This window comes from Diadema setosum, chromosome 10, assembly GCF_964275005.1.
Source record: "Diadema setosum chromosome 10, eeDiaSeto1, whole genome shotgun sequence".
Taxonomy (NCBI): domain Eukaryota; kingdom Metazoa; phylum Echinodermata; class Echinoidea; order Diadematoida; family Diadematidae; genus Diadema; species Diadema setosum.
The window spans coordinates 26,360,431-26,504,609 of NC_092694.1; the positions used below are offsets into that span (position 1 = coordinate 26,360,431).

Consider the following 144,179-nt stretch of genomic DNA (forward strand, 5'->3'; position numbering starts at 1 on the left):
GTGTGTGTGTGTGTGTGTGTGTGTGTGTGTGTAATGTTGTGTGTGTGAGAATGTGTATAATATGTCTGTGCGTGTGCTTTGTTTGGTGTAATTATCCCTGCTATCGTAAGTATTGTTATCATTAGTATACCATTTGACCCCTCCCCAAACAAACAAACATACAACTCTGAGACAACAAACAATGCAGGAAAGTCTTCTATTTATTTATTTATTTATTCCGTCATATTTAAACAGGGTAGTCCCCTCAGTTTCACAACTGCTTTCCAGGGGAGCCCTGTGTACATAAACATGATAAAAACATTGGATAACAATAGACTTCATAAAAAAAAACATATACAAGTATAACACATATACACAAAACAATACAAGCTTTAAAAGATACTTTAGACCATGGAGACTGACTTAAAATGTATTCTGAATTCGGCATAAACAAAATGTATTATATAAAAAAAAAAACCTGTGTAATAAAAGTTACTGTAATGACACACCAAAAATATAAAACTGAGTTTGAAATACCATAATAGGGGTTAATGGAACGAAAGAAAAAAAAATCATTAAAAAAACCCCAATACAAACAGTTAAAAAAAATGGCAATCAATTCTTAATATTTGATGCAGTTTGATCACCAGATTTGAGCGTACTAATCGAACAAAATGGAGTACATTGTCTGCTGCGCGTTGGTGGGCAAACCGTGCTCAATATTGACCAAGTGAGGTGCCCAATCCAATGACGAATGGAGCCGTGCCAATCTACCTACGCGCATAGATCTCCTAGACGTTTTGTCGTCTCTTTCACATAAGACAGACCGTCTATCAGACGCGGTGTATAAGCAATGAACGGAGTACAAGCCGATCTGAGTATTACGGTTTTCGTGCAAACCTAAGTTAATAGATTTCTTCTTCTCTAATTTCCAGACGAAAGAAGACAGTTTCACAATAAAGTCATCGATGTTCAAGTGGGCGTATGTGGCCTAATAGTCAGGTTGATGTGCTTATGAGTTGTTTAACCAAGTCAAGATAAAACATGACCCGCACTCTCTTCTCCATAGTCTCCCAATATCTTTGTCTGTGAGTGAGTACATAATTATGTTCGTGTGCATGTGTGTGTTCGTGTGTACATGCGTGTGATGTGATCCCATTCACTTTACAATGGATGTGACGAGACTTTACATGTGAAAAAAGGACATTTCAGTGATGAATTTACATAGAGAACAAAATTCTGCCGGTGTGTGGTGCAAATGTCATTTACCAGGACGTACTTGAATAGAACAACAACTAGAGCAGCAGCAACAATAGCACTGCTATATGAGAGGTCATTCCGCGCGATAACGACCCATCGCACAAACATTATACCAGCATGGCTATCTGTCTTCGTAGAATTTTGCTCTTGTGATGATGATTTCCATTTGTAAGGACCACTGCTCATTTCGTATGTGAGGTGAAATTGTCGGTTTATGCATACTAATTGCAATCACTGTGGTGTCCACTCAATGCGTCATTCAAGATTAGTTATTTTGACATTATCCAATCACAGGCGTGGCTTATTGCTCATTTATAATCCTCGAATTTGACGGCTTTTCAAATTACAAGTACACTGCCAGTCAGTCTCTGGTGCACAAATATCCCGAAGGGTCTGCGGAGAACTTTAATTAAAGAGCCCGACGTTGCCAAATCAACTTTGAGAGATGATGGGCACGTCTTAGCACTTAATTCTCTTTCTCTCTCTGTGACCTTAAAGGAACGATATCGATTTTGCTGAGATGGGTATTCATGTCAAAGTTGTTTCTTTTTTTTTTCCTGTGAAATAATATACATCTTTTATTAAAGAGCACACAATCCAAAAAGAAATCAAACATGTATTTCATGAAAATTGGTTTTATAATGCCTGAGACATCCAGAAGCAAAGAGGTCCTTATAGAAGGTGGGACCCAGCTTCCTCTTTTTTGACCACTTTGTTTTGCTTTGTTTTTGGATATCTCAGCCATTACAAGTCAGATTTTCATCAAATAAACTTGTAATTCCTTTTGGGCTTGTCTGCTATTTAAGAAAACATATAAGCGGTTTCTATCATCTCTTAAAAGTCTAAATCCTGAATCCCCATCTCAGCCAAAAACTACACCACCCCTTTAAAAAGGAAAAAAAAAGAATAACAGTTTTATATATATATATATATATATATATATATATATATATATATATATATATATATAATGAGCACAGCAATACCTATCGCAAATTATTTGCAGAAATGGATGGTAGTCAATTGCTCTTTGTACCCCAAATGGGAGGCATAGACTCTGTGGATAGGGAGGGAGACGGTATTTACCTGCATCGGATTATATTGTGACCCGTTACCATTCCCTAATTAACCCTCTGTGTGTCCTGAGTGCCAATTGGTCCAGATAAGCCAGAGGCACTGCAAACAATGTCCAATATCTCTGACAGCAAAAGGGTTACTCCACAAATCTTAAAGCGAGACACACGTGATATTTTCAAGGTGATATTTTCCGTACCATGTGAATTTTTGTAACCTTTAAAAAGAAAATGATATCAGAGATCCTTTTTTTTATGGTTCTATATGCATCCTCGCATATTATCCAAGTCTATAAGAGTTAGTATCTTAACATGCGTATACAGTTTTGATTTCTCCCTTTTTTTAATGGTGATGTATCTGAATGTTTAATCTCATCTAGGTTTCACTGGTTATGGCATTGGTATAAACATTTACTCCTAACTGTGCTTTACTGCTGTTTTTGTTATAATGCCACTCCCTGCTGGAAAGAAAATACTGTCCTACAGTACGTGACACAACGTGAAACACGGGGTGAACACAATGAGAACACAGTGTAAAATTTTTTCACATTGTTAAATTCGAGCGTTTCGACATTGTTTCCACATTGTGAACACAGTGTGAAATCTCTTCACATTGTTAAATTCGAGCGTTTCAACACTGTTACCATATTGTGAACACAGTGTGAAATCTCTTAACATTGTGAGCACATTGCGGATTATCAATTCACAATTTGGAACAGAACGCTACCATAGGAACACTGTGAAAACCACACCACAGTGTAACATCTTCACACTGCAAAATTCGAGCGTTATTACATAGCCGACTATGTGCACACACTGCGAACACACTGTGGGACACTGTGTGCTTTCCAGCAAGGCTGTTTACAGTGTTTGTTTTTATTTTTAGTTTTTAAGTTTAACGGTAGGGGATACCTTTTACAGACCTCCCAAAATGCAGCAAAACATTGAATATGAACCTCAGGGGACTTATTTAGGCCACTGCTGAGAAATTTGGAAGTCAACAGTTATCTACAATTTGAATAATGCACAAAACTCAACTACTCAGTAGTTCTGTGTGTCAGCCACACTTAAGCCTTTTTGGTGCAGTCTTCTGTATTTTTTTTTTTATCTATAAACACAAATCTAAAAGTATAAGAGCTGATGTAATAACATATAGAGTGTGTGGCAAGAATGTATATAGAAATGTTTCTAAGTTTTGATGAACTTTCTTCACAAAATAAACATGATGGACACACGTGCAGTGCATGGGTCTGCAAAGGTAGCCTAGTAATGTACTGGAATTTACGGTGAGCCCCGAAAAAAAAAAATCAATTCAAAATCTAACGGTCAATAAAAATGTACTAAATGTTACCTTCCACTTTCAATACTTTATGGGAGTTTCTAAAATGATACTCTCTTCAACATACCACTGTATTTATACAACTCTTCATTTGAGGCATGCAAATGGGATTCCCTACCTTTAAGTTAGACTATTCAATCACTGAAAAACCTGGGATCTACTGACCAATAGCACAATAATTAGGAAAGTATAGTGCTCCGCAAATTTATCTATCGATAGGTTAGTGTTGAAAGGACACATTTAGGACATAAAGTTATGTTATCACATTCATCCCATAATCCTCATGAATAATAATTCTCAGATTCCAATAGCATAATGGATAGGCCTATAATTTACTTGAATGTAGTTTTTCACGCTTTTTAGGCAGTAATGAAGTAGGCCAATAAAAAAAGAAAATTAATGACAGTTTGTATGCATTTAATGTAGTTGTGTCTTCGGATTGGCGTTATGTAATTATGTGTATTCTACTCTCTTGTTTCCGTTTATATTTTTTTAACCATACTCATGTTCTACAGGCTTTTCATGTTTAATGTTACCTGATTATCTACAATGTGTGAATAACAGGTAGACACGATAATTATATGCAATAGGAGTGGAAACTGAACAATTACCAACAACGTAAAAAAGAGCAGTCCAAGCAAGGATATTATCAAGCAATGACAATAGCAAAGGAGTCTGCAGTAGCACGAAATATTCACTATGGATATTTTGCAGTCCTGTTCGAATCGATAAAATTATGGTTGCCTTAAAGACTGCTCTGCTCGGCAAAAGGGAGCATAGATTGTCAGCCAGACGGCCCGCCGCGGCGATGCGCATTGCATATCCGTTTCCGACACAAGGTCACGTGTGCGTCGATGAATCGATAGCGATCACCTGATCTTGGTTAAACTGAGTCAGTACCTCCGCAGATTTATGCCGTGTCTCAGAGTAAATGTGCGTTTGCACTTTGCAGACGGATTTTAGGGATATTTCGTGTCGTCTGCTAGGTCTTGAAAGCATATCTTTCTTTCTTTTTTTTTTCCATAGCAAGAGTCCTCATTGATTGACCGACCTTTTTCAATTTCAACAAGATGCAAGCAAGTATCGAACCTATAGTTCAAATAGGCCCTACACTACGTGCTGTTCCTTCACACGCACACAAAGACACACACACATCATGCATATGTACGCATATATACATTTGTATTTACAATATGTATGTTTATGTATTCATGTAATATTTTTAAATATACAGTGTACATGCATATCATATTTATGTATGTTTTATGTATGCACGGGCATAATACGTGCATATATACAAGTGTAGCTGTATTTAGACTTTATGTCTATATTATGTTCTTCCTTATACCCTTCACTACTTCAGCTACTTCTGTGCCCTTATTTTTCATTAATTTTTCCCAATCATCGTCAATCTGATATTGCCTTGGTTATTCCATAAATCGTCATATTTCTATTGTTGTCGACCATAAAACATTTATCAAAGTTCCCAGGGTCAAAGTCCCTTCCCTATTCCTCTTTATTACCCTGTTTAATACGTCATCAGTACAGGAAGGCAATATCGCCAGTCGTATGATAAAGGGACCATTACAGAATTACGAAATTGTCCGCTCGGGACCCCGCCCGCCCCCGAGCGCGTATTGTATTATCACCGCTGCCCTTTCAGTCACTGCCCACTGGCCCCAAGTTAGAGGAGGCCTCTTAAATTGTCGCCGCTGCGTGATGTAGGTCAATCTACAAAGAACCTTACCACGTTCATCCGACAACTGCTCTTGTCCATCGATGCTGGCGATAATTAGGTAGGGCCATGCAGTATTAAGGGCGAAGGTATCGGTGGCGTTGGTGTTGGATGGGGTGTTGGATGGGGGGGAGGAGGTGGGACTTCTAACATTACTTCCCCTTGGGGAATTTCTGACATCATTATTACCGTGATGTAATGGGGAATGTTTACGTAAAATGTTCTAAATTCATATCTTTGTCGTTCTCACAAACAAACATTCAACAGCAAATTTATCACAATCATGGAATACACACCTAAAATACAAACACACATTTTAATATCTTTTTGTCTGCGTGTTATTCTTTTGTTTGGATATCAAACGGGATGAATATTACTTAGGACGTCATACTATTCGCTGTTATTAACATTCATACTCATTTCGCGGTTGTTCAAAAATACATGTACAGAGATATAATTGGCGTTTTAATCGTATGAAAAACAATATTCTTAAATCCTTGGTAGATAGCCTGATAGCATGTGTATCAAGATATGGATGCATGGCTATAATTAAAACATTGTTTCCATGACGAACACTGTAAAAATTATGTTCAAGGGTTCTCCAGCATTACAATAGGTGAAGGCCAGAGTTGTCCTCAAGTACTATTTTATGTGGGCTTTTACCATTCGATTCCATCAACAGCTGTCCAATGAATCGGGAGAATACAAGTTTATCGTCAAAGTCAATCCTTCGGGAACCTCAGACTTTCACGATTTCTTGCGGTGAGTAAACTAGTCTGTATTGCACTGTGGATACCTCGGGAATAGAAAATAATGGTCACATTAATGCCCCAAATCAGGTTTTAGTGTTTGTTTCTTTTTCTTTGTTTTCCACCTTACCTGAGTCAAAAGCTCAGTTAATAAATATTTTGATTATTCATCGTCGGGCGTACATCATCCATTGAGCATCGTGCATAAACATTTTCAGCTTCTTCTTGAAAATGCCATGATGGATATTTCACCAAACTTGGCAGGTATCAGCTACATGTAGTATCCCTGAGGTAGGGTGATATGGTCGTTATTTCTTCAAATGCACATCATGGCTATGTCCTCTGGTTTGCTTTATTCTTCCTGGTAGCAGTCTGCATGCATGGAAGGTAAACTTGAGATACTCGGGTGAGCCCTCGACCCCTGGGCTCTTGATTTTAAGTCCTCACAAACAAGAACAAAATGTGACCCAGCATCACAAAACCTCCACAAAGTCGCCAGACATGCATTTTTTTCTTTTTCTTTTTTTGTTAAGGGCGGATTCTGATAGAGAAGATTCTGAGCTTTAAAATAATTATTACATATAATTCAATACATTCATTGCACAACTAACACGGTTTGGTGGAGATTAAGCGCTTGAATAGATCCTGTAGTTCAGGGCCTCTTTTCTCAGTTTACACTTTTCCAGAGTGTGTGCTTTCTTTCTAGTATTTAGATAGGTTAGAGGAGTCCATTTGTATTGAGTTATACACCATTTTAAAGCTTAGAGTCTGCTCTTTTAAGAAACTGCACGTAACTAAAAATCCATGTCTGGTGACTTTTTGTTGGTTTTTGGATGCAAGGTCACATTATCAATATTATCACTATTATCGTTTCTTCATTATGATTTCCTTTTCTTATTATGTGTCGTTATTTTGGGGGCTCTTAGCCCTTTTCCCAAGCCTCTTTCTATTTTTGTGCTAGAAACACACACACACACACACACACACACACACACCACACACACACACACACACACACACACACACACACTCTCTCTCTCTCTCTCTTTCCTCCTCCTCCTTTGCTCCCGCATCAAAATGGGGACTACAAATGTAATGGACGGAGATACCGGCTTGCCTTAAACGGCAACGGTGATCTAGATGCGTGCTTTCCCGCTGGTCCTGCGAGAAAATCAGATTAGTCCTACCCGGTGGGCTCCGACGGGCAGATTTGGAGAAGATCGCACGTTAGGACGACTCCTGAGCTAATTCAATTTGGATAGTTGGACAGGATAGAGGCATCTACATTAGCACATGGTGTTGGTGAGGTGTCTTGCCACAAAAAGAGCGACCGATATCCTGCGTAATGTTGTATTCTATCTTCGAACACCAGGCTTTGACCGTTGTGTTAACCGACTTGTGTTAGATGCCACTTTAGCCGTGATACATGAACTCGCTGTCTCTCGTTTTCTGCTTCATAATTCTCTTTTCTTCCACAGCTTTACGGCAATGATGATACACATTGTAAGGCATTTTACAAAAACACCTTTAGTGCGGATGCGTGTCCTTCGAGTCGAAATGGTGCTGGCATATCATTTCATTGCACAAAAGTAAGAAACAATCATTTGCAATAATATTAGCACCATGTTGCATGCATGATAACATGTCCTTTAAGGTTTCCACATATTGGTATCATCAACCTATGTACTTGTATTAATAATAATGCCATATCATCTTTCTTCTGACGATAGTAGTTAGTCTCACTACACACTGAAGGCATGATTTTATTAACGCTGTTTCAATTTTGATTTTGGTGTTTTTTCCCCTCAGTTTTCATCTGAAACTGCAAGGTCTAAACTGCTACCCGTGTTTCTGATCTTCGGTTAAAAAAAAATGAGATGGGCGACGGTTATCAAAGGCTTCACAAAGACGTCTAGTAATGTTTCCTTAATTAACATCTTGTCAAATTGTTAAGAGTCAGGAACCACGACTACAATAACAATATCTAAAAAAAAAACAACAACCTATAACTGCAGACAGTTAGTGATAATAATGATTATCGTGAATAAGGTTAGAGGTTACTGTTCTAATATAATGCTGTTTTTAGATCGTAAACAAAACTGACTGATATCACATCTGCTTGTATGTGTATGTGTTAATATGTGTTTGTTTCTGTGTGTTTGTATGTATTGGTGCTCGTGTATAACTGCATGCATACGTATAATTGAAATTATACATGTATAACAATAGTAATAATGATAATAAACATAATTCATATTTGTAAGGCGTGTAATAGTCATCATTAATTCTCTATGCGCTTGAGACCAAAATAATATACCATCACCAGTGCCTTATCAGGTACGTTTTCAGCGTCTTCTTGAAAGATCCAAGAGAAGATAGGCTCCTTTAATACTCAAAAGGGGTTATGAATTCTACAGAGTCGGAACTGATGATGTGAAGGACCGGTAAGCATGTTTGAGTGATTAAAGGCTCGACTGACAAAAGATGTTGTGTGATGATCGACGAATACGAGTTTGAATATGCTGGTGAATAAACTCTGTGATATAAGAAGGGGAGGGGTTTTTTTTCCGAACTTTAAAACGTATTATAGTCAATATCTTGAATATAACACTTTTTTCAACTGATGATTAATAAAATTCACACAGAATTGATTTGATAGAGTCCCAAGAGCGTGCACTCTTTATCAATCTATCTACAGTGTTCTGAATTCTTTGAACCCGGATTACATCTTTCTTTGGAAGTCCTTACGATAAAACATTACAATAAACGAGATATTATCAACGAGTGCACAAGCGTTTCAATAGCCTTTATGTTGAGGTGATACCGAATTGTTCCTATGTTTTCGAATGGCTATGATTGCTGACCGACAAGTTTTAGTGATGTGATCGGCCATGAACAGATGTTTATCCATGATGACATCAAGGTTGCGTGCTGACCGCACGGATACCAACGCCATTCACGGTGACGAAAGGAGGGAACAGAGGAGATGAAGCTAACTTAGATGTAAAGTATATAACTTCAGTCTTTGACACATTAACGAACTGATTATTCTTGAACGACCAAGATGTGATGTCTTCGATGCAGCTGTTATATGCGCCTGATCGCCATCTCCCTGTTACTGGGTTTGAATGCCAAATATATTTGGAAATCATCTGTATAAGAATATAATTGAAAATAGTCCATACGCATTGGTGATAATTACAGAGAGGGACACTTTACAAGATGAAAAGAAGAGGACACATAACGCTGCCTTGCATGGACCCTATACGGTCATCTGCCACTGAATGGAAATGCTGACTTTAGATCTTCACAGTATGGGAACGTCCATGCAGATATGGACAGAACCAGTTTATAACAGAGCCTCCTAAATCCATGCTGCCTTGTGGGCTGGTCGAGTAAGATGGCATGATCGATGGTATCAAATGCTGAGCTGCTGAAGTCCAGCAATGCCAAAATAGCTTCCCATCACCGATCTAAACAGAGTGCGATGTGTGGTTTTGTACAAGCGTCAGTGCAGTCTCCACACTATACTGTCTTCTGTATGCCGATTGGGTGAGAATGTAACTGTTTTTTTTCTGTAGGTGTGTAGATTGTGGTTTGTACATGCGTCAGTGCAATCTCCACGCCACGCTGTCTTCTACATGCCGATTGGGTGGGAATATACAAACTATTTTCCTAACTTGAATAAAAGAATACAAGTACACGAAGTAGGTAAAAGGTTGCAAAAGAAACGAAAGCCCGTATGACGTATTCCATAATTGTCCCTGGTTTTTACCTTGTTTTATACACACGGGAGGTATTCTCTATAAATATGCTTTTCTCATTTTATAACGCAGGCTCTAATTTCAATCAAAGTGTGCGAGTATAGGGCTCCTCTATCCTGCTTTTTCATGCTGTAGCTCGGCGTAGAAGAAAGAAATTGCTTTATACTATATGGGAAGGATGACTAATAAAAAATTTCAATTAAAATATCCAAGTGTAAGGGAGAGGGCCGAAAGGGCATTTTAGTGAAGGATATTAATGTCGACTTATCCATTGTCCCCGTTCACTTCCGAACCATTGTATACCTACATTGCCTGAGAAGAGCTGCCACGGCCTTTTAATTTCAACGGTCCCTATGAGGCAAGAGTCAGTCTATGATTTCCTTGGGGTATCAAACAACTTCTTCGACAAAATGGGCGTTGATAAGCTTTGCCCTTCCATCTCTTTTTTTTTTTTTTTTTTAAATTAGCTCTACCACAGCGCTACTTGTCTAAAATACATTAAGATATTGAGCAATATCCAACATCAAACTGTGTTGACGTTGAGAAAGTGAATCCTATTGGATAACGTGCACATTCATAGACATACCAATATCATCATGGAAGTACTCTCTCTCTCTCTCTCTCTCCCTCTCTTTCTATGTTTGTCTGTCTCTTTCATATCTCTGCTCTTAAAGGATGGAGTTCTGTTCCGCTAAAATTGAACTTCATTGGATGCACTTACTATGGTCATTGAGGCAATAAAAAGAATGCAATATTGCAATGATAAGACATAATAGATTTTAAAGGGTCGTATGAAAAAAAAAAAAAGAATGTTATTTTTCCAGTTTCGGCCATAATGCTTTGTCGGGGTCAGATTTTATCGGTGTCGCGCTCGAGACTTCCGTAGACAATAATTTGAATAAAGGGTACTATTGACCCAACCAGCGCTATGAGTGTGAGGCTTGACGTATTAATCAGTATAGTATAATGTTTTGCACCAATGGTTAATACCATACCCATAACCCACACCATACCCTGTAAAATTTTGTCAGACAGCTTGAGCTAGTATAATGCTGATATCAATACAAATCATGTTTCATATTTCGTTCCATCCGATATCATATTGAATGAAAGTAACCACTTTTGTTTAAAATTAGCTAACAACTCAGAGATAGATACTGCATTATTTTTTTGTTGTTGAAAGAATAATAATACATCATCAGTGATCATTTTACCAAAGACATTACAGTTATTTAAAAAAAAATAACGGAAAGAGTCGTACTGAAGTTTGTAGTTTAATGGTGTAGACAGGTTGTTTTTGAGATGGGACAAGAGAGAATAATATAATCTAACACACACACGCACACACACACACACACACACACACAAATACCCGCGTATTCATGAAATAATACGGGCTTATCCCATGTCTATTCTTGATGAATCTAATTCTTTAACATGACATTTAAAGGGTCCTAGAGAGAAAAACCTTAATTAGAATAAGCGGATACACTTGCGAGTAGGATATCTGTGGCAACGCCCTCCTAAATCGATTTAATGTTTAAATGGAATCCCGTAAGGCTGTAATAAATGTATATTACGTTGAGACCGGTAATACGGTACCATGTTATGCCTCTGCGCACGTAACATTATAGAGCTTTATATTTTTAGGAAGTTACTTTCTCGGAATTGCATGTTAGACTGTTCAACGTTGTAAGCTCCAGCCAATTCCGGTTTGTTGCTCGGTAGCCAATGCTGAGGTACTGTAACTCGATTACCGACGCGCTTAAAATCGATGATTAGGCATGATACGCTGCTTGAACACGATTTCTTAAAACATGGGAATGAATTTGTTAATGTCCTTTGGAGGGTAAAAGCCAGGCACGGACAGAAGGGAGACATAGACATACAAAAAAAAAAAAAAACCGAAGAGAAGGTAACATTAAATATGCAAATCACGAGTAAGGGATGAAGGGGAAAGAGAGGGAGAGAGAGAGAGAGAGAGAGAGAGAGCAGGTCAGATTGATGATAAATAGAAACAAATTGTGATTATATCGGATTTCTTTTCTTTTCTACTAATATAATCTTGATTTTAAGATGAATTGTAGTTCTTCTCACCAGATGTTTCTTACTAGAAGAATGTGAAAGTATAGGTCTCAGACGTTTTTGTTGTCAATGAGGACAATCTTTTATTGGGAGGGGGTTGCTTGTGGAAGCGTGCAAAACAAATTCAAGTAAAGAAATGACGAATAATCTATGAAAATTGTATGTACATTTATGTGTAAACATTTCTATCACGGTAACAGAAAATGCATTATTTACTTAGGGGGTACTCCCCAAAGACAATGGTGTTATTTCTGTCACCTCGGAATCCATAATCTAAACCAGCGGTTCTCAGTGCAAAGAATTAGTCTTTAATAACTTTGTCTCCTTTTATTCTCTTGATCTGGCAGGACTATTGGGAGATTTTTAGCATCCAATCTCCCCCTCCCTCTCTCATTTTATTCCCTTTCATTTCATTTATTGCATTTCATTAAAATTCATTTCTAACAAAGAATAATTACAGAATGGCATTCGCAAATACACAATCATAGTAATACGAAGTTAAATAGATTCATTTCATATAAAAAAAAAAGAAATCATAAAAAGTAATGAAATAGAACCTCTTTCTCCCTCTCTCTTCATTAATCCTCTATTCCATGAGCATCATGTTGGACTCCTTTGTTATGTTTCATTGCACTAATGTTATTCATTATCGGTTGCCAATCAGTCAAGCTTTGTACTTATTCATGGTTAATCGTTGTATGTGGGAATTATGCCGCATGTCATTATTAGAGATGTATACGAATATAACAAAAATTGTTAAAGTAATAATATTTAGATACATTATGTGATGCCATATTTGTTCTTAAAGTATCAATGAAATTGCTGAAAACTGATGTAACTATGTAGCGTTCCATACAGACAATTAATCACATTAAAATCAAATCTTAACTCCCATTCCTGACAAGGCTGAAACCAATTTGAGGTCTGTGCTGAAGGGTAGCAGTAAGATTCGAAAGATCAGTGATTTAAAAGTAACATTTTATATTCTAAAAATCACCCATATTTTTGTATACAAATAGTGGGAAAGCATTTCAGGAGTTATTTGCAAAAATGATATTGTAATGATTATCTAACTAAGATATGAAAGATACTAGAATGATATCATGGTATAGGTGAAGTATCGTAGATGCTGGTGTAATTCCCTGAAATATTAACGGCCATATTTTCATGATATTGATAAACTTTAGGCCAAAGAATGACGAAAAGATCAAAGAAATAAAGAAAAAAGATATAAAAGAAAAGATATGTTGTCTCGGAACGCTGCCAAAAAGTGAGCAGTATTCAATTATTGAATTGGTGAAATAAAAGGTGCAAACACCAGGGAGATATATCGTTTTCTTTCTTTTTTTTTTTTAATCAACCCTGTCTTCTTATCATAGTATAGTTAATGACCCGTTGAGAATTGCTGACTATATAAAAATTAAAATAACAGCTTTCAGAATTTCATGAGTTTTCTCTCCCATCATCTACCATGCCAACTTTTATCTGTCTGTCTGTCTGTCTCTCTTTCTCTCGTTTTCCTCCCTTTTAAAGGGACGGTATGGTCGCAATGGGGATTCAGATTCTAAATATGTCAGATATTAAACTAGCATACAACCGCACGAGAAATCGGTTTTGATATGGCCGAGATGTCCAAAAACAAAACAAAACAAAACAAAGAGGTCATCATAATATGTGGCTCCCATCATTTTTTAAGATCTCTTTGCTTTTGGACATCTCAGCCATATTAAAACCGATCTTCAAATAAACGTTGATCTTCTCCTACAATGATTATTATTCTTTTTATTTCATATGCATAACTTCTAACACCTCACAAAAGTTGAAACCTGAATCTCCATCACAACCAAAGCCATACCATCCCTTTAATCTTGACATTTTCGTTGATCTACAATTGAATCATGGAATGTGCTTAATGGGAACATCTCAATGTATATGATGTTTGTCTGCACGTGTTATTGTGTCGGCTATTGCATTTAAAAACTCTATGGTAATATCCATTATACAAATGTATAACAAAGTTATGGGGACAGTCAGCATTCCTGTATCTTATTTGGTCTCGCACGTCTTTGTGGTCGAAAAGATACTTTTTGATGAATAGTGAAATATTCTGAACTGAAGTGAGCAGAGGTAGCCTATACGAAATATTTACCATGAAGTGTAAATTCAGCGCATGGATTACCCTGATGGCAAGGATACAGTGTACCACTTTGTTCAAAGTGTGTTCACATAGCCGACAATGTGAAAACGCTCGGATTTAACCACAGTGTGAAGATGATTTCACACCATGGTGTGTGTTTTTTTTTTTTTCACAAAGAGTTCTCGTAGTAATGTCCTCTTTGATCCTGTGAATTGCTGATTCACAATGTATTCACAGCGTTCAGAACGCTCAAATTTAACTGTGTGAAGAGATTAAAAACACTGTGTTCACAATGTGTTCACACTGTGTTTCATATACTAGTAGTGTTTCACACTGTGGGACACTGCATTCTTTCTAACAGGGTAAACATTCTTGGCCCACGACAGATATCATACTGGGTACAGAACAACGGTTACAAATTGGATAGAATATTCTTCATATTTATGTCCTCATCGAGAAATAACATTGCTGTTAATATTTTGTCAAGACGAGTACTTAAACACGCCATGATCATCGCCTTTGCTTGCTGGTAATGGTGTTTACACAGGCAAAATTACCCATACTGACTTTCTCCACGTGTGGCTCTTACTTACTTTGAATATCCTGTAGGGGCTTTCGAAGATGCTGCACACTTCTCCGTCTTGTTCGGGCGGCTTCTTACGGAGCAGGGCCGCCTCCCCGTCTGACAGCACCTCCCCGTCAAAATCGTCGCACCCTTTGCCCGTCTGGCACTTCTTTGACTTGTGGCGCCATTTCCAGAGTCCGGCTGCGCGAACAGGCGACATAGTTGTAGGCTTGTTGAGTTTCTCTTCGACGTTCTCATCCATTTGGGCGGGAAAACAAGTCTTACCTTTCTTTTGTCAGCAAAATGTCACTCTGATGATTGGGAAGAATCTAACAGCATGTTTTGTTTTTTTTATTCACTTGTTTTGCTTCTGTTTAATAGCTTTTTTTTGTTTCTTATGCAAGCGAAATGGTATTGACAGACATGCTTTTTGTCATCTGAAATTCCTTGAAATGTTGTTTAAAAGCATTATTCCTTGGATGTTTGATTCCTTTGAATTCCTTGCTTAGGCTATAGGGAATATCACCCAAAGGGGGAAAAAAGTACGACACTCTTTGACGGAAAGTCAGAACTTATTGAGTACTATCATACATTTTCCTTACATTCCAGGGGAGGTACTGAGTGAAGAACCGGAGGTATGGAGGGAACTCCTTTCAGTCGCAAATCCAAACTATTGCTCGAAATTTCACTTCCCTTTTCCAAGCCTTTAATTGTCCAAAACAAAAAGTGAAGTCGATATTTCCCAGTATATCCGATCGGAAAATTTGAACACCGAGGAGAGATTACAGTTGTACCTGCTTTCCGCACATTCTTACGCCGCCTTCCATCCCTGGTACATGGCTTCGCATCGTGTAACGACTGAAGTAGGGGATGACTGGTCTCTTTGGATCATTCCAGAAATTAGACATATAAGATCTGACAAATTAATCCGGGAGGTTTAGTCACGGCTCGGCTAGTAATTAATCATCTTCTGAAATCCATTTTCCCGACCTGTATGCAGCTCATTCATAAAAGATTCTGGGTAAACCTCTAGAGAAAGTTGTTACGAACACTGTCCCATGACGTCATGTGACCATCACGTTTTGTGAATGCGAAGGGTGGATTGGGTCATGATACTACCGTTGCAGAAGTGTGCTGTGCGGAGATCCGACGATGATTGAATTCTTGTTGGTCTGGGGGATTCGTGGCGTGCACTGACGTCACAGGCACTCTGCTTATCACGTGCTAACTACGCCCAATCAAATGCACTGATTGCATTTTACATGAGTATCGTTCGCGTGTAAGAATCTGTGGCGTACCCTTTTTACATTGCAGCAGTATTATAGTTGTATCCCGTAAGATAAATCTACGGCTGGATGAATTTGATAGATTGCTGACTTTGATGACACTCCATTTATTCGAGGTTGACTGAGAGTTACGTGAAGAGAGCATACACACGCGCTCACACACGCACGCACGAACTCACACAGACGCACACAACCCACACACACACACACGCATGTCTACTACAATGATACAGGGAACTGTGTCGTGCTAACCCTTTCGTTGATTACAAATTTTCTGGAAGATATCAAATAAAGGTACAAAGAAATAGTTCAGTCCATTTCGATTTGCTGTTATAATTTCCGAAAACGGTTTCACATCCGAACCTTGACACTTCATACGTTCGTATGATTCCCCGCCTTTGTAGGTCCTACCAAGCAGCTAATTAATGATATACCATTTTAATTTTTTTCTGATTAGTTTGTTTCAAGAGCTGTTTGTTATGTACATTGTACATAATGTATTAGAATGTCTTTTGGAAAATCAACGGGAACCGTTCAAAAGTGATGACTCATGTATTTCGTGCAATTTTGAAGAAAGGCGGGGTAGTCAATGTATGCATAGTCTTATTTCTAGGGTTGTTTGAATACAGGGAAGTGGCCATGTGTAGTGCCTTCTGTGATTATGTGTTCTTACAATGTATATAGGCCTATGTGGGTATGCCTGGGTTTCTGTTAATGCGTGTGTGTGGGGGGGGGGAGGAAGGGAGTCTGCGCTGGTATTCAGATATTATGTATTCATGTATGTGCATTTGAGCGTTGTCATTGGATGGGCATTGCGCATACACTAATATAATCCCATAAACTCAAAGGTATAACTAACGGGGATTTGTTGCGTTTTAATAGTAACAATAGCTTTATGATTATTACGCTTTCAAAGATCCGAGTAGGGAATGGACAAAGAAGAACACAGAATATAATCTCACCTAAAAACACAAGGCATGCTCGACTTCCTCTAAAGGATCCAAGATTTGACCCCAGTCGAGCTTGCCTTGCGTTTATGATTTGTCTTTGGCTCACGTATTGTATAAAATCATTATTTTCTTTCTTATTTTTCAACATCGTGTTGATATAGATAACTTAAAAGCTAATTTCATCTCGAACAGGTCATCAATATTGTCGAGAAAAGTTGAGTAGACCCTCTCTTTTATCCAAATTCAATCGGTTAGGCCTACTTAAATATGCGAAATACAATAATTGTTTATGTGAGACAAACAAACTTGTAAAGATTTATCTTCTTCATTTTTTTTAAAGAAGAAATTATTGTCTATTAATACAACATTTCTAGAGGTTGAAATTCAGATAGGCAATACTGATTGTCAAAATTTCGATTGAAAGAAAGATATTATTCAGAGGGGTGAAGGTTCAGATCCAAGTTTCTTCACTTTGTCTCCCACTACAAATTAAATCTGTGAAGATCGCAACTGCTGATCTAAAAATTAGCAATGTAGATGACAGGTTCGAATCCCACTGGTTCCTTTTTTTTTCGACATGTTTGTTAATTTACAGATCAGCAGTTGCGATCTTAACAAATTTAATTTGTAGAGGGAGACAAAGTGAAGAAACTTGGATCTGAAAATTTCGATTGTTTAACAATAATAAGCATCATATTGAGCCAGCTTTCTAATTTTCTAGCCAATAACATCTGAAGAGCTGCTCTTCAGATATCTAATCTGATCTGCAGGTAACGGGTTACAGTTATTATTTCTTGCTACAGCCAAGATATCATAACCGAAAGTGTACAGAATGGATCCCGGTTTCATAGAGGTAAGGCAGCGGGGTTCCCTACTATGTTAGGAGCACGCCCCCTACGACGGTAACGCAATACGCGATTCCCCAATCAAAGTTGACAAGCTTTCTGAATTTTTAGTGCTGTTAAATGCTGCTTGGGCTGGATGAGAGGGCTACAGCAATTTGTGACACCAGATGTGCCAGAATAGCGATATTATACACAGTTAAGCTTGGAGATGCAGAGAGAATTTCACAAACTCTGACTTCTATCTGTTATATAAAAAGTCCACCCTTTGTATAATAGAGACAATGAAATATAAATTACCAATATTCGTCTGACTGGTGTATAAGTCTAGTAAGAAGTCGCATCAAAACCAAACTCGAGTGCTGTTAAGAAGAACAATCTATCGTTATATATATATATACTGATCCATGCGTAGATCGATGGAAAATGACAAATTACAATGCGTGCAGTAGCTTGATTCTGACGAGACATCATTTTCATTCTCTCAATGATGCATGAAATAGTCCGACATAATCTCATTATTATTCCTATGGTCACTATAATGCATAACGTCGGAAAGAAGGTTAAACTTCGTTATTCCGAAGGTTTGTTACAGCCTGTATTTTGATTTTTTTTTCAGAGGTTAGTCATGTTCGTTATTCCGAAAATTTGATAACGTTCATCATTCCGAAGGTTTTTAATACTAAAAAAAAATATATAAAGAAGGTTCGTTAATTTGGTATCTTATAAATCTCGAAAAATGAAAGAAATAAAAGAAGTCCAAATTAACGTCTTACATTTATACCACGACCCTGGTGGTCAGATTTTAATGATAATGAATTAATGATTTTCATTTTGTAACCTTTTTGTTGTCGTTGTTGTTGTTGTTTTAATTTAAAAAGTTGCTGCCGGCAGGAGCTACAAGGGATAAAAATATATTTTAGACAGTACCACTGCGTTTAGTACTCCATTGAAGAAAGGTAAACAACCCTTTATTTTTCTTCGAAATAACAGTAGCTGATGATAATAACATAACAGTAGATGATAATAAAACACACGGTATACAAAACTTCATTAGTTGTATGTCAAATCCAAGACCGCTTCAAGTATACTTTGTCTTAAAACTTCATGACAAAAACCAGTGTCACAAGTTTAGGATCATAACCAGGCAGACAACCACTGGAAGACGTTACGGGCAAGTCTAAATTTATGTCCCCTTAGATGCTCAAAATTCATCTTGATTTAATTCAAGAATGATTGATATCACATTGTAGTCCAAGAGTTATATCATTTATAGCCAGCAAAGGCAATATTAGATTATGCAAATTTATGCAAGAAACATTTACATAGTGTCGTGTTGGGATCGGCCCGGTTATCGTTATTCTGTAGAAAGAGGTACTTTACAAGAAATTCACTTGAACAAACTGTGAGTAGACAGTCATCCCATATACAGTTTGATTTGTGGTTATATTATTAAACCGGTTGTTTTCACTGGACAGCAACACAGTCTTAGGGGCGAGTGAGAGAAGTATATAGCTTGAGCTTGGTTAACACACCAAAGTGCTCCGGTCGGAGAGCATGAACAAAATGAGATCCTTGGAATTGGGTGCCATCTACTTTTATGCACCAAGACTGAATCACAGTACAGTATAAGTAAAAATTACGACATAAGAGTTCAGGGTTAAAGTCATAACGGACATGAATGGGGTTTAGCCATATACATGTAGGCAAGTCCCGGCTAATCAGCTAATGGCATGAATTGACATTCTTTGCGGTGTATCTCTTTGGAGTAAATCTGGGGATTTCTCCGGTAATATAGGCTATCCGCTAATGGTGCCAGTCAGCTGTCTAGACCTAATTCTTTTACTGAATGAAATTTAACATATAACATCCCCCTTAATTGAGAAAAAAAATCCGGTTCCCCCCTACTTTTTTTTTTCTCTCTCTGTCTCTCAGGTTAAATGTGTGAAACAATGACTGATTTTTTTTTTCTTCCTCCTTTAAAGGCACAAACTGCAATGTCCTCTGCAATAATACATGCTCAATAACAACTTTCATTACAATCATTTAAACAATACAAACATGTGTATAAACATGTGCTCAAACAGTTTGAAAATTTAAAGATAAATGAATCAACAATGAGATTAAGTAATCATCGTTCAAATGAAATATGACTCAATCTAGTTCGCTGAAAGGTATACATTGTAAATAATGATATCAACGAGCCTCACATTAATGAAAATATTTTACATATTCATCAACTCCACTATTCAGATTGTTATATCTGTTATCATAACTATTAGCAAGCGAAGTTCACAATTAGTATTTCCCTCTTCTGTCACTCACACTTTCAATGAATGTATTAGTAAGTTAGAACTGCGAGCTGCAGTTTGAAATCCATATTGCTTTTACATGATATACCATAATTGGTTGAAATACAGATCATACATGGAGACATAGGAAGCAACAATAACTAAAAATCTGTCTGAAATATTTGTAATCAGTCACTTTTTCCGATGCTGTCATTTGACAAATCGATTCGCAACAATTCAGTACTCTTGTATTGGCAAGAATGCTACCTTCTTACTTCATTAAATTATAAGACATAATACCGACACTGTGCAGACTTATGCACTTTCCGTGCAGTGACTTAATAATCATTCATATACTCCCACTGTGCAGACTTATGCACTTTCTGTGGAGTGACTTATTTTACTACAAGGATTAAATGCGATTAAATATGATTAAATATATTCAAATACTGATAAATAAGCAAAAATTTTAAATGGGAGTCCTCTTTCTTAGGACTTTAGCATAAAAAAACCCACGAATCTTGTAGAATGGAAAAAAAAACGTATATCAGTAATATACTGTCTATCATTGTTGTCAGATTGAGACAGATTGTTAGCAAACTGCTCAATTCAAAGAAGGCAATCATAATCTGATTTATGTTTTGACATACAAATACGTACTTGTATATGAATGTGTAGGCTGGCAATCATTTGATCTCCAACAATGATCAACTTCTGTATTATTGAACTCATCAAATAAAAAAAACAAAAAACAAAAACAAAAACAGGTGCGCCCAAGAACTTATAACATGCATATGCAATAACAATAACGATAGATAAAAAAAAAGATAACACCTTGCGTAGGGGAAAAATAGAGAATAAAATCAGTCGACTTTGTTTTCGATCAACCTAATTGAAAAGACCTCTCTGTGATCTAGTACAATTTGCAACTTGCAAGACAAAATCAGCTGATTATGCAAAAAAAAAAAGCATTTTCACTGGCTAAAGTGTCCCACACATAAGCATTCGAGTACATTTCCAACGTTGACCAATCATACATTGTACTTTTAGAAGTTCTAATTTATTCATTTGAACTCCTGATTATCAAAACTATAGGAACTGAAATGTAATTAATCCTTCATGTTATAATCAAAGTTTGCTTTATACGCATTTGACAAGTGTCTTACGTATTGGATATTACGTGGATAATGAATGGGAAGATCTGTTTTTGACAAGGACATGGTTGATGATCATCTTTACCGCTACTGTGAAGGATAGGTCTTTTATAAGAGTGAGACTGCATTTGCCTCTGCTATTCAACTGGCCTCGGGGAGGATGGAGGAGGACCATTATTGGATCACTCCATCTATAAAAAAAAAAAAAGGAAAAAGTAAATTCTTTTTTTATAATTTCCCTTATTTTTCATAACAGGTGGTGTAACATTCCTCTCCGTAACATCTTGAAATGTGACATGTTGATACAAATGTAATTCAGCAATCATTATAAACTTTACCTGTTTGTGAAATGAATTTGTCTAACAGACTGGGATTTTCTAGGAACCATTTGAGCACAATATACTCTTCAGCTTGTGCTATAAACTGATAAGGGAAAATCATCACAACTGTGCTTGTGGCTCTCCAAAATGACAACATCGAATGTACTCGTAAAAATCCACTTGAAGTGAAAACAGGCAACTTTGTCATTACTAGAATTGATTGCACATGAAAAATCCTGCTATATATTATTGTTTTGATGTTTGATTTTTCAACTGGACACTCCAGAATATGCCATGACTTGTCAACGTCATGGAAAGGATTTCTCAAAGTCATGTAACTTGAAGTTCAGTTTTGCCATGAACCACAAGTGACAACAAGCAACTTTGTCATGCAGTTGCGAGCATACGCACATCTATGTTCTGACTCTCTTTGGTCTACCATGGCTTTTAAAATCTTCCTTAGTTTTTGGAAAATTGAAAAAAAAAGGATTTTGCAGAAGCCTCATTGTACGTGGAAAAACATACAGATGGAAAATGAAACTTCACTTTCTTGTGATGTCACGCTTTTGAAAACTTACAATACAATACAATACAATACAATCCGATCATTTATAATATACCGCTCCTACACAGTAAATGACTGTGAAACCTTACACAGAAACCTTAGACAACTTGCACGGTAAGCCTTCAAGAGCTTTGACAAAAAGTACCAATTTCAAACCACAGCTTGTGTTTGCAAATAAGATCAAACGTGTCAGTGTTCATGACATGCAGTATGTGGATTTTAAAGCAGAGACTGTCGTGACTACATACCCTAGTCGAGGTAGGTTAAGCATCTAGGACACAACCTAAACTTAGCATATTTTTTGTTTTCAATTCATAATTGATTGACCACAGAATATTACAAAAGGGCTGGAATTAGAATGTCAATATAGAGTATCTGTAGGTATATGAGATAATGTAAAACTATTAAAGACTTTTAGAGTAATACAACTGTACTCTGGTGTTACTTTTATTTGTTTGTTTTCATTCTGACTTTCCGTTAGGTACCTGAACCAGGGAAGTACGCATGTACAAATCCATTTAATTTGTTGCATTTTGCAGTTTAGTTTGTGGAACAAAACTTAATGTAAGGCTATGGGAAAATTCAAAATGAATTTCATGAGTGCACTTGCTCACGAAACACAACTGTCCCATAAAAAAGTTTTGTTGTATCCCATACGCAAGGTGTATTTTCTCTGATTAAATCGACTTTATAAAAATCTGATTTTTTTCTATTGAAGTAAAACTTTGCTAAAATATATTTCCCTTATTGAGTATTGTAGCAAGAAAAAAAAAACCCCAATAATATATTCCTTTTAAAAGATTTTCAATACAAAGTTCATTTTGAAATATCTACTTTTTTGTGGTCCCATAGGTAAGTTCGCACATTTTTCTTCACATAATACAACCCACGGTCAAAATATTCTTCTCAGGGATACCTTTCATACTGATGATAACCTGTACAATCTAAAGATCGTTCATTACTTTTCAGAAGTTAGAAATTTTTGAATGCTGATGCGTAACGTGCGCCACTGCTTGGGCTTGCCCTTTCAGACACCGTCTATTAGCGTACGCTATCAACACAACAATACAATGTGACCGTGTATCACAAAACAAAACAAAAAAAGTCGCATCCCTTGATTCTATATGACTAAAAAAGACGGAATGGGTCAACTGGTTCAATCTTGAGTTTATGATTATTTTCTGAAAGAACTATTCTTCCACATTATTTTTTTCGTCTAGGATCATAACATGAATTAGAAAGTGTGTTTTTAGCAATTTTTCAACAACTCTTTTTTTTTGGGGGGGGGGGGGAGAGTAGAATGATCAGGTGTGTCTTAGGGCCCCTTTTCATTTCGTTAAATCATTTGCACACTCTTCACTATCAAGTCTAATAACTTTTGAAAGGATATTTCTACTGCTTTGAAAGTTGTTATTTATTATGAATAAAATGAGTTAATAGAACATGCTCAAATTCCAGCTTAATCTGATAATCCCTTCATTGTTGCTACGGTGGTTTACATCCTGTGTTATGTCCCTTTCATCGCTCATCTAGCTTAGTAAAGAATAAGCGCTTGAAAAGACCCTGCACTTCAGAGTCTTTTTTCTCAGTTCACACTTTTCCAGAGTGTGTACTTTCTTTTCAGTTCTAAGGTAAGTTAATGGAGTCCATTTGAATTGCGTTATACATCATTTTAAAGCTTTTAAAGGCTGCCTTTTACTAGAAATTCTTGTTTGGCGACTTTTTGTCGGTTTTGTGATGCAGGATCACATAATGACACTACTAAACAAACTACACCGGTATCTCCTTTAACCATTAGGCCTACTGATCAAGTACTTATTGCCTTTAGTCAAATAAGAATATCTGACACTTAAAAAGTGAATAAGTTGCGTTTCTTTCTCCCTCTCCTTCTCTGTCCATCTTCTAACCAGCTTGCATTGGGGGTAATTTCTGACTATGGTTGCCTTTTCTGCAATGACGATTGAAAGCCAGATCCTATCACATAACAGCAGCCATCACGTACACATTGGGAATTATTATAGTTGTTTATTGACTAAAGAGAAATCGATCTCATTCTGACTCGGATTCAGATTCCTCTGGGGTCTTCAGAATACTGGGGTCCGGAGTCAAAGTCTCTCCAGTCATCATCTCACAAATACTCTTCGGCAGCACCCCATGGTATGGAATTTTGTTCTGGAGGACAGCCCTCGATGCTATTTCTTTTAAGGATAGCATATTGGTCGTAGGACTAAGCAAGTCACTCAGCACCTTGAAGTCTTCATCATTGGGATTTCCATCAACGATTCCACATTCCATCAAATAGGCAAACATTTCCCCAGGAGTTCCGCCGAACAAATCATTCTCCATGTTCACAGGGCAGCCATGACGGACCATGATCTTCGCCAAGTCAACAAGGAAAGACTGGTCGCGCTTAGGTTCTGTGAAAAGTGTATGCACAAATATATGAAATATCGAATCGTATTTTTGGTCTTTGTATGTAAGGTCATCGTACCACAGCAGCTTGCACATCACACGCTTTACACGATTCAATGATGTTCCACGAAACATGTTATCAAGAAATGCTGAAAACAGTTTGTCCATGATTTCGAATGTAACTGAGCCTGATTTGTACTTGCCTTGGTCTAACGAAGAGCATGCAGCTCGAACTACAGTCAAAACCTTCTCTGCTGTCTTGATAAGGGACTCAATGAGGTCAAGCTCAGAAAAAAAATATGCAAAGTCAAAGAGCAATACTCCAAATATTTGAATCAGCTCTGGACCATGCTCAACTAGGGATGAATTGCTGACATGTTGAATGACATCTCGATATTCGTTAACAATCTCGCACCCCTGAGATACAACCTTGGTGTCCAGTTTATCCTTTGTCCCAAAGAAAGGAGATATCCCGTCCATCACAGTCCCCAGCACTGCTTTAGAGTGTGATTCACAGGACAACAAATACTTGAATATATTGTAACCTCTTGAGGCATCATCTTGTTGCATACACTGACATGCAAACCTTGCCAAGTGCTGGAAGAAATATTCCCCCTTAGCCCCTTCAGGTATGATTCTATGTCCGATAAGTAACCACTGAACTTTCATGGCACGCTTGTCATCTTTGATAGCTTTAAAATCAGCAAGTGAATATTTTTTAGTGCATTGAAAAATGACTTCAAGCTCGTGATCATCTCCACTCTCAGGAACATGGCAGCGCTGGGAAATGACCTTGCATAATGTTTCATAAGCTTCGCAGTGCCCCCCAGCCATGTATTGCGAGAAACCAAGCATTTCCAAATATTTGATCTTATCTGTCTCTGATATTTCACTGTGACTGCACTGCGGAGACATCAGGAAATCCCCCATGGAAACAAAGCCAAACAGCGCTGCTACATAAAGAGGAGTCAGTCCTGCTCTGTTATCTCTGTAGATAACACCATGCTGCAGAAGTGTCTGCACAATTTTAATTTTGTTGTCTCTGGCAATATCCAATGAAAATGGGATATAGCCAGTTGGATTCTTGCAGCTTGCATGTAAAAGTGTGTCACCACTCTTTGGAGAGGAGAAATGTGGGTTGGCACCCCTCTCCAAAAGAAACCTGACAATGTCTTCCTGTCCATTTTCACAAGCTATCATCAGAGCAGTCCTTCCATCATCAGCCGTGGCATCTATGCCACCCTCATCGGTGTGACTGGCCAAATACTTCTGGATGCCCTCAGCACACTCAAGGCCCATTAGTGTATCGTCTGCCATTGCCTGTGCCAAAGAAGGCATCCTGATTTCCTCTTCTGTAACACTCGATGAACTTGCAAGGGATTTCATGACAAGTGGCATAAGTAATTACTGCTTTACAGTTAGCCGTGTCCGTCAAAGCTGTAAGATACAATTCAAACACAAAGAATTCGCCAATTACATTCTGCTCTTAAGAAATTTTTTGATATAAATATTTACACAGATAATGACTGCAGACTTCATTTCTAACAAATGTGAATAACTCTAGTGAGTAGTGAACATTTCATGCATATCCTGTGCCATTTTACATGCAATGATGACAAATATCATGTTACATTCTGCAAGTAAGTGATGAGTGCCCAAGACATTAACAAAGATAATGACTGCAAAAAAAAAATATTTCTACGAAATAATATTGTTATTTTAGTAAACAGTGAATATTAATCATATATATAGAATTAAATAAAACTTATTCGCTGACGGCTTAAGTTGACGTTATCTTGAGAAACTCACATACATTCAAATGTTTATTTATGACATAATATAAAAAACCTGCACAACGTATAACGTTACGACATTTGTCTGAGTTCGCATTTTTGTTCTTTAGTGATGTCATTCATGATGTTTTTATTTACACATTACATGCAGTACGATTTAAGTGACCCATGTATTACACGCAATTATTTTATTTCAATGCATATAAACTCCTTGGAGGAATGAGCTTAAAAAAAAAAAAAAAATGGCGAAAATGTACGCGTACAATTTTCTCTTTTTGGAAAAAGGCACACATTCAAAGTATGTTTTTACTCAGATATTTCAAAGAAACAGTTTGGAAAAAAACTATCCCAACGTTCAACGGCGTAAATCCGTACTGAGGAGTGGGGGGATGGTCACCATCACCACGCTTACAAAGCCCATAACCGGACCGGCGCAGCCTTGGGGAAGGGGGGGGGGGGGGGGGGGGAGAAGCTTCTCTCCCCCCCCCCCCCACACGCACACTTTACAGGGATCGGATGTCCCACTCTTTTGCATGAAATATAAAGTGGGAGGAAAGTGGCAGCAAAAATATGAAGACTTTTTGTTCTTGTTGTTGCTTTTTTTTTTTTGCTTGTCAGATGACTTCCGGCGGAAAATCAGACCTTAAAAGTATGAAGACATTTTTTGTTTTTGAAATATCTGTGTGAGAGAGCGGAGCGACCGGGTTAACGGGGGGGGGGAGGGTGTGTATGGGGGGGGGGGTGTCCCTCTCCCACACGAGGAAGATTTTGCATTTTCAGACCTGAAATTCAGCGATCTGGTGCACACTTCTGGTGAAATTTTTGTTTGTTTTTTCTTTAAAAAAAAACCAATAGAAAATGAAATATTCACAATATATTATTGAATGACAAAATCGTGGTATTTCAGCTCTTGCTCCGCCTGTGCGACATCACTGCGAAGGCCTACTAAATAGTGGGGCCTATCACCGGCGTAGACAAGATTTGATCTTGGGAGAGCGGTTATAAGATCGTGAGGGAGCGAAGCAAGCGAGGGGGGGGGGGAGGGTATGGTAGGGGGGTTTCTCCCTCCCACGGTGAAATCTTTTTACATTGAAAATTTTGACATTTTACAGTCCAAAAACTGCCGTTTGTAGCTATATTCTTCGCTTTGGAAATTAAGGGGGGGGGGGCACACCGTGCGCAACCTACTGCTGTCAATCACTGCATGGCAGCAGCATCAGGAGAATGGCATAGCGATTAAATGCGAGCGAGCGGAGCGAGCGAGCTTGAAAATTTTGACATAAAGCTTTTACATGCCAAAAACTGCCGTTTGTAGCTATACTTCTTCGCTTTGGAAATCAAGGGGGCCGCACCGGGCGCAACTGTTGTCCATCACTGGCAGCAACATCAGGAGAATGGTATAGCGATTAAATGCGAGCGAGCGAAGCGAGCGAGCTTGAAAATGTTGACATTTTACAGTCCAAAAACTGCCGTTTGTGGCTGTATTTTTTTTGCTTTGGAAATTAAGGGGGGCGCACCGTGTGCAACTGCTGGCAATTACTGGCAGCAACATCAGGAGAATGGCATATAACAATTAAATGCGAGCGAGTGAAGCGAGCGAGCTTGAAAATTTTGACATTTTACAGTCCCAAAACTGCCGCTTTTGGCTGTATTTTTTCGCTTTGGAAATTAAGGGGGGTGCACCGGGTGCAACTACTGGCAGTTACTGGCAGCAACATCAGGGGAATGGCATAACGATTGAATACGAGCGGGCGAAGCGAGTGAGCTTGAAAATTTTGACTTTTTACAGTCCCAAAACTGTCGTTTGTAGCTATATTTTTCGCTTTGGAAATTAAAGGGGGGGGGGCGCACCGGGCACAACTGCTGGCAATTACTGGCAGCATGCAACATCAGGAGAATGGCATAAAGATTAAATGAAAGCGAGCGAGTTTGAAAATTTTGACATTTTACAGTCCCCAAACTGTCGTTTGTGGCTGTATTTTTTTCGCTTTGGAAATCAAGGGGGGGGGGGGGGACAACACCGGGCGCAATTGCCGGCAATTACTGGCAGTAACATCAGGAGAATGGCATAACGATTAAATGCGAGCGAGCGAAGCGAGTGAGCTTGAAAATTTTGATATTTTACAGTCCCAAAAACTGTCCTTTGTGGCTGTATTTTTTCGCTTTGGAAATTAAGGGGGCGCATCGGGCGAAAACTACTGGCAATTACTAGCAGCAACATCAGGAGAATGGCATAATGATTAAATGCGAGCGAGCGAAGCGAGCGAGCTTGAAAATTTTGACATTTTACAGTCCCCCAAACTGTCGTTTGTGGCTGGTATTTTTTCGCTTTAGAAATTAAGGAGGCGCACCGGGCGAAAACTACTGGCAATTACTAGCAGCAACATCAGGAGAATGGCATATAACAATTAAATGCGAGCGAGCGAAGGGAGCGAGCTTGAAAATTTTGACATTTTACAGTCCCCAAACTGCCGTTTGTAGCTATATTTTTCGCTTTGGAAATTAAGGGGGGCGAATCGGGCGAAAGCTGCTGGCAATTACTAGCTGCGACATCAGGAGAATGGCATATAACAATTAAATGCGAGCGAGCGAAGGGAGCGAGCTTGAAAATTTTGACATTTTACAGTCCAAAAACTGCCGTTTGTAGTTTGTAGCTATATTTTTCGCTTTGGAAATTAAGGGGCCGGGGCGCACCGGGCGCAACTGCTGCCATTCACAGGCAGCAGCATCAGGAGAATGGCATAGCGATTAAATGCGAGCGAGCGGAGCGAGCGAGCTTTAAAATTTTGACATTTTACACTCCAAACACTGCCGTTTGTAGCTATATTTTTCGCTTTTGTTTGTCCCACTTTTACGGGGGAACCATCCCCCCCCCCCCCCCCCATCGACGCCTCTGCATAGTTATGAGGGTGATTTTGTTAAGTGAAAGATCTGCTGCACACTCTTTGATAAATTAGGGAAATATACGTCAATCTCAAAAGTGTACATGCAAAGTCTATCGAAAGGGATCCTGTATAGCGGAGCTTTTGCATGTTTATGATTGCAATACAACGATCTGGTGCATAGTTCTGGCGATATTTGGACAATTTTCCATTTAGAAAGTTCGAGATTTGTCCTCATCTCGGGAATTGCTTGGGGGATAAACCATGATTTGTCTGCCTAAACACTCAGGCCGTAGGGGCGGGGCAAATGCCCCTTTGCTCCCCCCCCCCCCCCCCAGATAGATTCGACGCCCCTGATCTTCCCTGGGTAGGCCTATGTTCACCAGTCACTGTCGTTTCTCAGGAATGATTCAGGAAATGGAGGGGGTTCAATTATGGCGATATAGTTTTTGTTATTGTTTGTTTGTTTGTTTGTTTGTTTTCCTACATATCTTGCAGATGGTCCCCAGTTACTCGCGTCATAGCATGTTTACATTATAGGCCTATACTATTTGACGTTGTCAACGTCTGAGCCATACCTTACAGTGTATGTCGATGTTACTTTCTTCGCGAGCGAGCGAAGCGAGCGAGCGCTTGAGAAAATTATGTATACATTTTCCTACAAGATAGACTACTGTTCAGCTCTGTTACCTGTCTGAAGGCCGGCGTACAAACGTCATGCAATATGCCAAAATTGATACAATCACATTTCTGCTTCCTCCATTTTTTTTTCTCCAAAATTCAGGGGGGATGATTGTACAGGCCATCCCCCCCTCCTCCATTTCAGGGGGGGATATATCCCCCCCCCATCCCCCCGGGATTTACGCCCATGGCTCAAACACCTCCCTTTTGCCCAAGGGAGGTGTTTGAACACCCAAAACACCCCACTCGCTACGCCCTTGTACTATAGTGGTAGTTCCGGTATCGACACTGCACGGGCACGGCCTGGCCTGGCTAACTTACCCTCATTCGTATTCGTTCTCGCTTTATACACAGCTGCTCTCCTGGGTGTTTTTTTTTTTTTTTTCCTGAGATAATCTATGTCCAGCTCCAAGCTGGATGTTTGGTACCGCAGATGACTTCAGCATTCGCTTCTTTTTTTTTTAAATTCCAAACTGGTGGGAATGCTTCCCACTTTCGACGAAATCGTCTTCCTTGAAAGTCATCAAATGGGCACGCAAATCACACTGGTCTCCGATCGATGGCACACTCCACTTTGCTCTATCAATTGAACTTTTGCAGTCCACATTCGGCGAACGTTTTCGTCATTTGGGAATTGATGCAAACTAACACCATTTTTTGTGGTGTTGCTGCATCCTGCAACAACACATCGCTGTGGCATTTTCGCTAAATATCCGAAAACAACTCAAGAAACGGAAAGTGTCAACAGTCGAAACATACGTAAACATACGAGATGACCGACTGGGATCAAGCGTCGGTCTTCTGGTTGTGAGGTCACAGGTCACATGATCGAGAGAATCCGATATCGCATATTTTTAGGGGCGGGGCGTAGCATCGGGTAAAGTGTCAGAGTCACAGAGCGAAGAGTTCTGTGGTCAGAACATGGAAAATGAAAAATTCATCTAAAAAAATATGGATACAATTTTTAACCGAACTTTCCCATTTTTGATATCTATATGACCCATATTTTCATTGGAAAGGCCATTGCTATCTGTTCATTTACAATATTATTCATTATAATGTATCGTAGTGTACCGGTTCATTGTTTTTTGCATTATCTTATATTGTTGGATGGAAATAAAGCGATATTGGCGTGGTGCGTTTTCACCGTAGCGTTTCGCCGGAAAATGATAAACAATTGAAAAATACGGTAAAATTCACGAGAAATTGCTTCTCTTGTTGTTGTTATTTTTTTTTTAGATAAAAGGATATACACTGTATCATACGCTTTGGATATTCCCTTTGCCGTCTAGAATAAAGACTAAGCGCTGTGGACATCATAACCTTTGGATATTCCCTTCGCTGCCTCGAATAAAGACTAAGCGCACCGCGTTTACAACAGAACACCTGTGAACATACCGCAGAACTGTATTTTACAGCTCTGTGGAACATACAGAGGACAGTGCTCTTCTTTGTATAGCGGTTAGTTTCGATTCAGAAGTATAGGGATATAACAACGAAACCAAATTGGTTGAAAATTCATTTATTATGACTAAGCTACTCATTTGGAAATGCTATCATAGCTTGATAAGCATATCTATGCCCGACAAACAAAATGACACCAAAAAGGTTTTGCCACCTCAAATGGTACCAATATCTGGCCTGGCCCATGGACTATTTGATCCCATGTCTCATGCTGCCACTCAGTAATATTTGAAGTATGTGCTAAACTGGAGCTGCCTCACAGATAAGAAGACAATTGATTCATGTGCCATTGTATCATGACTCGTCACTCTCAAAGGAAGATATGTCTTTATGATGGTAATTGCTTTTCGCCGTCCCTTCTTAGAAAACAAGCGGCACATTAATAGTACAGGCAGTCAGGGCTTTGGAAAGGGCTCTCGAAAGGCTATGGAAAGGGCTGGCTATCGAAAGGGCTATCGAAAGCCGTTTAAACAGGGTAAAGTTGATAAACGCAGCCGACGAAAGCAAGCGGCACATTAATAGTACAGGGAGTGGACAGGGCTTTCGAAAGGGCTATGGAAAGGGCTTTCGAAAGAGCTATGGAAAGGGCTATCGAAAGGGCTATCGAAAGGGCTTTCGAAAGTCATTTAAACAGGGGAAAGTTGATAAACGCAGCCATGGAGACAGGACAGTTATTAAGAGACGTTACATTAATATTTCACCTTGACGAAAATAAACACGGCGCCCTCATCGTCATTTGCCACCACACACTACATCCAACGGCGTAAATCCGTACTGAGGAGTGGGGGGGGGGGGGGGGATGGTCACCATCACCACGATTACAAGCCCATAACCGGACCGGGGGGGGGGGGGAAGAAGCTTGGTGCCCCCCCCCCCCCACACACACACACACTTTACAGGGACCGGATGTCCCACTCTTTTGCATGAAATATAAAGTGGGAGGAAAGTGGCAGCAAAAATATGAAGACTTTTTGTTCTTGTTGCTTTTTTTTTTTTTTTTTTGCTTGTCAGATGACTTTCGGCGGAAAATCAGACCTTAAAAGTATGAAGACATTTTTTTTTTTTGTTTTTTAAATATCTGTGAGAGGGAGCGGAGCGACCGAACGGGGGGAGGGTGTGTAGGGGGGGGGTATCCCTCTCCCACACGAGGAAGATTTTGCATTTTCAGACCTGAAATTCAGCAATCTGGTGCACACTTTTGGTGAAAATTTTATTTTCTTTTCTTAAAAGAAAAATAAGAAAATGAAATATTCACAATATATTATTGAAAGACTTAAATCGTGGTATTTCAGCTCTTGTTCCGCCTGTGCGACATCACTGTGAAGGCCTACTAAATAATGGGGCCTATCACTGGCGTAGACAGGATTGACCTATAGGAGGAGCGGTTATGTGAGGAGCGAAGCAAACGGGGGGGGGGGGGTATAAATCTTTTTGTATTGAAAATTTTGACATTTTACAGTCCAAAAACTGCCGTTTGTAGCTATATTTTCGCTTTGGAAATTAAGGGGGGCACATCGGTGCAACTGCTGTCAATCACTGGCAGCAACATCAGGAGAATGACTGCTATTTGATAGCGATTAAATGCGAGCGAGCTTGAAAATTTTGACATTCTACAGTCTAAAAACTGCTATACTTGTCGCTATACTTTTTCGCTTTGGAAATTAAGGGGGGCCGCGCCGGGCGCAACTGCTGTCAATCACTGGCAGCAACATCAGGAGAATGGCATAGCGGTCAAATGCGAGCGAGCGGAGCGAGCGAGCATGAAAGTTTTGACATTAATACAGTCCAAAGACTGCCGTTTGTGGCTGTATTTTTTCGCTTTGGAAATTAAGGGGGACACACCGGGCAAAACTGCCGGCAATTACTGGCAGCAACATCAGGAGAATAGCATAACGAATAAATGCGAGCGAGCGAAGCGAGTGAGCTTGAAAATTTTGATATTTTACAGTCCCCCAAACTGTCCTTTGTTGCTGTATTTTTTCGCTTGGGAAATAAAGGGGGCGCACCGGGCGAAAACTGCTGGCAATTACTGGCAGCAACATCAGGAGAATGGCATAATGATTAAATGCGAGCGAGCGAAGCGAGCGAGCTTCAAAATTTTGACATTTTACAGTTCAAAAACTACCGTTCGTAGTTATATTTTTCGCTTTGGAAATTAAGGGGGACCGCACCGGGCGCAACTGCTGTCAATCACTGGCAGCAACATCAGGAGAATGGCATAACGATTAAATGCGAGCGAGCGGAGCGAGCAAGCTTGAAAATTCTGACATTTTAGAGTCTAAAAACTGCCGTTTGTAGCTATACTTTTTCGCTTTGAAAATTAAGGGGAGCCGCACCGGGCGCAACTGCTGGCAATCAATGGCAGCAACATCAGGAGAATGGCAAGGCGGTTAAATGCGAGCGAGCGGAGCGAGCGAGCTTGAAAATTTTGACATTTCACAGTCCAAAGACTGCCGTTTGTGGCTGTATTATTTCACTTAGGAAATAAAGGGTGCGCACCGGGCGAAATCTGCTGGCAATTACTGGCAGCAACATCAGGAGAATGGCATAATGATTAAATGCGAGCGAGCGAAGCGAGCGAGCTTCAAAATTTTCACATTTTACAGTCCCAAAACTACCGTTCGTAGCTATATTTTTCGCTTTGGAAATTAAGGGGGGGGGGCGCACCGGGCGGAACTGCTGTCAATCACTGGCAGCAACATCAGGAGAATGGCATAGCAATTAAATGCGAGCGAGCGGAGCGAGCGAGCTTGAAAATTCTGACATTTTAGAGTTTAAAAACTGCCGTTTGTAGCTATACCTTTTCGCTTTGAAAATTAAGGGGAGCCGCACCGGACGCAACTGCTGGCAATCACTGGCAGCAACATCAGGAGAATGGCATAATGATTAAATGCGAGCGAGCGAAGCGAGCGAGCTTCAAAATTTTCACATTTTACGGTCCCAAAACTACCGTTCGTAGCTATATTTTTCGCTTTGGAAATTAAGGGGGGGGGGCGCACCGGGCGCAACTGCTGTCAATTACTGGCAGCAACATCAGGAGAATGGCATAATGATTGAATGCGAGCGAGCTTCAAAATTTTCACATTTTACAGTCCCAAAACTGCCGTTCGTAGCTATATTTTTCGCTTTGGAAATTGAGGGGGGGGGGGGGCGCACCGGCGAAAACTGCTGTCAGTCACTGGCAGCAACATCAGGAGTATGCCATTATGGTTGAATGCGAGCGAACGGAGCGAGCGAGCTTTAAAATTTTGATGTTTTACACTCCAAAAACTGCCGTTTGTAGCTATATTTTTCGCTTTTGTTTGTCCCACTTTTATGGGAGAACCATCCCCCCCCCCCCGATCGACGCCTCTGCATATGAGGGTGCTTTTGTTATGTGAAAGATCTGCTGCACACTCTTTGATGAATTAGGGATATATACGTCAATGTCAGAAGTGTACAAAGTTTATCGAAGGGGATCCTGTATAGCGGAGCTTTTGCATGCTTATGATTGCAATACAACGATCTGGTGCATAGTTCTGGGGATATTTGGACAATTTTCCATTAAGAAAGTTCGAGATTTGTCCTCATCAAATGATTTGTCTGCCTAAACACTTCTAAAGGGGCGGGGCAGATGCCCCTTTGCCCCCCCCCCCCCCCGACATAGATTTGACGCCCCTGATCTTCCCTGGGAATGCCCATAGATGTATCCTGACTGAGTAATCAGTCACTGTCGTTTCTCAGGAATGATTCAGGAAATGGAGGGGTTCAATTATGACGATATAGTTTTTGTTATTGTTTGTTTGTTTGTTTGTTTGTTTGTTTTCGTACATATTTTGCAGATGGTCCCCAGTTACTCGCGTCATAGCATGTTTACATGTAGGCCTACACTATTGACGTTGTCAACGTCTGAGCCATACCTTACAGTGACTGTATGTCGATGTTACTGTCTTCGCGAGCGAGCGAAGCGAGCGAGCGCTTGAGAAAATTATGCATACATTTTCCTACAAGATAGAATACTGTTCAGCTATGTTACCTGTCGTACAAACGTCATGCAATATTTTTATTATGTCAAAATTGTTACAATCACATTTCTGCTTCCTCCATTTTTTTCCTCAAAATTCAGGGGGGGGGGTGATTGTACAGGCCATCCCCCCCCCCCTCCTCCATTTCAGGGGGGGGATATATCCCCCCCCATCCCCCCCCCCCCGGGATTTACGCCCATGCTAACGTTAGTACTTCAACAAAACCTTCAAAACCCATTCGAAAATCAGACCCAGTTTGCCTCATTAGACTATATGGTACGTTGACCTACTATGGGTCATACGGCGATTCATGAAGACACTACGGGAAGTGTGAACTAAAAACCAACGATTTTTTTTTTCTCCAGTGGTAAATTTTGGCCCCTTGTCCATTTTGGAAAGGAACTTTGCATGTCTTGATATTCCCGAGTTTGATAATCGAATATAGGTATTGTCTCTTTTCGTTTCAAAATTGGCTTACTGCAATGTGCTTTAAAAATTGAATGAATGTTGCAGTGCACACATTAAAATTCATAATGCATACTAGTCTCAAACTAAGGAAGGCACTTTTGCTGGTGAAATTAAATAAAATGAAGTGTCTCCATTCAAAATTTTCAGAGTTATGGTTTCCTGTCGAAGACACACACACACACACACAAACAGATTTTATTGTTCGTTCGTTCGTTTGTTTGTTTGTTTGTTTCTTGTTTTTGCTTTGAATAATGTTAAAAACACTTTCAGCCTCAGGACTGTTTTAAGTCAGTCAGTATTCAAAACTATTTTTTTTTCACTTTGCTGCATTTGTATACAACAACACAACGTAAAGATGAAAAAAGGATAACATTTACATCGAAAAAAACACATATTGGACAAACTGCAAAACAAAGGTTGGCTTAATTCAATTAAAGTCGTATTGATGGAGAATAAAGTTAGATATATTATAAGAAGGAACACACAAAATTGCGATATATCATGGCCTATGTTAGATCATGTGAGTGGACAGAGCCGAAGAAAACAAATCGAGACCATCTAAACTATTTGAATAAAAAAGAAAATGAAATCATTGATTACAATGGATACAAATGAAGGGGTCGGTGCAATATAGTGCTAACCCACACAATAGTCACTTTGAGATAATCGCTGTTGAATGTTTGGAAAGTCCATACATTGTACATTGATAAAACATGAATGCATGCATTTTTAACCATCTTATTGGTTGAATTCAAATATGATATTTTCACGGAGGTTAGAGTGAAGGATAAGGATTATGAAAATGCATGTAACTCAATTTTGACAAAAGTGTGGGTTATCACTATATTGCACCGACCCCTTCAAATGTGCAATTACCTTAGTTTGAAAATGATGGGATCAATGCTTGACGAAATCAATTTAAAAACATTTCACATTTGAGATTGATTGAAAACCTGTCCAAGACTTTAGACGCTTCTTACAATAGGCTCTTTCTCTTGGAATTTGAATTTGGCTTTGGTAGGGAAAATTTCGATTTGTTATTTCTCAATTAGTAGCGTGATAATTTGTTGTACTTTGGACTATTAAAATGAATAGGTGTCCATGCTCAATAAAGGATTAATACCTAATAGTTCCTCAAGTTAATTGAAGAAATATATCCATATAGACAATGATTGGCGTGTAATGCAAACAGGAATGACCTTTTCCAGCTTTCATGCAGTATTTCTTAACGTCTTTCTGCAAGCATCTGCATAATCTGAAAGCATAGTTATGTCAGGATTCATTCATTGTTTGTAGAGCTCCCGTCCATTAAACATTCATCAATATTTATCTTACAGTTCAATTTGAAAAAGGAAGGGTGATCAGTAAGCCCTTGTCAAAGTAATGGGATGTTAGCCCCTTGAGCTATCGCGTCACGACATTTGTTGACCCATAATGTTCTACACAAATGTAACCTTATCTCTCATCAACTGCAACGACCTACAAAATTTAGCCAGAAATTGAACTTTCTATGATATACCCAGCCTCACACCCAGCTGCTGGTACTAGCGTCTGTGTGGTAATTCGTGGCTGGCGTAGGCACATAAAGTAAGGAGTTTGACTAAAAATAAAATTTCGATGCAGAAGCTCATCAAGTTTGGTGTATCATTGGAAAGCTATTCAAAAAGTAAATGAGTGGGTTTTGTATCAGTTTTACATTCAAATTGTCCGAACTATGCAGGTTTCATTTGTGTGTGTGTGGGTGTGTAGCGAAATTCATTATGTATATGTGACCGTGCACCACAAAACAAACAAAAAGTCGCACCCTTTGATTTTAAGTGAGGACTCAAAAAAGGTGAAATGGTTCAACCAAGTCAATCTTCAGTTTTTCATATTTTCTGAAAGAGATATCCTTCTTCTACATTACTCTTCAGTTTGGTATCTTAACTAAATGGGAAAGTGTCTTTCTAGCAGTTTTTCTACAACCCTTTTTTGGGGAAGAGTAAAATGATCAGGTGTGACTTAGAGGCCGCTTTTCATGTCTTGTAATCCTTCGCACACTCTTCACTTTCAAGTCTAATAACTTTTGAAAGGATGATGCTACTGCTTTGATAGTTAGCATTAATCATGGCCAGAATGTGCTAATAGAAGATGCTTAATTTCAGCGTAATCTGATAATCCCTTCATTGTTGTTGCTCCAGTGGTTTACATCCTGTGTTTTGTCCCTTTCATGGCACAGCTAGCACGGCTTGGTAAAGATTAAGCGTTTGAATAGACCATGTACTTCAGAGCCTCTTTTCTCAGTTCACACTTTTCCAGAGTGTGTGCTTTCTTTCCAGAATTTAGGTAGGTTAGGGGAGTCCATTTTGAATTGAGTTATACATCATTTTAAAGCTTAGAGTCTGCTCGTTCAGAATCTACCCTTAACTAAAAATCCATGTCTGGCGACTTTTTGTTTGTTTTGTGGTGCAGGGTCACATATTTCAGTGGTAAAACCATAATAAATAGCTATTTCACCAATGCATTTACACTGTGATGGACTTTTGATGCAGCCACATATATAGCTTGTCTGAAGAGAAACATATTAGCGTTTAAATCAGCTCTATACTTCTATGTTACGGTATACCATTATTATTATTATAATTATGATAATAATTATAACACTTAGAATAATAATAATAATCGTGTTTTATTTCCAGGGTAACATTTTCGGTGTTGCTACTGCTCTACCAGAGGGCCCCAACGTTGCTAGGTACTGAACATAAGATTTTGAAAATCAAAGATTTGTACTTTTTTTCAACTTGGCCAGTTTATGTTTGATCACAATATAAATGCGCTTCTCAGTATTTTCAATTCAATGTTCCCACGGAACCAGTCTATTCATAATTATCCAACTAGACAATCTAATGTGTTTCATTTACCCCTCCTGAGAACTTTATTGGCTATAAGAATACATTTATATACACCGGTCCTAGATTTTCGAACTCGCTAAGCTGTGAAATACAAAATTTCCCATCTTTATATTCTTTTAAGCGCAGGTTGAATATTTTTCTATAAAATCCTCACTAATATGTTTTTTTTTTTTTTCATTAGCTACAGGTTTCGTCAACCTCAGGGTTCATCATCCATCCACCAATCATTCATTCACTGAATGCATTATAACGTAATGAAGTAGCTATCACAATCCTTGCACAGCTGCATGCAGCACCAAATCATGAAGCACATTTTTTACCATCCCCTGTTCCATTTTCCTTGTTCAGTGTGTGGGCATTCTCTAATTCTCTCTTTTCTTTCTTTCCTTCCATTCTTTTCATCTATTCTGGCAAGTTGGGTCATGTTGTTGTGTGTCTCCTGTTTTTTTCCCGTCCTGTCGTATATCATATTTGAGACAAGTGTTTGGAAATAAGTACAGGTGTAATTCATAAGTTTTATGAGTGGTTCACAATATACAAGCTTTGCTTTTTAGTGGACCTCTCAATTTTTTTTTTTCAACTGAAGCGTGACTTTGTATGATTTTTTTGCCATTATGCCCTCTTATGTTTATCGGTACATTTATTTGTAACGGCAAAGGCTTCTGCTTATGATGTAATTCCTGATTTTTTCTTGCGTTACATGTATGTTTTGTTGGAAAAAGGAAGAATGAAAATACATGAATTGAATTGCATCTGGGTGGAGAGGGGCATGGTGGGCATTTTGTTTAAGGACTTCAACACTGGGCGGGAGTCGATTTCTAAAATGTCTCATTGCAAAGAGAAAAATTGGTAGTTTATTCCTCCAAAACACAATTGTAAAGTTTGTGTCTAGAACTTATAGATTGTGTTTCATTTAATTTATGCGTTTACTTTAGTCTGGCAATTATTTACTTATGAAACTACTCTGATGTCTATGAAAGTAGATCGGCCTACAAACTTAAAGGGACTGCACAGTACTGGTTGAAGTGAGGATTCAGGTTTATAACATACCTTATAAGTGAGATAATGAGAAACCTCTAATGAAATATGAAAGAGCATGTAATTTTAAGTAGGATTAAACGTGCATTTGACGAAAATTGGTTTTCAAATGGCTGAGATATCCAAAAAAGTGATAAAAGTGATAATAATAAAAGGCGACAGGCCACGCCTTTTATTAGGATATCTTTGTTTCACATTGTTTTTGGATATCTCAGCCATTTCAAAATCAATTTTCATCAAATACAGTTTTGAATCCCCTTAGAATTGCATTCGCTTTGACATCTCATGGTGGTTTCTGAATATCTCGAAAATCGTTAAAAGCTAAATCCTCATCTCAGCCAGAACTGTACAGTCTCTTTAAATTGTGATTATACATGTATTTATTAAGAGTGAAGATAAATCGAAGGGTGTTTAGGAATTCAAGCCTTCCGCCAACTATTCCTAATAATCTTAAAAAAAAATAAGAACAAGGTAAAAAAAAACAGATCCGAAGCTTCGTCAACAATGCCCCTCTTCCCAAATACATATCCGATCGACATTAAATTTCATGAGCGTCATTTCAAAACTCCTTACTCTAAACACAAACCCATATTTTTCTAATGAAAAGAATATCCAAAACTGTCCACAATGACGGTATACAAACCAACTCGGTTCTAATATAAATGTTAAGATCATAACATATCCCAGGATGTTCGACAACATCAAAATCTTCAAAGGATCATTGTTTGTTTGTTTGTTTTGTTTTCATCGGAAAATCGAAGCTTAGCGTAGGTACCACATGCACAGCAACGCAGTGCAACATGCTCAGAAATCTTCAGACTTGCATAAAATACTACTTCCCATATCTTTTTTCAGCTTTCTTGATACAGATTTTGAACGTTTTGAAACAGGGATATCGACGTAAAAATGATGCAAACGTCTCATCGAAACGATATTTTGACTTTCATGGAGAAATGAAGACGGGTTGTAGCGTGAGAGGTTTCATTCGAAAGCACGATGTGTGAAGTATACAATGCATTTCGTAAAGCGTATGACGTCAAAGTTCAAAGATCTAGCAGAACATATCCTAAAATGGCGATTTCATCGCAGCTTTTACGAACTGATTTTGTCAAAACCATGTAGATATTAAATTTTGAAGGCGTCATCTTCTTGGCTGCGCAAGAACAAATACAGAAAAAATAAAAGATTAAGATAAGCGTAAATCTTCATTAAATTATCCCTTACCTGGTTTTCACACGTTAGCAGATACAACTGCGCGAAATTGAATCTGTGAAATTATCTAGTACATGTACAAGCACACGGCAGTATACCACCGATCCCAATACCAGTGGAGTAAACCTGGAACTCTTTTCATGCTTATCATCAACTCGATATTTCCCTTTAGAGGGAGGTTCTACGATCACTTACCACAGGATTAGGTTGCATGTTAAATCTACTTTTCAGTTGTACAGTCCAACACAAGTCAAACATAGAAGTAATGTGGTCTCTCAACATTGTCCACTGTCAGTGATTTTTGTTGGATATCACAGCCACAATCTTGTAAATGCACTGTAATGATCAGAATCAGACATATATCCAGTCGCATAATACATCATGCGGCCCTCAGTGCTGTATGAGTAGCGGTTCAGTAAAAGGAAGCGCGCTGTAAACTTTCCAATGTTTGTATGTATATTGCGTTATTATCAGCTTCCGTGTACGTATGCAAACCCATGGGATTCTGGGAGCTGTGGGGTCACGTAGGTCACTGAAGGAATGACGAAACATGATGTTCTCACTATCTCATGTAACTATAAAAGCTCAAACGGCGTATTCGATTTGCCTCCCTCCCACATGAGGGAAATTTGCTCTTTTGCTCAGAATTGAAATTAACCGCTTTGCAATTGAGGGGGTCGGTGCAATATAGTGCTAACCCACACTTTTGCTAAAATTGAGTTACATGCATTTTCATAATCCTTATCCTTCACTCTAACCTCAGTGAAAATATCATAAAATATTTGAATTCAACCAATAACATGGTAAAAATGCATGCATTCATGTTTTATTAATGTACAATGTATGGACTTTCCAAACCTTCAACAGCGATTATCTAAAAATGACTACTGTGTGGGTTAGCACTATATTGCACCGAACCCCTTAATTTTTCATTAAAAATGTGAGAGAAACTAACAAAATTATGTTAAAAAAAATGTTAATGGTTAATTCGTTCAGTATTTCTGTCCTATTTCTGCCCTAGATCTGCGACTATTTGTGACCGTGCACCTCAAAACGAACATAAAGTCGCACACACTGATTTTGCGTGAGGACTGAAAATAAGTGAAATGGGTCAACCTAGCCGAACTTGACTTTTTCATATTTTCTGAAAGAGCGGGTCTTCTTTTACATTATACTAAAATTTGGTATCATAAAACGGGCAGGAAAGTGTGTTTTTTAGCAGTTTATCTCGAACATTTTTGGTAGAATAGTGTGATTAGTTGTGTCTTTAGAATCCCTTTTTCATTTCTGAAAAACCTTGTCCACACTCTTCACTTTCAACTCTAATAACTTTTGAAAGGATAGCGCTACTGCTTTGAACGTTGGCATTAATTATGGACAGAATGTGTTAATGAGGCATGCTTAATTTCAGTTTAATCTGATAATCCCTTCATTGTTGTTACTCTGGTGGTTTACTTCCTGTTTTTTGTCCCATTCATCGCACAGCCAGCACGGTTTGAATAGACACTGTACTTCAGAGCCTCTTTTCTCAGTTCACACTTTTCCCCGAGTTTGTGCTTTCTTTCCAATATTTAGATAGGTTAGGAGAGTCCGTTTGATATGAGTTATACATCATTTTAAAGCTTAAAGTCTGTTCTTTCAGAATAGGTCTTAACTACAAAATTCATGTCTGGCGACTTTTTGTTTGTTTTGAGGTGCAGGGTCACATTTACAAATCATACTAGGTGTAAAAAAAGAAAAGAAAATCAAAGAAAATTACGATTAGTAAGCAATGAAATGGAGGGTGATGATTCAGAAAATTCCAGAGAGACAAGTGGAGGCAAGTCCCTCCCTCCCCCCCCCCCGATTTCGTCGTCTGTGATACAAAGCCAAACGAGCAGTACAAACGAGAGAAAGAGAGAGAGAGAGAGAGATAGAGAAAGTATGAGAACGCCCTAGCATAATATCATTTTATAATCTATAGATAACTCAACGAATTTTGAGGGACTACTAACCCGATAATAAATGACATGTCTTCAATTCTAGGTCACTTCAATTCAGTTCAGTTCATTTTCAATTTTTTACATCGCAACATAATCAATAACATCATAACTATGCACAGTGTGCGTGACAGTCAGAATTCAACATAAAGTGGTAAAGAATGTATTTCTTCATTATATTCCATGCTTAGGCAGAAATGTTGCTTTGGAATGATTTTATGACATCCTAAAGACAGCTGTAGGTATATTTACCCCCCTTAAAATGGGGGGGGGGGGGAGAGAATGAAAGGGAGGCAGAATTCACTCCTCACAGCTGCGAGGTTTACACCATGTCCCCAGTTGTCACGGCAGCCCCGTTTGCGCCATAGTGCGCCCTAGGTAGATGGAACATTCTCCTTTTCCTCTACCCCCCCCCCCCTTCCGTATTCTAGTCCTGTTCATTCCAATCATCGCTTTGTTTAACATACTTATTGGTATCAGACGCTGACGCCGCGGCGTCTGTCAGGCTTTATATGCGATAGGGAGAGTTCATAATACTACACTTTATAAAACGCACAGATATCCGCTATACTGTTCTAAGTGCTAACTGTTGCTTTTTTTATTGAAAACGGGATTACTGTAACCGAATAAGTGGATTACGTAGACTTGTTCCTTTCTCTCTCTCTCTCTCTCTGTCCTTCTTTGCCTCTCTTTTGACTAGCTTTTGCAGGGATTCATTTCTGAATATAGTTATCTTCCTGCAATGGTAGTTGAAATCAGATTCATAGTATCATATTATACTCGTTTATGTCAAATTACACTGGTGAGGCTCTTTTATTAGCACAGTATAAACACTAGCCTCTGCTGAGCAGAGCTGTATTTGATAAAACCGAATAAAAAACAACAAAAACCTATACAATGGACAAAACGCCATTTAGTCGGCCACTCTTGTGGTGCAGAACATGACAGTGAGAGGGGCGAGTATCATCAACTCCGGCTTTGAGCTATTTCGAAGAGTTTAGACTTATGTATACCGCCATCAAAAATTCATGGAATTCAGATTCGTTTTTTGGTGTGTTTTTTTTTCGCGAAAGAAGAAGAGAATAACACAGAAAGATAGACTTCTGTTCAATCATTTCAGCATTCTGGCATCACCTGTGATAAAGTCCTCATGTCATCAAACTAATGTGCGTTATCATCGTGATTGTAAACTAAAATCGACAATAGTCGTTTCCAGCATAGTGACGCCCTTGAAGTTACGATGCGATGGACTTGCGAGTTGCGATGCGACTTGTTTATTATAAAAACCATTACGGATTTATGACAATCACAGACCTTAACAATTACAAACATTTTATTCTAGTTTCTTTCTCCCCCACTAATTTCATCAAAGGCAAACATTTTGTTTAGAATTTAAATAAGGCATTTTTAGTATACAGAGCGTACACTGTATATAAACGCTACGACAGTCAGATTTCCTACGGTAAAAACAAATTACAATGATTGAGTATTTGTCTGAAGCTTGAAAAGGTAGAAAACTATCACATAATTTACAAAGTGGGGTTATTCAAAGCATCTTAGGATATTACAAAACAAGAAAGACTGTTCAAAGAGGAAAAATAACAATGGACACATTAGAATGATGTTTCTAGGTGATTATCCTCCGATTCTCGCATGTTCATTACCTTTCATGATTATAAGCAGACGTCGTTTTTACTGTGAGGAGTAGCCAGATTGTTTCTGCACAGGAAGAAATCAGTCTGATTCTGAGGTAGATTCAGATTTCTCAGGAGTTTTCAGAACGCGACAGTCTGGAACAACAGTCTATCCATCAATCATCTCACAAATACTCTCTGGAAGAAAACCGTGGTATGGGATTTTGTTCTGAACAATAACTCTGGCTGCCAGTTCTTCTAAGGTCGTGATACTGGTCGTAGGACTTAACAAGTCAGTAAGCTCGTTGATGTATTCTTCATCGTCGGAATTGAACCAATTATCTTCCTTCATCATGGCCAACACGTTCACAGGAGTTAGACCGTGTTGATCTTTCACCTTGTTCACAGGACAACCATGACGTATCAGGATCCTTGCCAACTTAACAAGGAGAGACTTGCCGTCACGCTCATAGTTTAGTGAATATAACACTACATGAAGCATCGTATCGTTTTTGTCGCCCACGTATGTGACATCATCGTACCTGAACAACTTGCACAGTGCGCGCTTTACACGATTCAGTGATGGCATATGAAGGCCACCATAAAACATTTCCTCGCAGTACGCTTCTGCTTGTTTCCACAAAATGTGATAAGTAAGTGAACCAGCCTTAAATTTGTCAAGGTCTGAAGGAGAAAATGCGGCCCGAACTTTAGTTATAACTTTCTCTGCTGTCTTTATAACGGACTCAAGTAGTTCAAGCTCAGAAACATTGTATGCAATATCAAAAAGAAATTGTCCAAAACTTCGAAGCAGCTGTGGACCGTGCTCAATTAGGGAAGAATTGCTGACCTGTTGGATGACATCTCGATATTCGTTGACAATCTCGCACCCCTGGGTAACAACCTTGGTGTCCTGTGTATAATCCTCAAAGAAAGGTGATATGCCTTCCATTACAGTTCCCAGCACCGCTTTCGAGTGTGATTCAGAGGACATCAGATACTTGAATATATTGTAACCTCTTGTGGCTTCGTCATGTTTCATACATTCACATGCAAACTTAGCCAAGGGTCTGAACAGATATACCCCCTTAGCCCCTGCAGGTATGATTCTATCTCCAATAAGAAACCACTGAATTTTCATGGCACGCTTGTCATCTTTGATAGCGTTTATATCAGCAAGTGAATATTTTTCTGTGCATTGAAAAATGGCTTCAAGCTCAGGATCAGCTCCAATCTCAGAAATATGACAGCGCTGGGAACCTTGCATAATGTATCATATCCATTGTCGTAAATTGTATTCATGCAGTTCGAGAAGCCCAGCATTTCCAAAGAGGTGATCTTATCTGCTTCTGGTATTCCACTTCCACTGCACTGTTGAGATATCAGAAATTCCACCACGGAAGCAAAGCGAGACAGAGCTGCTACATGGACAGGAGACAGTCCTGCTCCGTTTACCCTGAAGGTAGCACCATGCTGCAGAAGTGTCTGCACGATTTTCAATCTGGTCTCCTCGGCAATGTACTCTCGGTCATGTCGGTTCAAGCAGATCACATGTAATGGTGTGTCACCACTCTTGGGAGAGGAGACATTCGGGTTTGCACCACTCTCCAAAAGAAACCTGACAATATCTTCCTGTCCCCTATCACACGCTATCATCAGAGCAGTCTTTCCATCAGAAGTAGTGGCATCTATGCCATCATCATCGGTGTGACTGGCCACATAGTTCTGGATGCTCTCAAGGCCAGCTACTTCACCCTCCTGCATTGCCCTTGCCAAAGAGGGCGTCCTCTCCTCTCTTGTATTATCCGTCGATCCCGCAGCGGATTCCATGACTAGAGATGCATCCGCTGCTGCAGAGTTAACCGTGTCTCTCACAGCTGTAAGATACAATTAACAAAGAAAGAATTTGACAAATATTTACATTTTGCGTGGAAGGTGATGAGTGCCTTTAAATGACTGCGAAGATTTTACGTATTCAATTCAATTCAATTTATTAATTTCCATTCTCCCTTTTTTCAACAAAACATGACACAGAATAAATCATGAGTTACATCATAAACAGATACATTCGACCTTGCAAAGGATAAATGATACAGATAAACATAAGATTGCATACTCGTGGCAAAAATACAAAGTTATGCTTCAGTTGAGAGGAAAAGGGAATTGAGAGGTCTACTAAAAATAAGCTTGTATATTGTGAACCACTCGAAAACAAGGAAAAGTAGAAATTACGTGGTGCGTAATATATGTCCCCGCCGGAAGTAGCATTTTGTAGCAAAATGTACAATATAGGTCAAAAATCAAGGTCAAAGGTCAAAGAAGTCAAAGGTCAAAATTCTGTGTAGAAGTTTTGAAGCGTTCACCTAGTGCCATCACATAAAGCAAACGGAATCGAAATCGGGTTAGAAATGGCGAAGGAGTAGCATTTTGTAGCAAAATGTACAAAAAATGTAGGTCAAAAATTAAGGTCAAAGGTCAAAATTCTGTGTAGAAGTTTTGAAGCCTTCACCTAGTGCCATCACATAAAGCAAACAGAATCAAAATCGGGTAAGAAATGGCGAAGGAGTAGCATTTTGTAGCAAAATGTACAAAACAGGTAAAAAATCAAGGTCAAAGGTCAAAGAAGTCAAAGGTCAAAATTCTGTGTAGAAGTTCTGAAGCCCTCACCTAGTGCCATCACATAAAGCAAACAGAATCGAAATCGGGTTAGAAATGGCGAAGGAGTGGCATTTCGTAGCCAATGTACAATATGGGTCAAAAATCAAGGTCAAAGGTCAAAGAAGTCAAAGGTCAAAATTCTGTGTAGAAGTTTTGAAGCCCTCACCTAGTGCCATCACATAAAGCAAACGGAATCGAAATCGGGTAAGAAGTGGCGAAGGAGTAGCATTTTGTAGCAAAATGTACAATACAGGTCAAAAATCAAGGTCAAAGGTCAAAGAAGTCAAAGGTCAAAATTCTGTGTAGAAGTTTTGAAGCCCTCACCTAGTGCCATCACATAAAGCAAACGGAATCGAAATCGGGTTAGAAATGGCGAAGGAGTACAGTTGTAGCATTTTGTAGCAAAATGTACAATATAGGTCAAAGGTCAAGGTCAAAGGTCGCGACTGAAATTCTGTGTAGAAGTTTCAAAGCTCCCATGTAGTGCTATCATATAAAGCAAACATAATCAAAATTGGCTCATAAATGACAGAGAAGTAGCAAATTGAAGATTTTGATCACACACGGACGCACACACGGACGGACACACGGACACACACACGTACGGAGCCCGTTTCATAGTCCCCTGCTCGAACTCGTTCGGCGGGGACAAAAAAAAAAAAAATCTTCCCAGACATTAGTTCCCCGAAAATATTCCCAGACACTAGGCCTATAGTTGGATGTTGCTCATCAGCGTCCCGTGTACAGTATTCAGCACATTCGTCTCGCATACCATCTTAATAGACATTACAGAGGTGAGTAATACTCCACATGCTATCAAAAGAAAAACAAATCAATCGCATTGAATTTGCTCCTGATAAGGATGACATCATGTTCGGAACACGCACGCAGACACACACACACACACACACACAGTATATATATATATATATATATATATATATATATATATACATATATATATATACATTTAATTTGATCCTCTGTTTTAACATTTTTTCTATCGTGACATTCCTTAATGTATGTAAGAATACGTACAAATATAATTATTTTATCTTTAATTAACACCATTAGTTTTGGTTTACACGGGGATTCAGGTTGTACCTCTCTGTAAGATATTTAGAAACGACTTGTAGTAATATAATCATTAAAAATATGCAATTTTAAGAGGAATATGAAGTTTAATCGATGAAAATCGGTTCTGAATTGACTTATCAAATGAAAAAAGCAAAACAAAAAGGTCTTTATAATTAAAGGTGGAATTTATGTTTTGTTGGATTCTCAGCCATATAAAACTTTTTTTAATAAATAAATATAAACTTCTAAATTCTCTTAGATCCGTATTCTGTGTGACACTTTACATCGGTCGTTCAATGTAATTAGCTCTCTCTCTTTCAAAAAAACAAAACAAAACAAAACAAATAAAACCCGAATTCCCAACTCAACTTAAATACTACACACTCCCCTTTTAAACTCTGGAAACAACTACTTCATCCAATGTATAACATGCAGAGCACACAAGTCATTCTTTTCTTAACACTGACATTTTGTTATCTGTCATAACTGACTGGGTTGCATAATGATGTTTCAATGCATGCAAACCACATTATTAAAACTCTGGTTCATTGTCAGTACGAAAATAACTATACTGTATGAACAAATATCACTATAATATAGAACAATGACGGTGTGTTATGAGTGTAAAGCAAATGAAACCAATATTAAGGATTCTTACTTTCTTGAAGTCTTTGACAACAATTTTCATTCTTTCTATTATAGAAAGAATGAAAATTGTTGTCAAAGACTTCAAGAAAGTAAGAATCCTTAATATTGGTTTCATTTGCTATACACTCATAACACACCGTCATTGTTCTATAATATAGTGATATTAATTTTGTTCATACAGTATAGTTATTTTCGTACTGACAATGAACCAGAGTTTTAATAATGCGGTTTGCATGCATTGAAACATCATTATGCAACCCAGTCAAGACACTAATAAGAATCTACGATACTATTAAGCGACTGATCACTTTTTGGGAGTTGAGACTTTATTTTTTTCATGTCATGCCTCTAATTTGACACAATGCCTCTTATTGTGCATTGAAATGTGTACACTTTGAGGTGCAAAATTTGCAGTTTAATCAAGGAGGTATGAGCTCATACCTCCTTGGTTTAATCATGTCAGTACCTAGGGTGCACCATTGTGAATTGATCAAGTTCTGCATGAACTTTTTTATATTAAACCTCAATGATGGTCACATTTAGTGCACCGGTATCTTAATTGTTAAATCATTTCAGAAGACATTAATTTATATTCATATTTCCTAAACATCTCCAGCTATTGTCGATGAGTCGTTTTCATCCTCTAATGCCTATCTGTTATCTGTGAGTTTCGTATGAATGTTCTTATCATTTAGGCTTATTGCTGGACCTACGATGCCAGTCCCTGTTTTGGGCCTCGTGTCGTGAGGTCTGTTGACTATTCCAGTCTGTTTTATTACACATCTCCCAGTCACATCGGTATTCTCTCGCGCGGACATCATACTGAACCCAACACAGGAGCCAGGCCCACCACGGGGCCTGAAAACAATATTTCCACTTCCAGATCCTGTCTTTCAATAAAGAGGTAATACTTACCACTGTGCTTTAATACGATGTCGACATCAACGAACACAACGTTGTATTTAGCTGAGGCCTATTATTATTATTATTTTTTTTTACAGATTTGTCGACGTGAGATAGACAACTCCGTCATAAAGGTATTAATGGTGGCTGCCCATCACTGTACTTGTGTTCAAAATCACAAAACATGCGCCTTCTGTTGCTGGTTCCAAAAGGGTTGGACGTATACCTCGTCGCATACGAAATCATAAATCAAGATCTTCGGTACTGTATAGCGTGTGTGTTGGCACTACTGGTGGCACTCCCTGGTACGACCAAGAAGGTACATGTAGGTACCTATACTCTCTAGCCTCTGCAATAAAACGAGGCACGCTACAAACCTCAACCCATGTAATGATTGCTGTCCTTACGCAAACCCGTAGCATTGTGGTAGGGATAATATAGCTCTGGAGTCACATCACATCACTAAATGTTGTATAGCTGTAGAGATCAAGGGGGCACATGGCACTGATCGCGGGAAAAAGCGAAAATAATGTTATGTTCAAATTTATGGATAGCCAAAAAGGGTCAGAATTAAAGTTACATCAATTGGACATTCCTATTGTAGGACAATACGATATAATGAATTATGATATTGATACGACACATAGTTTGTTGGCTTAATGGTGTACAATATTTATTATCTAGATGGCAAGGTAAAGAAATATGATTTAGACCTATACAGTTTTGACATCGAAAGAATCATGACAGCATAGCGAATCGTCTATGACTTTAATGGTGTTCATTGAGAATACATGAATGTTTTAATATTTATGTGAAATAACTTTCCCATATTAATTCAGACGACCTGTCGGTTTACGCGACGTCGACTTGCGATATAGAATCTCATGGGTTTTTTTCTGATTGTCAGCAGAAAAAAAAAAAAATGCCCACCCCGGCAACCAGAGCAGTGGGAACTGCACGAAATAATCGTGGAACTCTTGGTCCTTAATACGGGAGAATGATGTCATCGACTCTCTCTTTCTCTCTCTCTCTCTCTCTCTCTGAATTGTTTCTACTCAGTCTAAATGTTTTCAGGTAGCAAACGCATTTCCTATACATATTGACAAGAGATGGAAAATTACATATGAGAGAGTCTCACCATTATTATTAGGCACATAGTTATACTCAGTAGAATACCCGCATGCAGCTATGGCGCTGAATGTATTCTGCTTGCATCAGCTACAATATGCCAGTCATAATGTAAACATCATGTTGGTGTGTGGCAAGCCAAACATAATAAGAACCCTTATTTTGACTGGGAGAGAGAGGGAGAGAGATAGAGAAAGATGAAGGTCAAAGGGGCAAAACATTGTTCTTGTAATTCAGACCTGAATCTAACTCAGTTTGTAATGTTAAGAGAAAAGATCTCGCAATTATAATAATTATCACTACAATGTTCCTCTCTACGCTGGCTACACATCGATATCAATTTTGATCTTTGGTTAATGTCGAAATCACATAGATGTCCGTAGGTTACATAATGGTGATTACATTAGTTTATTTAAGTTGCTTCAATTCCCAACAAAGAAAAAACATTTTTACGATGCAGTCGAGTCAAGCTCATTCAGATCTAGCACAACTCATATCAATATCAAATTAGGGTAATGTTCTCCTTTTCTACGTTTTTTTTTTATTTTTTTTTATTTTTTATAAATATATATATATATATAATTTGACCACTTGATCATTGCAGTCCTACCATAGAGGAGTCAATGCTGCATAATGTTTGTCAGGGCCGGTAGAACCGAGCAGTGGATGTTAGGCCCCCACTTTTTTTTTCTTTTTTTTTTTTGGGGGGGGGGGATGATACATATATGAATACAAAAGATCGTACCACACGGACCAGGGAGTCTAATTCACTTTAATTCCCTTGAGATTTGTGCAGTTCAATGTAGTTGACTGTGAGTGCAGTTGTGTGTAATATAAGAATTAAGGATGAATGTTTACAATTAACCAGTGGTGTGCGAATCCATAATTGCCGAATGGATATGGAAATTGCACGAGAAATGTGAATAATGTGAATTTATGTTCATCATTACCTATATCAAACGAATGATAGTGCTTTGTCTTCTTTTGGAGGTTCATGGCAAAAAAAAAAAATGAACGGGATTATAATGGTTCTATGTTGTAAGAAAAAGAAATATATAAGTTACTTCGGTAACAAATTTACCGTGTCATTTTACTGATGACAGCAATGGTAATTACAAAAATGAAAGTAGTAATAAGGGTACTACTATTAAGTCCTTTACGAATGCACGCTGATTGTACAGGCGATACTTTTGTGTGCAGAAGGCGATTCTTCCCTACTCGGGGATTCTAGATGGAAGGAATGTGATATAGAGCTAGGCCTACAAGCACATCTTGATCTTATCGTTCTTAAGGGAGGAGTCCTCCTTGAAAAAAAAAAAAAAAAAAAAACGAATACCGATCTGCTAGAAAAGGCACATGGTTAAATGAAAATGACAGGTATCAAGCCAACTCAATTCAATTTTGGTATTGAGTATACAGGATCCTATCTTTTTAAGGACATAATTTACCATTAATTTTGCAGATGAAACAAAATGTGAGTTCGGGCTAGAAACAACCACTGTAAAAATTTGAATCCGTACAATCGATGTTAAGTGTTGTTGAATACACAAAATGTGAACAATAGTTATAATAAAAATGTTTCCGGATTAAACCGTCTACAGTTATGGTTTATTGAGAAGAACACTGATATCTCCTAATATTTTAGGCTTTACTGCAAATGTTTATATGGTAGGGTGTTTTGTGATACAACAAACCTACACAAATGCATCAAATGTGATATCTTGAAAATTTTTGAAATCACGACTCCAAAAGGTAAACTGGACCTTTAAAATCAATGTGGAATGTCTATAATAGGTCCTACATAATAATGTAGGCCCAAGCGCTGCAAGAATAGAAGTTACGTCGTTCGCATAAGAACACAGTATTGTTTGAATATAGAGGTCTAATAACTCAAAAGATCATACCAGCAAATGTAACTTCTTCTGCAGTTTGTCAGGTATTTTCGCAATGCAGAAAGTAGGCCGATGTGTGCTGCTGCAATTTTCACCGGGCTATACACGAGTATCAATATGTCTTTAATCATCAATTTAGTCAGCATCACCTGAAAAAATCTCCCCCCCCCCCTCTCTCTCTCTCTCCCTCTCTCTTAATAGCCGGCTTAACAGGCATGTAACTTTTGCGTTGATAAATAAGGTCATCCCAGTTTTGCAATATTATTCTCTTATCGGCTGTTTACAGGTCCTAGACTAGACCAACCATGATTCTTCTGCAGTTTGTCAGGTATTTTCGCAATGCAGAAAGTAGGCCAATGTGTGCTGCTGCAATTTTCACCCGGCTATACACGAGTATCAATATGTCTTTAATCATCAATTCAGTCAGTATTACCTGAAAAAAAATCTCTCTCTCTCTCTCTCTCTCTCTCTTAATAGCCGGCTTAACAGGCATGAAACTTTTGCGTTGATAAATAAGGTCATCCCAGTTTTGCAATATTATTCTCTTATCGGCTGTTATAGGTCCTAAACTAGACCAACCATGATTCATGATGTTTTAACTTATAATGCATTATGTATTGACTAAAATGTATATAGGCAAATTTATTTTCCCGGTCCATAAGTCAGATATACAGGAATATCCGGCGGTAAAGAGGACTCGTAAACCTAAACGCGTATCACTTGCATGAATAATCATCATGATTGTATAAATCAGTAATTAGATTAATTAAAAAAAAATCATTTTGAACCGATGCGCTTTCTGCGATGGTTACAACCCCTGTTGGACGGTGATTCACAGCATTCATGAGGCCACACCTGTTTGAAAAGGACTAAAAGGAGCGGGCATGGTAATTATTTTAGCCATGTAGTTGTATTGTTTGCAGGGCGGATCCAGAAAATCCGCGAAGAGGGGGAGGGGGGAGGGGGACTAACTTTGTCTTTACAAATGAAAGTGAGCGTACCCCTCCACTTTTTTTTTCTTTTTATTTCTTTTAATTTATTTTGCTTTTACAAAAACAAAAACAAAAGTGGTGCGCCCCGCCTGGATCTGCCACTGGTTTGGTAGAATGTGTGTTGAGTTATCAACATCAACTTTATTATATTCAATGATGAATCAGCACATCAAAAGGTTCATATCTCATCTTTATCACATTTTACCTTTTATTTATGGCCTTTCCCTTTATCACTATAAAGATGTAACTATTAATTGACTATTTGGCCTATTATTGGCCTAATGTATAGTCCAACAAGTTTTGTAGATAAATATTTCAATCTGTTTCACCATACACTGTGGATAATTCAAAGACAGTGTACAATTTTCAATGAGCGAAATGTAGACCCTACCTCATAATGCTTCACCTTCACTTTCATAATACATGTACATGTATTTCTACTTTATTATGAGACTGCCCCTTTGTAAGCTTAGGAGCCTATCTCACGTTAAAACTTACAAACAAACAAAAAACAAAACAAAAACATCTCTCTCGATAATGTAATCATGCTGCCATGACGATGATCTGAATCCATGCAGTCGATCTGAGTCTGGATAAAATCGATTAACTGTACTTTTGATTCCTAATAAGGTTTCCTGTATTATAGGTTTTCCCGGCCATTTCGCACTTTTTCAGTCGCATTCCTAATTGCTGAATTCAATTTAGCACAATTTAGCATAAATGGCATGTTCGGTATTTCAATTTTATAATCTTTTCATTCAAATTCATTTTGGAGCATTCACATTATTACATCAGTCGAATCAGCACTTTTTTTCAGTTCAGATTCGTAAGACAAGCACCATTTCGCAAATCGTTCATTCAGTTTAGCACGATATAGTCACGTCATCACGTACACACTGCGCTCGTTCATACGAATTCATTCTTGGGCATCCAATTTCGCATTTACTGCATTCAATTTAGCAGACACGTTTATGCTTTTATTCCTTTTGCTCCATTTCCATTCATCATAGGTATGGTTTGCAAGCATCTTAACATTTCATATTTTCGTATTCATTCTTTATTCTTTCATTCTCTTTGCAACAGTACTTTCAAAACATGTGTATGTGTTTATAATGTTCGATGGCTTTATTTCATTCACAGATACATTAATGTTTAGTTTGTTTTGACACTTATTGGGAGAAGGAGGATTCATTCTACATCGTGATTAATTATTTCTTTCATCTGCATGTTTCATTATTTTCATTTGGTGGGTGCTATATTGCGTTAATCACCATTTGGAATAAAGTTCTTGGATCAGCTCTAGCCATCAATTTGTCAAGGTTATTACCCTGAAAATAATGCTTCTATGATTCTTTCCCTGTCTTCTCGAGAGATACGCCAGTATCTAACTCGTGCTGCCATGACTGGACACTATAAGAAAGTGAAGTGAATCTATGGTAGGCCTACTGGTGCATGCATAGTTCTCTTAAAGAAGAGTGGCGTTACAAAACAACAAACTTGAGTTATTTAGGGTCAAAGATACCTTTACTATACTTAACAGTGTGTGGAATATGAAACAAAAATTCCGAGTATCTAAATACGTATGAATCACGCCGTAAGTTTTCGCCTTTTTAAAATAGAAATAACATTACGCCAGTTTGTATGAACATGTTTGGAATTTGACTGCCCATACGCGAAATTGAATGACTAAAATACCATTTTTCGCCAGTGCTGGCGAATTTGAATGACTGAAGAGCACGTGCCAATTTGAATGCCCGTTTTACGAATTCGAAAGGCACATATGGTTGACATGTGCGAATTTCATTGATCGAAATGCTAAATTGAACGAACAAGTTGCAATTTTGAATGACAGAATGTGCAGTGACGAGGATTTTCACTAAATTGAACGAACCTTTTATCAAACGGACTGACATGAGTGCGAAATTGGCCGGGAAAACCTATATCATCCATTTTTTTTTTTCGAATTTACCTAGGCCTGCTCGTCTTCTACTGTATGTTTGGCACGGAATCGACATACACTTCATTTGGCATATTTAGTGCACCATGTGAGACTGAGAGCCTAGGTAAACAATTATGCCTTCTATATCAATGTGTAATTGTTCTTGACGTTGTGGCATCAACATTTCCCCTTTACTATCCAAATGCCTTTAAAGGGAAGATAAACCCCAAGAGCAATGTGGATTGAGTGAAAGCAGCAACATTAGTAGAACACATCAGTGAAAGTTTGAAGAAAATCGGACAATCGATGCAAAAGTTATGAATTTTTAAAGTTTTGGTGTTGGAACCGCTGGATGAGGAGACTACTAGAGGTTATGACGTATGAGTGGACAACAATACCAAGAAAATATAAAGAAAATTCTACAAAAATCCATTTTTCATGAAAATTACAAATTCCATCAACTTGATATTGACATATGTTAAGGGTAGCAATTATTCCCCCTGCTTTCTGAAAGAGATTGGTCCATTGCTCTTTCATGATTCTAGAAAAGTGATTTTTTTGTTGAATTTCCTTTATATTTTCTTTGTATTGTTGTCCACTCATACGTCATATCCTCTAGTAGTCTCCTCATCCAGCGGTTCCAACACCAAAATTTGAAAATTCATAACTTTTGCATCGATTGTCCGATTTTCCTCAAACTTTCAATGATGTGTTCTACTAATGTTGCTGCTTTCACTCAATCCACATTGCTCTTGGGGTTTATCTTCCCTTTAACTGCAGTCTGTCCTTGAGATCTTTTTCATAAATTTATCACTGCAAAAGGTTGTAATGTCAATCTTTGAGTCACAGAATAAAAAAGGGGAGGGTGTCCTCGCCCTTTCCTACATGTCGTTGACGAATACAACCCACGGCACGGCTAACCGAACTTGAACTCATAAACATTGCATTCCCAGTTTACTTGTCTGTGACCCCATGATAGTCGCACTCTGTGTATCGCTCGCCATGGAGCCTTGCTACACGTACTGAAGTTGACGGGCGATCCTGCGTTGCAGCCTACGTACAATAGTGCCGCTCCTTTCACTCTGCTCGTACACAGTATTAACTATACACAACCCAGTCGCTGTACATGGTACGTCGGCGACGTACCATGTACAGCGACGGGTTGTGTATAGTTAACACAGTATGTGTATAATGCTGTGTTCAATTTGTAGAAAATAGCGCGCCATTCAGTGAGGCTGTGATTTGCTGCAAATGCTACAAATAGTGCATTGACGGCAAAAATCTTGTAACTTACCCTTACGACGGAGTGGTGTCGGAATGTCTCACGTCGAGAAAATCTTAGCAAAATGCAGTGTACGATGATGTAAACAACGTGGTAAGTTTTCGCCGGACCTCTCGTGAGGGCTCTAGATCTATGCCAGGAATGGACATTGACTTTACCGCGACCGTCTGCTAGCTGTATTATGTATTTGTGGGCAATCATTTGCACAGCCAATCAATGTGGGCAATCATTTGCACAGCCAAATGCACAGCTATAAACTTAGGCCCTTATGCTTTACATTAGATTTGGTCTGTATCGCAGTATGTGATGATGATTATGCCTTATTCTATCTACACCACGTGTACGGTAATCCTATAGGTTCAAAGGGAATAAATTATTGGCGATGTGTTATGTTATCAAATTTCGGTGGTGCGAGAGTGAATACGCGCTGTGTATGGTCTATGGCAGGCCAGTGGATCTCAGACGAATTTGTATATATATTTTTTTTGTTTCCTTTTTATAACAGTTGAGGGCTATAGCTGGTGAATGAGTAGGGTCCTAAAATGTATCTTAGTCGTTGTTTGTTTTCTTTTGCTGTTTTTTTTTTCTTCAGATTTTATATATGTGTGTGTGTAGTGCACAGTTCGCTGATCATATTGTTGCATCAGTTAGAAAGTGAAGGTTTAATTTGAGTTGGGTTATGAAGTACATTTTGGATTATATGTATTTTGGGTATTCTCTATTTTCATTTATCTCAAGATTTGTATTATATGTTTACGTTTGTGTTCATTGTATAGGCCCCTAATGTGTACGGGAATGCACTGAATGAGGGCACACATGCCTACAGGTCGACAGTATTTTTTTTTTTTTTTTTTTTTTTTTATGAGCGCTTATCCATGTGTTGCCTCACAGTTCGTACTATTTTGCATCATACATCGGCTGTGCCATTTCCATTGAATTTAGGCTACCGCCCAGCTAACACCAACATGCGGGGCCAACGTGGGTAAAAGGTGGGCAAGCCGCCGGGTTAGAGGTGGGCAAGGGCTACTCGAGGGTCATCCTTCAAGGGGCCCTTTTGGGCCAGCCTACTTGAGCGTCATCCTCCAAGGGGCCCTTGTGGGCCAGCCAAGGGCAGAAATGGGAAAGGTTTAAAAGGCTTGCCACTTGGGTTTCACATGGGCACAGACAGAGCCGGCAGGGAGCATGATGGCCAGGCTTTTGTACGGCTAGCCCTGCCTTTTTTGTGAGTGTGTGTGCATGTGCGGTTGTAAGTGTTCTTGTGTGTTTGTACAAAACAAGTGTGTGTGTGTGTGTGTGTGTGTGTGTGTGGCACCTATTTGTAAACATGCAAATTTGATACCAAATCCCTGTTGGTACTTACAGTGTGGTTTCCCTACCCACACGGGTCCCACAGTGGCCCCACATAGGACATAAAGGGCACATTCGTGAATATTCATGCATTTTTATAAATGTTAGAATGACACACCCATGGGTGAACTAATTTAAGTAACCATGTCTTCACAGACTATAGTGTTTTGCAGGGTATATAAAAAACCGTGACACACAATTATCAGTTAGGGTTAGGAAGTAGGAGGCAGGCCGATAGGGGTAGGACATTAGGATTATAGGTTACATGTAGGATAGGATTAGGGCATAATCCCAGAGTGTGTGCTTGTACACACTCGTATGAGTAGTATGCCCTAATCAACCCATTTTTCCCCTAGAAGAGCTAATATGTAAATCGTGGGCTTGACTGGGTCCCACATGGGTCTCACATGGGCCCCAAGAAGGGCATACTTGGGCAAGCCCATTACAACTTTAAGAAAGTGATTAACTAAATAAGGGTAACCATAATTCTATGGCACCCATACGATGCCCACCAGCGTCCCATCGGCAAGCCCATATATGGGCAATTCCACGGTAACTGACGTTACGCGTAAGGATTTTCATGAAATTGTTTATGTTGTAGTTTTGTGAATGAAAGCATCCGGGGCTTGTAATTAGCATTGATGAATGAGTTCATGAGAATGAAGAAGTAGGTGGAAAGTTTTTCTCTCAAACTGCATTTCGTATCACATAGCAAGTGAAAATGTGTCGGTAACTGACGTTACGGAAAAAGGACATGGGAAATTACGGTGTAGATTTAAATGGAAATATCTCATGTCCCTGACTGCTAAACTTTATGTGTTTAATATGGCAATATACCTAGGTTCTTAGGAACAGGTGTGCAAAATAATGTGCACTTTAGATATTTCATTTTAGCACCATGCCAATTTTAGTGAAGGCATGACGGTAACTGACGTTACGTAACTGAGTTACGCTTATATTTGCCACAGGGTTTACACATGGAAAATCATGATTGGGAATAGTTTTGTGATATTTTATAATTCTGACCTTTCAGAGTGATTTGTTTGATATGGAATCATACCTTAGTTCATCAATTACAAATACCCAAATGAAATGAAACATTAGTCCATTTTCTTTGTGTTTTATGAAAACTTAAAGGTAAAGTCAGTAACTGACGTTACATAAGTGACGTTACACATACTTTTGCTATGGGGTTTGCAGAGAACTAATTTATATAACAGGTTATTATACTGCTGCAGTATACCAGTAACAATCCCAGGTATTTACTTAGCAACAAATTAAAACAAAATCTAAAGACACAAATGGAGTGAGGCCCTTAGAGGGCAAGCTCCCCCCCCCCCCATGCCATAACACAGTTGAGCAAAAATAATATAAATGCACCAGAGGATATTTCTTGACATTTGTTTTAAGATTGAATGCTTATTCAACAGTGATGATTACACAGAGCCATTTAGATTCAGCAGTTCCAAGTTATATTGACGTAACGAAGGGATTTTATTGTTGTTGTTTTTTAATGAACAGGAAAGTTTCTATCTAGAGTGCCCCACCCATAATGCCCTGCAGTACTACACAAAACACATATATTTTTGTGTGTGAAAAAAAAAAAAAAATCTTTCAGGTCATGGGGAAAAAACACATACAAATATAAATATTCATAAATATGTGTGAAATCTAAAACATCTTCTCTTCTTTATTTTACTCCTTCTCCTTCAAGGCATTGTTAGGGCCACAAATAAAGAAATGATCTCCATCATCAATAATGATTTAAATGATTAGTGTTACACTTTTAATATTTTTTTTTTTCTGTGAAGAAGAAACATGCTTTTGGGGTCAAAAGGGCATTATTTGTTTATTCCTTGCTTGAAGTAATATGATTGTTTTTCTTTCCCTTTTCACTGGTATATCAAGGCTTGCAAATACATCCCAGATACCAAGAAATAGGACTTTGCAACGGAAGAATTTTAAGATCAATATTTAAACGAATCTTCCTGTTCATAATTATCATGTATTACAAATATGTCCCTGCATGAATGAAATAAAGTAATCAACAAATATGAACAGATTTTTTTTAGTTTACCCTAGAATCACCTCTCACTTTGAGCAACATCAGTGTTAAACGTTGAGCAACATCAGTGTTAGTTTCAAACAGTAATGACAGTACATGCCTTATGTCAGGCCTGCTTATACCATAATACAAGATGTGCCATATTAACTATAAAACCACACATTTAAGTGCAAGCGAAGAAATATATCTGTTCCTGCATTTGCCTTGAGGTAGAAACTTCACTAAGCTACCAGAAAAAAAGAAAAATGCTAGCAAAAGTGCGTGTAATCTTTACTAAAGATTATAAAACTGTTAGTATACAGTTGTACACAAGCTTTTTAATTGATAGAAAAAGGTGGTTACCATGCAACCACATCATTGATTAGGCCTACAAACTTTAGTAGCTTTATCATCCCGTAGGACTGTGAATGTACTGTATGGCAATTTGAGTGCATATATATTGCATGTGGTAAACCTAAACTTCCAGATGATTTCACCTTAAACTTGTGCTGAACTGAAAATCAAAAGCTCAAGACCCCCCCCCCCAAAAAAAAAAGATAATTATGATAAATAAATGAATAAATACAATAAAATAAAATGAACGAAAAAAATGTATCCATGGACATATCATGGTGATGACATCATTCCCTATCAAAGGGATTGCTGCTCTTTTTTGATAACCTTTGACTTCCCAGATGTATTGAAATGGCCTAAAGTCAAAAAAATTGCCTCAGTTATAATTAATGTCATGGTAACTGACGTTACATACTGGTATATGACGTTTCGGTAACTGACGTTACACATTTTGATGTGTCCATTTTGACTCTCCAGTATGCCAAGTATCCTTATTTCTGGTATTGAAAGGAAGGCATAATGGGCATACATTAGAAATCCTATTAAAGTTACATCAGGAAGTTAAAACTTCCTTGTTTTTGGTAACTGATGTTACATCCATCATTGTCAAACTAATTAAAAGTGTTTATAAAATTCTTTAAAGCAACCAGCTTTTTTTTTTCTATCATGTGGTAAAAGACTTGTCTGGTAACTGCATACATGTAAAAGATTGTTGTTTAGAGTACTAGTAAAGTGGGTATACAGAGAGTAAGTTATGTGACAATACACTCTTTCTTACCATTGAGTTATAGGCTTATTTTGGCAGCCATTTTGAAATTCAAAATGGCCACTTTTATTGAAAAACAATGATTCTTAAAACTTCAACTCAAGTATTGTCTGAAAATGTATGGTGTTTGAAACAAATATCACTTTGAATTTTCGGCATCTGTGTCCTACATACCGTGGAATTGCCCATATAGGGCCATTGTAGGCCCCGCGGCCAAACCATGAAAAGGCCCCAATTGGGGCCAATGAAGTAGCCCGTTTTGCCTGCATTGGCCCCGTTTGGGTCAACCCACTTAACCCGCATCTTTCCCACATGGGCCCCACGTGGGCGTGTTTGCTGGGCGGTATGTGAATGAAGGTGTACGTAACATTATTGCCATTTTCATTTGGCTGCGAAAAAAACAACAACTCTATAATGATGATTATAATGATAATCAAAGGAACAACACTGCCATTTGAGGGGCTTGATTATTCAGCGTTAGTGCTTTACATGTTCAATGTATTTAATAGGCTCTGTCAGGAAAGGGGGGATTCAGTGCGTGTAAAGTTAGATGAGCGGAAATAAAACAATCGGTCGGGAGTTCCAGAGCAGGCCCGTAGCCAGAATTTTTCAAGGGGGGGTGCGGTCACTAAAAAAAACGGACCTTCGGTACCAATACCAATGATGACACACACACACACACACACACACACACACAATTATATATATATATATTCTTTGGACGACCGAACTACAAAAGTTGTATTAGAATTTGCGCGCCAAGCGCGCCGCAAATTGTGAATTTTGACTGTTTTAATGACGTTTTAAAGTCTCGAGGAAATTTGTATTTTTGTCTGTTGCATGCAATCGCGTTACGGTGTTTCATCTAGGAAATAGTAAAAACTCATTTTGCCAGGAAGTTCCAAAGTTTAATTGTGTTCGAGACTCTGCGCGCGTAGCGCGCCGCAAAATTGAGAATAGTGATTTTCCTGGTGTTGTTTTAACTTTTATTTTTTCTATTCCATACCCGCGTTAGCAGGCCTGAAGCCTGGTATGCGAGTTTGTCAAAAACGAAAATAAATAAGACAATTTTTAAAACAAAATAAATTGTAAATGTGAACCATTTATATTTTGCCTCCTTGTGGTAGGATATTTCCAGCATTTCCGAACTTTCAATAATCATTTTAGATTTAATAATATTAAAGGTAGTAGATTCGATTCGCAAACATCTCCAATATCAGTCAAATGTCATATTAACCATCATGCTAAGAAGGTTTTCTTTGTGAAATTTGGAGGTCAGTGAAATTAAAAAAATTAAACATCCGTTAGCCATTGGAAGAAGTTGAGTGCAAATTCAGACCTCAGGCTTAATGCTCAGATGTTTTCCTATTTGATTTGATCTGTCTTACTGTGCACACTAAGATACATACTGGAATGGTTATTTCTTATTTATTAGATTATAGTAGCATATTTGGTTACTAGCTGTCTCTAGGCATTTTCGAATTTGGGCTGCAAAGAGATCCACTACCTTTAAGTTAGAAGAGAGATAAGTAAATAATGATAAAATAAACAAAAAAGAATGAGTTTCTTTTGTAATACTATCTGACAAACTTTTTACTTTACCATTTTACTTCATAGCTCAGCACTTTCCATTCTCTCTCATACCCTCTTACCCATTACATTTAAATGAAATACAACTAAAATGAGTTTGCGTGCCTGCATAATACTCTTTGGAAATTATAAGTGAAAATGTTCTTAGGTTTTGGCTCACTTTAAAATGAGAACCAATAGAACTGTCACAACATGAGAAAATGTATAAGTAATAATCAACACTACATTTCCGAATTTGGCCTGCAAAGAAATCCGCTACCTGTAAGTTAGAAAAGAGATTAGTAAATAATGATAAAATAAACAACAAAAAAGAATGAGTTTCTACCGCCGTATCCAGAACAGAGCCTGAAACGGTGCAGGCTCAAGAAATCGTTTGTACTATAATACGTCTTGAAGTACTGTGTGATACTGTTGACTCAGACTTCTACAAAGCTGTAAGTGAGAATTGTAATCCAATCCGACTCATTACCTGAGATATTTATGAAAATAATCGCATATATCAATAAAGAATGTAAATTAAATACCGATGCGTCACAATGCAGTCTAACGCTCTCACAATGCTATCATACATAGGGTTTTTCACTGACTGTTTTAACTCCGGAGCTCTTGCAATATTCAGGCTTTTGTAATACTATCTGACAAACTTTTTACTTTACCATTTTACATCATAGCTCAGCACTTTCCATTCTCTCTCATACCCTCTTACCCATTACATTTAAATAAAATACAACTAAAATGAGTTTGCGTGCCTGCATAATATTCTTTGGAAATTATGAGTGAGAATGTTCTCAGGTTTTGGCTCACTTTAAAATGAGAACCAATAGAACTGTCACAACATGAGAAAATGTATAAGTAATAATCAACAGTACATTTCCGAATTTGGCCTGCAAAGAAATCCGCTACCTGTAAGTTAGAAAAGAGATTAGTAAATAATGATAAAATAAACAACAAAAAAGAATGAGTTTCTACCGCCGTATCCAGTAGAGCCTGAAACGGTGCAGGCTCAAGAAATCGTTTGTACTAATACGTCTTGAAGTACTGTGTGATACTGTTGACTCAGACTTCTACAAAGCTGTAAGTGAGAATTTTAACCCAATCCGCCTCATTACCTGTGTTTTTATGAAAAATATGAATAAAGAATGTAAATTAAATAACGACGCGTCAGAATGCAGTCTAACGCTCTCACAATGTTATCATACATAGGGGTTTTCACTGACTGTTTTTACTCCGGAGCTCTTGCAATATTCAGGCTTTTGTAATACTATCTGACAAACTTTTTACTTTACCATTTTACTTCATAGCTCAGCATTCTCTCTCATACCCTCTTACCCATTACATTTAAATGAAATACAACTAAATTTAGTTTGCGTGCCTGCATAATACTCTTTGGAAATTATAAGTGAGAATGTTCTTAGGTTTTGGATCACTTCAAAATGAGAACCAATCGAACTGTCACAACATGAGAAAATGTACAACTAATAATTTGTTGGAACCGTAAGCAAATGCCAGCTGAAGGCGAGTAGGCAAGTGTGTTTAAAAGCATTACATTATGCACGGAGATTGCACAGTTACTTGATAGATGATCTTTTCCCGAATATTGGTACTAGCAAAAGGGCTAGAAAAAGCAGCTATTATAATTCGTTAGGCATGCATAATGGCCCAATGAGTGTTACAAGAGAACTGGAGTAAGACAGGTCTTTCATTTTGTTTTGTCTCTCCTGATCCTTCGTAAGAAATGCTAATGGGCAATTCCACGTTACTCACGTTACACTTTTTAGGCGTCTCTGCATATTGTAATTGTCATATTTTTTATACTGGAAGGTTTGACATACTCTCTGTTGTACAATAGATGCACAAGTCCTTAGTCTACCATGCAATATTAATAGAATTTTACTAACCACATCCATACCGGAAATAAAGACAAAATACTTTCGTTACTCACGTTACATTTTTTGGGACGACATAAAAAGCCAACATGCCTTTATTCAAAAAGTGTCCTCATACTGGGCAGTATTTCAAACAACTGTTGTATGATTTATATAACTCATGTTGGGGTACTCAAATATAGGGGGTCAAAATTTTCAGAGCATTGGAAATATTTGACAGCGATATCAAAATTGTCGTTACTCACGTTACACGTTACTCACGTTACATATTAGCTCATAATCACTACCACATAACTGACCACGAGAATTAGCTGGAAACTAAATGCTTTTGATGTATCTAACCTCTACAGATATTTTATCCCTAAAATAAAGCAATATTGGCACTCTTTCATACTTTTCCCACTATCATACGGTCCTATATTCCACATACTTTACTTTTCAGAATCCGAGTAACCACTATAAACCGAATGCAAGAAAATATAAAGTAGTAGATACTAGTTCATGCAGTGAATTAAAATATTATCCTTCTATTCCCTTTCACAGGAACTTAAATGTAAGTCGTTTTAATCATGACTGAAACATTTGATTTCATAAATTGTAAACTACTTTAGAAATGTGTACAGTACATATGTCTACAAATTACATCCAACTACTGTTCCAAGTGTGGACTTTCCACAGGGCTGCCAACTTTTCCAGGGCTGCCAACTCTCGCGCAATTAGCATTAAACTCACGCAATTCATCAAATACATGTATCAACTATCTCTGATAAAAGAATTCTCACACTTAACCCCCAAAACAGCATGTAAAAAGAGAGAAAAAAAAGTAATGTCCCTAAAATCCCTGATTATCTGAACATGCAATTATGCCCAAGCCCAAACTTTTCAGATTTTCCCACAGGCAAATTTTCTCTATGGCATGTGTTGAAATCCTTACTAGAGTATGCACCAAATCCACCAGTTAAAATGCAAAATTGATGAAGTTCACTCCAGTGAAAAGGGGGGAGGGGAGACAACCCCCTTCCACACCATCCCCAACCCCCTCCCCACCATTGTCACTTCTATTAGTCGCTTGCTTACACTTCACCCCAAATTTTCACTCTAGTTTGGCAGCCCTGCTATGTACAGTCTTAACTGATCTACCTCTTAACCCAAAAATATTCTTGTATCTTCTGGTAGTGGTGAATTCTAACTTTGAGTAAGTTATTGTAGTTAAGCAATTGTCATTGTTTGGGGTTGATGATCCCAGAGAATAATGTATAAAAAGCTGTAACACCGAATATTCTTGTAAATGTCTTAAACACACATGTATGTGTATTTACCAGCTGCCAGAAAATGATTATTGTTAACCCCCCCCCCACTAAAAAAAAATAAATAAATAAAAATGGCATTGTAAAAAGAGACAATGCCAACTCTTGCTCAAAGTTACATCAGATATATACAGATTTTGGTTAATCTATTATGCTTACAATTCATTTGTAAATTGCATCGAGATGCAACATTAATTCCCATTTGTCTTATGACTGCTCCACTAAACAATTCCCAAAGTTGTACAAATTACAACCTTAAGCATTAAAAAAGATCAAGCTGGCTCTAAAAGGGATTTAAAGTTTTATATCCATAGCTGATATCTGAAAAGATATAATGTAAGGCTTAGAACTTAACCAAAAAAAAAAAAAAAAATACAATTTCCACGATTATTAGCCACATCTGGTTTGTCTAGTTTGCCAATCAAGATTTTCTTTGAATAGCAATTGTTTAGCCTATTAGATAACAACCAATTCAAGCAAGGTCATGTAAGGTTATTTACAAGACCATACTCTCTTTATGCTCCCTCAGCTTACTCAATTCACACCAAAAAATTTTTGCTGTCATTGGTGTAGAAATATATTTGTATTTCGTAATTTTTTGGTCGTTACTCACGTTACACCCTTGTTACTCACGTTACATTGTTACTCACGTTACAATTTTTGAACCTCTCTCATTATAATACAACTGCATGGACACAACTCTTTCACCATTTTTCATATTAGGTAGAGGCAGCATGAAGAGAATTTCCATTGGCACTTTTTAAATCCAAGGGAATATTAGGATATGAAACTATTTGAGTATTTTCGTTACTCACGTTACATTAGTTTTAGCAGTTTAACAGTATGCATTCTACCAATTCATGGGAATACAGATCATTTTTTCCTCACTGACAACTAGTAACTGATACCCAATACATCATAAAAATCAACAAATCAATTACATACCATTCTTTTATATTCTATGGATTCAACTCAAACATTCAAGTACATTTTCAATGTAATTCTCAATGAAAATGTTATTTGACTTTAAAGTGTAATATCTGCCATTCTGGAGGTATATTAGTGTAAGAAATGGCTGTTCCACATGCCCAGACGTATACTGAACAAAATAAAATAGGTGGCAAGTTTCAACGTAACAATTTATTTTTTTCACCCCATGACACCAATCTCATGGAATTGCCCTAATTCATGACCACCTTTTCACAATTTGATTGGAGCATGCATTCATAATGGAAAATAGTTGACAGAATAATCTATCCCCAGGCATTATCATGCCAACATGTACTTATATATACATGTACTATATCTTTGTGAGACGTAGATATAAAATGTCTCAGGTTTTCGATTATAGTAATTTCGAGGAAATTTCTTTAATTTTTATCATATATGTAAACTTGAGGCTACTAGATTTTCATCCACTTACCTCTGTTTCTGTGAAAAAATGCAAGTGTCAACCTCAATGTCATCCACGAATCGCACGTACTCGGGCGGCCAGTGGAAAAAAAAAACACCGGTCACGCGTGCCAAGGGCCATGGCATGCAGTGCCAATATAATAATAGCTCGCACAAATTGATACATAACATTTGTGTTTGTGTGCATGGGGACGATCCGATGGTTCATACAACAAAAGGGTTTCGTACAATTATTTTTAACATTGTTAAACGTACTCTTCCACATTTACGTAGCATATAATGTGTCTTTATATTTATTTGGATTGTTATCTTGAGAATTGCTAAAAACAGTTATTATGAAAAAGTGGACCTTTCAGAATTTGGGGGGGGGGGGTGCGTACGCACCCGACGCACCCCCCCCCCCCCCCCCCCGGCTGCGGGCCTGCAGAGCCACATGTTTTTGACCAGACACAGATGACACTAATATGTTTAAATTACATAAATGTATTCTGTCATGTTTCAGTTCATCAAAGGTATCATCGCAAACAGAATTTGACAATGAGAAGTATGATTGCCATAAAATGAATATCGTTGAATGCCTACACAAATCGCATAGTAACCAATTTGCTACTCGCTCTTTTCTTGCTTGCTTTAATACGTGAGCGCTCTGATTGGTCAATTAGTTGACATATTCTTTCTGAAACATACTTCAAATAGTTTGCGTTAATGGCAGCCTATAGGAATTCCATAACACGAATACGCGTGCGCCAAGTCGTATGCACATCATCTGCTGAAGTTCAAAGGATGATCCAGTTTCAGTTGTGATGGGGCTCTACTGTTTCGTACTTTTTATGATGATTTTTTTTGGATAATGAGAAACACGTTATGAAATATGAAAGAGCGTAATTCTGCAAGGAAGTCAATGTTTATTTGGTGAAAATTGGTTTTGACATGGCTGATAAATATATCACAAACGAAGCGATCCCAATGGGAGGTCGAACCCAGGTTTTAACTATAGAATTGCTTTCTTTTACATTGTTTTTGGATATCACATTCATTAATTTCAAAACCGATTTTCATCACATAAGCTGAACAAAAAGCTGAATCCTCACCTCAGTCGACATTATATCCCTTTAATAGCGAGCCAGTCTCATCAGGGAGGTCCTGGTCCGATTTAAAGCTGCCATCTTACCAGTCTGGGTGAAGAGATTGAACCTTGTTTTACCGTCCACCAGATGTTTGTCCACCCTTGTTTGTTGTTGCCTTCTATTAATTGTGAAATATATTTTGCATTGTCGTCATGAATATTTTGTATCATTTGTGCATGTTTTCTTATGGATTCTCATCTTTAATATAACTTAAAACCTGTTTTATCATGATCTCGTTTGAACTGTTCTCTATTACAGTCATTGTCTAATGCAAAAGTAGCTGCTATTGGTGATTGGCATAAGAGCAGTGACAATGATGACACGAAGATACACACAAAGGTTGGTATGTCAGTCAAAAGTTTATAACATGGTTATGTACGTCATGAATGTGCACGGGAATTACAAGGATATCGGTTAGTCGTAAAATGACTCCAGGAATTACAATATCCTTTGACACCTCCAAATTTCTTTTGCTATATCGAATTTTTATAATCACCTGAAGAGTAAAGTATTAGAGAGATATGTAGAATATAGTTTTAGGACCAGAATTTTTCACGTCGTTGTAACGTTAGTTTCTTTGCAACTACGTTCGTTATAATGGGAGGTGTATGCCCTGTATGTACAGATAGTTGTATGAGTCTGCCAATGAATCCATCACTGGTACACATATGACTGACGTCAATATTCAGGTGGATAAAGTAAACTAACTGAGAGACTATGGTAATTCTTCTAAAACTCTGGTGTTTATCAAAGGATGGGATGTACAAGATCACTTGATATGAAAATAGCCTTTGCCATCATTTCCACTTATGTCTTTATGATTCTTTCCTTTCTCTCAGTACGTGGAAAATACAAATGTCACTTTGATAATTTGCATTATGTGCACTGAATACGCAAATACAGATGAATCCTGGGTAAATTTGTGGTACCGGTAGCTGTTTTAATGCGTGCGTCAGGCAGCATGGAGTGTTTATCATTACTCCAGTATCATTAATTGAAAGCAAGTTTGTACAGCTATTAGTATAGTTAAATACATTTACAAGCTCACTGCAAAATCCTCGATTGACAATTTATCATGCAGGATTGTCTTCAAAGTCCGGAAGAGATTGGACTGGTACTCTTGGTTCACCTTTACTTGAAGTTTCAGCTGGCGTGGCTGGTGTAATGAATTTGGCAAGTGCATTGTCTAAAGGGGAGGTGAAAGACTTGAACAGTGTTAAAGAGTATGTGGGAGATAAGATTAAGTGGCACATTGGTGCTACAAATACCGATGACCGCACCCCTCTGATGATTGCATGCATGAATGGGCAAATTGCAATTGCTGAGTGGCTTCTGGAAAGCGGTGCCAACGTGAACTTCTGTGCCAGAGACGGCAACACAGCATTACATATGACCTGTAGGGGGAATGACGAGATTATCCGCCAGTGTCGCAAGTCTACCGAATACCCACTGCAGGGCATGGACGACAGGATCAAAATACTCCGCCTGCTTTTCAAGCATTGTGCTGCAGCTGCGAAAAATCTTGATGGCCTTCTTCCTCTACATGTTGGTGCTCTGCACAGTCAAACAGTCATCGTCAAGTTTGTAGTGGAAGAAAACTCTGAAATGCCTGTGGAGGACAAGCTCAGAGCATTAGAGATACTTGGCTTTTCACAGTCAGTCTGTGACAAGTTCCACTATTCAGATGCATATGAAACTTTTCGCAATGTTCATTCCATGCGAGAAGACCTCAAAGCTGACACGTCTGAGACATTGACTGGTTCTGATTTTGAATCAAACACTGATCAATGTGAAAGTCCCTTCTTGAGCCATCCAACATTTAGTGACATAGAGTCGGAGAAAGATGAACACAATATCAGCATCCATGGATTTGTAGTAGGAGATAGAGTGCTTCCCATTGGTCTGAAAGAAAAGTATCTCTTTGAGCCACTCGCTGGCTTCGCCTGTAACGCTTTCTTCTACAATAATCCAGCTGAGGGATACAAAATCTTCCAGTTCTTGTTGTCTATGGAGTCACAATCTAGACTTAAACTTGGAACTGTGGTTAAGCGGCTTGCATCAAATACTGGATTCCTGTCAAAGGCAATGCCCTTGAATAACGTCCTTCTCCAGTCATGTGAATTAGTAGCCTCATATCGAGATGTCGTCTGTAAATTGGATAAGGCTTGTCTTCTGAAGAATGGCCCTGCCCTCTTTAAATATCTGAAGGAGTTTTCCTTCAATGTGGCATACTTTCATGGAGGAGTAGAGTTGTGTGATTCTCTGGTAGAGTCGGTAAGAGGTGTGATTTCTTTTACTCAAGACGTCTTCAAAAGTTCGGAAGCTGGCGATACCCTTACTGTAGGTGTTGTCTCTGTAACTCATGGAATGTTGTATTCTCTTGGGGAAGAATTTGTTGACAATATGTACAGTGGCATGAGTAAGAAACCAGTGAGCTATGTTACATATGTTATCTTAAAACTTCTCCCGTATGACAATGTTTGCTGTGTTGACGAGGACAAGAACACAATGCTCCATTATGTGATGCAGATCGTTCCCTTAGCACATGACAGATTTCGCTGTGGACATGGCACGAGCTCTTGTGCGTCATGGCTGCCCACTTCATGCAGTGAATTCTGAAGGATACACAGCACTTGACATATTGCTGGAAAATTCGGAGTCAGGCGACGCTCAAAGGCAAGAATTAATTGCCCTGCTAGATCAAAGAGTAAATGCCCTGACACTTGAAGAACTAGCAATAAGAGCAGTCCTACAAAACAAGATACCATACTGGGATGTACTTCCGCAGAAGATATGTGAAATACTTGATGGAGTGAACGACCTAAACATGTCTGAAACAGACTCATCATTCGAGACTGGCTCAGAGTCCAATTAAGGGAATAATGTAGAAAAGATATATTAGGTATTAAAGCAAGTATGAGCTGCTTGGTTGTTAGTGGTAGTGGTTTCTTGTAACGCTATGTCAAAGAATGCTTTCGAATTTGTTTTGGTTAAAACTCGAGAAATATGGAAATTCATATCATGTACTTTGATTTCCTACACGCGCACCACACATACATGGTATTGTACAACACAATGTAGCATGGTGACGTTTGTTTATCAGGTAGCTTCATACATACGTCACATACAAACCAAAGTTTTGATAAAGTGGTGTTTGCAGGCATTAGAACGTTGTTATACAACCCAGTCAAAAATGCAGCAGTTGTGTTAGATTGAGATTCCGTAATGTTAAGCATCCCCTGTGTGCATATCATAATCATCAATTTAAATGAAATTCACAACATAAATTCATTGACCCTTAAACATTAAATATTACCCTACTCTAGAATGGTTTAAAACTATAACATGAACAATGAAACAAATGAAGAGTCTGTTTGCAAAAACCGATAAGTCCATATTTGCCAAATGGAGATATTTGCGATTAAAGGTCAAGAAAAATAAAGAGAATAATAAAAACATTTTTGCTTCTTTTGACAATAACTTCAAAACTATACATTTATATGTAGTGACCAATGTATCATTTAAAAGGTATTATTTTGTACTTTTTGACAGAGACCTTACTTCAAAATCTTCAAAAATGGACTTATCGGTTTTTGCAAACAAACTCTTCAAATGCTACTAGCAAGGTTGAAAATATGTGACCCTGCACCTCAAAAAACAAACAAACAAAGAAACAAAAAGGCGCCAGACATGAATTTTTAGTGAAGACCATATTCTGAAAGAGCAGACTTTAAGCTTTAAAACGATGTATAACTCAAATCAAATGGACTCTCGTATCCTATCTAAATATTGGAAAGAAAGCACAAACTCAGGAAAAGTGTGAACTGAGAAAAGAGGCTCTGAAGTACAGTGTCTATTCAAGCGCTTAATCTTTACCAAACCGCGCTGGCTGTACAATGAATGGGACAAAACACAGGAAGTAAACCACCAAAGTAACAACAATGAAGGGATTATCCGATTAAACTGAAATTAGGCATGTCTCATTAACACATTCTGTCCATAATTAACGCCAACTTTCAAAGCAGTAGCACTATTCTTTCAAAAGTTATTAGAGTAGAACGTGAAGAGTGTGGACAAGGTTTTTCAGAAATGAATCACACCATTCTACCAACAATGTTCGAGATAAACTGCTAAAAAGACGCACTTTCCTGCCCGTTTTATGATACTAAATTTTAGCATAATGCAAAAGAAGACCCGCTCTTTCAGTAAATATGAAAAAGTGAAGTTCGGCTAAGTTGACCCATTTCACTTATTTTCAGTCCTCACGCAAAATCAGTATGTGCGAATTTACGTTCGTTTTGAGGTGCACGGTCACATATACACTTAACATATATATATATATATATATATATATATATATATATATATATATATATATATTTGTCGTGCAATGTATGTAAATGAGATACGTGGTGCTTCCGGTTTTACATAGGCCTCCGACAATGGTGATATCTTAGGGTGAAAGTGGAGTAGTGTGTGTCAATGAAATAGGGTCAATCCACGAGATTAACACCCACTATCTAGTTATAGGCCCACGATCACGACATTGGAAAAAGCTCAATCACAATTGGTAATGAAGACCATGGGCTCAACATTTGACTAAAATGCCCCACCAGTTCGACACTAGGCATAAAAAGGATCAATGAGACTATCTTCGAGTACATTCAACCCCTGTGATGTACATGTATAATGTCGGTCCCGTGGGCCTTTATTTTCCTAGTGTCTGAGTTATGGGCTTTATTTGGCTTACTTGATGTCGAGTTCGTGGGCCTTGTGTGACTTGGAGGTTATGACTCGTATGTATGACTCTTTGTATGACTCGTTATGTGACTCATTATGGGTGTGACGTGCACCCAAGGAAGCATGTCAATCTGGTGATATGACTTTGATGCTTCTAAATGCCAGAGACATGTGATTCACATGTCATTTTCATATTTTGTGAAAGTCATGGAATGTTTCGTATCATTATGTCTCATCGCATCGTGCAAATTATTATTCCAAAAATTCTGTTGAACGTCATCTTGACAGCACGAAATTCAATGTAACTTGAAAAAAAACCTGCAGACTTGTGACGGTTAAAAAGTGAGATTTTCATTTTTATTTTGTTGTAACAAGGACAATCTTCGTTCTGTCATTTGTAGTAAAAATACAAGTCGTGTTTCTTAAACATCATACCGTGATGCCCGGGTATCAATTGTCATTTATGTGTGTGAACAGCAAAACAAACACACACACATACGTACAAAACGGATATGCCAGCCCTTATCATCTATGTATTACAGGTTTGACAGCCCTGTGCTATTTTTCAGTTGATATCTATACTAACGAAACAATAAAACAATATATGTCAAATGTCTCTCACTCATTACCAAAAATTCAGTACGCACTCTTAGTCATTTTGTTTGTGTGTAATCCAATCTTTCAGCTTTGACAGACACGGTTAGCTGTGAAGGAGAGCGTGTGGCGCCAGTCATGGAATCCCCTGCAGGTTCGTCGAATGATAGGGGAGAGGAGAGGACGCCCTCTTTGGCACAGGCAATGACAGACAATGAACTGGCAGGCCTTGAGAGCATCCAGAACTATTTGGCCCATCACACCAAGGGGGGTGTCGTAGATGCCACTGCATCTGACGGAAGGACTGCTTTGATAATTGCATGTGAAAAGGGACAGGAAGACATTGTCAGGTTTCTTCTGGAGAGTGGTGCAAACCCAAATGTCTCCTCTCCAAAGAGTGGTGACACACCTTTACATGTTACCTGCAGGAAACACGCGGACTGGAGACAGGACATTGCCGAGGAGACCAGAAATAAAATTGCGCAGACACTTCTGCAGCATGGTGCTACTTTCAGGGAAAACAGAGCAGGACTTACTCCTGTCCTTGTAGCAGCGCTGTCTCGCTTTGCTTCCGTGGTGGAATTTCTGATGTCACAGTGTAGTGGAAGTGGAATGAAAGAACTGGATGAGGTCACCTCTTTGGAATTGCTGGGCTTCTCGCTATACATGGATAAATGGCACAACCATGCGTACGATACATTGTGCAAGGTCATTTCCAAGCGCTGTCATGTTCCTGAGATTGCAGCTGATCCAGAGCTTGAAGCCATTTTTAAATGCACAGAAAAACATTCACTTGCTGATATTCAAGCTATAAAAGATGACAAGCATGCAATGCATGTCCAGTGGTTTCTTATTGGGGATAGAGTCGTACCTGAAGGGACTAAGGGGGAATATCTCTTCAGGCCCATGGCAGACTTTGCAAGTGAGTGTATGCAGCATGATAAACCCTCTGTAGGTTACAATTTATTCAAGTATGTACTCTTGCGTGAATCAAAGTCAAATGCTGCAGTGCTTGGGACTGTTTTGGAAGAAATATCTCCCTTGTTTGGTGCCTCATTAGATAGAATTGACCTCGACATTCTTGCCCAAGGGTGTCATGTTGTCAATGGTTATCAGAATGTCATTCAGCACGTCAGCCAGTCTTGCCTGATTGAGCAGGGTCCACATCTGCTTCAGACCTTTGGCGAATTGCTCTTTGATTTTGCATTCTATTTTTCTGAGCTTGAACTCCTTGACTCCATGATCAAGACAGCAGAAAAAGTTATTACTACAATTCGTACCGCATTTTCTCCGTCAGACCTCGACAAACATAGAGCTGGTTCACTTACATTTCACGTCATGGACAAACTGTCAGGTGCATATGTGGATAACGTGTATTGTGGAATGACTAGGCAATCACTCAATCGTGTTAAGCGCGTACTGTGCAAACTGCTCTGGTACGATGACGTCACATACGTGGACGACAAAAACAATACGATGCTTCATCTGTTGGCATATTCAACATCACTTGCGCGTGATTCGTCTTTCATTGTTGATTTGGCAAGGATCCTTACACGTCATGGTTGTCCTGTGGACAAGATAAACGATGAAGACGACACCCCTATGAGCATTTTGACGGAGGATGAATGCTTTTGTTCCGATGATGAAGACAGCAAAGAGCTTGCTAACATGCTTGGTCCTACGTCTAGTGTTGCAACCTTGGAAGAAATGGCATCGAGAGCTGTCCTCCAGAACAAAATCCCATACCACGAGGTGCTCCCGGAGAAGATTTGTGAGATGATCAATGGGGAGACTATGGATCCGGACCCGAGTGTTCTGAAGACACCCGAGAAAATTGAGTCAGAATCAGATTAATTTTCGTTGATCAAAAGCACAATGACAACTCCTGACTGTAGATATTATACATTATTACCCGTAATAACATAATCAAGCTGTATATTGCATTTGAAACTTTTGACACGTGTCAGTAGTATATCAAAACAAAGCGAAAGATATCTTTTTGCCATCAACATCCATCAAGGTAATGAACAGTGATAAAGTTGACGTCGACTGTTTCATTCTCAAAGCCGACACAGGGCATATCGATTGCGTCAATCAGTTGAACAAATGTCGTGCGTATATGTCTTTTTCAAAGACAAGAATGTAATGATAAGCTTTTTGACTCTTCGACGAGAGAATGCAAAGAAAATCTCGTTGAAGACTCCAAGTATATACTCAGGGAATATAAATTAGCCTACGTATTTTCCGTGTTCTTAGCAGGGTATTATACATTGTAATAGTCTTTTCTTTCGTCGGTAGACGAAAGTTTTGTGCCGCACATTCTCCCTCAGACCTCCAGAAACATACAGCTGGTTCACTTACATTTCACGTCATGGACAAACTGTCAGGGGCATAATGTAGATAATATATATTGTGGAATGACTAGGCAATCACTCGATTCTGTTTGTAGCATGTACTGTGCAAACTGATCTGGTACGATGACGTCATATACGTGGACGACAAAAACAATACATGTACGATGCTTCATCCGTTGGCATACTCAACATCACTTGCGCGTGACTCGTCTTTCATTGGGGGTCATCCCACGAGACCGACACCCACGAGTCATACGAGGTCCACGAGACCGACATCAATAATAGGTCCATGAGTCATACAGCCCACGAGTTATACGGCTCAGGAGTCATACAGCCCATGAGTTCGACACTACGCACAAAAGGCTCATGAGACCGACGCTAAGCAAACACAGCCCACGAGACCGACATTAAGCAATAAATGCTCACGAGACCGACATTAAGCAAAGAAAGCCCACGAGACCGACAGTAGGCAAAGAAGGCCCACGAGACCGACACTAAGCAAAAAAGGCTCACGAGACCAACACTAAGTAAAGAAAGCCCAAGAGACCGACAGTAGGCAAAGAAGGATCACGAGACCGACAGGATAAACAGCGCCATCTACATGTCAATTACCTGCACAGGGTATTCCATTAACGGAAAATAACATACTGGCGGATGCAATTTCGTCATGCTATCAAGTGAAAGATGGTTACCATCTAGATATGAAAGGCATCATGTATTTCTACATACTTCTAGGGGAATGAGAAAAATAGAATTGTATTCTTCCTACCACCCCCCCCCCCCACAAAAAGACAAAAACACAATTGAATTGATAAAAGAGGACAAGAACGATGTATGGATTAATTTTAGAGCTTTGATATTGCAATCGTGCTATTTTTTGATAGGCTTTCCCAGTTTTTAGCTAGAAGATGGATGTACTCATTACCTCTTCTCTTTCTCGATTCACTAGTTACTTAGGCAATATTAGATATCCTACCCTCCTGCTTAGACGTTTTGGAGTAAGATCTATAGTAATTTTCTCTGTAACTATAATGTATGTAATTCAACTGATTAAAACGTTATATATCGCAGGGATTCACCTCGATTTGTGGCTTGTGTTATTTTCCTCCAAACAGTACATTTTCGTGAAATACAATAGCTGTTCTCATGGATGCATTTTGTTTTGTTTTGTTTTTTTTTCCCAATCCCTAACGCCACCTTAAATTTTCTATTTATACTAAATCAACACCCTTGCAGGTGACTACTCCCTATCCAGATCATGTATAGCAGGAGTGCACTGGAACATTGACTATTTTGTGAAATATAATTCCTTGTAAACTTTCTCTGCTGGAATTTTTTTTTTTCTAGTTGATTTATCTGAATGTCGAAAGCATTTCATTTTCCCCCTAGTACGTGTATTTATTTTAGGTTGAAAGGGACAGGCAGTGTTTGTTTGTTTGTGTGTGTGTTTTTTTTTTGTTTTTTTTGTTAAGTATACACATATTTCAGTTTTGCGGAAAGGGACAGGGATGGCATCGGGGGATGAATTCCTCTACCTCCTCAAAAAAATAAAAAAGGGACGGTGAAGGTACAAACTGTCTATTTCATAAAGAACTGTTATAAAGAAGCACATAAAATTATATGTATTTGTACTAAGGCGAACCTTTGATTTGTTGCACACTTTCACTGATTTTTGTTCATTTTTTTTCTTCACAAACACACAACCACGCAAACACGATTAAAGATCCTGATCATTTCTGTGGGTGGGGGCAACTGATGGGGTAACACCCTCCCTGGCAACTCTTCTTTTTCCATCTCTCATATCTTCCTTATGCCATTATCAGGACACCCTATACACTGTACAATTCATTGGTCTGTAGGTGGCGCTGTTCATCCTGTCGGTCTCGTGGGCCTTCTTTGCTTAGTGTCGGTCTCGTGAACCTCTTTTGCGTAATGTCGGTCTCGTGAGCCTTGTATGCATAGCGTCGGTCTCGTGGGCCTTTTAAGTGTAGTGTCGGTCTCGTGGGCTTTGTTTGCTTATTGTCGGTCTCATGAGCCTCTTGTGCGTAGTGTCAGTCTCGTGAGCCGTATAACTCCTGGGTTTATCTTACTTGATGTCGAACTCGTGGGCTTTATTTACTCAGTGTCGAACTCGTGGGCTGTGTAACTGGTGTTCTGTATGACTTGTGAGCTGTATGACTCGTGGGCTGTATGACTTGTGAGCTGTATAACTTGTGGGCTGTATGACTCGTGGGTGTCGGTCTCGTGATGTGCACCCTTTCATTGTTGACTTGGCAAGGATTCTGATACGTCATGGCTGCCCTGTGGACAAATAAACGATGAAGACGACACCCCTATGAACATTTTGACGGAGGATGAATAAAATTTTATCGGTAGAGGCAGTATTTTTCAACCTTTAAGTTATGTCTGCCCTTGTTTCGATTTGATGCAACTACAAACAAATAATTTCAACAGTAGTCGAATTTGATAGTCAGCATGGGTGGCTGCGCGTCTTATCGGTATGTCACCCTCAATATTACGAAGGGGAAGGAATGAATTCATTGTCCATTACACATTCACTATGACCCTACTCTAGATTGGTAATAAAGAGTTGTGCAATAAAATAAATTTAACTCCTAGTAAAATGATATAGAATACAATCATTTTTTTTTTGTCATACAACGTACAATGGAGATCAGAAGTTGTGAGATGGGGGTCGTGCTTTTTTTTCCCCGATTTTAAGTACGGCAAAAGTGATATCTTAAGGTGAAGGTGAAACAATGTGTGTCATTAAAACAGGGTCATCCCATGAAACTGACACCCACAACTCATATGGCCCACCAGCAGGACATTGACCAAAGGTCCATGGATAGTAAAGATCATGATACGACACTTCGCAAAAAAAAACAAAACAAACAAACACCAGTTCGACACTAGGTAGAAAAAAAAAAACCAACAACGAGGGGGAAAAACGAAAACCCAACGAAACTAAACTTTGAGTACATTCAGCCCCGTGATGTAATGTCGGTTTTGTGGGCCTTGCATTTCCATTGTCGGCGTGACGTGCACCCAATGAAGCATGTCACTTTGGCGTTACCATTGTACAGTATGATTTTGATGCTTCTAATTGTCAGTGACATGTGACTTGCATGTCATTTTCATGCCTTGTTTTTTCTGAAATCCATGGAGTGCTTGATATCATTTTGTCTCATTTCAAAATGAAATGCATACAGCCGTGCCTTGTAACAATCATTCTAAAGATACTGTTAAACTCCACATATAGATAGTAGGATATCAATGTAATTCAAGATTGCAAACTTGTAACGGTTAATTAGTGAGATTATATTTCTTAGCTTGTTATAACAACCACTATCTTTGTCCTGTTATTTGTAAGAATAATACAAGTCGTATTTTTTTACAACCAATGACACAGTGAGCAATGTGTTACCATGATACCTGAGTAATAACATTACTGTGTGGTGTAACACACATAAATCTATAAAACGGATATGCCTGTCCTTATCAGCTGAGACTTTGTGTGTGAGTTTTCATTTTACCGTGTTAGTTTGTTTGTTTTTTTCATAAAATCGATATGAACACTATAAAGCAATCTAGGACTGTTCTAAGGGGTAAGAAATCAACGTCAGTCACTCATCCGAAATGCAGGATATAAACGTTTGTCATTTTGTTTGTGTTTAAACTAATTTTTCAGCTTTGACAGACACGGTTAGCTGTAAAGGAGAGCGTGTTGTCACTAGGCATGGAAACTAATGCGGATTCGTCGGGTAACGCAGGAGAGGAGAGGACGTCCTGTTTGGCAAAGGCAATGGTAGAGGGTGAACTGGCAAGCCTTGAAAGCATCCAGAACTATTTTGCCAGTCACACCGATGAGGTTGTCATAGATGTCACTGCTCCTGATGGAAGGACTGCTCTGATGATAGCATGTGAAAAGGGACAGGGAGACATTGTCAGGTTTCTTTTGGAGAAGGGGGCAAACCCAGATCTGTCTCCTCCCAAGAGTGGGGACACGCCTCTACATGTGATCTGCAGAAGACACGCGGACAGGAGACAGGACTTTGCAGAGGAGACCAGAATTAAGATAGGGCAGACACTTCTGGAGCATGGTGCTACCTTCAGGGAAAACGGAGCAGGACTGACACCTGTCCATGTAGCAGCACTGTCTCGCTTTGCTGCCGTGGTGGAATTTCTGATATCTCAACAGTGCAGTGGAAGTGGAATGCCAGAAGTAGATGAGGTCAATGCTGAGGAAATGTTGAGCTTCTCGCTATACATGGATAAATGGCACAACCATGCGTATGATACGTTATGCAAGGTCATTTCCAAGCGCTGCCATATCCCCGAGATTGGAGCTGATCCAGAGCTTGAAGCCATTTTTCAGTGCACAGAAAAATATTCACTTGCTGATGTTCAAGCTATGAAAGGTGACAAGCATTCCATGAAAGTCCAGTGGTTCCTTACTGGGGATAGAATCGTACCTGAAGGTGCAAAGGGAAAGTATCTCTTCAGGCCCATGGCATACTTTGCGTGTAAGTGCATGAAGCATGATAGACCAACCTTAGGTTACAATATATTCAAGTATATACTGTTACGTGAATCGAAGTCAAATGCAGTGCTTGGGACTGTTATGGAAGAAATATCTCCTTTGTTTGGTGTATCATTAGATAAAATTGACCCTAGCATCGTTGCCCGTGGGTGCGAGGTTGTTACTGAGTATCAGAATGTCATTCAACACGTCAGCCAGACTTGCCTGATTGAGCAGGGTCCACATCTGCTGCAAACCTTTGGTGAATTAATCTTTGATTTTGCATTCTATTTTTCTGAGCCTGAACTCCTTGAGTCCATGATCAAGACAGCAGGGAAAGTTATTACTAAAGTTCGAACCGCATTTTCTCCGTTAGACCTTGACAAATATGCAGCTGGGTCACTGACATTTCACGTCATGGACAAACTAGCAGAAGCATATGTGGATAACATGTATAGTGGAATGACTAGGCAATCACTTAATCGTGTTAAGCGTGTACTGTGCAAGCTGCTCTGGAACGATGACGTCACATACGTGGACGACAAAAACAATACAATGCTTCATGTATTGGCATACTCAACATCACTTGCGCGTGACTCGTCTTTCATTGTTGACTTGGCAAGGATTCTGATACGTCATGGCTGCCCTGTGGACAAGATAAACGATGAAGACGGCACTGCTTTGAACATTTTGACGGAAGATGACGGTTTTTGTTCCGATGATGAAGATAGCAAAGAGCTTGCTGACCTGCTGGGTCCTACGTCTAGTATCACAACCTTGGAAGAAATAGCCGCGAGGGCTGTTCTCCAGAACAAAATACCGTACCACGAGGTGCTCCCGGAGAAGATTTGTGAGATGATTGATGGGGAGACTATGGATCCTGATCCAAGTGTTCTGAAAACACCCGAGAAATCTGATTCAGAATCAGATTAATTTTTGTTGATCAATAGCACGATGACAACTCCTGACTGCATTCCATGGAAGATCAAATATATCGTGTTCATGAAAATTTGACCATTATATGTAAATGTCATTAGCCAAACTCCAATAAGAACATGCATATAACGCAGTTATTCCCCATTCTTTCTGACCGTTCTGTAATGCATTGGACAATCCAGTTGTAAAATGGTGCGGTTGAATCTATTCTTCCGGAGTTAGACGTGATTTACCTATAAAGGTTCTATCAGATGAAACTTCATGTTTATGTGGGAATATGCTTTGAATGAAATCTAAATACTTCATTTCGAAACCAGAAATGCTGCAGAATAAGGTTTTCTGTGTCTCCCAGACATAGTGAGAGTCTCTTTCAAAAAAAAAAAAAAAAAAAGAGAGAAGTGATGGACTGATATCCCACATTTGTCATAATGGCAGTTTGTAGCTTCACGTCTGTGAATCAGAGTTGCTGATGCGCGATCATTACGGCCAATATATTCTGAAGTCCAGAGCTGTACAGTTTATGACATATGATTTCTTGCCTTTGTTTTATTGCAATATTTTTGGGTATCTTTCCACACAAAAAAAAAAGAGAGAGAGAATGAGGGACTGGTATCCAAGATTTTCCTGAAGTATGGCAGCCTTTAGCCTCAAGTCTGTGAAAGATGATCAGAATTGCAGCAGCTGGCGCTCAATCTTCACAGGCAATTTACTGTCATAGTCCAGAGCTGTACAGATTATGACATGTGGTTTCTTGCTTTTTGTTTCAATACTTTTTGTGTTTTAAACTCTTAGTTTAGAAATTTGGTTGTAATTAACGTAGGGGTATATGTTGTTTCATGGGTATCAGGGATTGTCTGTAGTGTGTGTGGGTGTATGTGTGTGTGTGCGTGTGTGTTTTAGACTCTCATGCCAAAGTTGAAGATGATACATGTAATTTGTAAACATGCAATGCTGGTACTCTTCTACTCAAACCACTTCTAAGAACTCTCTCTCTCTCTCTCTCTCTCTCTCTGTAAATTATGGTTGTGATTTTACAATTTCCTGCTATGTTCACTGAACTGTCATTCTTTCTGTAAATGCATTCATTTGCGTTGTTGCTTTTCGAACAGTCAATGCATCTAGATAATCTCGGGTATCGGGAATACCTCTGTAATCTAGAAAAGAATTTCCGTAGCAGTTTTCTTGCCGTGAAAAGATTAAATTAATGAACCTCTCGGACACACTTGTACAGAGTATCAAAGCTTAGAAAGCTTGCATGAGTTCCATGAAGTGAGCCAAAGGTACCAGGAAGATTGAAGGGTTTTTCATGAAGGAGGTTCATAACAACAATTGCTGGTATACCATCGCACGAATTTGCATTTTCTGAGGTGCTTTGTATTAAAGAAAGAAAAAGCTGAACGTTATGAATTTTTGAATTACGTCTCAATGCAGTGGACTCCCGTTATAACGAAGTCCTCGGGACCGGCAGTTTTCTTTCCTTATAACGAAATTTCGTTATAACCGAATGAATAAACAATAAAAGTACATAGAGTTGATAATGTTGCGGCCCTAAATTCTATTTCGTTGTAACCGGAATTTCGTTATAACCGTGTTCGTTATAACGGGAGTGCACTGTATCATCAACAAGACATTGAGTCAGTACGGTGATACTGTATTCCCATTGCATTGGCGGTCTACATTGTCGACATCGGCAACTAAGATGAAGAGACCAGTTAAATTGACACTACATGTAGTTAGAGCACTTGCGACGAAAAATAACGAACATAGGTTCATTATGTAAGATATACATTGCGTTTCTCTAGCATAGGTTTGTTATGTAACATTAAGTAATTATATCACCATGTCTTGTTTGTACGCCATGAATTTAAAGATAAATTGGCAAGGTGTCTTGCAATTCACTAAGTCTCATTCATTCTGAATTTTTGTAATCGAGTGTGTTGTTTTTAGAATAGTGTTATTTATTTCGATGTAAATCGAGTCCGAGATATCGTGATACATTGCGTGACCTTGCATCACAGACCCCCCCCCCCCCCGCCAAAAAATAAAAATAAAAATAAAAAATCGCTAAACATGGATTTTAAGTTAAGACAGATTCTGAAAGAGCAGACTCTGAGCTTTATAATGGTGCCTAATTCCATCCAACCTAATCTAAATACATGTACACTGTATTGGATAGAAAGCATGGCATGCACTCTGGAAAAGTGTGTACAATGTACTAAGACAAATAGTCTATTCAAGTGATTTTACCGAGCCATGCAAGCTGTGCAATGAATGGGACAAAAACAGAATCTTAAACACCACGAACAATGAAAGGTGTGTCAGATGAAGCTGAAACACGCCATGTTGTTTTAGCACAATCTGCCAATAGCCAATTATAACTTCAAACTAGTAGCCCCAACTTATTCAACAAAAAAAAAGAAATAATAATAATAATACGGGTTGAAAGTGAAGAGTGTGAAAAGGATTTTTTCATAAATGCAAAAGGGCTTCTAAGACATGTTGGCCTACCTGATTACACTATTCTAAAAAATAATAATAAAAATGTTCTAGGTAAATTGCTAACAACACCATTTCCCAGTCGTTTTATGATCCAAACTCTAGCATAATGTAGATTGTTTTTGTTTTTTCATTCAGAAAATATGAAATACTCAAAATGGGCTATGTTGACGCTTTTCACCTGTATGTGTGTGTGTGTGTGTGTGTGTCGTCATGTGAAATCACATTGCGTGCGACTTCATGTTGGTTTTGTGATGTGTGTATTTGGTATTTCGCGTCAGATATAGCTCGTACATGTACGCTATATACTATTATGATTCATAATGATTTAAAGGGTTTATTGATATTACGGATGTAGCCTACATTTATAATCTTTTATAGCATTATGCTTCTGCTTGCATTTATACATATACAATTTGTACATTAAACGTTTTGACATAATTATGCTGCACATGACATTTGAAACTTTGACGCGTGTCTCGCAGTAGATGAAGACACATCAAAAGATTTTTTTTTTTTCATTAACATGCATTCGGTAGTAAACAGTGATATTAGAAGTCAACATCGACTCTTTTATCAGATTCTCGATGCCGTCACGGGGCATATCAGTATGTTATATCAAAATACATGTAATGTATCATTCAGTTTATCTCATGTCATACTATACCTCCATCTTGAAAGACAATCGTGTTATGATAAGCTTTTCAACTTTTCGACAAGAGAATGAAAAGAAAATCCCGTTGAAGAATCCATGTTTATATTCAGCGGATAGAAATTGTATTTCCATAAAATGTAGCTGAGCATGTACACAACAGTCTTTTCTTTCGTCGAAATTTATCATTAGAGACGCAACCTTGCGTCTACACCTGTTTGGTTTTGATGCAACTTCAAGCAAATTTCAACAGTACATGTAGTCGAATTTAATAGTATGGATGGCTGCTCGTCTTATCGGTATGTCACCTTCAACATTACGAATTGAAGGGTAGAGGATGGGAATTTCATCCGGAAAGGAGATATTTCACCGTCCGACGTATGGACTTCGGCACGGTTGTAATATTGAATGTTATCGAGTGAACTTTCAGTTTTACCCGTAAATGTATTAAATACATTGCAGAAGGCATAGTTTAAATTTGTTGAGGTTGTATTGAAGGTGAATCAACAATCAAAACACAAATAGACGAACGAGAAAACAACGAAACTCTCCTTTCTTTTTGAATCAATTTTTTTTCTTTTCTTTTTTTGTATGACTGCATTTGAACTCAATGCCCGGAACCCGCTACATGCATACGACTGATAAATCGCTATTGCACAGTATAGATATGGCACTGATTTTCAAAAAGTGAACACCTTTTCATCAACAGAAATGAACGATAATTATACAGTATTTGGATGTATGTATTAACATGTATGAATGTAAATATGGATGTGTAATATGGTTAAATGATCTGTTTCATGATCCACGGGGCAAATAAACCGCTTGTTTACTTTCTTGTTTGTAAATACAGATCTCTTTGTTCATTCTTCGTGTGTTTGGTTTCATATACTGAGACATGGCAGCTGTCTTCCTTTCTGTATGACGGACTACTTGTATTTTCGTTACGACAAATTTATTAGACGAGCTATACATGCACGTGTATAGTCTGGGTACCAGAGGCTGAACCTTGTTTCATTGAGAGATTGATTTTGATAATAATAATAATAATAATAATAATAATAATAATAATAATAATAATAATAATAATAATAACAATAATAATAGTGGCTACTTGTATAGCGCACAGGTCCACTTTTCAGTGCTCATGGCGCTTCAAAAATGAAAAAATATCATATATTTACATGCATATACATATTGTATACATATTCAAACGATTATCCAAATCAGTGACGTCCACGTGCCCAACAGACTCCAAGTGATTATATAGGTAAGAATATCTTTCTCATCTACGAGATTATTCAAACCTCCCTTGCGCGAAAATTTCCATTGAATCAGAATTTAAGAAAGTTTTTATCAAAATGGAGATCTATATTGCCTGCTGATAAGCAGTCCACTAATCAAGGCTACAGAGTTGGAAATTCCGGACATACATTGTATGTACATTTAGTGTGTCATAAAAGAATAAAGCACTTACTATAAAAACAGGCCTACGTCAATTGCAAGCTTACAATTTACAAACTATGTAAATTGTACTTACAAATGTGAGGAAAGATTTTTCATTCACCTAAAACCAAGGGTGGGCATGCATTACAACTGTATTTGCTCATTTTTAGATTTGGGTTACTGCGGAAAATATAAAAGTCTCAATTCTGAGAAGAAATGAGTGGGTTAATTAATATTCTGCCTACTGCATTGTTATTTCAGAGATGAAATGATGGTGATAAAAAAGATACATAATCATAATCACTCTTCTTTTTTATAATGCGTAGTGACTGTTGTACCATACAAAGTAAGCCTACACTTTTGGTGCAGAAGGCGAATCTTTGAAATCTTAGCAAGGACAATTTTTCGTAGTTTGGAGGAATATGATCGAATTATTTAAACAAGCAGAGTTTCATTTAATTCTCAATACGATAAAGGGAGTTCCCAGTTAGACCCCGTTTACACTGCCGGGCTCGGCCGCGCTTTTAATTCAAACCTTTCAATATTTTGTCGTAGTGGCGCTCTGCTTGTAAACAAACGCAATTTGGTATAGTCTGGTTTTCAGACCCTTTGCCAACTGGATTCCGTGGCGACGAAGTCGCCGTTCGGGCAAAGTCCTTTGCCGAAGGAAAAATCCTTTGCAGGACAAAGCCACCTTAAACTATACTAGTTTTCGACGTTCAGGTGGTTAATATCGTGAATAGCGAAAAAGTACGGGCAGAGGGTCTGGAAGCCAGACTAAAATTGGCCGCGCATTTGGCCCAGTTTGCGTTTACACCAAAGCCACCTTAAACTATACTAGTTTTCGACGTTCAGGTGGTTAATATCGTGAATAGCGAAAAAGTACGGGCAGAGGGTCTGGAAGCCAGACTAAAATTGGCCGCGCATTTGGCCCAGTTTGCGTTTACACCAAGAATAGGCCGGACTCGGCTGTGGCTCGGCCGCGGCCGAGACCACCTCCAGAGCGTGGCCAAATGCGCGGCCAATTTTGGCCTCGCATTTGGCCTTTTGCGCGTTTACACTGAAATGAAGGAGGGCTCGGCCGCGGCTCGGCCGCGGCACTGTAAACGGGGTCCTATTCAATCAGTCATTCAATCAATAAGTCAACACACACATTATATATATATATATATATATATATATATGTATATGTATATATACATGTATATATATATATATATATATATATATATATGTACTGTATATATTCATATAATAAGGGTAATATCATGAATAAGTTACCAAACAAGATTTTTATTTTCACAATAACATTAGAAAATTGGCATTTTCTTGAACGGAAGTTAAAAAAAAAATCCACATTTAGTAAGTCCCTTCAAATGTGAGTGAAAACGAGTTTTGTAAACTGATAGCGTATTGAATATCAGCGTATGAGGGGAAAAACATGGTTCCGTGAAAAGCGGGACAACGTGGTCCGCGAGGAAGCTTCCATTTTGTCATATCGATACCTTATTTTACGCCAGTAAGATTTATTTTTGTTTCAATATAACTGGTAATTTTAACATTAAAAAAAAAAAATCATTTACAGGCTGTACACTATTCAAAGAACCACACAACCCCACTTTTGGTCCAGGAAAAAGATTCTTAAATTTTCCCGCGTAAGCGGAACACCAAATACATGAATTCATTTTGTACTGCTTCAATTGACATTGACAATTGTGTTTGATACTACAATGCATTGCCAAAAAAAAAAAAACCGTCAATGCACTTTAAAACACGCAGATGAGGTGCAATTATTACTGTATTGTAATAAGACACACACACACACACACACACACACACACACACACACACACACAAATAAGCTATCAATGTGCACATGATATTTAGCGACACACCAAAGCCACCTGTAAAGATTCCAATTGGTCATACTTCTTTGCTGTTTTTTTTTTCTCTCCAATGTTCTGCCAAAATATTAAAAGAGAAATAGAGTGTATGTGAACCCACCAAAATAGCAACAGTTCAACATTGGTGCTTACAAGTAATTTCCAAGACACCAAATCTTTCACAAGGAACTTAATTCTTGAGATTCCCTTGTGCAAACAAAAGGGAAACATTGCATCAGTTGATGAATGACTTTTGTTTGAAATATAGTATTAAAAAATTGCTTGTCTTCTTTCATTTTTGAGCCATTAAAAGGGGTATCTCAATGAGCGGCGAATGTTTGCAAGCGGATCGAATTCTAGGGAATTCCAGGGTTCTTAAACAGTTGCATTCAAATTCATAAACAATTGCAATCCAATTCGAAAACCCATTTTCATTGTCGTTAGCGGTTTTACTTGTTGCAAAGAAATTTTCATCATGTTAAAAATGTTCTTTGCGATAAGAAAAACTATTTACGACAAAGAAAACTGTTTGCGAATTTGATTGCAATTTGCTGACGATTGTTTATTGTTTACGATCACAAACATTCGCCGCTCATTGAGATGCCCCCTTTGAATAAATTTTTATCCACGTATATATAAGCGGTACTTTGTAGTGGAAAATTTTGTTTGCCTTCGAAAAGTAAGATACTTGCCTGAATAACACTAGTTAAGAGCGCTTGTGGTGCTTGCACTTTCTAAGCAATGACGTGATGATATCAATAAAGGGAGAGTGTGTTTCCTTTTCATGATATTATATATATATATTACACAGAAAATACAAAAATATACTCCAGTGATTATGAATGATGAGTATGTTTAGCCAACTCTATGTTTAGCACTGGAGTGTACGGGAATCAAAAACAAAACAAAACAAAACAAAACACAATAGTGCATATCTGTGTACGTACCCTGCACGTATGATTTCTTGATGTTCTTTCTAAGACGCTATAAGAACACCCTTGTTTGCTTATAGAAATTCGTTTATCGCAAATAAGAACTCGAAACAATGATTATATTTAAAAACATATATATATATATATATATATATATATATATATATATATATATATTTATATACATCTTCTTTTGCAGATTGGCTGGCGTTATTCGAATGTATAATATAGACCAAAAAGTCACTTTAATATAAAACGTATTGTTGGACTATTTAATTCAGGGTTATATGTGCAACTGGTTTAAGTCACAACAACTTTTTAAGGTAACTGTGTGTAACAGCTATACATTCGTTCGGTTTTTTTTTTTCCAAAATTCGATTTAGTCATTGATTTTATGGCTACGACACATACAGATTATACGTATAAGGAGAACAATTTTATTTTTTCTGTATTACAAGTCATCGTAATCTGTATCTTTGTATAGAGATCTTGTCATTTGTGTTTACAGGCTAAGTAACAGACGCAGTAAGTTGTGTTCACTTTGATCGTATAATTTTGTACGACTCCTTCTCCACAAGTCTTTTTACCTATAATTGCCGTATTTTCTAATCAAAGCACACTACAGGTATATCTTTTTGTACTATGAGATTAACTTGCGTAAAGAATATTTTATATTTCAATATCAAACAATTTCATGACGCAATTATTCATTATCATTCTGCTAGATATGACGAATATTTGGATATAGTATAGATGGACTCATTGTATCCCCGACCAATTTGAATTTCGATTTTGAATTTTAATTTGATTGCAATTTGAATCTGTGACGCTGAAAATCATATATTGTTATGCAGTGAACACGTTTATTTCCCACGAAAAAGAAAGTATGAAATGTGAAGCAAAGACAAAAAAAAAAAACACACACAAACAAACAGACGATTGAACTGAAAGAATGTAAATACGTAATATAATCCAATCACCAAAGAGATTATAAGTAATAAGACAATTTTTTTTTCAATGTTTTCGTATCGTAGACTTCCCGCGCTTTCTGAACGTTTTATGGGTGCAGTCATTTTCCTTTGCAAATATTGGCATACGCGTTTGAAGTTCCTGTTAGGCCCTACTAGGAATAGGGCAATAACAAATTATTGACAATACTTGAATACTATACTCTTATACATAGCCAAGATAATCACATACTTACTACGTGATAAAACAGAGAAAAAATAGAGAACATTTTACAAGCGAGTTATTTCATAGGCAGACCTAATTCATTTTAGAAACGAGGAAGGGGCTCGATGATGCAGTAAATTTGACATGCTACAGACGATTCAACTTTCTTTCCTCCCAGGTAATTATAATGTGTATAATATGTAAATATCCATGAGCTGCGATAAGCATCAATTACAGAACATGATGAACATGGAAAGTATTCTACTTTTTGTTTAATAGAGTGGTTGAAGCCTCGACAAAAGTGATCATCATTTGACAGCCCGTAAAACAAACATATTTGAATCGATAAACGATACGTTTTCTTCATTTTACTTTTTTGTAAGCTAAATGTTCACATCTGACGAGTTGAAATTTTGAAAGGCACGTTTATGAAGAATCTCTTGTAATTAAGTATCAAAGAACGTAATTATATGACTACTTAAATAAAAGACATGTACAGCAAATTCTTTTGAATAAATAGGCATACACTTATACCATGTTTTGCAGGAGATAGTTGTTTCTCCGCGTAGCTGTTTACATATACAACCCAGTCTGTTGACGCAGCGGTATTTACCTTCATTGCCTATCACAATGAAAGCCCGTTCAAGTCTTATAATTTCCCAAAGATATGAAATGGTAATGTTTTGGGTTAATCGAATTAAGAGTCACCACATTGACTGTACTGCTTGCTTGTTTGGTTTTATTTCTGTTTTTTTTTTCTTAATCACTCAAAAGAAAGGAATACATACATACATTTTGAGCATAACGTGTTAGTCGATGCAAAGGCTTAACATACTATAACTATTAAAAAGTATTTCCAGAAAAAATCGTAAAGACAACAATGATAATCTGGCTACTTAACGACTCATTCAAGATTTTATTATGTCATTACAATAAGCAAGATTTAGACGAAAACAAAGAAAAAGAAAGATATGAGGTAGCAGATTTCGGAATTATGTATTTGCAGTAATTGTAGAAAAGAAAAGCAGGAGACCACGATCATAAAGCAGCTGCTTGACATGATTGAGGCCTTGGGGTAAATTTGAAATTAAGTTAGACTTCTAAATCAATATGAGGGACGAGTTTACGAAATGAAATTGTATAATCAACTTTAAAATATCCTTACAATTGGGTTATAAATACATGAGAAAATAAGTAAAAAAAACAAATTGGTTTCAATTTCATTTGTTTTAAAGGCGCAAGTGTCGGAAATTCGAATGTGAATAAACAAATTATTATCATTAGACTGTGCTGAGGTGAGTGCTGTGCTGTGCTGTGCTGTGCAGGGTGTGTATAACAGTTAATGATTCAGGTCGTGTTTCTGCACAGACAGCATTGTACATTCGAAACTGGACAAGAAATACACCCCGTAAAGATACACCATAACTGTGTAGACCTACAAGCGTCAAAGTGCAAGTTCTATTGAAAAAAAAAAATAGAGTTTTGGAAAATGTGTTTTTGTGTCCTTATATTACGCACTGTGTATTCCCACATCACCAACATATTTTATTGTGATAGGTCTGTATCCGAGTTAACTCTGATACCGACCCAAATATTGAGTATTGTTTTTAGGCAGCATAATTTTAGGTAGTCTACAGGTAGATATGTAAACCCTTCACCGCTATACTATAATATTCAAGCAAAATATCCCAAACACAAGGCCAAGATTATTTAGGATGAATATCTCTTGATCTTTACGTAATTAGTATTCTCCATGTGACATAATCATGGATGAAAGTGAACGGGTGTTCCAAAGATGAATATAAAGACGTGTTCAATGTGAGTACATCAGTTCCGTAAGTCCATTGGGTAGTTCCGTCAGAGATGTAACCTCATCAATTCCGGTGATATGCAAGGCAGCTTCATTTTAGAGTTCACAGTAGTAGGAAATGAGAAAGAGAAGACGTATAAGCTATTGCGAGACTCAGTTGAGACTTATCAAAAATAAACAAAACAAAACAAAAGAAATCACCGAATATTTCTTTCCAGATTTTGAAAATGATTATAATGATTGCAGAATACTTAATAAAATACTGCAAAGTTACAGTTTTCTCTGTCCCTGAAGTTTGATCGTTTCATCATGATTTCATGGGAATTAATATGCTATAAATCATTCATAATCACAATATGATATTACAATACTTCTATTTGAAGCTATATTGAAAAGTCAATATCACTTACCTTTAACCGTTGACCTTTAGAGATTTTGTATCAAACTTATCAGCGCATCTACATCTCATGTATACCATATAAACGAGGCAAATCAGCCCTACCTGGACAAGCTTTTAGCGGTTATACCAGAGTCCTTTAAACGACATGTCGTGATAAAAATGGACCGAAGAACATAACACATTGCAAGACGAGGTGCTCTGTTTTATGCATCTTATGGCTAATATTCCAGACTTAAACACTAAAGGGACATTAATCTTTGAATACTATTATCACTAGTTACGAATATCATATTTATCATCCTTTTCGCAGGGGCATGTATACTATTGTTTATGTCATGGACAAGCACAATCTCTCACTGACCTCTCCTAGCGCTCTAGAGCAGCTCCGAGCAGCTCAAACCGCAAACTGCAGCTACTGTAACAAAATTTTGGAAGAATGCGGACGTAGCGGGCGATTACAGAGGTCGGAAGAAGGTTGGTGACTTCCGTATTGGCGTCAGTGTTTCCTTTGAATAACTGTCAAATATGAGGCGAATTTCATTTCATTATATTAGCATTTTGCTTAATTTCTTTTCGATGTTGATTAGTATGCAGAACGACTATCGTTCACATAACAGTGTCACTGAGATTCCAAAGAGTGATCATGGAAGTACATTGTATCAATCATTGAACCGTGTAGAACCTTGCAGGTATAGTGGAGTGGAAAACATCTAAAATACATTGTAGCTCAAATTTAATGAAGGTTTAACTTTGTCGGCTGGCATTTTATTAATCGCAATTGATTTTTGGCATTGTATCGGATCCTTCTAACCACAACAAATGGACATTACGGGCTAAAGTTGTGGCTCATCACGAATTACAATTTTAACGTTAACGAAACTACGCTGACCCCTGACCTGTCCACTCTTGTGGTCATGCTTCTAACTGATGTCTACACTGTCCACTTACCAATTGGTAAATCTGAAGTAATGGCTTTTTTTTTCCAAAGAGTTACGATATTTTACTTTCACACTTTTCTCTCACCACTTCCCTGTCATGGAAATGCCTGTCTTTTATTTACCCTTTCTAGGAAACTGCAGCACTACTAGCTATCCGTAGATTAATTTATTATGTAAAACATCATCATTAAAGGTTAAGTGGCGTTTGACCTACGAGACTGAGGGGTTCTCGCCCACAATGTAATCAGTGCATATTCATGAAGCATACCTGGGTCAGATGCGAAAAACAGGGAACAATTCTATTCAGCGGGTGTTTCTGCTTCTTTCCCCTTAAAATAACAAAATTGCAATAACGAAATCTGTGACGGACGGACCGACATACGGTCAATCCAAATCAAAATATAGTGTCAGCTGTACCTTTCGGGACGAAGGCATTGTCATTCACATATAAAAATGAAAATATTGCTACAAACCTTGGGTTTACCCTTCATCCCAACAACGTCTTCAAAACTCGATGCGCCGTCTCTCTTGTACTGGATGCGGAATCTCTTCACCCACTCTTCGCCGTCAGGGTATCGACCCTGGGTGATAACTCCCTCGATAAGATAGTCAGTCCCAAGGTCTGCCTGTACCCATGGCGAATTATCACTATACTCTGGGCTCCAAGCACCTCTGCGTCCGTCACCTAATACGAATCGACGGTTGTTGGGGGTCCTTATTAATATCTCAGCCTAGATGTTACTTGAAACACTTGGAGTATGTGATACAATATAAGCAATATTTATTGCCACAATATACCTCAACCGTGCGCTTACATGTACAGGGATACGGGATTAGGGGAATAGAAATGATAAAGTATAAGCTTGTTTTCTCTTATTTTTTTTTCATCCCATGATTCCCAATTTGAATATATTATCCAGAATTATATCTTAAACGCAAGTATGATTGAGTATGTAAAACATATTTGAAATGGTTATTACGTATGTTGCTTTTATATTTTTTTATTCTTTATTAGGAAGAATGTGTGATAGGGAGTATGCCCTATTTCTCCCTTCCCCCCCCCCCTTAATGTAAAACACTGGCTGTATGTAATTGACGTATGAGATGCCCATAAAATAGCTGTAAAGTTATTAGTGCCTTTGAATCGAGTAAAAGTATCCATACTGCGAGAACTGTATGGAATATTTTTTATGTTCTTGATTTATCAAGAACAGGAAAAAAAAATGAAAGCGAACGTATGAGTTGCCCTCTGTTAGACTTCCTTTCCTTTTTTACGAGGCCTGTTTTAAAATAATAATTCCATTCAATTCAATCCAAAATTTATTTAATTTTTCGATAGAAAACATTCATATTTCATTTCATGTAACAGGCCTGTATAATGGTAACAGAGAAAAAGGTAAACAGAACATCGTAGGATGGAAAGACTACACAATAATTGACGAAATTAAATACACATCAGTATTAATCTAAGACAGATGTATCCGCCGACAACGTCACTGTTACTCTAGCGGGCGACGTATTTTTAGCCTAAATCAATCCTTGATTGCCAGTCAATACAAGACGCGACGGTGGGGAGGTCAAGTCGACTAAAGAAACCTCCGAATAGAGGCGGGGAAATGGGCGTGGCAATACAGTTGCCAGTCTCCAATATCGAAGTTTCATTGGCTGAGCACCAATGTCAATCGAAATACATTGCAGAGCCTAAAAGAATTCTAGTCTACTCTCCTAGGTATAATACAGATTGTCTTTCAGTAAAATAGATAAGAAATAGTGAAATTCGGAGGAGTTGACCTTGACCTTTGAACCATGACCCCTACATTCACTACATATTCACTGCCCGTTGATAGTGCGTGTGTAATGTACTAAGTTCCATGAAGATATCTTGAACCATTTGTGAGATATGGAGAAAAAGTGAAATTTTAACATTATCACTTGAACTTTGACCTTTGACCTCGCGACGCAAAACTCTCTCTGGAGAATCTTCCATTTGGTAGTTCATGTACACACAAAGTTTCAAGAAAATACCATCAGGCATTGCGTAGATATGGGGGAAATAGTGAAATTTTGTGCATTTGACCATGACCTTTTGACCTTTGTCCTTGAGCATGTGTGCCTTAAAGTTGATAGGCATAAGTTCATCAACTCATATACATGTGCATGGCAAGTTTCATTATGATACCTCAAACGGTTGTATAGTTACATTGTTCACAAAATTGATTACGGACGGACGGACAGCCCGAAAACAATGCCTTCGGCAACACTTCGTGGCGGAGGCATGAAAAAAAAAAAGAAAAAGAAAATCACCATTACCGAGACACAACCCTTTTTTTGAACCCAATTCCATTACATAGATTGATGACGAAGTCAGTTTCGTCAAGAATATTGACACTTCTGTCAGAATTGCGCCATTCTCAATGTGCGATACACTGTAGTAATAAACTCGATACCATTTTGTTGTCTACCTGACACGAGATCTATATAATTGTTGCGGTTTTGGACATGCGTTTTAAATACAAGGACAAGTTATTAATAAACTATTACGGTTACAAAACCAATTCTACCATAAATACGTTTTGTAAATGAATTGCACTGTAAGTCGTGATATTACGTTTCTCAATGTGCGGTATCTAGAGTTTCTTCAAAGAAAATAATCAATGTAGTTGGGTTAGAATTTTTAATATGAATTTTCCGACGAAATAAGTTTCCCAGAATATGGCGAAGTAAAGTACATAAGTTGTAGTAAATTTTCATAGCTCCAAGGATGTAAGGCTTTGAATAGGCAATAACAAGAGATAATCTCCATTCGATAAATCATTTCTTTAAAGTGTCGAATTGATATTTCCCATTGGGTAGCAGAAGGACAGCTTTAGACGTTCGAGAGCAGGCGGCAGAGATGACGAAGGCAGTAATGTGTTTCGTCCTTGATATTGATACATTAACATTTAGATTTGCACTCTTCCTAATGGGCGATGGTAGCAAAATAATAATGTCCAATTAACATGAAATTTATGTTACGGTTCTGACGTCACCGTTTTCACCTTTTTCTTTTCTTATCTATTTTATTCCTCTAACCCATAAGACATGTCTCTAGGTTGAAACTTCTTGATATCGCACATTTAGAAACGTGCAATAATCAACTCGTATGACAAGTTATAGTACTTGAGCAGATTCTGGACCAAATAAATTTCGTAATGGTTGTCACTTTTTATTCACAACCTTCTCATGTATTTTAGACTTCTAATCCAACGCATATTTCTCCAAGATAAAACCTCTTGATTTTGCACATGAGCAGAGTGGTATAACGAGTTGATACATTACCTAAGCATATTCTTGAGGGAATTGATTTTTTTTTTCACCGTTTCCACCCTTTTTGATACCCTTATTTACAACTTTCTCACGCACTTAAAGCCCTTAGACCGAAGAACATTCTCATGGAGGAAACTGTGTGATATCGCACATTAACAAGCATCCAGTTCTTAGCAAAGTGGCATGAGTTCTTGCATCTCCCAACCATATTTAGGCCGGAATAATTTCTTCACCGCTGTTTCAGTCTTTTTTGTTTTCACGTTTTATTTACAAATGCCTCGTGTATTTGAACCCTCGAATCGAAAGCCCATGTCTCTTAGGGTAAAGAAAACAACTACAACGGTGACGAAATCAATTCATCCCACAGCATGCTTGGGTAATTCATTAAGTCGTAATACCACACCTTTACTTCTCAAGAAGATTAATCAACGCTTATTCGATTTTATCACCGTTGACCTCCATTTTTGTCACCCGTAATTTAAAACAGTGTCATTTGATGGCTATTATCGAAAGCACCTACTGTCCCACGGAAGAGCACATTTGGAAAAATGCAATTCTAAGCAAGGTGGTCTTACAATTTGATGTATCGCCTAGGCATATCCTGCATGGGCGGAATGATTTCGCAGCCTTTTTTCGTCACCCATTATTTACAACTGTCATGACTGTGTCATGTATCTAAATGCACATTCAGGACTTTAACATGAATCTCATATCATTCAGAGGTTGTTTGTTTTTATATACCTCATATATTATTTCTTGTTCTCTGGTTTGCCGAGGACATTGAAAGCGATAAGCCATAATTCCATCATGAAAATCCTAGTCAACCTCTTTCCCTAGGGAAATAATCCAATTACACCACATATTTGTCACAAGCGTGTATTTTACTGTCAACGGTCAACCACCAACTCTACATTGTCGCCTGCTCTCCAGTGCTCTCGGAAGTCTGAAGTTGCAATTTCTTTACCCATCTGCAACGCCTATTCATCAAGTAAATCAAAGCATTTGTCAAATGGAGGTTATCTTTTGGTATTGCGAATAAAGAGTCGTATAACCATGAAGCTACAACAACATTTCAATGCTTCATCTTTGCTTCAGAACAGAAACATAAATCTAATGCCAATTGGAGGTTATTTGTTACCATTGCACATTGCGATTGGTGCAATTCTGACAAAAGTGTATTATAGCAATATTCTGAATGAAACTGATTTCGTCACCCTTATATGAAGGATTTGAGTTCAAACATCAGGGTTATGGGTATATAACACAAAGAGCAGACCCTTTAAATATTCCGAAAATGAAGTAAGGCTCATAATTCCTAAAGTTTGTTGATCTAAAATGAGATATGGGTTGTTATTCCGAAGGTGTGATGGCCTGAAAATGAAATTGCTTTCATTTTCCGAAGGTTAGTTAATCCGAAAATGAAACAAGGTCCGGTTTTCCAGTGATTCATTAATCCGAAAATGTAATAAGGTTTGTTAATCCCAGCATGAATTAAGCCTCGTCAATAACACAATGAAGGTTCGGTCATAAGAACATAATCATATCCATTTGTGGAGAAGTCGGGACTATCGGGGGGGGGGATCATCGTTTCTGTAGATTACTTATATGAGGGTGGGAAGGGGTTGATAATGATCAAGGGTGTACACAGTCTTTCAGAAGGCATCATCAGTACACGCATGCGTGACTTTTTTTTTTTTGGGGGGGGGGAGGGAGCCCTTAGGTGGCATCTTTCTATTTATACGTCATGCATGGCTCATCATAATGATGTCATAGATGACTATGGGAGCACACAGCGCAGAGGGAGAAATTGTTCATGTTTCCATTAACAATGCAATAATATTTGCAAATTGTACGACTGTATTTCAGTTCGCCAGTGAGTGCATGGGGTGTTTGTGTATTTTCCACATCTTTCTCTCTCTCTCTCTCTCTCTCTCTCTTTCTCTCTCTTTCTCTGGTGTATGTGCCTATTTTCGTTCAATTTTTACTGCGTAATATCATACCTTTTGTTATTGATATTCAATTCAATTCAAATTTTATTTAATTTTTCGAAAAGAACAAACATTTCATTTTTTTTTTTGGTAAGAGAGAATAAGGTTGCAAAATCAAAACTAAGTAAATTGAGAAAAATATAATTGTGGAACCTTGGAGTAATAATAACAAAATATTACAGTCTTCGGTTTCTAAAAGAAGTCATTTCATTTTCGGAATTTGAACTTTATTTCGTTTTCGGATTAACGATCTTTCAAATACCTTCGACAAAGAAAGTGAAAGAACACAGTAAAAATAAAATCCTGTCAAGAAAAATGGGAAGAGTTTATTTCTGACAGAACTAAACAAATAAGTATCTACGTAATCAACAATAGCTTTCGTCTAAACGAGATGTTTCCGGTGAAAACGGTGCCAGTAGCTGATGCTTCAGTTGAGCCACACGGATCTTAACTGGCGCTTTGGACTCAGTCATAGATTTTGCGTGTTGCGCCCCACTTTCCTAACATGTCGTTTTTGTGCATCATCCACATACTGGTTGGTGTTATTCAATTTAGCTTCACATTTTTCTGCATTGGCATGCATTCCGAATGGACAGATTGAAGAGATGTTCTCATCTACATAATTATTTGTGTGGAAAATGTTGATCAGCATCGACTTCCCTTTACTAGTATACCTGTACCGCCATCATTAAGTCTTCCGTAAGACTGGCGTCTCGTTATTTCGTGATTGCAAAGAATGCACCATATTCCCCCTGGTCTTTGGCTTTATATGTCAGGAATCATTTAGGGTCGCAGATCCTCTCTTTCCCCTTTCACAGGAAATGTACCACGGACGGGTTTTCCTGTGACAGTGTGATCACCCACGAAATGTCTGTTTAATGCAGATGGTGCTTGGCAATAGAGATTGTTATCTTGACGGCAGATTTTATGAATGTTTAGCAAATATCTTGATACATTTAATATGAAAATATAGAGTATTTCAAAGTGAAAAAAAAAATACGGATGGGAAAACTCATAAATTACACTTTCGAAACCGACTATCACAGTGAATATGTCGTAGACTTTACAACAACAGTGAGAGGTTTGTATTCGGCAGTAATTCTAGGGTAGTTTCCACGTGCTGAACCCTCATGAATGTTTTCAAATGCATGTAGTTGTATGGACTGCTATCATACCTCAAAATGAATGGGAAAGAATAACAAAATACTACAATGATGTGAAAGAGGGGAATTCTGTTTTTACTGAAAGACAATTTGTATTAGACCTAGGAGAGTAGACTAGGATTCCTTTGGGCTCTGCAAAATTATTTGAGTGACATTGGTGCTCAGCCAATGAAACTTCGATATTGGAGACTGGCAACTGTATTGCCACGTCCGGTTCCACGCCTCTATTCTTACTAGACGTATTTTTAGTCGACTAGACTTCCACACCGTCGCGCCCTCTTTTGACTGGCAATCAAGGACTGATTTAGGCTAAAAATACGTCGCCCGCTAGACTACGTCATTGTATGACAAGGTTCGTGTCGACTTTGTGGGATTTGTACAATATTATTCACTTAAGTAAGAAAATTTTTACACTTTATTAAAGTCAACTTGTGACAAAAAATAAATGAACGTTCGACTGTTCTTAACGGGTGGAGAGGGGAGGGGGTTGAGGAGAGTGTGATGTATGCGTTGTTCACTTACTGCCTGGCTGATTCAGTCGGGCACGGGTTGCGCAGTCTTTGTACTGGTAACAGGAACTGGCGGATAAGCGGTCGTCAGGAATGCTTCCGTCTTCCATTCCCAATCTTTTGGGAGTAACCGCGTTGACTGCACCAACATTCATAAAATTGGACACACAGCTATAACGACCTTCACATAAAAAGTAAAGCTAACATCAAGTACATCCTTTTCATATCATTTATATTCAAAATTGCGATATTTAGGTATGTAAAGTAGATCTGTCCGGGTTGGATGGTGTGTTTGTAAGCATTTGGCTTGGGATTCAGCGCATGCGAATGTTATAGTAAATTGGGTTTCCGTGTCGGTCTTCTGTCGGTGCTGGAGGTGCGTAGCCACGGTGGTATTTTGTTTTATTTGTGTATATAGGGCCTATGGGATTGTGTGTGTGTGTGTGTGTGTGTGTGTGTGTGTGTGCGTGTGTGTGTGTGTGTGCGTGTGCATGTGTGTGTGTGTTTGCATGTGAAGCATATAGCGGTGATGGGCATTGATGTGATTCCCTCAGAGTGTGAGCATTGTACTTGAGATTTGGCATATCATCTGGCCACTGTTTGTGTGTCAATGTGTGCCATGAGCTTTGACATTAATTTGTCATTGTTGAACAATGTGCTGCCATGAAGGCAGCATTTTCTCTAATCCGTGCTAATTCTGTTTTTTCCCCTATTTTGCTGAAAACCTTATAAATTACTAGCTGATTTGGTTGACTCCACCAAATTTTTTATCAGTGAATTCGAAGTTTTGTGCTCGGATGGGGGGGGGGGGGGAGGTATATTGACGTGCAAAGCATTATACGTATTTGTGTGTGTGTGTGTGTGTGTGTGTGTGTGTGTGTGTGTGTGTGTGTGTGTGTGTTAATATTTAACTCATTTGTCTTGACAATAATCGTATTGAGACAAAGTAGAACGAAATTATCATTGTCAAGACCCTTGAAAACGTCGTGTACACTAACTATTTGAGTGAAATAAACATTTCTTTTTTGGGCCATAAATGCATTACCAGTATATATTATAGTTAGGCTTCACACTAACTTTCTTGGCAACTGAAATCATTGAATTTGAAGTTTTGGTGGCCCGAAATTAAAGGGGATATAAAATTTCGTTTTGCAGTCGATCTGCCCGATCGGGCCAGCGAAAAATATCTTATTTTACAACTTTGGCGCTCCGAAAATCTCAGTTTTCTTTCGTTGTACCAAATTTTCGATATGACCGAACAAAATAAACAATAAAAAGCATATAGAGCGGATAATATTTGCGGCCTGAATGTTTCACCGTTGTAACCGGAATTTCGTTATAACCGTGTTCGTTTTGACCGGAGTACCCTGTACAAAACAAATCATAATTCATCATGATTTAATTTCTCTCAATTCAATATCATTCTATTCCACTGGCGCAAAGAAATTGCTAGAGCAGTTGTACCAATCGGCGAATACCACAAAACCCTAAATTAGCCGTAATAAAGATAAAAATGAAGCCGATTCTGTAGAATCCAACAAAAAGATTGGTGAAAACTACGCAAGAAATGAAGTCATGGACTACAGAGTTTAGCGTAAAGGCCTACATTATTTGACCAAAACGTAGTAAGTAGTATATAGGTGTCATAATTAGGATTCTGTAAGTTATTAATTTTTGGTCGTCGTTGAAAATTCCTTTTAAGCAGAAATAGATTTTTCAATCGCAATTATTCAGATGATTTTTTTTGGCCTTGTTCGAGCTTTGAAATGAAAAGTGAGATTTGGGTCGCGATCAAAGTTTTATTCTTGCTACGTCGTGTCGGAATGCGTCTAATATTACATTGCAGTAGGCCCCTATAATGTTGTGAACGTTGTTATATACTTCGTCAATCTTCGACCAGTAAAATCCCCTTGTCAATGTTATGGATAATCTGTGATATCTGGAGTTGGGAAACACACACGCGCGCGCACACACACACACACACACATACACACAAGATTTGAGTATTAAAAACTTAAACTTTGGGACAAGGTATAAAAATGCAATAATGAGGGTTAGTAGTGTTGTGTGGGTTTTTTGTCACAAATTGTTCTATACAATGTGAGCACACTGTATCGAAATACTTACGTGAACGAGAAATCAGCAGTTTCAATATTTGGTCTCCAAAGTCGCGCAGGTATTCTTCGTCTGACTCCTCAGCTGGAAACATATGAACTGAAGAAATTTAAATGCATTAATCAAACACCGTCTGAATTTCAATGATTAAATGCTATATTTGTGAATCATTGATTTGATAAGATTCAGATCATCTAGATACAGAATCTATTGAGTGGTATCTATTCATATGATTATGGCATGGATTTCACATAATTTTCTTTCTAAAAATAGAATACAATGTACGTTTAGTCATATTATCTAACACTGCCTTCATTTCTGTTGAATCTATTTCTATTGTGAGAGATGTAAATGATTTGCATTACTCAAATTCCGTCTTTACTTTCAGTTACGCTATCAAGGAAGATAGTTTTAAGAAATATGGTGCATTATTCTAGATATTTCTTATTTTAGTACAGTTGAATTTGCACCAAACTTACATCTGACCTCCCTTTTTAAGTCATCACAACTGGTATTATGTTGCCTTGACAATGTGACAATGAAAAGTTAGAACAAGGTAGCCTATACATCGTGCTATGCCAGACTGCCATAACTGCAAGTACCCTATATGCATGGTTGACCGAGGGGAAAAAAAGAATCGTTTTTCAGATATCAAGATGGCATGAAAAAGACAATAGAAAATGGTTATTATGTGTGTTTGCTCCTTTAAAGGGGGATGTTACGACATGGATTGTCGCCCCTACACGGATTGTCGCCTCCTGCTCGTGGCGACAATCCGTGACGGGCGCCGGCGGCACGGATTGTCGCCCCCTACACGGATTGTCGCCTGGCGACAATCCGTGATTCTTGTGCAGTTCCCAGTTTTTGACCTCGAAGGCGACAATCCGTGTTGGCAAAAAAATTGTTGCGACACGGATTGTCGCCCCGTCACAGATTGTCGCCTCGGTCTCGGGGTGGTTCCTCCGGTGTTAAGCTTTGGTGGGATGGGTATGACTGGTAAGTTACGTGTATGTGTGTGTGTGTGTGTGTGTGTGTGTGTGTGTGTGTGTGCGTGTGTGTGTGTGTGTGTGTGTGTGTGTGTGTATTGTGAGCTGCATGATATGTGATGTGTATGATTTGTTGTGTGTGTGTGTGTCTGTGTGTGTGTGTAAGTGTGTGTGTGTGTGTGTGTGTTTGGAGTATAATAATACAATATGTAGAAACTGTGCATGTGTGGTGGTCATAGTGGTAGTGGTTTGTTTGTCTGTGTGTATACGTGTGTCTGTATGCTTACGTGTGTATGTGGAATATAGCGGCGCTACTGTGGCAATACAAACAAAGAGTGTATGAGCACGTGTTTAAAAAATTCACACCAGCGTTGATCTAAAAATAGTATGGGTGTGTGAACCAATATCAGCGGTGAGGTAGGCTAGGCGAGAGAGAGACCGAGAGAAAATACATACGAGGGAGGTACCCTCCCCAAATGTTATTTGTCTGTGTTCATTTTTCACTGCAGTCATTTTCTTCCATCAGTCTTATAAACCAGAACGTCCATACCACTATTCTTTGTCCCAGAATAGGTTTGGCATGCTTTATGCATGAGCGAATAATTTCCACACGCCGTAAAAAATTTGTCAATCGTTAGTTGATTTTATATAGCACAAACGAACTGCCATTGCACACCGCTAATACATACGTAATACAAACAAACACCAACAAACACTCAAACAAATCCTCATAATGCAAATAAACCAACTCAACACTTTTTTCCTAGATAATCATTGATTTCATTCAAATCATTCATAAATCGACTCATTCTGGGTGTAACATGAAAAAAAAAAGTTACAAATGGCAATTCGAAACAGAAACAAATCCATTTGTCAGTTTATACCACAAATAATCTCACTTCAACATAGATAACTCGATTATAGACCAACCCTACTAACAATTTCTTTACGAGAAAGTTTTGACGTGTAGGTCCCTACCAAACCTATATTCCTTGAATACATTGGTTTGGATCATGTAACACCTTCTTACTTACAAGGGCATATACATAAAAAAAACACAAATACATTACACGAATCTAGAATGAAATCTGTCATAAAAAACCCGACCACCCCTCCCCTCCCCATCCGAAACAAATCTAGGGCCTACATCTATCCTAAATATTAAATCCTACCAACATCTGTTATACCATTTATAACTATCCTTCTTCAAATCCAATCCCCAACCCACCAACCCCTGATTAAACAAAACCTAAATCATCCCACACCCACATTCACCAACCCAAATACATACACACACACACACACACACACACACACACACGAAGGTTCCGTTATTACGAAGTTTCGTTTTTTCCGAGGCTTCATTTTAATATCCGAAACACACAATTCCCTATAATACCTAGAGGTTCGTTGATCCAAAAATGAAATTCGGAATAACGAACCTTCGGAATAATGAGCCTTCGGACGAATGAGCCTTCGGACGAATGAGCCTTCAGAGTAACAAACTTTTGCAATAACGAAATGTAACCCCCTTCCCACATACCGACGCACACCCGAACCGATACCACATTCCTTCCTGATGAAACGATTCCCAATGTTGATAAATAAGACATAATGGACCGTATGCAGAAAAGCAGCATCTGCCCGCACGCAAGCTCCACTCCGAATTCATAATTATACAAATTTGCCAAACAAACTCATCAAATTCAAAGCTGCTGATAAAATCAATATCAACGTTTATGCCAGCAACAGCTTACTAGTCATCCCTCCCCACGCGCAGCTAAAAAACACATACGCAAAAAACTGACATAATAAACACATTCTTCCATCACACACACACACACACACACACACACACACGCACAAACGGACACTAAATTATCATGTGCACGCGCACATACACACTTCCTTGAAACCTCACCATGACTTTTTACATGGCATGTTTGCATGGATGTAGCCATGTAAGTTATGTGTTAGTATTTCAATGATTATGTCCAGAACGATATTACCCAGCAAAATGTGCTTCGAGGGCGGGCGACAATCCCTGTAGGGGGCGACAATCCGTGCCGCCAACGCCCGTCACGGATTGTCGCCCCGAGCAGGAAGCGACAATCCGTGTAGGGGCGACAATCCGTGTCGCAACAGGGGAGTCTTTGTACTTCTAGTCATGATGCTTTTATTGGAATATTTTATGTAAACCTTTTACATGCAAATGCAAACCAACATGTTTTTTTCAATACAATCCATATTTACACATGATTATGAAAAAGACAAAAGAAAATAATTATGTTTGTTTGTCTGCTCCTTGGATGGTAAGTCTCTATTTCTACTTCACCCCACATCGCCCTTGACATCCATTTTGCTATAGACAAGATGACAGAGCGCGATCTTCCCTCCCCATTGTCACCCTTTACATTCCTCATAAAGCAAGTCTTTGTTTTCTTTGTTATTTCTCTAATTACAAATAAGTTTTCCAATAGCACAAAACATAGAAGCATTCACGCATGCTGTTTGCATTTCTAATCACGATGTTTTTATCGGAATTTTTATGTAAACGTTTAACATGCGAATGAATTACAAACAACCATTCATACAATGATAGTTTACATATGCCACGAAAAAGACGATACAAAATAATGATGGATGTGTTTGTCAGCTCCTGAAGGGGAACACTGTATTTGCATTTCCCGCCCACCTCGTCCTTGACATTCATTTTGGTGTAGACAACAATGGCGGATCCAGAAAGGGGCGCACCGGGCGCGCACCCCCTCTTTATGTCTTGTTAAAACAACAGAAATAAAAAGAAAAAAGGGGCGTGTGCACCTCCCCCCCCCCCCATTTAAATCTGCAAAGGCGCCTCCCCTGTACAGAATTCCTGGATCCGCCCCTGGACAAGATGATAGAATACCATCTTTCCTCCTCATCGTAACCCTTTTCAATTCTCATGAAGCGAGACTTGTCTTTTGTTTTCTTTTGTTTTGTTTTCTTTTCTTTTCTTTTCCTTGTTTTTTTTTCCTCTAATTACAAGAAAGTTTAGTCGGAAACATACAAGCATTCACCCTTTACTGTTTACATTTCTAATCAAGGTGCTTTAAATGGATTTTTTTTTTTTTTTATGTAGACCTTTTACATGCACATGAATTACTAACAATGTTTCAACAAAATGCATGTTTACACATGACATGCGAAAGACAGTAGAAAATAATTATGTGTGTTTGTCTACTCATTGCGGGGGAATTCTGTATTTGTACATCAACCCTATACTCGTCCTTGACATCCATTTTAGTACAGACAAGGCAACAGAGCGGTATCCTCCCTCCGCATTGTCACCCTTAACATTTCTCATAAAGAGAGACTTTTCTTTTGTTTTCCCCACTAACAAATAACTTTAGCATGCAGGAAACATAGAAGCATTCTCATAATACACTGCAAATTAGATGTGTAAAAATGTGCCGTGTACTGACAGTTGTGTAGTTTTCATAAAGCACCGTTTTGTATTTTTCGTAAGTTGTGGAGAAAACTGGTTGTGTACGAATTGGTTGTATATCTGGAAATAATTCAGGTTAATTGTTATGGGAAATCGCCACCAAAATTTTTTTACAAAATGAATGTGTATGAAAAGTTGTGTTAAAAAAGAAATTGTGATCACGTGATCTATTATAACCAATCCAGAATTCTCTTTAGAGTCTACGTTCGATCGATCGAACCATTGATGTGGCACTAGTAGGCGAAGCCCGGGGTGATCAGCTTCAAGAGTGGAGATTTGAGCACTTGATTCCACCTTTCTAGGGTAAGTAGCATGATTTTTATGAGATCCATGCAGTCTTTTAAAGTATGCGATCAGAAACAATGTAGCCTGTTGGACCCCACTGACACAGATGATGTGAAAATTTAAATGAATTTTTGAATGATCATAATTGCGACGCAGCCCCACCGCAGTGCCATACAGAGAGCGTCTGTCAGTGTGCAGAACTTCACATGCGGTACACATTACGCGACGAGCGTGTATGGAACTCGGTTCAAGTGGAACCTATAGTCCTACCCCTGGGCCTTTTAACTTTTCCGTGAATGCAGTGCATAGTCTATGGGCCTATTCTTAATTACAGAGCTGTTCGTGAGATGAGATTTAGATGTCTATAGCTGTACTGTTCAATCGGGGATAGCTGACAACTGACACAACCTATAGGCCTATAAACCCGGGCTTGTAAATACCGTCGTTGGTTTTAGGTAATAAGTTAGGCCTATACTTAGACAATAGTGTGCGATAGTCTTTAATCTTGGCTGCAGTTTTATAGGCCTACCTAATTAAAACAGTTAGTCCTATTAAAGACAATGCATCATGTCAATTTGTTGGCACTCCTTTCTCGCCGCGGGTAGTGCACTAAATTCATTCCCTGGCCTAGACCGTAGTATATATTATATACGTCATATATAGATTCCTCTCATCTGATTGGTTAAAAGTGGAGTCATGAAAATAGCTGTGCCCCATTTTTGATAAAAATGACGTCATGATTTCTGTGCCCGGGGCATAGAATCAACTGTGCCCTGTAAATAGGTTTGGAGACAGTCGCAACCGCGTACACATAGATCGCTCATATGTACGCACAAATAAAATCAAAGCTGATGCTATAATTTTAAATAGCTTTTAGTCCTTGTTTAATTAAGGTAACCTTTTAACCAATCAGATATTTAAAGAAGAATCTACATTTTCGATATATAAAACAAATAATGACACAGTTAAATTATGTAGGTCCTCGGTGATGTGAAAACCATAACTATGCCCTCAGCTTCGCTTCGGGCATAGTTATGGTTTTGACATCACCTTGAGCCGATAATTTTAACTGTGCCCCTCATAGCAGTCATTATTTGTATACTAGTACAGTGCACTCCCGTTACAACGAAACGCTCGGGACCGGCAGTTTTCTTTCGTTATAACGAAATTTCGTTATAACCGGACAAATACAACAATATAACGAAAACAAGGAAGCCACGCAAATATGTATCATATTCTGTTGGCTAAATACTGATCATACACTGAAAAGCTATGTGAAGTGGGACTGGATTATTGAATTACAATATTAAACGCAAGTTCCCCTCAGAAACTGCGCTGGACGCAAGGAGCGAACACACAGTGATATGAAGCGTTCGCCCGTGCGGAGACGCTATAAATGCTTGTTCCGCTACGTATTTTCGAAAGCAGTTCGCATTTCGTTATAACGGAGCACATTTCTTTTGTTTTTCTTTGTCAGTGGCGCTCGGAAAAGACTTCGTTGTAACGAAAATTTCGCTATAACCGTGTTCGTTATAAGCGAATTTTGTACCATAGACTTTAATGGTGTTAATTTTGGGACCAGATGATTTACTTTGTTATAACAAAATTTCGTTATAACCGTGTTCGTTGTAACGGGAGTGCACTGTATACAGCTATACGAGTGTGTCTTTATCATCCAGCTACATAGGTGTATGTGGTTGCATAAGAATTGCCCTAGTGGTTGGATATAGCTGCGGCACAATTATCATTCAAAAAATTGTTTAAGATTTTGCCTCAGATATCTATGTCAGTGGAGTCCAACAAGCTACATTGTTTCTGCATACTACTTTAAAAGAATGGACCTCGAAAAAGTTATCCTACGTGGGCTGGAAATGTGGAATCAATTGCTCAAATCTCTACTCTTAGAGCTTCGAATGTACAAAACCAGTAATTTTTACACACCAGTTGTTTAAAACATTATACACAACTTGTTGCGTGAGCAGATATTTCACAACTGTTGTGTAAAAATCGATACACAACACTGTGTAAAATTTACACAACTTGAGTTGTGTACAACTTTACACAACAGTTGTGTGGTTCATATAGTACACAGGGGTTGCGTTAAGTTGTGCAAGAATATTTTACACAACTTTACACAACTAATTTGCAGTGTACTGTTTACATTTTTCATAACGCTGCTTTTAATGTCGGAATTGTTATGTACACCCTTCACATGCGAATGAATTACCATTAACATTTTAACACAATCTATGTTTACACATGGCTGAAAAAAGACAATGGAAGATAATTATGTATGATTGTCAGCTCCTGAAGGGGAACACTGTATTTGTACTTCCCGCCCACTTTGTCCTTGACATCCATTTTGGCATAGACATGATGATAGAGCGTGATCTTCCCTCCCCAATATCACCTTTAACACTTCTCATGAACGGGGACTTTTCTCTCTTTTTTTTTTCTATTATATTCTCATAATACAAATACGTTTAGCAAGAAACATAGAAGCATTTACGCACACCGTTTGCATTTGTAATTACGATATTTTTATTGGACTTTTTATGTAAACCTTTAACATGCAAATGAACCACCAACAATCCAACACAATTCATGTTTACAAATGGCATGAAAAAGACAATAGGAAAATGATTATGTGGGTTTGTCAGCTCCTTGGAGGGAAAGTCTGTGTTTCTATTACCTTACCCAACCAACCATAAAAGAGCGGGATCTTTCCTCCCCATTTTCATCCTTAACATTTCCATGAAGCGAAACTTTTTTTTGTTTTCTATGTTTTTTATATATAACTACAAATACGTTTAGCAAGGAGCATAAAAGCATAGAAGCATATTGTTTGTATATCTAATCACGATACTTTTATGGGAATTATTCATGTAAGCCTTTTGCATGATAAACACAATGGAAAATAAGTATGTGTGTTTTTCTGCTCCTTGGAGGGGAAGTCTGCATTTCACCCCACCTCGTCCTTGACATCCATTTTCAACAGGATCTGCCCTCCCCATTGTCACCCTTAACATTTATCATGAAGCGAGACTTCTTTTGTTTTGTTTTCTTTTCTTTTCTTTTCTTTTCTTTCTTTTCTTTTTTTTTCTTTTCTTATCATTTCTTTTTGTTCTTTTCTTTCTTTCCTTTCTTTTCTTTTTTCTTTTCTTTTCTTTTAATCATAAATAAGCTTAGCAGGAAGCAATGAATTACAAACAACCTATTTACACAACCCATCTTTTGTCTGCTCTTTGGAGGTGGACGCTGTATTTGCACTTCCCGCCCACCTCGTGCTTGACATCCGTTGTGGTGTAGAGCGCGACCTTTCCTCCTTGTTGTCACTCTAAACATTTCTCATGAAGCGAGACTCTTCTTTTCTTTTCCCTACTAACAAATAAATTAGCAGGAAACACAGAAGTATTTTCATAATACTGTTCACATTTCTCATCACGATGCATTAAAATATCGGAAATTAAATTACACAATTTACCTGTGAATGAATTATCAAAAACTTTTCAACACAATACATATTTCTATTCATAAGAAAGCACATGGTTCTAATATATATGTGACCGTGCATCACAAAACGAACAAAAAGTCGCACCCCTTGATTTTACATGAGGACTCAAAAAGGTAAAATTGGTCAACAGAGTCAATCTTGAGTTGTTCATATTTTCTGAAAGAGCTATCCTTCTTCTACGTTATTCTTAAGTTTGGGATCATAACATGAATGGCAAAGTGTGTTTCAAGTTTTTCTACTACCCTTCTTGGGGGGAGAGTAGAATGATCAGCTATGACTTAAGGCCCCCTCTTTTATTTCTTGAAATCCTTTGCATACTCTTCACTTTCAAGTCTAATACCTTTTAAAAAGATAATGCTACTGCTTTTAAAGTTGGCACTAATTATGGACCGAATGCGCTAATAAAGCATACCTAATTTCAGCTTAATCTGATAATGCCTTCATTGTTGCTGCTCCGGTTGTTTACATCCTGTGTTTTGTCCTTTTCATCACACAGCTAGCTCGGCTTGGTAAAGATTAAGCGCTTGAATAGACCCTGTACTTCAGAGCCTCTTTTCTCAGTTCTTACTTTCCCAGAGTGTGTGCTTTCTTTTCAGTATTTAGATAGGTTAGGAAAGTCCATTTGAATCGAGATATATATTTTAAAGCTTTACGAGTCTGCTCTTTCAGAATCTGCCCTTTGACTAAAAATCCATGTTTGGCGACTTTTTGTGGTTTTGTGGTGCATGGTCACATATATACACTCAGCAAAAAAAAAAAAAAAAAGTGAACGCTTTTTCAAGTGTAGATTTCTCGTAGAACATTTGGCTGAAATCTAATGTATATACCATATTAAGGGTAATTTAATTGGCTATCAACCTGGTAGGTCAACAAAAAGGGAAACTAAACGCATGAGTGAACACCATTGTTTTTCTCTTCCAGGAGACTAAAGTAAAAGTTGCAAAACTGAACAAGTTGTCATTCATGCGTATTATGCTCTTCCATAGAACAATAAGAATAAACACCAAATTTCACACAAAAAGAAACATGAATTAAGTTGCAAAAACAAACCTTTGATCTCTATGATATCTTTAAAGCCCAAAATACCAATGATGGCTAAATATAATGGAGGAAAATAAAGCATTTTACGTCAAATCTAAATTCAAATGAAATAAGAGAAGAAGTCATAATTAACAAAAATGGTACAAATTCGAGGGGGGGTTTCAAATTAGGAAATTGTGAATAATGTTTGGTTCTTGAAGTTGTCACATAGATTTTAAATCACTAGTTTAAAAGAAATAAAGAAATTCCGCTCATTTAATCATCTTTATGCTTGTTATTCCCTATGTCATTTGAAGTTTGACTTGACAGAAAATTCTTATTTTTTTCCCCTTTAGTTTCCCACTTTGCTTTTCTTACATGTAATAAAGAGATAAAGAACCCAAAAACTCATTTTTCTAATTTCATTCATGTCTCTCTTTGTGTTAAACTGGTCTTTTGTTGTTAATGTTATCGAGAAGGGCATTTGCAAATGAAAGAGAACATGTCAATTTTTGCAATTTTTGATTTTGTGCCTTGGAGGACAAAAACGAATGTGCTCTCTCATGCGCAAAGTTTTCTTTTTAATTAACCTATGAGCTTAATAGCCAATAAAAGTACCTTTAATATGGTATATAATACATTGATTCTCATAAAAATCCTCTATGAAGAATATGACCTAGAAAAAGTGTTTACTTTCTTTTCTTTTTCTTTTTTTTTACTGAGTGTATATATATATATATATATATATATATATATATACGTTTCTCTTTCCACTTCCTTGAGCAGTTTTCGATAAAAATACTGTTATGTTTTACAAGACTGCAAACAGTAGAATGATAGAATGACCACTATCTCTTCAATGTCTTCAACCCTAAGATACAGTCATTCTCGATATATGATTACTTCGTGACAAATTTATAAATGTCATATTCTAATAATCACTCAGGATCCATTGAGACATGAATACTGTGTATACTCTGTATTATCATCATATTGCATGCCCTTATCATATAGAATGTATAGTGACTTAACGAATTGTACACACGTACTGCCCTACTTTAAAGCGGGGGAGGGGTGGGGTTGGTGATGATCGCTCAAATCCACCTTGTGTTTGTTTTTACTGGGGAAAATAGCGCAGATATTAATCCTATCGAAATATCTTCAAGTTAAGATGATACTGGAGTACTGCATGGATGTTATGGGAATCGACATTTCATAATCTCTTCATTCACATGAAGTATATCACATTTGCCATTTGCTGCCTTTTTTCCAGGTTGGGGCAGGAAGAGGTGGGACCAATTTTCTACTACATTAATGTGTATGTAATGAATATTTTCTTCCCCTTATACATGGTGACGTGCACTTAAGATTGTCTAGGTTCAATTTTCTCGAAGAGTGCACTTTAACAGCAGGGCCTGTTGAAGTTTTGTTTCTTTCTTTCTTTTTAAGTGCGATGTTGATACTAGTATACGTTTGCCCTTTACTTTTATTATATGGTCATTAATATGAGTTCACTGGGGTTTGATTGCATCACATGACCTGAAAAAACAGAATGAATGAAATGTAGCCTACATATTTATGCGAGCGTGTATTTAAATATATGAGTGACTGACTGAATGAATGAAAATGATTTTGGATTTGTTTACTCTAAATTTCGTTTTCAGTTGTGACTTTTATCTGAACATTCCCTAATCAAAAACTTGCATTTTTTAATGTTGATATCACTATTGGGATTGTTTTGTTTTTTAATCATGAACAAGAATATGCACCTCTACTTCATTTGCTTTTGGGAAATAACTTACAACCCTCCTTTAGGAAAATGTTCTAATCTTTCCGCTGTATATACACAGTTGCATCCAAGAAATATTATTGACAATATACTTAATATCCATATCATTGCCAAATATCACAATCATGTCATGCGCCGTGTTTAATTCTCAAGCCTAATCAAAACATTCGTCTTTAACTGCAGTACTGAAGATTGCAAAATTAATCCAATCACAATACATGTATAGATACTTAAACTTGAGCTTCTTGTTATTCACGTCACTAGGAATACATATCATCCTTCCGTAACACTGAACTGGAAAAATACACTCTAAACTGTGTCACAATCTTGGAGCAGTATTTCTGTCATAGAGCCACTTCAGTCACATTTAAGTAGAATTAACGGAAAGTCCTCAAAAATTTTTCACCCTTCCGATACCCAAATAATAACTTATCACAGCAGTATATTCGGAAGAAATTTTGGGTGACTCAAAAAGAAAGAGATACATTATGATCGCATGGTCACTTTCGTATAACTTAGTAATAACTCAGGCAGATAAATTTAAAACCTATGCAGGTCACAAGATTTGACTGCATAATTCAGCGTTTCGAGAGGTGAAGATTTCCCGTCTTTTTACAGTTCAATTTGATCACTGTCTGTCATTTACAAATCGTGTGCACGGATTAGCTTCATTTTTTTCATTCATTTATTTTCCATTTCCAACAGAAACATATAAATATATTACAGAAATTGAATACATAGATTTCATCAAAATACAAAATAAAGGATAAGTTTACAGAAAAATTGTAAGTATACGAAAATGTTGGAAATGGGGAGGAATGCTAAAAAGCTGAGCTTGTAGGGTGCATTTCCCCCACACGTAATACAAGAAATTAAATGATCGATTGACTGATAAACAATGAAAATGGATGAGACAAAGAAGCTAAGACAAAAAGACTTATAACTAACCTAACTAATCCGAAACAAAAACCCAGAACAAATCCCTATACACTAAGTCGCTGCCATACCGGAAGAGAGAGGAAAGAAAGAGAGAGAGAGAGTGTGTGTGTGTGTGTGTGTGTGTGTGTGTGTGTGTGTGAAGGAGAGAGAGAAACGTATTACGTGGAGCGAAGACAAAAAAAAAAATAGAAGACTATAACCAATAACCGGACGAGAGGTATTATAGTGGATGGAAGGAGCCGCTTAGCTGTGATTTCAACAGAATATAATGTTAGATTTTACACTACTTTGCAACCAATAAAGGATCAACACAATTTTTCAATTTCATGAAATTAATAAACAAACTATCAATTTTGATAATGGTGTTTGGATAGATTCTTGTAACTGTTCAAAATGTTCTTTTTTCTCCAGATTACTCTTAAAAGAACTTAAACATTATAAACTTGGGGAAGCCCTTAAACTGTTTAGAGAAAGGTTATTCCAATTTTTATGTCCAGCAAATGTAAATATAGATTGTGTAAACATAGTTCTAGTTAAAGGCTGATGGAATTCATTACAGTGACGAATGGGATATTTATGGAAAGAGTGGTTTCTCGCAAACATACTGGTGACATACAGTCGGTAACAAATTATTAGAGAGTTTATACATAAATTGGCCAATACAATAATAATAAATATCGGTATCTTTAAAATATCTTTAAAATTGTGTTTTAGAAAACAAAACATTGGTGTGAGCTCTCCAAGATACATGACAAATTATTCGAAGAGCTTTTTTCTGGAGATGGGACAGTCTGTCGAGATAGGTTGGATGTGTGTTCCCCTAAGCTATGGTACCATAATTAAAACAAGGTAAAATTAAAGCTGAATATAACATTAAAAGGGTGGGAGTGGGGAAATAATATTCGACTCTATTAATAACACCAATATTTATGTGACAAATACTATCAATATGTGACTTCCAAGAAAGTTTATTATCAATAACCAAACCTAAAATCTTCATTGATGAAACTTCATCTATAACTATATCATCTATATTTATACTGTTGGGGAGACTATTCAAAATATTACTAAATGATATACATTTAGTTTTAAGAAGATTTAAAGACAACTTATTCGACCTTATCCAACATAACATTTTTTTTTTTAATTAAGAATTTAACAAATCCAACAAAATATAAGGATCTGAATGAGAAAGAAAAACATTAGAGTCATCAGCAAACAGTACAAAAGATAAAATATTAGAAGCATTTGTTATATCATTTATATACAAAATGAACAAAAGAGGTCCCAGTAAACTACCCTGAGGAACACCACATTTGACAGATTGTTTGCAGGAAATTTGGCCAGATAAAGAAACGTATTGTTTACGATCTGAAAAGTAACTCCTGAACCACTCCAAGGCCCTACCACGTATACCATAGTGACATAATCGATAAAGTAATATTTCATGATCAATGGTATCGAAAGCCTGGAGAGGTCCAGGAAGACACCCACTGTGTGATGAGCCCTATCTACTGCTTTGGCTACTTTTTCAATAAAGGAGAGAATTGCTTGAGAAGTGATATGTCCTTTGCGGAAACCGAATTGTGAATCAGATAAAATAATCATAAAAATCGAGAAATTTAAGGAGTCTAGAATAAACAACTTTTTCTACAATTTTGAAAACGATGACAGCAATGAAATTGGTCTATAATTACTAAAATCTTCCTTGTTACCTTTCTTGAATATTGGAATTACTTTGGCAATTTTCATTCGTAAAGGAACAACAGCATTACTCAACGACAAATTAAAAATACAAGTTAAGGGTTCAACAATATTGTTATTGATATATTTTTCAAAATAACATTATCAACAGGGCCGGCGCAGCCGTGGGGGCCGTGGGGGCTCGGGCCCCCACACTTTTTGTGCACCATACAAAGGAATGGTGTCATCACTTTGTTAGCTCATGAAACCCGGAAGTGGGCCCCCACACTTTTGAAAACACTGCGCCGTTCCTGATCAATACAATCAGGTCCCGAACTTCTTTTACTTTCCAAACTCATAATGATATCTTTTACCTCATAACTAATAATCGGATCAAAAAAGAATGAATTTCAATTGAGTGATTGAAGAAATTCACAAAATTTCTTTTGACATGTAGGAATTTTATCGGCAAGATCATGTCCAATCTGATAGAAATAAAGTTAAATGCATCTGCAATCGACACAGGGTCTGTTAATTCCTTATCATCAGAAACAACTCTTGTTATACAGGATGTATTATTTTCGTTATTTATAGCACTGTTTATTATTTTCCAAGTCTTACTCACGTCATGCTTAAAAAAAGATATCTGATCCGCGTAATACTTCTTTTTTTTTTATAACGCAATATTCTTGTAAGAGTATTTTTACACGCAGTATACTTACAATGACATTGTTGATTGCGTTTAATTTTACCTGCTTAGTACAAATTGTTTTTCCGATTTATAAGATAATTAAAAGAGATTTTGTTATCCATAGTGATCTAGGATACTTTGTGTAATCACTTTAACTTCAACCAAAGGAACCTATTTTTCTAAAAGAGAATTCAAAATATTCATACAAACATCAAAAAATAGATCCGTATCATCAGTGCTATATACTTCTTCCTAAGTGTCTTCATTCAAATTCTGTAAATTATCCGGTGTAACTTTTCTGAATGCTTCTCTAATGGGACTGATTGGTTTCGTGGTGACTGGGATGGATGTGAAAATTAGGGAAATGGTCTGATATATCGGATAAAATGATATTCTATTTAGGGGTGGGCGAACATTACAAATTATATTATCAATAAGAGAAGCTGTATTATTTGTTACTCGGGTGGGTTTAGTAATAAGTGGTAAACAGGAAGATGAAAACATACTATCAAGTAAATTCTGAAGCATTTGCAGTGTGACATTTAAAAATATCTATATTGAAGTCGCGCATAATAAAACATTCTTTATTAACAAAGATTGGGTTATGGATGAGATCCTGTAAAGCTTGTAATAATAATATTTTCAGGTCTGTATATCAATGTAATCAAAATATTCCTAAACTTTGGGATATTTATTTCAACAACCAAAGATTCTATAGTTTCATTCATAGAATGAAGTTCGGTGTGTACAAAATAATCCAAATGTTGTTTCATATAAAATGCAACCCTTCCTACTACCTTGTTAGTTCTATTATTTGTAATAAAATCATAACCAGAAAGTGCAAAAGAATTAGGGGAATTTTTAGTAAGCCACGTCTCAGTGAGCCCAATAACAGAAAAATCTGGGTAGAATTATGTAGCAAAGATTGTAAATGTTCGAAGTTACTATCTAAACTTCTAACATTCAGGTGCATCAATGAGGAATTATCATTCAATATTTCTAAAGACTGAAAATGATTAATCGTTAGATAATGAAAAGCAAAACTATCTTATATCTGCACCATATCAACAATCAAAATTAAGTATTAAATTTGGAGCGTAGGCCATAGTAACCGCAGAAACTGTGATTAAACCAGCTAATAGTCGAAAATCAATTTTGATCTCAATTTTTAAGTACACTGTACAATAGGAGACAATATTACATACAAAAACTAAAAGAAAAAAGGTAAACATATGAGCAAAACCCAAACTAATAGAGCCTTGAAGTAGGCCGGGCCCAGCTCCCTCGTCTATAAACACTGCGGAGGACTCCAACGATCTCACCTGGGAATTATACAGGAAACCCCAGCCATTGCCACCCTGCCCCCATCCCACCTAGCACACCCTTTAGAATTTACACACAGCCCCAGCAGAGTCACCCACCAAGGTCACGTGAAGTTATGATGTCTACACACATTTAATAATCTTGTACCTTTCCTTGTCCCTTTTCCCATATGCTCTTGATACATAACAAAAATGTATTGAATATCACAATTTGTTCGAAAAAAAAAAATGATGCTCCAAAAAACTTCATGCCAGCATACGGAAACAGTATTTCCATATTATGTGGGACCTTCGCCGCGTTTTATCAAAAGATATAATCGATTATGGATTTCCTTACCACACAGGCTGCCTCAGACTTACCATAGAAATCGACTATATAATCAATTATAACTCTTCATAAAACAGGGCCTTGGGTAGCATAAACGCAGCAAAACCAGAACATCTTTAAAGGGAACGCAAACCCATAGAGCAATGTGGATTGAGTAAAAGCATTAACATTAGTAGAACACATCAGTGAATGTTTGAGGAAAATCGGACAATCGATGCAAAAGTTATGAATTCTTAAAGTTTTGGTGTTGGAACCGCTGGATGAGGAGACCACTAGAGGTTATGACGTATGAGTGGACAACAATATAAAGAAAAGATAAAAGGAATTCCACAGAAATTCACTTTTCTAGCAAAATGAAAGAGTACTTGACTAACCGCTTTCAGAAAGCAGTGGGAATAAGTTCTACCCATAACATATGTCAGTGTCAAGTTGATGGAATGTGTAATTTTCATGAAAAATGAATTTTTATTGAACTCCCTTTATATTTTCTTTATATTGTAGTCCACTCATACGTCATAATCTCCAGTAGTCTCCTTATCCAGCAGTTCCAATACCAAAACTTTAAAAATTCATAACTTTTGCATCGAATGCCCGATTTTCCTCAAACTTTCACTGATGTGTTCTACTAATGCTACTGCTTTCACTCAATCCACATTGCTCTTTGGGTTTGCGTCCCCTTTAAATATGTTTCAGTGTCAAAAGGGTACCATTGGCATACATCATCTTCAATGACTACATGAGATGACAGTGTGTGCTCTAATTATTCATTCAGCATGTCATCTACGATCGCTATAATTCCACAATATGACTTTTTTTCCCCTATCCCACTCTACATTACATTTTCAAGAAGTAATTTTACAAGTACCAAAGTTATACAGGCGACACAAAAATATAATTTCTCACAGTACCATTCAGTTATGCACACATAATTATGCCCTATCATAAGAAAAGTCAATACTTTATCACTTGCATTCATGAATGCAACCAAGCAGCATTCAAACTTCTTCGTCACAGCACAAATTGCAAATTCACTCAAAAAATTTTATAATGTACAGTGTATATGTATGTTCTATGAATTTGACCTCTTATCTTGTATACATGCCACAAGATAATGTATCACATAACTGCCAACAACAACAACAACAACAACAACAAAAACAACAACAACAATAACAATGGTAGTGTAGCTTACCAAATTTTGCAATATTACGGTAAACTTCGCATTGCGCAGCCGACTTACTCTACCGGATGCATGTATCGTACATTTATTTACCCACGGGAAATTGCAATTAACAATTCACTTCAATTCATTGATTTCATTAAAGCAAAAAAGCCAATATTTTACGTGCAATAATCACATGTCGAAGAAACCACTGAAAACCCAGTGGCTTGAAGATTAATCAGAATAAGTTTGCCGAGATTGCTGTGTACAGTGTTATCACATTACAGTGGGGCAACTCCCATTATACACAACCGTGCGTATACACGTATGAGTGTATTTGCTGCTTTGGTAGAAAATAAACTATCCTCGACATTGGGATGTCTCAATTCCAGCTGTTAATCATGCAATTACTGAATTACTTTGGTCTGATGGATTCATAGAATGTGGGTTTTTTTTAAGTATTTGATTTATCTTGGAATTGTTTGCTTGCTTTAAATCCTGATAAAATCATGTCTGCCCGAGTCATGAAACTACAAGCCATGGCCAGAATTTATATTTCTAGCAATTAGATATTACCATTGCCGACACTGGAGATGAATGGGTACTCATTGGTTTACTCCACTGGTTGTAATGACTCAGTTGACACTACAGGATAAGCACGATGTTTACTATATTTACACGGTACTCTAATGAAAGTAGGAACAATTAGTATTAGTAGACAAATGTCTATTGTTTGTATCTATCAAGAACTGTAGAACAAGTTTAGCTAGATCAATATCTATTCTACTCACGAGTAGACCTACTTTACAACACTTTAGGACATTAAAGCTATTTTCATATGGAATTGCATTTTATACAAGCTCAGGTCTTTTTTTTGTGTACATGTTCAACCTACAGTTATTTCATGAAGATCAAAATATTGGTATATTACATGTATGCAGGAGTGTATTATACTTCTGTTATACTACTGCTTCATGCCATATCAACCTCTTTTACAAATCGTCAAAGTTACTTCACAAAACTTTTGTTATGTTTAGATACGGAAATGATTAAAATGAGATGAAAAATGAAAATTAATTATGAAAGTAGAATACAAAGTGAAATTGTAAATAACTACAAATGCATCATGTGTACGTAAAATCACTATTAAAATCTGATGTTAAGCAGCGCTTTGCGGTAGTGGCAGTTCGAATTTGCAGAGCAGCTGCTCAACCAACACACTAAGAAATCAGGGTTCAATTTGGGGTTGAGTTTGACCCAATGCACCCTTGCGTGGACTAGGGTTGAATATTTAACTTCTATGGGTGCTATTTACTCCGAAAGGGGTTCACTTTTGAGAAAGATTAATTTTTGAACCTCCAAATAGAAGAGTTAGTCTGCTACAAAAATCTAGATCATACTGTTGCGTTCAAACATGTTAGGATTTGTAATGCAGTATCAGTAGTGATTTGAATTGTGGATGATGTTCATCTTTAAGATTGCAAATCAATCAATATAATGATGTTTGTTGGTGTTTGATAAAACGATATAGCATTTTTTGTTCGTGCCAGTTTCATAAACAGTACGTGAGCAAAAACTAACACGCCAATCCCGGAAATTAACCAATCACATCAGAGAAGACGATCGAGGCTCCGTTTTTTTTTTTTTTTTTTTTTTTTTTTTTTTTTTTTTTTTTTTGTAAGCTCGCATCGCCACCGCATACAGCGAGCTAGCTATGTCTATACGTGTCACAAAGCAAAGCGTCGCGACAGTTCCCTTCCATTCGTTCTAGAACTCCCATGCAATTGCATTGAAGCGGGGCTTTCTCGTTGTAAGACTTGCTGATTTATACAAGATTAAGGTGAGTAAATGATCACAAATCATGACTTATTTGGGTTGCGCTTCTGTGCGGCTAGATCTTTCATTTCTTCGGTAATAATTTCAATCGTTTGTCGTGCCGTTCTTTGTTACCACGTTCACGCGTGTATTAATACACTGTATGTAAAATCACATGACCTAATGCAGTAATGGGGAGCAATACGGGCCTTTTTACGGTTACTATACTACCGTACTGCCATTTAGGGATCGACAAGAAATAAGGCAAACCAGTTTGCATTGTTTAATCTAATGGTAGTTTAATGTATAGTGATTTGTGATACTGTTTTGTCTTCTATTGCATGTGCTTATGAGACAGTCGAGACTGACTTACTGTACAGTCTACAGAGTCAGTAAGCCAACTGTTGCGACCTGCCCGAACTCGAAGCGTACGGGCTCCCACAATTTACAACTGTGTATGGGACTAAGACTCGATCGCGCACTGTCACTAGTCATATATCTGCATGCCCCTGTACCCTGATACAGTCTGCATGATAAGCTGTGTGAGAGTCGCGGTCCGCGGTGACATGATACGGAGGGATACCGGTGATTGAAACACTGAATGAGAGAATGTGCATCAAACTGTACTAAGGCAGAGGAGGTACAGCTAGTAATCATCAGTGTGAAAGAAATTCCTTCTTACTTGGGTTTGGTTGTACAGTGCCGCAGTCAGTACCAATTACAGTACACAGTGCAGACTGAGTACAATAATTTCCTGTACGGTATGTAGTGGCCGACTAGCTAGACTAAAAAGGTTTAGCTGTGTCAGTGTGGCAAGGGTGTGAAGCTGATGATACCGGTACTGATGATTATCAAAAAAAAACAACAACAACAAAGAAGAGATATTTCAAGTAGATCTACATTACATACGCTCTGTATCTATGGACATGGTGAACAACAGTCAAATTATACTGATTTCGAGGTGAAAATACAAGTTGCCAGCAGCGTTGTAAGTCATGTAGCAGACTAGTATTAAGTGTGGGCAATCTATATAATAGCCTATTGACGATCGCCATGCGCTGTGCAGACATCATTGATCTACATATTAAACAGGTGGGTGGTGGTAAATTTGAGGTTACAATTGGTACAACAAATGTACGTTACTCAGACCCTTGTGCTTTGCATTGCATTGACGGCACTGTTACCTGCAGATTTGTTATAGGGCCTACTGCACATGAACAGTTCCATAGGCGTACCCAGGATTTTTTAGAGGGGGGTGTTCAGTGGCGTACCGTGGGTCAAGACCACCGAACTAAAACATAGTGGAATGCGTGTTCACCCAGGAAATACGCAGCCACCAAAACTTGCTACCACCGCCATTTTGTTCGGGCAATTTTTCCTTATATGGAGTGCGGGCTGTGTCTCCGAAGCGCAATTGACCATTGTACAAACGTGCATTGTTACGTCATAATCACTAGCCACTGGACGGCGTACTCTTGCTTGCGCGCGTACCAGTGGCCCAGTCTGACCGCGCCAAAGCGTGCACTCCATATAAGGAAAAATTGCCCGAACAAGATGGCGACGCAACGCAGTAATTTGGCTGCACGGTCTCGTGTATGTTGGGAATAGGGACACGCATTCCACTATGTTTTAGTTCGGTGGTCAAGACATGCTATTAGGGAGCTTTAGATTTTGACGCGCGGACGTTTGGGAAGACGCCTGCGCTGACGTTCTCCTCTCCCTGCGTCGTGTGGAAAAGTAGCTTTAGATTACGCTGGGACGCAACGTATGAAAAATTAAATCGCGCCCCCATGATCAGTGCATGAAGAAGCTCTCTACGTCACAAACTGTGCGGACGTGAAAATAGCCCAGTACGCGTAATGAAAAACTCAGGCAACGCAAGCTAAAAATAGATCGACTTTACGCGCGCTACTGCGCACGTTCAGAACATGTTTTTTTCCTTGGAACGTCCGCGCGTCTAAAATCTAAAGCTCCCTATTATGGGGGGGGGGGGCGCACCTCATGGAAGCACGCAACATCAAAATTGCATAACTGTACAATTAAATGCGAGCGAGCTTGAAAACTTTGACATTTTACAGTCAACAAACTGCCGTTTTTATATGTATGTATATGTATTTGCTTTGGAAATTAAGGGGGTTGCACCGGGTGCAACTGCTGGCAGTTGCTGGCAGTAACATCAGGAGAATGGCATAACGATTAAATGCGAGCGAGCGAAGCGAGCGAGCTTGTAAATTTTGACATTTTAAGTCCCCAAACTGCCGTTGGCAGCTATATTTTTTTGCTTTAGAAATTAAGGGGAGGGGGTGCACCGGGCGCAACTGCTGGCAATTACTGACAGCAACATCAGGAGAATTGCATAACGATTAAATGCGAGCGAGCGAAGCGAGCGAGCTTGAAAATTTTGACATTTTACAGTCCCCAAACTGCCGTTTGTAGCTATATTTTTTCGCCTTAGAAATTAAGGGGAGGGGGCGCACCGGGCGCAACTGCTGGCAATTACTGACAGCAACATCAGGAGAATTGCATAACGATAAAATGCGAGCGAGCGAAGCGAGCGAGCTTGAAAATTTTGACATTACCCCAAACTGCCGTTTGTAGCTATATTTTTTCGCTTTAGAAATTAAGGGGAGGGGGTTGCACCGGGTGCAACTGCTGGCAGTTGCTGGCAGTAACATCAGGAGAATGGCATAACGATTAAATGCGAGCGAGCGAAGCGAGCGAGCGTGAAAATTTTGACATTTTACAGTCCCCAAACTGCCGTTTGTAGCTATATTTTTTCGCCTTAGAAATTAAGGGGAGGGGGTGCACCGGGCGCAACTGCTGGCAATTACTGACAACAACATCAGGAGAATTGCATAACGATTAAATGCGAGCGAGCGAAGCGAGCAAGCTTGAAAATTTTGACATTTTACAGTCCCCAAAACTGCCGTTTGTAGCTATATTTTTTCGCCTTAGAAATTAAGGGGAGGGGGCGCACCGGGCGCAACTGCTGGCAATTACTGACAGCAACATCAGGAGAATTGCATAACGATAAAATGCGAGCGAGCGAAGCGAGCGAGCTTGAAAATTTTGACATTACCCCAAACTGCCGTTTGTGGCTATGTTTTTTCACTTTAGAAATTAAGGGGAGGGGGTGCACCGGGCGCAACTGCTGGCAATTACTGACAGCAACATCAGGAGAATTGCATAACGATAAAATGCGAGCGAGCTTGAAAATTTTGACATTACCCCAAACTGCCGTTTGCAGCTATATATAATAATATATGTATATATGTATATATATATATATATATATATATATATATATATATATATATATATATATATATGTATTTGCTTTGGAAATTAAGGGGGTTGCACCGGGTTTAACTGCTGGCAGTTGCTGACAGTAACATCAGGAGAATGGCATAACGATTAAATGCGAGCGAGCGAAACGGGCGAGCTTGAAAATTTTGACATTTTAAGTCCCCAAACTGCCGTTGGCAGCTATATTTTTTCGCTTTAGAAATTAAGGGGAGGGGGTGCACCGGGCGCAACTGCTGGCAATTACTGACAACAACATCAGGAGAATTGCATAACGATTAAATGCGAGCGAGCGAAGCGAGCGAGCTTGAAAATTTTGACATTTTACAGTCCCAAAACTGCCGTTTGTAGCTATATTTTTTCGCCTTAGAAATTAAGGGGAGGGGGCGCACCGGGCGCAACTGCTGGCAATTACTGACAGCAACATCAGGAGAATTGCATAACGATAAAATGCGAGCGAGCGAAGCGAGCGAGCTTGAAAATTTTGACATTACCCCAAACTGCCGTTTGTAGCTATATTTTTTCGCTTTAGAAATTAAGGGGAGGGGGTTGCACCGGGTGCAACTGCTGGCAGTTGCTGGCAGTAACATCAGGAGAATGGCATAACGATTAAATGCGAGCGAGCGAAGCGAGCGAGCGTGAAAATTTTGACATTTTACAGTCCCCAAACTGCCGTTTGTAGCTATATTTTTTCGCCTTAGAAATTAAGGGGAGGGGGTGCACCGGGCGCAACTGCTGGCAATTACTGACAACAACATCAGGAGAATTGCATAACGATTAAATGCGAGCGAGCGAAGCGAGCAAGCTTGAAAATTTTGACATTTTACAGTCCCCAAAACTGCCGTTTGTAGCTATATTTTTTCGCCTTAGAAATTAAGGGGAGGGGGCGCACCGGGCGCAACTGCTGGCAATTACTGACAGCAACATCAGGAGAATTGCATAACGATAAAATGCGAGCGAGCGAAGCGAGCGAGCTTGAAAATTTTGACATTACCCCAAACTGCCGTTTGTGGCTATGTTTTTTCACTTTAGAAATTAAGGGGAGGGGGTGCACCGGGCGCAACTGCTGGCAATTACTGACAGCAACATCAGGAGAATTGCATAACGATAAAATGCGAGCGAGCTTGAAAATTTTGACATTACCCCAAACTGCCGTTTGCAGCTATATATAATAATATATGTATATATGTATATATATATATTATATATATATATATATATATATATATATATATATGTATTTGCTTTGGAAATTAAGGGGGTTGCACCGGGTTTAACTGCTGGCAGTTGCTGACAGTAACATCAGGAGAATGGCATAACGATTAAATGCGAGCGAGCGAAACGGGCGAGCTTGAAAATTTTGACATTTTAAGTCCCCAAACTGCCGTTGGCAGCTATATTTTTTCGCTTTAGAAATTAAGGGGAGGGGGTGCACCGGGCGCAACTGCTGGCAATTACTGACAACAACATCAGGAGAATTGCATAACGATTAAATGCGAGCGAGCGAAGCGAGCGAGCTTGAAAATTTTGACATTTTACAGTCCCAAAACTGCCGTTTGTAGCTATATTTTTTCGCCTTAGAAATTAAGGGGAGGGGGCGCACCGGGCGCAACTGCTGGCAATTACTGACAGCAACATCAGGAGAATTGCATAACGATAAAATGCGAGCGAGCGAAGCGAGCGAGCTTGAAAATTTTGACATTACCCCAAACTGCCGTTTGTTGCTATGTTTTTTCACTTTAGAAATTAAGGGGAGGGGGTGCACCGGGCGCAACTGCTGGCAATTACTGACAGCAACATCAGGAGAATTGCATAACGATTAAATGCGAGCGAGCGAAGCGAGCGAGCTTGAAAATTTTGACATTTTACAGTCCCAAAACTGCCGTTTGTAGCTATATTTTTTCGCCTTAGAAATTAAGGGGAAGGGGCGCACCGGGCGCAACTGCTGGCAATTACTGACAGCAACATCAGGAGAATTGCATAACGATAAAATGCGAGCGAGCTTGAAAATTTTGACATTACCCCAAACTGCCGTTTGTAGCTATATTTATTCGCTTTAGAAATTAAGGGGAGGGGCGCACCGGGCGCAACTGCTGGCAATTACTGACAGTAACATCAGGAGAATTGCATAACGATTAAATGCGAGCGAGCTTGAAAATTTGACATTTTAAGTCCCCAAACTGCCGTTGGCAGCTATATTTTTTCGCTGTAGAAATTAAGGGGAGGGGGTGCACCGGGCGCAACTCCTGGCAATTACTGACAGCAACATCAGGAGAATTGCATAACGATAAAATGCGAGCGAGCTTGAAAATTTTGACATTACCCCAAACTGCCGTTTGTAGCTATATTTTTTCGCTTTAGAAATTAATGGGAGGGGGCGCCCCGGGCGCAACTGCTGGCAATTACTGACAGCAACATCAGGAGAATTGCATAACGATTAAATGCGAGCGAGCGAAGCGAGCGAGCTTGAAAATTTTGACATTTTACAGTCTCCAAAACTGCCGTTTGTAGCTATATTTTTTCGCTTGGGAAATTCGGGGGGGGGGGGGGGCTGCACCGGGCGCAACTGCTGGCAATTACTGGCAGTAACATCAGGAGAATGGCATAACGGTTAAAATGCGAGCGAGCGAAGCGAGCGAGCTTGAAAATTTTGACATTTTACCGTCCAAAAACTGTCGTTTGTAGCTACATGTATATTTTTTTTCGCATTGGAGGGAGGGGACGCCCGGTGCGCCCCCTGGATCCGCCACTGGTAGTCAAGGGTGTCGGTTTATGTTCATGATTGGGGGAGGTATGACCAGCGAGGGGGCGTCGAAGTGACCAAGCGGGAGAAGGATGTCCAAAATCTGCACTTTATGTAGAGCATCCCCTAATTTGTTTGTGTTTGTGAGTGTGTGTGTTTCATATAGATGGAAAAGTTAGGAAATAGCCAAGGTCAAGTCTTATTATTGGCAATGCAAGGCATTTTGATATAGACTAGTATGTAAAGCAACACTGCAAAATCAATGATCAAGCTTTGATAGCATATTGTGTACAACCTATCAAACATTGCGCAACATTGCAGCGACTCTATTTGCCATTCCGATATTCTGAGTACACTGCGCACATCCTGCATGTATTCAAAATGCCAACCAGGAATCACGCTGAATCACAATCTTTTGTCGTTTCCGGGCTTTTTGAACAATGTTATACCTCTTTAATTATATGGTTAAAAGAAATCTTAGAAAAATATCTTTTTTTTTTCTTGATCATCCTTTCATATCGATTTCAAAAGCAGTTTACTAACCCTTGAATTACCATTTTCGTAGGTTTCTTTCTTTCTTTCTTTTTCTTTTTTTCTTAATCAGCGGATGGGGGGGGGGGGGCACGTGCCCCCCCCCCCCATGCCCCCGTAGTTACGCCACTGTTCCTAGACCTAGATATCTAATGAATTTTAAGCGCAATAAAGTCATCCAACCACAATTTGTAGACTCACACTCAGTTATCTTTCAGTTTTAACTTTCAGTCATTGAAAAGATTCATATCTACTATTACTAAAGGTTAACCAAGCCCATGTGCTATTACTAATTACACTGAGTAGCAAGTAACTTGCTACTCCCAGAGCTTCCAGAGCTTGCTGCTTCCAGTAGGCTACTATAATTTGACTGTACTTGGTAGTCAGTGGCGTATCTAGGGAAAACGGCGCCCGTGGCAAGCGCGAAAATTGCGCCCCTAATTTCTGAAAAAGTATTCAACCCCAACCCCATCCCGGTAGGGACTTTAAAAAAGTCCTCATGATAAATGCTTTTTGAAGCACTTAAGAGGGGTCTTTTGAGGGTGATTTAAATGTATAGGCTACCCTAAATTTTGATATATTTTGGCGAGCGAGCGCAGCAAGCGAGCCGAAAATTTCTATATTTCAGCTTTATACATAACATGGAATTCTTGTCATTTTTGGTTATTAAATCTTCGAATTACAATTCTAATCATAGTGACGGCCTTATAGATAACGATTTGTACCAACAGTGTCCAACCCCATCCCGGTAGGGACTTAAAAAAAGTCCACTTGATATGCTTTTTCGAGCACTTAAAAGGTTTTTTTTTTTAGGGTGATTTAAAATCTGATAAATTTTGATAAATTTTGGCGAGCGAGCGCAGCGAGCGAGCCGACAATTTTTGTATTTCACCTTACAAAACATGGAATTCTTGTCATTTTTTGGTTATTAAATCTTACAATATTGTAATCAAGATGTAGTGACGGCTTCATAGATAACCATTTATGCCAATAAACTAAGGACTTGGAAAAAAGTCCACATGATGTGCTTTTTCAAGCACTTATATAGAAGGGGTCTTTTGAGGGTGTTTTAAATGTTATAGATATTGAAGAATTTTGGCGAGCGAGTGCAGCGAGCGAGCCGAAAATTTTTGTATTTCAGCTTACAAAACATGGAATTCTTGTCATTTTTGGTTATTAAATCTTCGAATGACAATTCTAATCAAGATATAGTGACGGTCTTATAGATAACGATTTATACCAACAGTGTTCAACCCCAATCCCATCCCGGTAGGGACTTAAAACAAGTCCACTTGATATGCTTTTTCGAGCTCTTAAAAGGGTTTTTTTTTTTTTTTAGGGTGATATAAAATCTGATAAATTTTTATAAATTTTGGCGAGCGAGCGCAGCGAGCGAGCCGACAATTTTTGTATTTTACCTTACAAAACATGGAATTCTTGTCATTTTTTGGTTATTAAATCTTACAATATTCTAATCAAGATGTAGTGACGGCTTCATAGATAACCATTTATGCCAATAAACTAAGGACTTGGAAAAATACTCTGAATTACTACGAGTGAGTGAGCCGAAATCTTTATATTTCCACGTCATCATTACGTTTTGTTCTTCATGTTTTGTTTGTTTTTTTGATAAATTTTGGCGAGCGGGCGCAGCGAGCGAGCCGAAAATTTTTATATTTCAGCGTTACAAAACATGGAATTCATGGAATTCATGTTTTGTTTTTATCTTGTTTGATTTGGTTTTCTGCCCCCCCCCCCCCCCCCCCATTCTCCTTCCCCCCGTCCGGGCGAGATTTTTTATTTTCTTCTTCTTTTTTTTTCTCGTTTTTTTTTTTCTCACGTGCCCCCTTGCCCCCCCCCCCCCCAGATACGCCACTGTTGGTAGTTGATACTACTGACTTAGCATGCAATGTGCATATAATAGGCTGCAGCGCAGCATGCATTGTACACACATAATATTACGCATCATACTAGTACACAATAATTTACGGTACCGCGTACGGTATAATACCGGTAAACGGTGAACATTATGCGCAATGTATCTTCGCGATTCGGTCAGAAAGCAAAGCAGCGATCGGGAATGTCTACTGTTTGCGCGTCAGCTTCGCGCGCGGTGCAGTAACGTAGTATTAACACGTACTGTACACGAGTTCTTTAGTGCGTATGATAGTAACTAGAGAGAGAGAGAGGGAGAGAGAGAGAGGGAGAGAGAAAATGAACGCAAAAGAAAGGAAAGGCGGAATTCAAAACGGAAATAATGTAAGCGGTAAAGACAGCTTTTGTTTCATTTGTCAACATCTAAGCATTGCTGAAGAGGGGTGTTGAATAGCTCAAACACCTCCCTTTTGCCCAAGGGGGGTGTTTGAACACCTTAAACACCCCCCTTTTGGCAAAGGGGGGTGTTTGAACACCCAAAACACCCCCCCTCGGTACGCCCTTGAACAGTTCAATATAAATTCAAATTTCTGTGTTGTCATTGCAAGTTTCTTTCTTTTTCCCCTTTCTTTCTTTCTTCAGGTCAAAGGTGTTTGAAGCATCCTTGTCCTTACAGCAAATGAAGGATGTTGTTTGTTTCATTATGGACTATGCTGCGCTGAATTGCATCCTACTCCCTGGGAGTATTCTCGGTATGAAACCTGATGTCAAAGCTTCTTCTCTACTTGTGACACCAAGGCAAAGGTGAGTTTTCTCTGCAGGCCAGGACAATGCACATTTGCTCCCTTTGATATAAAAACTGTTTTCTTATGAATGTTGCAAATGCAGCATTAATTATCTGTAAGAGTTGCAAAGATGGAATGGTTAATCTTGTAAGATTAATTGCAGTATGCCATGCAGAGTCTTTGTATCACTGTTGGCGGAAGGTTTTCAAAAGGGGGGGGGGACTTCCTAGTTTCATGAGCTAACATGCAAAAAAAAAAGGCCGCGAATGCAACTTCTGGTGCCACTTCCAGGTTTCAGCTTACAAGCAAAAAAAAAAAAAAAAAAAACACCAACAAAACAAAACAAAAAAGTATTCAGCGCAAAAACAGATCCTTATGGTGCTCACACTTCGAGGTTTTTATCTACATGTATTTCTTTCTAGTGCCACTTACACACTTTCGGGTAAAGAAAGTTGGGGGGGGGGGATTGGGACCCGAAGTGGGGACACCTTATAATGTTTTCCTTTGTATGGTGCCGAAAAAGTAGGGGCCCGAGTCCCCCTGGTTCCTGTGGCCATATGTATAGCATCCAATTCTTTCTTGCACAGCTCTACATTACTGTTGTTTTTTAGTTGGATTATCAAAGATGACATACCATGTATTTGGTTTACTTTTGTACTTATTAGATTTAACGCAGGAATCGCAACACTACAACGCCAAGGAAGAAATAAACCTTGCCAACATTTCGCAAAGTCCGGAAAGGTCTGCTGCCATATGTCGCTGCCACCTAACCTGCAACTGACCTGTAATGGATCTGCCAAAGAACAATACTGTGAGTTGATCACGAAACTGCTGTGCCTCATTTTTTTTTTTTGCATTGTATGTTCAGATGTATTATTTATGGAACTCTTTAATGCATCAATCTTTATACATACACACAGTGCACTCATGTTCTAATAAATAACGTTACAACAAAATTGAAATTGAGGCCATGATGTTATTGGCTCTACATTTGTTGCTCTATTGTTTACTTGTTTGGTTGTAAAAAAAAACTTTGATAAAACGAAAGAAAACTGTAGGCCCTGAGGACCTCATTATAACAGGAGTCCAGTGTATACTGGGCCAAATACGCTGTACCGAATTGCTGATGCAGTCACTGCATCAACATAAAAGGAGGATGATCCTGGACAAGACATTTGTCCCAGTATACGACTGGACTGGTCATCTCTCTTCTCTCAATCAACAGTTGTTCCCAGTTCAAGGTTAATCTGCATTTTTGCATTGAATGTGAAAACTCTGTACATGATCAGTATGGCCTTTTTCATGGAGAGGGTTGATGGCCCCCACAAGTAATTTTGACTTCACCTGTTCTTCATTGGCATATATTTCATCCAGATGGCAGAACATTTTCAAATTTTCAGTGTAGAGTGTATGGTCTATTAAAGTTCTAGAATTACATTGTACATGTAGTATAGCATTGTTTTGAGATTGTTACCCTACAATCAAATTTAAGCTTAAGAGGGTGTGTAGAGTGTGTTGTGCTTGTGATTTGTCAGGAAAGTGCAACCCATAGAAATGTTCAATTTGGTGTTTTCCTTCTTCCCAGAAATTAATCTTCTCAATAAATGTATGATATATTGTACATTTTTGTATCACTATACAGAGGAGAGTGTAACACTTTTGTTGTTGTTGTTGTTTTCCCCCAGGTATTCTGCATGACTGAGGCACCTTCTTCAGCTGTCTTCGTGGAATGAATCGCTACCACTTCACTCAGTTCTACAGATGCATCCATGATGAAACCTTTGTCCAGGGCAATCAACTACAGTCTGAAACAGTCTTCATAAAATCAATGTAGAATACTGGCAGGTAATATTGTGAAGAACACTTCATGGAATGATTTTAAAGAAATCACTGTAGATTTACAACCCTGTGGCTACTTGTATGATTATGAGTTAATACTTGTATCTGCTTTGCATTGTGTATCATCCTCTGCCTAAATGACTAAAACAGTAAAAAAAAAATGTATTGTTTTGTATGCTGACACTTTGTATAGTACTATCATCCTCGAGGTTGTTATAGAAATTCTTGCAGCTATAATAGAGTAGTTTGGTTTTCTTGTCATTCTCGCTTATGAATATAAGCTGCATTTTGATGTTTTGGGTGGAAGATGAATTTTAGCCTTGAGCCAGCACTGAGAATTACACTGTAGTACAGTGGTATCATTCAAGCTTTCTGTATAAAGCTGGACAATTCCTGTACCTTCCTGTTTTATACCTCTCCTATCCTGTCTATGCTATCGTACTATTATCTCTGAGTGTTCCTCTGTCTTCTATCATATCTCGTACTATATACAATGTGATTCTAGTTACAAATGCCATCCCTATATCGATGGAATAGACATATCCCCACACTTTTGGTTAATTGGATGCTGTTAGAGGAAGGAGGGGGGGGGTCCTTTTTCCTTTTTTGCTTGTCACAATTTGCATGTGTGTGTGTATTAGTGGTGTTGATTATATATTTTATTGCAGTTTCAGCAAACTTGGTATCCTTCTTTTCCATCTGTTATGTAACAGGTGAGGATACTAACCTTTACAATTATTGTATGTAAACATTAGCCATGTAAAGATGTGTTCACGGAAATCCTACTAATATTTGTGTACTGTGCTTTGATTACTTGTTAATGATCTTTATCTTTTTTTGAAGGGTTCTAGATAATCTTTAATTTATGAAATATTTTCATTCATTTGCATAGACATGTAGCTGGAAAGTATTGTGGCCATTTTGTTTCCTTCTATGCATGTGGAAACTAACCATGAAGGTTTTGTAATGTACATGTATACTTTTTATTCGACTGTTTTATTTGTTTTACCTGAATTCACTGTGTTGTAACTGCTTGCACATGCAACATCTAGAATTAACAGCTCTGCTTTCTTTAGATGATAAAAGTGTACTTTTTGCACAACGCACATGGATTGCAAATGTTTCATTTTTTTCTTCTGCTTGGGGGAGATTTTTATGTTTATTTTTTGTCATAAAGAAATTCTCATAGGGAAATAAAATGATGTAATGATAATATAATGACAGACCTTTGATACATTTCTTTTTTCATCAGGGAATATTGTTTTCCCTTATTTACAAAATTTGAATATACATTGTATTTCATTACTGTATGAGTATATGTTATGTACATGTATTGTATTTAACTTTTTCTATTGTACATGTATTACATTATAATGCAAAAACTTGATTTGACTTAATCTTTGTTTTGAATGATAAAAACCTAGCCTTTAAAATCAATACATGTGCATTTTTGTGTGAATGCAGAAATGCATCCATCTTGACAAATGAAAGTGACAAGTTTGTATGTACCAAATGATGAACTGTACTTAGATAATGTACGAAAATGGGGATTTTCTCTTTATTTAATTTTCCCCGTTTTTTATCATCCCAAGACTTTATTAAACAAACATGAAATGTAATCATCTGTGATGCAGAGATGTTTTAATTTCTCTGTACAAAGTGTGTGCCAAACATGAAGTATGAGCAGCATGTACAATGAATTGGTGGTGGCATTGTTAAGGAGTATGTGTTGACATTGCTAAGGAGTATGTGTTTGATTGAACAACTGTGAACACTGTGCTGTACTTTAAGCTTGAACATCTCCATTATTTCAGCAGGATATATAATATATATAATATTGTATGTAATATTGTATATTATATATATGTCTATTTAATACATGTATTATATATATATATATATATATATATATATATATATATATAATATATGTAACCCATTAAGGAGGACAAATAAAAACCAGGGAGCGTACATGCACGCAAAGGGTTCAATTTTGATATCTGAAAAGTTCAAGAATTAACCCTTTTGGGTGGAAGAATGAACCTTTTTACAACCTTGAGGTTAAACAATGTATCCTTCATAGGTTCAATTTTTAACCTGCCTGGGTGCAAAAAATAAACCTTGAGGTTCAGTTTTGAACTCAGAGGGTTCATTTTTATGGAATTCAAAATTGAACCCTAGACAGGGGTTCAAATTTTGAGGGAAAAGGGTTCATTTTTATGGGGTTCAAAAATGAACCCTAGACGGGGGTTCAAATTTTGAGGGAAAAGGGGTGCTGCTATTGCATCACGCCTAGAGGTTCAATTTTGAACCCTGATTTCTTAGTGTGAACGCACCAGCCAGCTCATGATCTTCTGCTGGTCCGCGTATTCTGGACGGCTTGTGATGGAGAGGTGGTTAGTTTATAGGTGGTGCTAGCGACTGAGATTGTATATAGAATCAATGGTAATATTCGTATTGCCGCAATATTATGCCGTAAACTCAATACCAATTATGCCAGTGCCGATATACAGGACAATTTGGCATGGTGAAGCATGCAGTTTTCTTTTTATTGAGGTATATAGTCATCGCAATATTGTCGGTGCACTGCAACGAACCCTATAGACTGGTAAATTGGTAGAGCAGTACATTGTACTTCCAATGGAGATCAGGGGATTGTTCATCGCAATCGTATGTATGTTTTACCTCACAATGTGATTAGTCAATGCACGTCATCCTCGTTTGATGTTAGATTCATTTGAACATAAAGTTTCATGAGATATTTTGCCAATTTCCCACTAGAAATAAGTACAAACTGTACAAATTATATCAAGACAATGTTATTCAAAAGTAGTTCGCTGATTCTAAAACTCTGCGTGAACTTGTCCGCTGTTGGTTCGTGTCCAAAATCATCACTGTTTCCGCACAAATGCTTTTCCGTGTTTCTGTAATTATAGGCCCGAAATTTAGCTCACAATTTTTAGAAAAAAACTTCGAATTCACATATGTTAGCATGTTAAGGGTTGTTGGAAATCCCCAATTTACCTCTTTAAAAGTGAATCCGACCTCTATACGTATAACGGGAGTATCAGATCCCCTACCTGGCTACGGGTAGAAACAAGAACATAAGATGCGAAGAGCGTGCATACCTGATGTCAGAGATAAGAGCAGAAGAACAGCGACGATGATTCTTGTAGCCATGATGATGAGCACAGCTTGGGCAGCGAGGCGATGAGGATAGAGAACTCGAAGACTGGAAGACACGAAATGACCTTCTCGTCCTGTCGGTCCTGAAGACTGCAAACTCTCTGATTCTCCTTGGCGCCGCGGTAGAATTTATATTAACGCAGCCTCTTTCCCAGGTATATCACATGTGTCTTATTCTTCTACTAGTAGGTCAAACATACGCATGCGCATACAGTCACACACACACACACACACACACACACACACATACATGCAAATTGTCACAATCACATGCACATTTACAATGTGTCATCAGGTGTAGATGAGATAATGTCCGCCTGTTGAGGCACAAACTGTCGCCCCAGCACAAATTGTCGCCCCCTGCACAGGCGATAGGGCGATAATTGATTAAGTGCAAGGGATGGCGGCACAAATTATATTGTGCTGCTCGTGCAGTTCCCAATTTTTTTACCTCAATGGCGACAATTTGTGCAGGTAAAATGAAATCGTAGCTGCAAAAATTGTAAAAATTTGTAAACATGGGCTCGCAAATAGTGCGGCATGCACACGCGCGATCTTGCGCTAGTGAACTGCATCAACATTGTGACTGTGTCTCGGAATGCTGCCCAGCTACAATGGCGCTTTATAGTCGCTTAGTCAACCTTATGAAGAGACCTTGATGCACAAACATTATCTGACAGACCGAAGGAACAAACATGAGGAGGGTGCATGACCATGACTGGAATGAAGCCAAACTTTGGCACGACATCCAAGCAGATAAGCTCACAAAAGCTTACGGGAATGGTATATATAAATTCAGTTGAGATGGGGCTTCCGGTTTCCAACGTTTTTTGATGATGATTCTTTGAGATAATGATAAACCTATATCGCAAAACATGAAAGAACATAATTCTAGGAGGAATTCAAAGTTTGTTGAAAAAAAAAAACATGGCTCTGTAATGGTTGAGATATGCAAAGCAAAGCGATTTTCATAAAAGGTGAGACCAACGGATTATTCAGATCGCCTTGATTTTGGATACTTCAGCCCTTTCAAAGCTAGTTTTTATCAAATCAAACCATTGTACCCCTTACCAATCGTAATCATTAACACATTCTGGTCAACAATGCCTCTGTCGTGAAGACGTTCTTAAAGGCAGTGTCACACCTTTCCGGGCAAACCTTGCGTGCGACTTGCGAAGAACAATTTTTACTACCCGGAGGTCCCCGTAGATGACCCGCACATGACAGTACCTAGCACGTATCTCACCCGTAGTCGCCCAGAAGTGCGCACGCAAATCTTTTTACCCGCAGCCGTGTTTAGGCCCTGCCACACCTTTCCGGGCAAGCTACGCGGGCTTGTTGCGTGTAGGGATTTTCCAGCATACCGGACAATTTCTGAGGGCAGGCAAGGATTTGGGCGAGTCAGTGCATGTGTCTTACTTGCTGGACGCGTTTTACTTAAATTCTACTTGCGGGTATACTGTGTGACCTGTGTACCAGTCGCGTGGTGGCTGACAGCTCAGTGAAGGATTTCAAGGAATGGCAAAAGTCCCACGGACTGTCATTATCTTGGCTGCAAAAGGGGACTGCGAAATACCTGCATGGGAGTTGCCTGGGAAGAGACTCCTACTGGCGTTCTGCGTGGACCTCTCCGGGCATCCCCGCGACTCACCCGGAAAAAGTTTTGGCCATGCTCAAAACTTGGCTGCGGTTAAATCGGACTTGCTTGCGCACCTCCGGGCAACTACAGGCGAAATACTCGCTCTTATAGGTACTGTCAGTTGCGGACCAACTGCGGAGAGCTCCGGGGAGCAAATTTGTTTCCCCGTAAGTCAAGCCGCAAAACTTCCCCAGATACGGTATGACAAGGCCTTGAGCACGTTCAAAACTTGTTCCGAGTGAGTAGTGGGGGTTTGCTCGCAGAGGTTTACGCAGAACACCAGTAGGAGACCCTTACCGGCAGCATCTCGCAGGCAATTCCAACGCAGGTACTTCTCAGTACTCATTAGTCGCTCGTAACAGAAAACGGATCGGTTTCAAAGCTCTCACACAGGTCACACGGAATGCACGCAAGTAGAAGCGAAGTAGCACGCGTCTAGTAGGTAAGAAACAAGTGCGAAACTCGCAAACATTCTTGTCCGCCAGCGGAAAATCTCCTGGGTTCTGGAAAATCCCATCTCGCAACAAGCCCGCGTAGCCTTCCCGGAAAGATGTGACACGGCCATAAGCATTCAAAAGCAATCGTGACTGGGTTGTTTTTAACACTTCCAAGTGTGGTCACCGACACGTTTGATAGTTACCCCCACCCTTCTTTTTTTTTTTTTTAGGGGGAGAGGGCATTTCGGGGCAGCCCCACAGATGTCAACTGAACCATTCGATGTTCATTGGGGTCACAAATAGCACTGTTATTGAGAATTCATGGATGTCTGAAAGATAATGCAAGGCTTGGTTTCACTACGATTATATGAAATATGATTTAAAGGAGATCTTTGAGCTATACAAATTTTTGGATCTTCTGCGACAAATTTGAGGGCCTGGAAAAAATTATATGAACAGCCAAGAATTCCTTGCTCTAAGTATTTACTCTGCTTTGCTCAGAATCGAACTGTGTGTTTTTTTTTTTTTATTGTCATTGTTATTAATGGGATATCAGAAAGGAGGCTGAAATGCAGGTACTTACAGAACACAAGGCATGACACATTAATGGTTAGATAGAATAGGTATTTTGTTATATACCCGAGCAAATTGATATGTGTGGTCTTTGGTTTATTTGAATCATATCACAGAGGTCATTTAACAGAAAAAAAAAATAGTTTTTCGTCTTTCTTCCAGCTGACATCATCCACTCTTTCACAGACACAGTCGCCAGTGACATTTCTTCTTCTTCTTCTTCTTCTTCTTCTTCTTCTTCTTCTGGTTACGTCTGCCTCCTTCAAAAAGCTGAAGATTCTTGCAGACTGTGTCATTAATTTACATTATAATACAGTTTATTTCCAGATATTTACAAGCACTTGATACAATAATAATAATGAAGAACAAAGACTAGCCACTGTGATCAACCGTTCAAGATTCAAATTTATTTTCACTTCCATCGAATAAACAAAGAAATACTATACAATGTATATGCACAAGATATTTGTAATGATTACAGAATGTGATTTAACAGAGTACATATGAAAATGAGTAGCTGATGAAAAAAAAAAGAAGCACAATTATATCTTTGTTAATATATACATAAAGCATATGATACAAGTTAACTAAGGGTGGGGATGGAAGTGGAGGGTCCCACTAAGAAGCAAAGCTTGTATGATATGGGACCCTCAGAAAATACACAAGACAGCAATATAAATCAAAATACGTTGTAAAACGAACCAATGTCAACGGACATGAAATCAAAGTAATTGGGAAGGGGAAAAAAGAAAGGAAGAAAAACAGAAAAAAAAAGGAAAAAAGGGAAAAATACAGCACGGGTCATCGTGGACGCAAGCAAACTGGATTCCATGATGAGAAATAGTGATAAAGTACAACCTGGATTGAACGTAATGCAAAAAAAAAAAAAAAAAAAAAAAAAAAAAAGTTATATGTAATTATACCGGTAAGAATGCAGAAGCATTCCGTTACCGACCGTTGGTCGGTAACGGAATGCTTCCAGAGATGGCGCTGCAACAATTTCCGAGGACAGGGAATTCCAGCTACTTAACTGTTCTCGGGAAAAAAAAAAAAAAAAACACGAACGGCGATGTGATTCAGTTCTCTAGTATCGATGAGTATGGCATCTGATAGGAAGTGGTTGGGTTGCTCTCGTCAACTGAGTAACCTGTTTGATATTATAGTCTTGTGTCAAAAGATTTGCAAAATTTATTATTGTGTATCTTGTACATCATGATTAGCCTGTCATTTTCTTTGCGCTGGTCCAGAGTGGTCCAATCAAGTTCTTGCGGCATTTTGGTGACACTTCTCTGAACTCAGCTCTTCTCTGAACCATTTCCACTTTGTGGATAAGGTTCTTGGAAGCTGGGTCCCAAACTGAGAAAGCATATTCCACAAGTGGTCGAACCAACGTTTTGCAAGCTGTGGCTTTGACATCAGATGATTTTATGCGACGATTGCGTCTTAGAAGTGCAAGGACATTATTGGCTTTATTATCAAGGAGTAAAAAGGAATGCCACTATTTTATTCCTTCAAATGTGCAGAGTAAGGGCATTCTTACGCCCGCCGCACAGTATACGATCCGACCGGACGTACGACCATAATACCGGAACTGTGACGTCCCCAGCCTTGCCAGCTTCCAGTCTTGCGACTGGGTCTTCGTACCAGTCGCAGATATTTGACATGTTGAATTTGCACAACCAGTCGTGGGCTTTCAGCCAATCACAGTACAGTGTTTATATATGCAAAGAGTATACTAGTTTAAGCGCACGCAGTGCGCATTGCGCATTGCGGGCGCTTTATCATATCTTTCGGTACAACGTGGTACAATGTACTATTCTCTCTAATATATTCAAAGTCTTGTGAGAAAATTGGGAAAACAGGCAATGAAGAATAAGTAATTTTCCAAACGTTGCTAAATTCACTTTTGTTCCTTTCTAAAAAGGTGCTAAATCAGGCTGAATTCAATCAGAAACCCTTGGGCAGGCGTGACCGCAATTTGACCACTGATGCTGAATTTGAGGTCAGGTTGGGTTGGTTCCTATGGCTTTCTAGAATTCCAGATGACCCATATACTTTGAAATATTGCATTCTATGCACAGAAACTCGTCAGAGAGATGGAAAAATAGGAACGAAATATGCAGAGATTTCAAAACCTTTAAATACTTTTCAATACACAAAGTCACGAAAACTATTCACGTTAAGCAGCATTTACGTGTTTTGCATTATTGTGCTAAAAAGAATTGGAACAAAAAGTGCTAAATCCACACACACACACACACACACACACACACACGCACACACACACACGCGCGCACACACACACACACACACACATACACACATACACACACACAATCATTCTTTGAAAACCAATGTGGGCATATTTTTTTTTCGTTGTCCCGAAGTTGGGGATTCGTATGGAATATAAAGTCATGGCATGAAAGCAGTTGCCTACTTAGGAGCATGTGAAATAGAACTCAAGGTTTTTCTCCTTCCCATCAAGAGTAGATAAATCAAATTTTGGAAAGGAACTCTTCATATTTGGGGGAAATATTTCATATCACGCAAGTTCACTGTTATGACAAATCATACCCCCCCCCCCTCAAAAAAAAAAAGGTGATGAGAGTAAAACAGATAAAGAAATAGATGAATGAGAAGTAAATTAATACAATGCCTCTGAAATTGTTTGTTTGGAAAAAGCTAGTTCAAGCACAATTTTTTTTTTTCCAAAACTTCCTTTGAAAAGCACAGACACGGAAATAATTGTAATCAAAGTAAATATAAGACTAAATCAACTTTTTCCCAAAAGATGAACAACTATAAAAGTATCACTTTATATCAAATTTGTTGCAATTTCATCAAAACTTGGTAAGCTGTTCAAGGATCTTAAAGGTGATAAATGCTGATATTGACAAACCATTCTTTTACGTAACTTAAGAAAAATATTGCCCGTTTTACATGTTTTAGGTTATATACAGTATGTCCCCAAAAAAAAATTACAACGGGGCCCTCCGCAATGATATCTTTAAATATATTGCATCAATCTAAATATAAAGTCAGAGTATGAAACTATAACTCATTGCCCACATCTTACAGAAAACCCCGCTCGATTTGCTTCAGTGGTCAAAGAGAAATACGGAAGTTTGTAAAGGATGTCGGGAATCTCTTCCGTCCAAGTTCTGCCTATTATTCACACACAAGATCATCGAAGTGCCAAACTCGGAAGAATCCGATTAATGACATGTTTTAAAACAATCCACATTTCTCTGTGACCGCTTAACCAAATCGAATGGGGATTTCTTCAAAATAGAGGTAAAATGTTATATTTTTAGACCCTTAAGTATCATTTAAAAAATTTAATCATATTGGATGTTATAATGCGAAAATCTGATTGTAATTTTTGGGGGACATACTGCAGTAAGTCGGCCCAAATATTACAATCAGATTTTCGAATTGATAACACCCAATACGAGCAACCAATCTAAGTGTTACTTCAGGGTCTTAAGATATAACATGTTAGCTCTATTTTGCAGAAAACCCCATTCAATTTGGTTAAGCGGTCACAGAGAAATGTGGATTGTTGTAAAGCATGTCATGAGTTTGATTCTTCCGATTTTAGCACTTCGATAATATTGTGTGTGAATAATAGGCAGAACTTGGACGGAAGAGATTCCCGACATCCTCTACAAAATTCCTAATTTCTCTTTGACCACTGAAGCAAATCGAGTGGGGTTTTTTTGTAAGATGTGGGCAATGAGTTATAGTTTCATACCCTGAATTTGTAATTAGATTGATTCACAATTTTAAAAGATATCATTGCGGAGGACCCCGTTGTAATTTTTTTGGGGACATACTGTAGAGAGCAAATTCTATGAGCTAGGTTTGTGTTAAAGGCTGTTTGGTTTTCTTCTTGCTATTAATCGTTGTTTGCAAATCCTTGTTTATACTGCCATATTGATAAGAGGCACTAATTGTCATTTCCCATCAAATATACGACATTCAAAAATTGTTGAACTAGAAATAGATTACGTTATGGAAGTCCCCCCCCCCCCCCACACACACACACACACTAGAACCAGTATTAGCTCATCCTTGACGTCGTGATATGTTCTACAGATGCTTCGATATAATATTTTTGTTTTATTTATGTGTTTCTGAGTATCAACTAACTTACTGCTTTCAGAGCCGTTGAGATAATGATACCAAGCCAACAACTTTCCCGCGTGAATGCGAGTTAATAGTCAAGTTTTAAAGTCAAAGCCTGGTAATGCAGCAATAAAGCAGCGTAAGAATTATCGACACTCTGACCTTCCCTTCTCCTTCATTTGTCCACCATGGCCGACGCCACCTTTTCAAAAGAGGGGTGCCCACTTCCGGGTTTCATGAGCTAACAAGCATAAAAAAAAACCGAAAAGGTCTTCAGCTCAACTTCTAGTGCCACTTCCGGGTTTCTGCATCTTAAAAGCCAAAAAAAAAAAGTCTTCAGCGCAAAAACAGAGCCCTTATCCACCACACTCAAGGGTTTCATTGTATTTGCATTCTTATTTTATTTTCACACTGTTCACAGCTTACTTCAAGAATCTTCTTCGCACTCTCCCCTGGATTGAGCTGCAGCCAAGTTCCACACTCAGATGATAAACAAGGTGCCATAATTATGTAAAGAATTTCTGTGGATTATCAAACGGATTTCCACTCAGCTGCTTCCACAAATGCTTCCAGAAATGTTGGCGTTATAAATGATACAAAATATATATTTCCAAAGAATAAATTGCGTATACTATACTCAACCCTTGTACTACCCTATCTCAGTTATGGCGTTCTTGCCTGGGGAAACTCAGCAAAGTTATACTTGGATAAATTATTACTACTTCAAAAACGGGCAGTGAGAATTATTTTTGGTGCAACATCACGTTCTCACACTAATGAACTCTTCTATGAAAATTAATTTCTAAAAGTACAGGATATTTATTCTATGAATCCTGGATCCATTATGTACAGCTCGAAGGATTGTGAATTTCCACAGGTTATTTCGTCACTTTTTGTTATGAATGAACAAGTGCACAATTACTACACTCGGCAGTCTTCTTCTTACCACCTGTCATCCATTAGAACCAACTTTAAACACAATACACTTGCTTTTGCTGGACCAAAATATTGAAATTCTTTAGCCTATTCTCTTCAACAAACCGCAATCCTCAAAACATTTAATTACAAATTAAAACTAAGTCTTCTGAGTAAATATGTTACGATGTAACTAGCCTTTATAATTCTATACCAGATATCTGGACACTTTTACCCTATAAGGTAATCTTATATCAACTTTTACATGGTATATTATCATGTGGAATTCCTATTCATTTTAATTCCACTATTTATTTTTTCTCTTTCTTTCTTTCTTTCTTT

The 144,179-nt window shown here is 38.2% G+C and overlaps 3 protein-coding genes and 2 pseudogenes across 3 annotated transcripts; 3 read left to right on the plus strand and 2 right to left on the minus strand.

Annotated features, from left to right (window-relative positions):
* Positions 1 to 22,943: 22,943 nt before the first annotated feature.
* LOC140234021 (uncharacterized) lies at positions 22,944 to 44,723 on the minus strand. Its single transcript, XM_072314104.1, has 2 exons — positions 44,583 to 44,723; positions 22,944 to 25,943 (listed from the first exon to the last, which is right to left on the minus strand). Exon 2 carries the CDS (start codon positions 25,902 to 25,904, stop codon positions 24,144 to 24,146), a length of 1,761 nt encoding a protein of 586 aa, XP_072170205.1. The 5' UTR covers positions 25,905 to 25,943; positions 44,583 to 44,723; the 3' UTR covers positions 22,944 to 24,143.
* Positions 44,653 to 57,198, minus strand: LOC140234022 (protein fem-1 homolog A-like; annotated as a pseudogene).
* LOC140234023 (protein fem-1 homolog A-like) lies at positions 57,020 to 76,806 on the plus strand. Its single transcript, XM_072314105.1, has 3 exons — positions 57,020 to 57,164; positions 69,164 to 69,244; positions 74,331 to 76,806. Exon 3 carries the CDS (start codon positions 74,378 to 74,380, stop codon positions 76,091 to 76,093), a length of 1,716 nt encoding a protein of 571 aa, XP_072170206.1. The 5' UTR covers positions 57,020 to 57,164; positions 69,164 to 69,244; positions 74,331 to 74,377; the 3' UTR covers positions 76,094 to 76,806.
* On the plus strand, positions 69,458 to 71,868 carry LOC140234025 (uncharacterized; annotated as a pseudogene).
* Positions 76,807 to 78,696: 1,890 nt separating the features above from the next.
* Positions 78,697 to 82,319, plus strand: LOC140234140 (protein fem-1 homolog A-like). Its single transcript, XM_072314215.1, has one exon. It carries the CDS (start codon positions 80,333 to 80,335, stop codon positions 82,046 to 82,048), a length of 1,716 nt encoding a protein of 571 aa, XP_072170316.1. The 5' UTR covers positions 78,697 to 80,332; the 3' UTR covers positions 82,049 to 82,319.
* The last annotated feature ends 61,860 nt before the right edge of the window (positions 82,320 to 144,179 follow it).

Coding starts and splice junctions, on each gene's coding strand:
- LOC140234021 (XM_072314104.1), bottom strand. CDS start 25,904: ATGCCACTTGTCATGAAATCCCTTGCAAGTTCATCGAGTGTTACAGAA.
- LOC140234023 (XM_072314105.1), top strand. CDS start 74,378: ATGGAATCCCCTGCAGGTTCGTCGAATGATAGGGGAGAGGAGAGGACG.
- LOC140234140 (XM_072314215.1), top strand. CDS start 80,333: ATGGAAACTAATGCGGATTCGTCGGGTAACGCAGGAGAGGAGAGGACG.